This window comes from Bombina bombina, chromosome 2 (genome assembly GCF_027579735.1).
Source record: "Bombina bombina isolate aBomBom1 chromosome 2, aBomBom1.pri, whole genome shotgun sequence".
Taxonomy (NCBI): domain Eukaryota; kingdom Metazoa; phylum Chordata; class Amphibia; order Anura; family Bombinatoridae; genus Bombina; species Bombina bombina.
Window position 1 is genome coordinate 828,888,555 of NC_069500.1, and position 144,179 is coordinate 829,032,733.

Sequence of the window (144,179 nt, forward strand, 5' to 3'; positions counted from 1 at the left end):
CAGATCCCCTTACGTCAATTGCGTATCCTATCTTTTCAATGGGATCTTTCTAACGCCGGTATTTAGAGTCGTTTCTGAAGTGAGCGTTAGAGCTCTAACGACAAAACTCCAGCCGCCGGAAAATAGCAGGAGTTAAGAGCTTTCTGGGCTAACGCCGGTTCATAAAGCTCTTAACTACTGTACCCTAAAGTACACTAACACCCATAAACTACCTATGTACCCCTAAACCGAGGTCCCCCCACATCGCCGCCACTCTATTAAAATTTTTTAACCCCTAATCTGCCGACCGCCACCTACGTTATACTTATGTACCCCTAATCTGCTGCCCCTAACCCCGCCGACCCCTGTATTACATTTATTAACCCCTAACCTGCCCCCCACAACGTCGCCGCCAGCTACTTACAATAATTAACCCCTAATCTTCCGACCGCAAAGCGCCGCCACCTACGTTATCCTTATGTACCCCTAATCTGCTGCCCCTAACACCGCCGACCCCTATATTATATTTATTAACCCCTAATCTGCCCCCCTCAACGTCGCCGACACCTGCCTACACTTATTAACCCCTAATCTGCCGATCGGACCGCACCGCTACTATAATAAAGTTATTAACCCCTAACCCGCCTCACTAACCCTATCATAAATAGTATTAACCCCTAATCTGCCCTCCCTAACATCGCCGACACCTAACTTCAATTATTAACCCCTAATCTGACGACCGGAGCTCATCGCTACTATAATAAATGGATTAACCCCTAAAGCTAAGTCTAACCCTAACACTAACACCCCCCTAACTTAAATATAATTTAAATCTAACGAAATTAATTAACTCTTATTAAATAAATTATTCCTATTTAAAGATAAATACTTACCTGTAAAATACATCCTAATATAGCTACAATATAAATTATAATTATATTATAGCTATTTTAGGATTAATATTTATTTTACAGGCAACTTTGTAATTATTTTAACCAGGTACAATAGCTATTAAATAGTTAAGAACTATTTAATAGTTACCTAGTTAAAATAATTACAAATTTACCTGTAAAATAAATCCTAACCTAAGATATAATTAAACCTAACACTACCCTATCAATAAATTAATTAAATAAACTACCTACAATTACCTACAATTAACCTAACACTACACTATCAATAAATTAATTAAACACAATTCCTAAAAATAAATACAATTAAATAAACTAGCTAAAGTACAAAAAATAAAAAAGAACTAAGTTACAAAAAATAAAAAAATATTTACAAACATAAGAAAAATATTACAACAATTTTAAACTAATAACACCTACTCTAAGCCCCCTAATAAAATAACAAAGCCCCCCAAAATAAAAAATGCCCTACCCTATTCTAAATTAAAAAAGTTAAAAGCTCTTTTACCTTACCAGCCCTGAACAGGGCCCTTTGCGGGGCATGCCCCAAGAATTTCAGCTCTTTTGCCTGTAAAAAAAAACATACAATACCCCCCCCCCAACATTACAACCCACCACCCACATACCCCTAATCTAACCCAAACCCCCCTTAAATAAACCTAACACTAAGCCCCTGAAGATCTTCCTACCTTGTCTTCACCATCCAGGTTCACCGATCCGTCCTGAAGAGCTCCTCCGATGTCCTGATCCAAGCCCAAGCGGGGGGCTGAAGAGGTCCATGATCCGGTCAAAGTCTTCATCCAAGCGGGGCAGAAGAGGATCTTCCATCCGATTGAAGTCTTCATCCAGGCGGCATCTTCTATGGTCTTCCATCCGGAGCGAAGCGGCAGGATCCTGAAGACCTCCAGCGCGGAACATCCATCCGGCCCGACGACTGAACGACGAATGACTGTTCCTTTAAGGGACGTCATCCAAGATGGCGTCCCTTGAATTCCGATTGGCTGATAGGATTCTATCAGCCAATCTGAATTAAGGTAGGAATATTCTGATTGGCTGATGGAATCAGCCAATCAGAATCAAGTTCAATCCAATTGGCTGATCCAATCAGCCTATCAGATTGAGCTCGCATTCTATTGGCTGATCGGAACAGCCAATAGAATGCGAGCTCAATCTGATTGGCTGATTGGATCAGCCAATAGGATTGAACTTGATTCTGATTGGCTGATTCCATCAGCCAATCAGAATATTCCTACCTTAATTCCGATTGGCTGATAGAATCCTATCAGCCAATCGGAATTCAAGGGACGCCATCTTGGATGACGTCCCTTAAAGGAACCGTCATTCGTCGGGAGACAACGGAAGAAGAGGATGGATCCGCGTCGCCTGCTTCAAGATGGACCCGCTCCGCACCGGATGCAAGAAGATCGAAGATGCCGCTTGGAGAAGATGTTTGCCGGTCCGGATGTCCTCTTCTTGCCGGATAGGAGGAAGACTTTGGAGCCTCTTCTGGACCTCTTCAGCCACCGGATGATGGATCGCCAACCCCCGCTTGGGTTGGATGAAGATGTTGGAGCCAGGACGGATCGGTGATACCTGGATGGTGAAGACAAGGTAGGAAGATCTTCAGGGGCTTAGTGTTAGGTTTATTTAAGGGGGGTTTGGGTTAGATTAGGGGTATGTGGGTGGTGGGTTGTAATGTTGGGGGGGGGTATTGTATGTGTTTTTTTTACAGGCAAAAGAGCTGAAATTCTTGGGGCATGCCCCGCAAAGGGCCCTGTTCAGGGCTGGTAAGGTAAAAGAGCTTTTAACTTTAGTAATTTAGAATAGGGTAGGGCATTTTTTATTTTGGGGGGCTTTGTTATTTTATTAGGGGGCTTAGAGTAGGTGTAATTAGTTTAAAATTGTTGTAATAATTTTCTTATGTTTGTAAATATTTTTTTATTTTTTGTAACTTAGTTCTTTTTTATTTTTTGTACTTTAGTTAGTTTGTGTAATTGTAGTTATTTGTAGCAATTGTATTTAATTTATTTATTGATAGTGTAGTGTTAGGTTTTATTGTAGGTAATTGTAGGTATTTTATTTAATTAATTTATTGATAGGGTAGTGTTAGGTTTAATTATAACTTAGGTTAGGATTTATTTTACAGGTAAATTTGTTATTATTTTAACTAGGTAACTATTAAATAGTTCTTAACTATTTAATAGCTATTGTACCTGGTTAAAATAATTACAAAGTTGCCTGTAAAATAAATATTAATCCTAAAATAGCTACAATATAATTATAATTTATATTGTAGCTATATTAGGATTTATTTTACAGGTAAGTATTTAGCTTTAAATAGGAATAATTTATTTAATAAGAGTTAATTAATTTCGTTAGATTTAAATTATATTTACGTTAGGGGGGTGTTAGTGTTAGGGTTAGACTTAGCTTTAGGGGTTAATCCATTTATTATAGTAGCGATGAGCTCCTGTCGTCAGATTAGGGGTTAATAATTGAAGTTAGGTGTCGGCGATGTTAGGGAGGGCAGATTAGGGGTTAATACTATTTATGATAGGGTTAGTGAGGCGGATTAGGGGTTAATAACTTTATTATAGTAGCGCTCAGGTCCGCTCGGCAGATTAGGGGTTAATAAGTGTAGGCAGGTGTCGGCGACGTTGAGGGGGGCAGATTAGGGGTTAATAAATATAATCTAGGGGTCGGCGGTGTTAGGGGCAGCAGATTAGGGGTACATAGGGATAACGTAGGTTGCGGCGGTGTAGATTAGGGATTAATAATAATATGCAGGGGTCAGCGATAGCGGGAGCGGCAGATTAGGGGTTAATAAGTGTAAGGATAGGGGTGTTTAGACTCGGGGTACATGTTAGAGTGTTAGGTGCAGACGTAGGAAGTGTTTCCCCATAGGAAACAATGGGGCTGCGTTAGGAGCTGAACGCTGCTTTTTTGCAGGTGTTAGGTTTTTTTTCAGCTCAAACGGCCCATTGTTTCCTATGGGGGAATCGTGCACGAGCACGTTTTTGAGGCTGGCCGCGTCCGTAAGCAACTCTGGTATCGAGAGTTGCATTTGCGGTAAAAATGCTCTACGCTCCTTTTTTGGAGCCTAACGCAGCATTTGTTTGAACTCTCGATACCAGAGTTAAATTTATGGTGCGGCCAGAAAAAAGCCTGCGGAGCGTTAACAGCCCTTCTACCGCCAAACTCCAAATCTAGGCCTTAGGGTTTATTTTATAGGTAAGTATTTAGTTTTAAATAGGATTAATTTAGTTAATAAGAGTAATATTATTTAGATGTATTTAATTAATATTTAAGTTAGGGGGGTGTTAGGGTTAATGTTAGACTTAGGTTTAGGGGTTAATCATTTTATTATAGTGGCGGCGGTGTAGGGGGGCAGGATAGGGGTTAATACATTTATTAGAGGTGGCGGCGGTATGGGGGGCAGGATAGGGGTTAATAGGTATTATGTAGGTGGCGGCAGGGTCCGGGAGCAGCGGTTTAGGGGTTAAACAATTTATTTAGTTGCGGCGGGGTCCGGGATCGGCAGGATAGGGGTTAATAAGTTTATGTAGGTGGCGGCGGTATAGGGGGCGTCAGATTAGGGGTTAATATGTATAATGTAGGTGGCGGCGGGGTCCGGGAGCGGCGGTTTAGGGGTTAATATATTTATTAGAGTAGTGGCGGGGTCTAGGAGTGGCGGTTTAGGGGTTAATAACTTTATTTAGTTGTGGGGGGGCTCCGGGGGCGCCGGTATAGGGGGTAGAACAGAATAGTGTGAGTGCTTAGTGACAGGGGTATCAATAAAGCAGTAAAAAAGCCGAAGAGCAGCGAGATTGATGAGTGATAACTATCACAGTCCGCTGCTCATCGCCCCGTACTTGGTGCGCGGCTTTTTGACAGATTTATTGATAACTTTGGCGAGCATATTCAGGTCCACGGCAGCGATATGAGGCGAGCGTATTGGGCCGGCGAATGCAGGTATGTAGACGGCTTCATAACTAGAGGCCAATGTGTCCATCAGTAATAGTACATTGCCTGTTGCTGTTCCTTCAACATCTAATGTACAAGATATACCTGTGAATTTAAAAGAATTTATTGCTGATTCTATTCAGAAAGCTTTGTCTGCCATCCCGCCTTCTAATAAACATAAAAGGTCTTTTAAAACTTCTCATGAAGTTGATGAAATTTCAAACATACTGAATTATCCTCCTCTGATGAGGATCTATCTGTTTCAGAAGATCCTTCCTCAGATATTGACACTGACAAATCTACTTATTTATTTAAAATGGAGTATATTCGTTCTTTGTTAAAAGAAGTGTTGATTACATTGGATATTGAGGAAACTAGTCCTCTTGATATTAAAACTAGTAAACGTTTAAATTCTGTTTATTCTGAGGTTTTTCCAGTTCCTGATGCTATTTCTGATATGATTTCTAAGGAATGGAAAAGGCCTGGTACTTCTTTTATTCCTTCTTCAAGGTTTAAAAAATTGTATCCTTTGCCAGCAGTTACATTGGAGTTTTGGGAAAAGATCCCCAAAGTTGATGGGGCTCTCTCTACTCTTGCTAAATGTACTACTATTCCTATGGAACACAGTACTTCTTTTAAAGATCCTTTAGATAGGAAACTTGAATCTTATCTAAGGAAAGCCTATTTATATTTGGGTCATCTTCTCAGGATGCAATTTCTTTGGCTGATGTTGCAGCTGCATCAACATTTTGGTTGGAAAATTTAGCACAACAAGAATTGGATTCTGCTTTGTCTAGCATTGTTTGCTTGCTTCAACATGCTAATCATTTAATTTGTTATGCCATTTTTGATATCATCAAAATTGATGTTAAATCTATCTAGCTATTTTAGCTAGAAGAGCTTTGTGGCTTAAATCTTGGAATGCTGACATGACTTCTAAGTCCAGATTGCTATCTATTTGTTTCCAAGATAATAAGTTATTTGGTTCTCAGTTGGATTCGATTATTTCAACTGTCACTGGGGGGAAGGGAGTTTTTTTCCCTCAGGATAAAAGACCTAAGTGTAAATCTAAAGCTTCTAACCGTTTTTGTTCCTTTCGACAAAATAAGGAACAGAAACCTAATCCTTCCCCCAAGGAATCTGTTTCCAATTGGAAACCTTCTTCAAATTGGAATAAATCCAAGCCTGTAAGGATTCCAGTCCTGCTTTTACTTTTTGCCTCAACTCACCTTCCTCACCTGTACTTAAGGCATCACCCCGCCCCAAACAAGTGCTTAGTTGTTGAGTATTGTTTGCTTAAACCAGTGCTCTGTTTCTTATAAGCTATATTCTTATCAAAAGAAGATTTACTTCTACTACTTTAACATTTGGAATTACAAATACCAGCTGCAGTTTGGTCTCACAAAGGGACTAATAACAACTAGTCTCATTCACCCTGAAGATTGCTATTCCAAGAAGTATTAAGTTATTTCAACTCCACATCTCTACAGGAATTGCTATTTAATTTCCAACAGGAGGATTCTACCTACTACTGCTACGGTACTTGTATCAATTCTAATTTACCTTGGATGCCTTAAGTAACGGCTAATTACAAATTTCATGTTTTCTCTTGAACTTATCTAAATTGACTTTGTCTCTCAGATATTACTTTGTTGCAACGTATGTTTTATTTAATTCTATGAACTTCCTTTGATACATTCTCATACCGGACAGTAACGGACTTTATGTGACGTCACACAGCTTCATTCATCTCAGCGTGTCATACAGCTCCTTACAACTCAGCGTGTCTCACAGCACCAATTGCAATCACTAGTCTGTGTTCAGATATCCACGCTGCAAGCATTACTCTGTGTGCTGTGTCTCGCAGCAGGTCACGCCCCTGTCAGCAGCTGCAGTCTGTGTGTCTCACATCTCTCATGCATCAGTGCTTATTACAATGAACACTATCTCTCACATTTGGGTTTGAGCACAACTAATGTCAAAAGTTGTTATTAATAATTAATACTTATTTTCAGCCTCTAAATATTTATATGGTATAACAATATTATATAACCATATAAAGACTTACTGCCATTACTTATAAAAATCACTCTGAATAAAACAGTCTATGCTGATATAATAGCCTGTACTTCAGTTGTGAAACAAATATAATTTATTTAGACTCTGCAGTTGTGATTCAAATAACCAAGGAACCTGATATAACAACTAAGCCATAAAATATGGATCCAGCAGAGCTTCCTCAAATTGTTTATAATTTAACACAAAGAGTTGACCAACTTAGTCAAGCCTTTAGAGAGTTACAATTAGAAAATGAAACTTTAAGAAAAGTCATAAAAGACACTGTCTCTATTAAACAGAGCCTTCCTGACAATCTGTCAGAACCATTTATTGCACCTCCAGATTTTTTCAATGGAGATAGGAATTTATACCGTCAATTCAAAAATGCTTGTCTGCTTAATTTCACCCTTAAACCTAAAACATACCCAAATGATAGGGTTAAAGTCCTTACAATGATAAGCTATTTAAGAGGTGAACCTCGCATTTGGGCAGACACTCTCTTTGAGACAAATAATGCTGTTCTTTCATCTTTTTCATCTTTTCTGGATATCATGGATGAATTATACTATGATTCTAACCTACAGTATACTGCTGAGAAAAAGATGAGGAACTTAAAACAAGGTATCAAACCTGTTGAATGTTACATAACAGAATTCAAGCAATATTCTATTAACTCTCAATGGAACGCCATTGCTTTAAAAAACCAGTTCAGGCTTGGACTCTCTGACGCAGTAAAAGATGAATTAGCCCGAACTGAGTTACCTGAAACATTGGAAGGCCTTATGAAGCTCAGCAGGCAAATTGATAGGAGATTACGTGAAAGAAGATTTGAACGTCAATACCCTGAAATTGTTTATAAGAAGGATAAGGTTCTAAACCATCCCACTTCTAACAGTCCTCATACTGGTTCAACTGGTGCTGAAGCAATGGATATAAGTTTTATTAGAGGACCTCTAACTCCTGAAGAACGTATCAGAAGGAAGACTAGAGGCCTCTGCATGTATTGCGCATCCTCATCTCATACTTTAAAGGATTGCCCCTCTTTGCCACAGAACAAGAAGAGTAAGTACCATACCAATCTTTCTCTCCAGTCAAAACATAACAACCCTCTTCATTGTTCTTTACTTCTTTCTCTACAGTGGGCAAATAAGCAATTGACCATTCCAGCCATCTTGGATACAGGAGCACAAGGAAACTACATTGACAGTTCTCTGGTTTCAAAAAATAAAATACCATTGATAAAAAAGTTGTCTCCTATTTTCCTTCGTGTGGTTGATGGCTCTGAGATATCATCAGGGCCAATTACACATCACACCATCCCGCTCTCTGTCACTACATTAAAAACACATCATGAGCATCTCACTTTTGATGTAATCACTTCTCCATTATTCCCAATAGTACTTGGGCTAGCTTGGTTACAGCTACACCAACCTGATATTAATTGGAAATCCTTAAATGTTCAATTAAATTCTGATTTCTGTCAACAGACTTGCCATAGAACTTTTTTTTCACAGTTTATCCTCCACATCAGAAACTCTGATACCAGAAATGTACAAGCAGTTTTCTGAAGTCTTCAGTAAGAAGGAAGCAGATACCCTTCCCCCACACAGAATCTACGACTGCCCTATTGAACTGAAACCAGGAACCACACCACCTATTGGACATTTATACCCACTTTGTCAACCAGAACTGGATCATCTAAAAACTTACCTAGATGAAAATCTAAAGAAAGGGTTTATCCGTCCTTCGGTTTCTCCTGCTGGTGCAGGAATGTTCTTTGTCCGGAACAAAGACCAATCTCTTCGGCCTATCATTGACTTCAGACAATTGAACAAAATAACCATAAAAAACCGATACCCTCTCCCCATCATTCCTGAACTCATAGAAAGACTCAGGCATGCTCAGATTTTTACTAAATTAGATTTGAGAGGGGCGTACAATTTAGTGCGTATCCGTGAGGGGGATGAGTGGCTTACCGCTTTTAGAACTAGGTATGGGTTGTTTGAATATCTAGTTATGCCTTTCGGCTTAACTAACGCACCCGCAACTTTCCAGTTCTTTATTAATGACATTTTCCATGACCTCCTTGACACATGTGTTGTTGTCTACCTAGATGACATTCTAATCTATTCCACAAATCTAGAAGAACATATCAAACATGTTAGTTGGGTTTTAGCAAGACTCCAAGTCCATCGGCTATACGCCAAATTGGAAAAATGTATTTTCCACACCAACAAAATAGAGTTCCTGGGTTACTCCATCAGCCCAAATGGGATTCAAATGCAAGATAACAAAGTGGAAGCAGTAAAATCATGGCCCACACCTTCAACACGGAAAGAACTACAAAAGTTTCTTGGTTTCAGTAACTATTACAGAAAGTTCATTCGCAATTTTTCTAAAATTGCAAAACCTCTGACTAAATTAACTAGTGCTAATTGCTCTTTCCAGTGGACTAAAGAACAGGATGATGCGTTCAGCTTCCTAAAGAATTCCTTTTCATCTGCTCCCATTCTGAAATATCCTGATCCAAACCTTCAATATACCCTAGAGGTGGATTCTTCAGATTATGCTCTTGGCGCTGTCCTCTCCCAAAGACAGTCTCCTACAGAACCACTACACCCAGTTGGGTTCTATTCAAAAATTATGACTCCAGCAGAGATCAATTATTCCATTGGGGACAAGGAACTTCTAGCCATTAAAAGAGCCTTTGAATTCTGGAGACATCTCCTTGAAGGTACCTCCCTACCTATAGTGATTTACACGGATCACCGGAATTTGGAATATCTACAAAATAACAAAACTTTATCTGGACGTCAAGTGAGATGGAGTCTCTACTTTAGTCGTTTCAATTTTCAAATCATGTACAGGCCGGGATCAAAAAATGGGAAGGCAGATGCACTCTCTCGACGAGATCCAAGACCTATACAAGAAGACTCTCCAACTAGCATTATTCCCCCTACTCGATTCCTTGCTATCCTATCTCAACAGGATAAGGAATATCAATCTGATCTATCTTCAGAAGACCAAACCCTACTAGATAGCCTAACCCTCCAGGATGGTTTTTACTTTCATGGTTCTAAACTATATATTCCAGAGCGTTTCAGACAGAAAATAATTAAAGATCATCATGACCCTCCACTAATTGGTCATCCAGGAATCAAACGTACACATGAGCTCATCTCCAGAAGTTACTGGTGGCCATCGATGAAAACCAGTATAAAGGAATATATACAACATTGTACAACCTGTACAGTATCAAAACCAGAAAGGAGACCTCCCTATGGCTATTTAATTCCTCTGGAAGTACCGGAATCTCCTTGGTCTCATTTGGGAATGGATTTTATAGTTGATTTACCACATAGTTCTGGACAAACTACCATTTTAGTTGTTACCGATCATTTTACTAAAATGGCACATTTTATTCCTTATCACAAGTTACCCACTTCCATTGAAACAGCACATTTATTTCTAAACCACATTGTACGATACCACGGGTTACCCTCCATTTTAACTACTGATAGAGGAACCCAATTCACCTCACGCTTCTGGAAAGCACTCACTAAAGCACTCCAAATCGATCAAAGGTTAAGCACAGCCTTCCACCCTCAGACTAACGGCCAAACTGAGAGACTCAATCAGTGGCTTGAGCAATATCTACGTTGCTATTGCTCATATCATCAAAATAAATGGACTTCCTTTCTCTCTATGGCTGAATTTGCCTATAATAATACCATTAACAGCACTACAAATTAGTCTCCCTTTTTCGCCAATTATGGTTTTAATCCAAGATTCACTATCCAAACGACTTCTACACATGACTCACCATCTATTGATGTGCTAACACAAAACATAGCTGAAAATTTCCTACATTTACGAGATAACATCAAACAAGCTCAGGCTTCTCAGAAGAAATTTTATGATTTACGTCGTAGAGCTTCTCCGAAATATTCTATAGGGGACTATGTTTGGTTATCTTCCAAAAACATTAAAATGCACTTACCAAGTAAAAAATTGGCTGGGTTATTCCTTGGCCCATTCAAAATTCTACACATCATCAATGAAAATGCCGTAAGGCTTGATCTACCTGATTCTTTACCCATCCACCCAACTTTCCATGTATCATTATTGAAACCCTACTTGGGAGATAAGCCTGATGTACCTCTTCTACCCCCTTCTCCTATTCAATTGGGCACTGATGTCTATGAAGTTTATGATCTTTTGGACTCAAGATTTTATAATGGGGAATTACAGTATCTGGTCCGATGGAAAGGGTTCGCCCCAGAGGATGATACTTGGGAACCTCATGCACACATTAATGCTCCAAAGCTTATTGCTCGTTTCCATAGACGATATCCAAGTAGACCTAAATTCCAACCCGTGGTCGGCTTGCTTGAGGGGGGGGATCTGTAAGGATTCCAGTCCTGCTTTTACTTTTTGCCTCAACTCACCTTCCTCACCTGTACTTAAGGCATCACCCCGCCCCAAACAAGTGCTTAGTTGTTGAGTATTGTTTGCTTAAACCAGTGCTCTGATTCTTATAAGCTATATTCTTATCAAAAGAAGATTTACTTCTACTACTTTAACATTTGGATTTACAAATACCAGCTGCAGTTTGGTCTCACAAAGGGACTAATAACAACTAGTCTCATTCACCCTGAAGATTGCTATTCCAAGAAGTATTAAGTTATTTCAACTCCACATCTCTACAGGAATTGCTATTTAATTTCCAACAGGAGGATTCTACCTACTGCCGCTACGGTATTTGTATCAATTCTAATTTACCTTGGATGCCTTAAGTAACGGCTAATTACAAATTTCATGTTTTCTCTTGAACTTATGTAAATTGACTTTGTCTCTCAGATATTACTTTGTTGCAACGTTTGTTTTATTTAATTCTATGAACTGCCTTTGATACATTCTCATACCGGACAGTAACGGAATTTATGTGACGTCACACAGCTTCATTCATCTCAGCGTGCCATACAGCTTCTTACAACTCAGCGTGTCTCACAGCACCAACTGCAATCACTAGTCTGTGTTCAGATATCCACGCTGCAAGCATTACTCTGTGTGCTGTGTCTCGCAGCAGGTCACGCCCCTGTCAGCAGCTGCAGTCTGTGTGTCTCACATCTCTCATGCATCAGTGCTTATTACAATGAACACTATCTCTCACATTTGGGTTTGAGCACAACTAATGTCAAAAGTTGTTATTAATAATTAATACTTATTTTCAGCCTCTAAATATTTATATGGTATAACAATATTATATAACCATATAAAGACTTACTGCCATTACTTATAAAAATCACTCTGAATAAAACAGTCTATGCTGATATAATAGCCTGTACTTCAGTTGTGAAACAAATATAATTTATTTAGACTCTGCAGTTGTGATTCAAATAACCAAGGAACCTGATAAAGCCATTTAAGAAACCAAAGCCAGCCCCCAAGTCCGCATGAAGGTGCGCCCCTCATTCCAGCTCAGCTGGTAGGAGGCAGATTAAGATTTTTCAAGGATGTTTGGACAAATTCTGTCCAAAATCAATGGATTCTGAGTATTGTCTCTCAGGGGTACCGAATAGGATTCAGAGTAAGACCTCCTGTGAGAAGATATTTTCTTTCACGCATCCCAGCAAATCCAGAAAAGGCTCAGGCTTTTCTGAAGTGTGTTTCAGACCTGGAGTTTTCAGAGGTAATCATGCCAGTTCCATTTCAGGAACAGGGTCTGGGGTTTTATTCAAATCTATTCATTGTCCCAAAAAAATAAAATTCATTCAGACCAGTTCTTGATCTGAAAATTTTGAATCCTTATGTAAGAGTATCAACTTTCAAAATGGTGACTATAAGGACTATTCTGCCTTTTGTTCAGCAAGGGCATTATATGTCCACAATAGACTTACAGGATGCATATCTTCATATTCCGATTCATCCAGATCACTATTGGTTTACCAATTTGTCGCTCTTCCTTTTGGCCTAGCGACAACTCCAAGAATCTTTTCAAAGGTTCTCGGTGCCCTACTCTCTGTAATCAGAGAGCGGGTATTGCGGTGTTTCCTTATTTGGACGATATCTTGGTACTAGCTCAGTCTTTACGTTCTGCAGAATCTCACATGAATCAACTAGTGTTGTTTCTTCGAGAACATGGTTGGAGGATCAATTTACCAAAAAGTTCTTTGATTCCTCAGACAAGGGTCACCTTTTTAGGTTTCCAGATAGATTCAGTGTCCATGACTCTGTCTCTAACAGACAAGAGACGTTTGAAATTGGTTGCAGCCTGTCAGAACCTTCAGTCTCAGTCATTTCCTTCAGTAGCTATGTGCATGGAAGTTTTAGGTCTCATGACTGCAGCATCGGACGTGATCCCCTTTTCTCATTTTCATATGAGACCTCTCCAGCTTTGTATGCTGAACCAATGGTGCAGGGATTATACAAGGATATCACAATTAATATCCTTAAATCCCAATGTTTGACTATCTCCGACTTAGTGGTTAGATCACCATCATATAGTTCTAGGGGCCTCTTTTGTTCGTCCAACCTGGACTGTGATCTCAACAGATGCGAGTCTTTCAGGTTGGGGAGCTGTTTGGGGATCTCTGACAGCACAACTGGTTTGGAAATCTCAAGAGGTGAGATTACCAATCAATATTTTGGAACTCTGTGCTATTTTCAGGGCTCTTCAGATTTGGCCTCTTATGAAGAGAGAACTGTTCATTTGTTTTCAGACAGACAATATCGCAACTGTGGCAAATGTCAATCATCAGGGTGGGACTCACAGTCCCCAAGCTATGAAAGAAGTATCCCGGATACTTGCTTGGGTGGAATCTAGCTCCTGTCTATTTTCTGCGGTTCACATCCCAGGTATAGACAATTGGGAAGCGGATTATCTCAGCCGTCAGACTTTATATCCGGGGGAGTAGTCCCTCCATCCAGATATGTTTTCTCAGGTTGTTCAGATGTGGGGTCTTCCAGAAATAGATCTGATGGCTTCTCATCTAAACAAGAAACTTCCCAGGTACCTGTCCAGGTCCATGGATCCTCAGGCGGATGCAGTGGATGCGTTGGCACTTCCTTGTTGTTATCAACCTGCTTATATTTCTCTTGTAAGGTGTATCCAGTCCACGGATCATCCATTACTTGAGGGAGCAGTTTCTACCCTAGCTAAGCGTACAACTATTCCCGTCGAGGACAGTTGTGCTTTCCTAGAGCCAATGGATAAAAAGTTAGAGGGTTACCTTAAGAAAATGTTTATTCAACAAGGTTTTGTGCAAAAGAATAGACAGAGCAGAAATCTGTCCTTTTAAGGAACTAGCCGACAAACCCTTCTCCAATCCTTCTTGGAGAAAAGATAATATCCTAGGAATCCTGACTTTACTCCATGAGTAACCCTTGGATTCACACCAATGAAGATATTTACACCATATCTTATGATAGATTTTCCTGGTGACAGGCTTTCGCGCCTGTATTAAGGTATCAATGACCGACTCGGAGAAACCATGCTTTGATAAAATCAAGTGTTCAATCTACAAGCAGTCAGCCGCAGAGAAATTAGATTTGGATGGTTGAAAGGACCCTGAAGTAGAAGGTCCTGCCTCAGAGGCAGAGTCCATGGTGGAAAGGATGACATGCCCACCAGATCTGCATACCAAGTCCTGCGTGGCCACGCAGATGCTATCAAAATTACCGATGCTCTCTCCTGTTTGATCTTGGCAATCAGACGAGGGAGCAGAGGAAACGGTGGAAACACATAAGCCAGGTTGAAGGACCAAGGCGCTGCTAGAGCATCTATCAGCGCTGCCTTGGGATCCCTGGACCTGGATCCGTAACAAGGAAGCTTGGCATTCTGGCGAGATGCCATGAGATCCAGTTCTGGTTTGCCCCAACGTTGAATCAACTGTGCAAACACCTCCGGATGGAGCTCCCACTCCCCCGGATGAAAAGTCTGACGACTTAGAAAATCTGCCTCCCAGTTCTCTACTCCTGGGATATGGATAGCTGATAGATGGCAAGAGTGAATCTCTGCCCATTGAATTATCTTTGAAAACTGAAGAGCATTGAATATCGCTCTTAGTTCCAGAATGTTTATTGGAAGGAGTGCCTCCTCCTGAGTCCACGACCCCTGAGCCTTCAGAGAGTTCCAGACTGCACCCCAGCCCAAAAGGCTGGCATCTGTTGTTACTATTGTCCAATCTGGCCTGCGGAAGGTCATACCTTTGGACAGATGGACCCGAGATAGCCACCAGAGAAGAGAATCCCTGGTCTCTTGATCCAGATTTAGTAGAGGGGACAAATCTGTGTAATCCCCATTCCACTGACTGAGCATGCAGAGTTGCAGCGGTCTGAGATGTAGGCGGGCAAACGGAACTATGTCCATTGCCGCTACCATTAAGCCGATTACTTCCATACACTGAGCCACCGAAGGGCGAGAAGTAGAATAAAGAACACGGCAGGAATTTAGAAGTTTTGACAACCTGGCCTCTGTCAGGTAAATCCTCATTTCTACAGAAGGAAACTCTTGTGAGAGGGGATAGAGAACTCTTCTTTTCATTCACTTTCCACCCATGAGATCTCAGGAATGCCAGAACAATGTCCATATGGGACTTGGCAATTTGGAAATTCGATGCCTGTATCAGAATGTCGTCTAAGTAAGGGGCTACTGATATGCCCCGCGGCCTTTGGACCGCCAGAAGTGACCCCAGAACCTTCGTAAAGATTCTTGGTGCCGTAGCTAACCCAAAGGGAAGAGCCACAAACTGGTAATGCCTGTCTAGGAAGACGAACCTGAGAAACCGATGATGATCTTTGTGTATCGGAATGTGAAGATAAGCATCCTTTAAGTCCACGGTAGTCATGTATTGACCCTCCTGGATCATAGGTAGGATGGTTCGAATAGTCTCCATCTTGAAAGATGGGACCCTGAGAAATTTGTTTAGGATCTTGAGATCTAAGATTGGTCTAAAGGTTCCCTCTTTCTTGGGAACCACAAAGAGATTTGAATAGAAGCCTTGCCCCTGTTCCTCCTTTGGAACTGGGTGGATCACTCCCATAACTAGGAGGTCTTGAACACAATGTAAGAATGCCTCTCTCTTTATCTGGTCTGCAGATAATTGTGAGAGGTGAAATCTTCCTTTTGGGGAAGAAGCTTTGAAGTCCAGAAGATATCCCTGGGACACAATTTCCAACGCCCAGGGATCCTGGACATCTCTTGCCCAAGCCTGGGAGAAGAGAGAACGTCTGCCCCCTACTAGATCCGTTACCGGATCGGGGGCTGATCTTTCATGCTGTCTTAGAGGCAGCAGCAGGCTTCTTGGCCTGCTTACCTTTGTTCCAGGCCTGATTAGGTCTCCTGACCGGCTTGGACTAGGCAAAATTTCCCTCTTGTTTTGCATTAGAGGGAGTTGAAGCCACACTCGTCTTAAAGTTTCGAAAGGCATGAAAATTAGTTTGTTTGGTCCTTAATTTATTAGACCTATCCTGAGGAAGGGCATGACCTTTTCCTCCAGTAATATCAGAAATGATCTCCTTCAGTCCAGGCCCGAATAGGGTCTGCCCCTTGAAGGGAATGTTGAGAAGCTTAGACTTTGAAGTAACGTCAGCTGACCATGATTTAAGCCATAGCGCCCTACGCGCTAAGTGGGGGGAGGGGAGCGCTCTGGTGTGAGCTGTGAGTAGGATTGTGGTTAGATGTGTTTTATGTGAGCCAATCTTTGATTGGTGTCAGTGGTGAATAAAATAAAATAATAATATAGTGAATAACTAAATCAAAATAATATATAACCAATCTTTGATTGGGATATATTTCTAATATATCTAGTGAAGTGTGAGATAGTTATCTCAAATAGTATAACCAATCTTTGATTGGGATATATTTTCTAATATATCTAATATATCTAGTGAAGTGTGAGATAGTTATCTCAAATAGTGTATGAGACTATTATCTCGAATGTTAACAATGTGTGTCACTCTAAACTATATGACTAGGCTTGATAGAATAAATTTGGTGCCCTTCTTGGAGGTATTAAAACCACATTAATATAAATTGGAAATGAGACGATATATTCAGATAAGTGTTCATATAATTTTACTAAGCAATATTTAAAAGATAATTTGTTTATACATGGACTTATTGATAACCATATAAAAGTGTAATCATAAAATACAAAATGCTAAATAGCAGTTACGTTATACTCGCCAAATATTTCTTATAGGTCAGCGACTCTAAAATACTAAGAATGACTTATCTCCTAGAACTCATTAATGTTAGCAATGGTACTGGTGATTGTATTGTGTATACAATCACTATAGATGTGCAGCTTGTAGGATAATAAACATTGATGTCAATACAGAGACAATTCCTTAAAAGATATATATATATATTCCTTGACTGATATATGTGGAAAACAGATGTAAATGCACATCAGATGTAAATGTACATCAAATCCAATGGCGATTGTGAATGTTAGCGTTATTGGTAACAGTGTTAATGATCCTGGTTAAAAACCTATAGTTAAATATGTATAGGTATACGTTGGTCGTCAAATGACAGTTCTGTGAATAATATGGTGTATGAGTTGTGGCCACAACTATTTGTATTTATCCAAGGGTATTTGTCCCTGTTAAAAATGCTCTCTGTTCAGAGCGTTTGTTTATAGTATAAAATGTCACTGTTAAAAATGGCTCAAAATCTGAGCATGTGAGTCAAACGGCGTGAAGCAGTGCTCCCCCTTGCCGTACTACTGATTTCCCTTACCTCCTCTTCAATATTGTCGGTGTTCAGGTTACCTGGCAGGTTTCTGCTGCGGGTTTGTTGAATCCTTTTTCTTTTCGGCGTCTCGCCGTTTTGTATTTCCCGGCAGTCCCTTCTTACCCTGACGTATGTAGGCTTTACGTATGGTCCTCAGAGGTCCAATCAAGTAGTCGGGTTGTGGGGGGAGTGGTTCTTGGACGAATTCCTCGTGTTTGCTAGAGCCTTTTCTTCCTTGTCACACTGGTTGGTCAGATCTACGCGTTTCAGCGCTATATCGCGCCTTTATCAAGACAGAATACTCCTGTGTGTTTGGATGGCTCTAATATAGTATGTTCTCTTAACTCCTCCTTGATTATTCAAATTTCTCCAGCTGTATTTGTTAAAAGTCCGTCTGTCTATGTGATCACAGCCGAGGCGGTTTAATGTGACGTCAAGTGCTGGTGCTTCCAGGGAGATCGTGTGCAGGTAAACAGGGGGAGCACTGTAAGCTTGATAATACAGAGGGAAAAGAAAATCCGTTACCGGATCGGGGGCTGATCTTTCATGCTGTCTTAGAGGCAGCAGCAGGCTTCTTGGCCTGCTTACCTTTGTTCCAGGCCTGATTAGGTCTCCTGACCGGCTTGGACTAGGCAAAATTTCCCTCTTGTTTTGCATTAGAGGGAGTTGATGCCACACTCGTCTTAAAGTTTCGAAAGGCATGAAAATTAGTTTGTTTGGTCCTTAATTTATTAGACCTATCCTGAGGAAGGGCATGACCTTTTCCTCCAGTAATATCAGAAATGATCTCCTTCAGTCCAGGCCCGAATAGGGTCTGCCCCTTGAAGGGAATGTTGAGAAGCTTAGACTTTGAAGTAACGTCAGCTGACCAGGATTTAAGCCATAGCGCCCTACGCGCCTGTATAGCAAAACCTGAGTTCTTAGCCATTAGTTTTGTTAAATGAACAACGGCGTCAGAAACAAATGAATTGGCTAGCTTAAGCGCTTTAAGCTTGTCAAGTATATCATCCAATGGAGTTTCTACCTGTAAGGCCTCTTCCAGAGACTCAAACCAGAAGGCCGGAGCAGCAGTGACCGGGGCAATGCATGCAAGAGGCTGGAGAATAAAACCTTGTTGAATAAACATTTTCTTAAGGTAACCCTCTAACTTTTTATCCATTGGCTCTAGGAAAGCACAACTGTCCTCGACGGGAATAGTTGTACGCTTAGCTAGGGTAGAATCTGCTCCCTCAAGTAATGGATGATCCGTGGACTGGATACACCACAAGAGAAATAAATTTATCAGGTAAGCATAAATTATGTTTTTTCCGCCTCTAGTTCTTCTTCCAAAAGTGATCTCCAAAATCATCATGGAGCATTTGTTTGTGCTGCTGGTGACTCCAGCATGGCCTCACAGGTTTTGGTATGCGGATCTTGTTCGGATGTCCAGTTGCCAACCTTGGCCACTTCCATTAAGGCCGGACCTTCTGTCTCAAGGTCCGTTTTTCCATCAGGGTCTCAAATCATTAAATTTGAAGGTATGAAAATTGAACACTTAGTGCTTAGTCATGGAGGTTTTTCTGATTCTGTGATTAATACTATGTTGCAGGCTTGTAAATCTGTTTCTAGAAAGATTTATTATCGAGTTTGGAAGAATTACATTTCTTTCATGTAATTAGCAAGAGTCCATGAGCTAGTGACGTATGGGATATACATTCCTACCAGGAGGGGCAAAGTTTCCCAAACCTCAAAATGCCTATAAATACACCCCTCACCACACCCACAATTCAGTTTTACAAACTTTGCCTCCTATGGAGGTGGTGAAGTAAGTTTGTGCTAGATTCTACGTTGATATGCGCTCCGCAGCAAGTTGGAGCCCGGTTTTCCTCTCAGCGTGCAGTGAATGTCAGAGGGATGTGAGGAGAGTATTGCCTATTTGAATGCAGTGATCTCCTTCTACGGGGTCTATTTCATAGGTTCTCTGTTATCGGTCGTAGAGATTCATCTCTTACCTCCCTTTTCAGATCGACGATATACTCTTATTTATATACCATTACCTCTGCTGATTTTCGTTTCAGTACTGGTTTGGCTTTCTACAAACATGTAGATGAGTGTCCTGGGGTAAGTAAATCTTATTTTCTGTGACACTCTAAGCTATGGTTGGGCACTTTATTTATAAAGTTCTAAATATATGTATTCAAACATTTATTTGCCTTGACTCAGGATGTTCAACATTCCTTATTTTCAGACAGTCAGTTTCATATTTGGGATAATGCATTTGAATCAATTTTTTTCTTACCTTAAAATTTGACTCTTTTTTCCCTGTGGGCTGTTAGGCTCGCGGGGGCTGAAAATGCTTCATTTTATTGCGTCATTCTTGGCGCGGACTTTTTTGGCGCAAAAAATCTTTTCTGTTTCCGGCGTCATACGTGTCGCCGGAAGTTGCGTCATTTTTTGACGTCCTTTTGCGCCAAAAATGTCGGCGTTCCGGATGTGGCATCATTTTTGGCGCCAAAAAGCATTTAGGCGCCAAATAATGTGGGCGTCTTATTTGGCGCCAAAAAATATGGGCGTTGCTTTTGTCTCCACATTATTTCAGTCATTTTTTCTTTGCTTCTGGTTACTAGAAGCTTGTTTATTGGCATTTTTTCCCATTCCTGAAACTGTCATTTAAGGAATTTGATCAATTTTGCTTTATATGTTGTTTTTTCTCTTACATATTGCAAGATGTCTCACGTTGCATCTGAGTCAGAAGATACTTCAGGAAAATCGCTGTCTAGTGCTGGAACTACCAAAGCTAAGTGTATCTGCTGTAAACTTTTGGTAGCTATTCCTCCGGCTGTTGTTTGTATTAATTGTCATGACAAACTTGTTAAAGCAGATAATATTTCCTTTAGTAATGTACCATTGCCTGTTGCAGTTCCTTCAACATCTAAGGTGCAGAATGTTCCTGATAACATAAGAGATTTTGTTTTCTGAATCCATCAAGAAGGCTATGTCTGTTATTTCTCCTTCTAGTAAACATAAAAAATCTTTTAAAACTTCTCTCTCTACAGATGAATTTTTAAATGAACATCATCATTCTGATTCTGATGACTCTTCTGGTTCAGAGGATTCTGTCTCAGAGATTGATGCTGATAAATCTTCATATTTATTTAAAATGGAATTTATTCGTTCTTTACTTAAAGAAGTACTAATTGCTTTAGAAATAGAGGATTCTGGTCCTCTTGATACTAATTCTAAACGTTTAGATAAGGTATTTAAATCTCCTGTGGTTATTCCGGAAGTTTTTCCTGTTCCTAATGCTATTTCTGAAGTAATTTCCAGACAATGGGATAAATTGGGTAATTCATTTACTCCTTCTAAACGTTTTAAGCAATTATATCCTGTGCCGTCTGACAGATTAGAATTTTGGGACAAAATCCCTAAAGTCGATGGGGCTATTTCTACCCTTGCTAAACGTACTACTATTCCTACGTCGGATGGTACTTCGTTTAAAGATCCTTTAGATAGGAAAATTGAATCCTTTCTAAGAAAAGCTTATCTGTGTTCAGGTAATCTTCTTAGACCTGCTATATCATTGGCTGATGTTGCTGCAGCTTCAACTTTTTGGTTGGAGACTTTAGCGCAACAAGTAACAGATCATGATTCTCATAATATTATTATTCTTCTTCAGCATGCTAATAATTTTATCTGTGATGCCATCTTTGATATTATCAGAGTTGATGTCAGGTTTATGTCTCTAGCTATTCTAGCTAGAAGAGCTTTATGGCTTAAAACTTGGAATGCTGATATGGCTTCTAAATCAACTCTACTTTCCATTTCTTTCCAGGGTAACAAATTATTTGGTTCTCAGTTGGATTCTATTATCTCAACTGTTACTGGTGGGAAAGGAACTTTTTTACCACAGGATAAAAAATCTAAGGGTAAAAACAGGGCTAATAATCGTTTTCGTTCCTTTCGTTTCAACAAAGAACAAAAGCCTGATCCTTCCTCCTCAGGAGCAGTTTCAGTTTGGAAACCATCTCCAGTCTGGAATAAATCCAAGCCTTCTAGAAAGGCAAAGCCTGCTTCTAAGTCCACATGAAGGTGCGGCCCTCATTCCAGCTCAGCTGGTAGGGGGCAGGTTACGTTTTTTCAAAGAAATTTGGATCAATTCTGTTCACAATCTTTGGATTCAGAACATTGTTTCAGAAGGGTACAGAATTGGTTTCAAGATGAGACCTCCTGCAAAGAGATTTTTTCTTTCCCGTGTCCCAGTAAATCCAGTGAAAGCTCAAGCATTTCTGAATTGTGTTTCAGATCTAGAGTTGACTGGAGTAATTATGCCAGTTCCAGTTCTGGAACAGGGGATGGGGTTTTATTCAAATCTCTTCATTGTACCAAAGAAGGAGAATTCCTTCAGACCAGTTCTGTATCTAAAAATATTGAATCGTTATGTAAGGATACCAACATTCAAAATGGTAACTGTAAGGACTATCTTGCCTTTTGTTCAGCAAGGGCATTATATGTCCACAATAGATTTACAGGATGCATATCTGCATATTCCGATTCATCCAGATCATTATCAGTTCCTGAGATTCTCTTTTCTGGACAAGCATTACCAGTTTGTGGTTCTGCCGTTTGGCCTAGCTACAGCTCCAAGAATTTTTACAAAGGTTCTCGGTGCCCTTCTGTCTGTAATCAGAGAACAGGGTATTGTGGTATTTCCTTATTTGGACGATATCTTGGTACTTGCTCAGTCTTTACATTTAGCAGAATCTCATACGAATCGACTTGTGTTGTTTCTTCAAGATCATGGTTGGAGGATCAATTCACCAAAAAGTTCATTGATTCCTCAGACAAGGGTAACCTTTCTGGGTTTCCAGATAGATTCAGTGTCCATGACTCTGTCTTTAACAGACAAGAGACGTCTAAAATTGATTTCGGCTTGTCGAAACCTTCAGTCACAATCATTCCCTTCGGTAGCCTTATGCATGGAAATTCTAGGTCTTATGACTGCTGCATCGGACGCGATCCCCTTTGCTCGTTTTCACATGCGACCTCTTCAGCTCTGTATGCTGAATCAATGGTGCAAGGATTACACAAAGATATCTCAATTAATATCTTTAAAACCGATTGTACGACACTCTCTAACGTAGTGGACAGATCACCATCGTTTGATTCAGGGGGCTTCTTTTGTGCTTCCGACCTGGACTGTAATTTCAACAGATGCAAGTCTCACAGGTTGGGGAGCTGTGTGGGGATCTCTGACAGCACAAGGAGTTTGGGAATCTCAGGAGGTGAGATTACCGATCAATATTTTGGAACTCCGTGCAATTTTCAGAGCTCTTCAGTTTTGGCCTCTTCTGAAGAGAGAATCGTTCATTTGTTTTCAGACAGACAATGTCACTACTGTGGCATACATCAATCATCAAGGAGGGACTCACAGTCCTCTGGCTATGAAAGAAGTATCTCGAATTCTGGTTTGGGCGGAATCCAGCTCCTGTCTAATATCTGCGGTTCATATCCCAGGTATAGACAATTGGGAAGCGGATTATCTCAGTCGCCAAACGTTGCATCCGGGCGAATGGTCTCTTCACCCAGAGGTATTTCTTCAGATTGTTCAAATGTGGGAGCTTCCAGAAATAGATCTGATGGCGTCTCATCTAAACAAGAAACTTCCCAGGTATCTGTCCAGATCCCGGGATCCTCAGGCGGAAGCAGTGGATGCATTATCACTTCCTTGGAAGTATCATCCTGCTTATATCTTTCCGCCTCTAGTTCTTCTTCCAAGAGTAATCTCCAAGATTCTGAAGGAATGCTCGTTTGTTCTGCTGGTAGCTCCGGCATGGCCTCACAGGTTTTGGTATGCGGATCTTGTCCGGATGGCCTCTTGCCATCCGTGGACTCTTCCGCTACGACCAGACCTTCTGTCGCAAGGTCCTTTTTTCCATCAGGATCTCAAATCCTTAAATTTAAAGGTATGGAGATTGAACGCTTGATTCTTGGTCAAAGAGGTTTCTCTGACTCTGTGATTAATACTATGTTACAGGCTCGTAAATCTGTATCCAGAGAGATATATTATAGAGTCTGGAAGACTTATATTTCTTGGTGTCTTTCTCATCATTTTTCTTGGCATTCTTTTAGAATTCCGAGAATTTTACAGTTTCTTCAGGATGGTTTAGATAAAGGTTTATCCGCAAGTTCTTTGAAAGGACAAATCTCTGCTCTTTCTGTTCTTTTTCACAGAAAGATTGCTAATCTTCCTGATATTCATTGTTTTGTACAAGCTTTGGTTCGTATAAAACCTGTCATTAAGTCAATTTCTCCTCCTTGGAGTTTGAATTTGGTTCTGGGGGCTCTTCAAGCTCCTCCGTTTGAACCTATGCATTCATTGGACATTAAATTACTTTCTTGGAAAGTTTTGTTCCTTTTGGCAATCTCTTCTGCCAGAAGAGTTTCTGAATTATCTGCTCTTTCTTGTGAGTCTCCTTTTCTGATTTTTCATCAGGATAAGGCAGTGTTGCGAACTTCTTTTGAATTTTTACCTAAAGTTGTGAATTCTAACAACATTAGTAGAGAAATTGTGGTTCCTTCATTATGTCCTAATCCTAAGAATTCTAAGGAGAAATCATTGCATTCTTTGGATGTTGTTAGAGCTTTGAAATATTATGTTGAAGCTACTAAGTCTTTCCGAAAGACTTCTAGTTTATTTGTTATCTTTTCCGGTTCTAGAAAAGGCCAGAAAGCTTCTGCCATTTCTTTGGCATCTTGGTTGAAATCTTTAATTCATCTTGCCTATGTTGAGTCGGGTAAAACTCCGCCTCAAAGGATTACAGCTCATTCTACTAGGTCAGTTTCTACTTCCTGGGCGTTTAGGAATGAAGCTTCGATTGATCAGATTTGCGAAGCAGCAACTTGGTCCTCTTTGCATACTTTTACTAAATTCTACCATTTTGATGTATTTTCTTCTTCTGAAGCAGTTTTTGGTAGAAAAGTACTTCAGGCAGCGGTCTCAGTTTGAATCTTCTGCTTATGTTTTTCATTAAACTTTATTTTGGGTGTGGATTATTTTCAGCAGGAATTGGCTGTCTTTATTTTATCCCTCCCTCTCTAGTGACTCTTGCGTGGAAAGATCCACATCTTGGGTAATCATTATCCCATACGTCACTAGCTCATGGACTCTTGCTAATTACATGAAAGAAAACATAATTTATGTAAGAACTTACCTGATAAATTCATTTCTTTCATATTAGCAAGAGTCCATGAGGCCCGCCCTTTTTTTGGGGTGGTTATGATTTTTGTATAAAGCACAATTATTCCAATTCCTTATTTTATATGCTTTCGCACTTTTTTATCACCCCACTTCTTGGCTATTCGTTAAACTGAATTGTGGGTGTGGTGAGGGGTGTATTTATAGGCATTTTGAGGTTTGGGAAACTTTGCCCCTCCTGGTAGGAATGTATATCCCATACGTCACTAGCTCATGGACTCTTGCTAATATGAAAGAAATGAATTTATCAGGTAAGTTCTTACATAAATTATGTTTTCATGGTGTTCCTCTCATAAATTCTCTTGGCATTCTTTTAGAATTCCTAGAATTTTACAGTTTCTTCAGGATGGTTTGGATAAGGGTTTGTCTGCAAGTTCCTTGAAGGGACAAATCTCTGCTCTTTCTGTTTTATTTCACAGAAAGATTGCTAAGCTTCCTGATATTCACTGTTTTGTTCAGGCTTTGGTTTGTATCAAGCCTGTCATTAAATCAATCTCTCCTCCTTGGAGTCTTAATTTGGTTTTGAAGGCTTTACATGCTCCTCTATTTGAGTCTATGGCCCCAAGTTATCAAGATCTGTGGGATCTGATCCGACAGTGCGGATCAGGTCCGACAGACCTCACTGAATACGGCGAGCAATACACTCACCGTATTCAGCATTTCACCAGCAGCTCACAAGAGCTGCTGGTGCAACGCCACCCCCTGCAGACTCGCGGCCAATCGGCCATCAGCAGGGGGGTGTCAATCAACCCGATCGTACTCGATCGGGTTGATTTCCGGCGATGTCTGTCTGCCTGCTCAGAGCAGGCGGACAGGTTATGGCGCAGCGGTCTTTGTGACCGCTGCTTCATAACTGCTGTTTCTGGCGAGCCTGCAGGCTCGCCAGAAACAGGGGACATCAAGCTCCATTCGGAGCTTGATAAATATGCCCCTATGCATTCTTTGGACATTAAACTACTTTCTTGGAAAGTGTTCTTTCTTTTGGCCATCTCTTCTGCTAGAAGAGTTTCTGAATTATCTGCTCTCTGTTGTGAATCTCCTTTTCTGATTTTTCATCAGAATAAGGCAGTTTTGCGGACTTCATTTAAATTCTTACCTAAGGTTGTGAATTCTAACAACATTAATAGAGAAATTGTTGTCCCTTCCTTGTGTCCTAATCCTAAGAATTATTTGGAGAGATCTTTACATTCTTTGGATGTGGTGAGAACTCTGAAATATTATGTTGAAGCTACTAAAGATTTCAGGAAGACTTCTAGTCTATTTGTTTTCTTTTCTGGTCCTAGGAAAGGTCAGAAGGCTTCTGCCGTTTCCTTGGCATTGTGGTTAAAGCTTTTGATTCATCAAGCTTATTTGGAGTTGGGTCAAGCCCCGCCTCAGAGAATTACAGCTCATTCTACTAGATCAGTCTCCACTTTGTGGGCTTTTAGGAATGAAGCTTCAGTTGATCAGATTTGCAAAGCAGCAACTTGGTCTTCTTTGCATACATTTACTAAATTCTACCGTTTTAATGTATTTGCTTCTTTGAAAGCAGTTTTTGGTAGAAAAGTTCTTCAGGCAGCTGTTTCAGTTTGATTCTTCTGCTTATGTTTTAAGTTTTTTCCTTTCATTTATGAGAATAAACTTATATTTTATTTTTGGTTGTGGATTAATTTTCTTCAGCGAAAAATGGCTGTTTTTAGTTTATCCCTCCCTCTCTAGTGACTCTTGCGTGGAGTTCCACATCTTGGGAACACAATTCAAGTAATAATTTATATAAAAGAACACAATTCAAGGGCATAATGTTCCATTTGAAGAGTAGACTGCTCCAGGGGCGTAACGAGAGGTACCTCTGTATTTGTACGGAAAGGCTGTACAAGGGCATAACTTCTGGCGCAAACTAACCAAGAGGGATGGACAACTCACATTCACAGAGAAGCAGCTACTCTTGCTTCTATATAACTGCTGACTCAGCTTCTGCTGATTTCAAACAGCCAGAAACAGCGCTGTTGATATGGGGAGCCCATTGCAGCATTTGTTCTGGGGCCTAGTGAAGTCTAGTTATACCCCTGGATTGCTCTCATTTGCCATATTTAGAGCAATTACTTGTAGTTACTGGATCAATGGAAATGTGTAAAATTAAAATGAATAATAATAAATAAATGACCCTTACCAAAAAGAACTCCATGCCCACAGGCGCAGGGGTAGGTCTAGGAACTAAGGAGTGAGTTTAAAAACAAACAAAAAAACAATGGAAAAATGGACCTCTAAAGAGGATTTTAAGTGAAAAACCATGGACAAAAGGATAGTGGTAGTACTCACTGCCTCAAAAATCCACAATGTACTAAGTGGGGCAATCCAAAAGCTATAATATATGTGTGTGGAGGGGGTTTAACAAAGCCCAATCCTCCTATCAGCAAAGGCTTCAGTTAACTGTGTTCAGAAATATAATAAACAAATATATAACTGAACTAACTGCCTGAAAATGTTTAAGAAAATAAACCATTTCCAAAGTAATATTAGAAAACAATTAACTGTGAATTATTAAAACTTCTCCCAAGAAAAAAAATGGAAGGGGAGGAGAATGGTAGAAGTCACTGAGTCCCTCAAATAGGCATCCAAGCTACTGAACCTATGAGAGACAAATAGAAAGAAAAAAAATGGTGGTAAGGGCAAAAAAGTGGGAAAATGGTGGTAAACATCTCGTCAGTACTGTGAGGTCTCTGAGATCATTTTGAAATTCAAACTTTGGCTTGAGAGCTGTTTATCTTGGTATATGTGCTTCTAAATGTGAAGGAGAGACGCCTACATTATAATTTAATGCTGAAAATAGCTTTTGCCTGATTTCTTTCCATGCCGTTGAGCTGTTGATCATCAGGCCCTAGGTCTTTTCAGAAACAGGTAGGTTGTTGGGACCAGCTGGGCAGTGGTCTTCATTTAGGGGCCGAGATGATCAGTTTTGGGAGTCTTCACAAGGGTTGTGAATTGGAATTTGAAGGGATCACTAACAGCATCAACAAACAACTGACAACAGGATTCTCCAGGTACCATTTCCAAGGAATTTAGGGAATGCCAAATATCAATTACGTTGTTGTCAAACTGTGGGTGTGGCCGGGGACCACTAACAGAAGGTAGTCATTGAATGTATATATTCAGTGTTTTGTCATTTCACATGTTCATTTGAGGGTTTTGAGTGTGTTTCTTATTGTTTATTAAATATGGTGTGCTGATTTACTATACGTAGAAGGCTTCTGTGCTCCTGTCTGTTTTCATTTTGTTGTAGTGAAGTTATTCAGCAGAAGTACAGAGACAGAGAGTTTAAATTATTGTAAACGTCTCTGTTACAGAAGGGCATATAATTTTTAAGTTCATACAATGAGGAGCACAAATAATATATGAATGAGAGTTTGGGGAAATATAAGACTATAACTAACATTTTGGGGCATATTTATCAAGCTCCGTATGGAGCTTGAAGCCCCGTGTTTCTGGCGAGTCTCCAGGCTCGCCAGAAACACAAGTTATGAAGCAGTGGTCTAAAGACTGCTGCTCCATAACCTGTCTGTCTGCTCTGAGGCGGCGTACAGACATCGCCGAAAATCAACCCGATCCAATACGATCGGGTTGATTGACACCCCCTGCTGGCGGCCGATTGGCCACGAATCTGCAGGGGGCGGCATTGCGCCAGCAGTTCACAAGAACTGCTGGTGCAATGATAAATACCGACAGCGCATGCTGTCGTTATTTATCGATGTGCGGCGAGCATGATCCGCAATATCGGATCATGTCTGCTCGCACATTAATAAATAGGCCCCTTTGTCTTTTTCCAACTGAAGTGACACTGCTTATTGTATTGAAGATTTTTAAGGAGATTCATTACCCTCTATGTTTTTTTTGTGTGGGGTGGACTACCCTAGTCTTCATATCAACATATTTGAATGCTGCTCTTTCATATGTATGTGTTTATATAAGGTTCCTAACAAACTCAATTTATGACATGCAATTACCCTTTTCTATCATTTACCCTTTATTTTTAAATAATATTTTTAAAACACTGACTCACTTAATTGCTGTTACCATGAACAAATATTCAGATGGTCATGTTTTATTTCTGAACATTTTAAAGGTTAAACCCCTTAACGAAAGATGCCATACGGAATTGGGTGATTTGGATTGGGTGACCATCATTAAGTTTACTGTTCAAGCATAGCAAATTTTACCATTAAACCAAAATTCCATCCTTGTAGTATTTGGCCTATATTTGCTATAAAATACTTGGAATCCTAGAAATATTCATAAAATCAGGACAACATAAATAATCCATTTAGAGATATTCTAGTTACACTGATTTTGTAGAAATGGTTATACAGAAAACTTTAAAATAGTTTTGTTTGTTAATTTTTACATATTTTTCATTATTAAATCCCTATTTATTTTATTTACCCATATAGGATATCAAAAGAAAGCCTTGTTAGTCTGTTAAAAATCAGTGTATAATATGTATGGGTGCACTTAACAAGAAAGTATATAATTTTTGGTGAAACCAATATTGAGCAAAAATGCAAAATTAGCCTTTGTCATTTAAAGACAGAAACTAGGAAAAAACATTTTTCTTAAGGGGGTTAAAAATGCAATTTTAATAAATATTTCTTAAAATGTGAACAATGCATACACAAGTACTACCGACTATTTATTTTGAGGTAAAAGACCTTGAATAAGATATATATATATATATATATATATATATATATATATATATATATATATATATATATATATATATATATATATATATATATATATATAGATACAGTTGATTAGTTTGTAGCAATATATCAAGCAGTGCGAAAAGAAGATAATTCCAATATCTTGAACTGTAATATGCTACTGTAATATGCTAAATTCTATCAGCATTCAGACAAACTAGAGTAGGGATGGCCAACTGGAGGCCCAAGGAGATCAGGTCTCCCTCTTTTTGTGACCACTGGAAAAAGGAGAAATAAAAATGTGTGCTTTGGAGTGGTCAAACTCAAAAGAGCCACCTGGAAAGGAGAACATCAAATAGAGGTTACTCTGTAACTTGACCTATATCTAGGGTTCCCACCTTGGCCATGTTAACATGGACCATTCTGAGTTACACATGCTGCAGGGTGTGCAGGGAGGAACATGTATTATGATTCTGGATAACACTAATCATATCCCTTCCTGCACACCCTGAAGCATGTGTAATTTATAACTGTCCAGACTCCAGGTTAACATGGCCAAGGTGGCAACCATGCCCGCCCTTTGGGTGGGGTGAGTGGGGCACTAGCCCCAGGCCCTACACTTTGGGGGGTCCCTGCACAAAGATGCTGGATGCTGCAGGGTCGTGCTAAGGGTGCTGCAGGTGAGCTGAACCCAGGCACGCAGTGAGTGACCGGCAAGGCGTCAGGCCTAGCACTGGCTATTACTCCTTGGCTTGCAATTGCACATCTGCCCTATCCTATCTCTAAAAGCCTGCGTACAGTACGGTGAGCAATACAGCACAGGCTTTTACAGAGAAGATAAGGCAAGTGTGCTGTTCAAAGGGACCGTCGACACAAAAAATGTTGTTGTTTAAAAAAAGATAGATAATCCCTTCATTACCCATTCCCCAGTTTTGCATAACTAACACAGTTATAACAATACACGTTTTACCTCTGTTATAACCTTATATCTAAGCCTCTGCAAACTGCCCCCTTATTTCAGTTCTTTTGACATACTTGCATTTTAGCCAATCAGTGCTGACTCAATTTTATCTATATGACACACATGAACTAACACCCTCTAGTGGTGAAAAACTGTCAAAATGCATTTAGATAAGAGGCGAACTTCAAGGGCTATGAAATTAGCATATGAGCCTACCTAGGTTTAGCTTTCAACTAAGAATACCAAGAGAACAACGCAAAATTGGTGATAAAAGTAAATTGGAAAGCTGTTTAAAATGACATGCCCTATTTGAATCATGAAAGTTTATTTTGGACTTGACTGTCCCTTTAAGATCGTTCTTCCCTAACTCAGTGCAGTAGGCAGTGCTCCTTTACACTATCGCTTTATTTGGAGCTGCCAACATTTTTGCAGATCCCACATGTAATTGGCTGTAAGGCCCAGTGGACCGTTCTTGGTAAAAAAAAAAAAAACTTGCCTGGGGATGTGCCTACATGGAGAGGCTGGAGGAAGAGACCTTGTGCCAGTATGCTGCCTCCTCTTGTCAGTTCTGGTTGGTTTGCAAATGCAGTGATTATTTTAGGTCTTAGTAACTAACAGACTGGATGCGTCTGCTTAGATCAGCTTGTGATGTCTAATCATAAACTCAGCGCTAATGAATGTTAGCTACTAATAGCTAGCTTCCTCTGCATTAACTAACCTAGCGAGTAACTAGTAAATGGACACTTAAAAAGTCTCTTTACTTGCATGATTATAATTATGTTGTTGCATGTGAAGGGCAGTGATTGTTTCAAAGTATATTGTATATGCAATATAAAACTGCAGTATGTTAGTATTTGCACATATAACTACTTTTATCTCATAATTATTGCTTGTAGATTAAAAGTGTCAGGCATTTTTTGCCAACTTTGAGTAGTGGTGGTTCTACACGGGACAAGACCCCCCCCCCCTCCATTTCTTTAGGTTGCATGTCTTCTGAGCTTACTGGGCTGATGGAGAAGGTGAAAAGTGCCCCTCTTGCTACTTTCTCTGTCAGCTTACCCACATATCCAGAAAACCTAATCATAATACATTTTCACAACAATGAATTGATGTTCTTTAAAAACAAAACAAAAAACCTATCAATTTCATAATTTTGGACATGTAAATGAGAAATTTAAACAAACTTTGACTTAAAGGGAAAGAAAAGGTAAAAAACTGAAATGTGCATGGGCCGATTTTATTTTTAAATAGAATCATTTTTATAAAATATGTAAATTAGCAAAATTCTTCTAGTAACAGTTATTTGTTTTTTTCAGTAGCTTCAGTAAATATGCTTTGCGGGCCCATGCACTAGTATTCAAACACCATGGGGCCGAATTATCAAGGGCCGAATGGCCCTGAATACCCCTATTTCTGTGCGAGCCTTTAAGACCACTGCTCCTTAACTTGTCCGCCGCTTCTGAGGTGGTGGACAACAATCAGCCTGATCGAATACGATCGGGTCAATTGGCCGCAAATCTGCAGGGGGCGGAATTGCACAAATAGTTCACCAGAACTGCTTGTGCAATGTTAAAGGGACAGTCTACACCAGAATTGTTATTGTTTTAAAAGATAGATAATCCCTTTATTACCCATTTCCCAGTTTTGCATAACCAACACAGTTATAATAATATACTTTTAACCTCTGTGATTATCTTGTATCTAAGCCTCTGCAAACTGCCCCTTTTTCAGTTCTTTTGAGACTTGCAGTCTAGCCAATCAGTGCCTGCTCCCAGATAACTTCACGTGCACAAGCACAGTGTTATCTATATGAAATACGTGAACTAACACCCTCTAGTGGTGAAAAACTGTTAAAATGCAATCTGAAAGAGGTGGGCTTCAAGGTCTAAGAAATTAGCATATGAACCTCCTAGGTTAAGCTTTCAACTAAGAATACCAAGAGAACAAGGCAAAATTGGTGATAAAAGTAAATGGGAAAATTGTTTAAAATTACATGCTCTATCTGAATCATGAAAGTTTATTTTGGCCTAGACTGTCCCTTTAAATGCCGACAGCTTATGCTGACGGCATTCAGCGATGTCGGGTGGACAGCGAATCATGTCCGCCCGCCATTTGATCATTCGGCCTGCCATAGCTACTCAGAGAGTCAACAGCGGCTTGTATGACACAAATTAAATCTTCACAGGCACATCACCAGCTATCTGAGCTTGAATACTGGTGCACAGGCTCTCACAGCATATTTGTGTATGCTGCTGAATAACAGTAATAACTTTTACTAGGAGTTTTTTTGCTAATGAAAGATTATTGAAGAAATGTTTCTATTTTAAATTGAAATGCTCCCGTGCACATTTTAATTTTGACCTTTCTATCGCTTTTAGCAAGCATAGAATATACTTTTAACTGGCTGGAAAAAAGGAACAGATAAGTAATCATCTATATGAATCCATACTAAAATACAAAAACTACACCTATATGAAGATTTGCTGTGCCCTCTCCACCTGCTAGCATATGGCCTGTAGCAGGTCCGCTCTTTGGCTCAGATGTTTGTGTGTAAGTTTCTGACCAAGGACACCTCCACTAGGAGTGTAATTGCCTGAGTCAGCAATTCCTCAACCAGGCGTTACAGCCAATCACAAAGTATCCCATGTGGGATCTGCAAAAATGTGAGTCACCAGAGACAAATTGATTGGTTCGATTTTGAAGCTATGGGACGATGACTGTACAGAGCAGATTATGGGGACGGATATTAGAGTTGAAGTGGAGGAAGAGCACCAAGGCCAAGATTTCAGAGTGGGGGAAGGTAAGAACCAATATTCCCTCTAAGATGTGCGCTAGTGTCCCATAACTGTTATTATGAGCAATTGTCCACATCGCTCCTACTGACCTCTCTTTTGTAGTGACCTCTAAAAGCAGTTGTACAACTACCACTACAGTATCTATCCTACAACATATAGGCATATAAATCTCACTGACCTAGATTTGGAGTTTGGCGTTAGCCGTGAAAACCAGCGTTAGAGGCTCCTAACGCTGGTTTTAGGCTACCGCCGGTATTTGGAGTCACTCAAAATAGGGTCTAACGCTCACTTTTCAGCCGCGACTTTTCCATACCGCAGATCCCCTTACGTCAATTGCGTGTCCTATCTTTTCAATGGGATCTTTCTAACTCCGGTATTTAGAGACGTGTCTGAAGTGAGCGTTAGACATCTAACGACAAAACTCCAGCCGCTAACGCCAGTTTATAAAGCTCTTAACTACTGTGCTCTAAAGTACACTAACACCCATAAACTACCTATGTACCCCTAAACCGAGGTCCCCCCACATCGCCGCCACTCGATTAAATTTTTTAACCCCTAATCTGCCGACCGCCACCTACGTTATCCTTATGTACCCCTAATCTGCTGCCCCTAACACCGCCGACCCTTGTATTATATTTATTAACCCCTAACCTGCCCCCCACAATGTCGCCTCCACCTACCTACACTTATTAACCCCTAATCTGCCGACCGCAAAGCGCCGCCACCTACGTTATCCTTAGGTACCCCTAATCTGCTGCCCCTAACACCGCCGACCCCTATATTATATTTATTAACCCCTAATCTGCCCCCCTCAACGTCGCCTACACTTATTAACCCCTAATCTGCCGACCGGACCTGAGCGCTACTATAATAAAGTTATTAACCCCTAATCCGCCTCACTAACCCTATAATAAATAGTATTAACCCCTAATCTGCCCTCCCTAACATCGCCGACACCTAACTTCAATTATTAACCCCTAATCTGCCGACCGGAGCTCACCGCTATTCTAATAAATGTATTAACCCCTAAAGCTAAGTCTAACCCTAACACTAACACCCCCCTAAGTTAAATATAATTTAAATCTAACGAAATTAATTAACTCTTATTAAATAAATTATTCCTATTTAAAGCTAAATACTTACCTGTAAAATAAATCCTAATATAGCTACAATATAAATTATAATTATATTATAGCTATTTTAGGATTTATATTTATTTTACAGGTAACTTTGTATTTATTTTAACCAGGTACAATAGCTATTAAATAGTTAAGAACTATTTAATAGCTAAAATAGTTAAAATAATTACAAATTTACCTGTAAAAGAAATCCTAACCTAAGTTACAATTAAACCTAACACTAGACTATCAATAAATTAATTAAATAAACTACCTACAATTACCTACAATTAACCTAACACTACACTATCAATAAATTAATTAAATACAATTGCTACAAATAAATACAATTAAATAAACTAGCTAAAGTACAAAAAATAAAAACATATTTACAAACATAAGAAAAATATTACAACAATTTTAAACTAATTACACCTACTCTAAGCCCCCTAATAAAATAACAAAGCCCCCCAAAATAAAAAAATGCCCTACCCTATTCTAAATTACTAAAGTTCAAAGCTCTTTTACCTTACCAGCCCTGAACAGGGCCCTTTGCGGGGCATGCCCCAAGAAATACAGCTCTTTTGCCTGTAAAAAAAAACATACAATACCCAAGCCCCCCCAACATTACAACTCACCACCCACATACCCCTAATCTAACCCAAACTCCCCTTAAATAAACCTAACACTAAGCCCCTGAAGATCATCCTACCTTGTCTTCACCTCACCGGGTATCACACCGATCCGTCCAGAAGAGCTCCTCCGATGTCCTGATCCAAGCCCAAGCGGGGGGCTGAAGAGGTCCATGATCCGGCTGAAGTCTTCATCCAAGCGAGGCAGAAGAGGTCTTCCATCCGATTGAAGTCTTCATCCAAGCGGCATCCATCCGGAGCGAAGCGGCAGCATCCTGAAGACCTCCACCGCGGAACATCCATCCTGGCCGACGACTCAACGACGAATGACGGTTCCTTTAAATGACGTCATCCAAGATGGCGTCCCTCGAATTCCGATTGGCTGATAGGATTCTATCAGCCAATCAGAATTAAGGTAGGAATATTCTGATTGGCTGATGGAATCAGCCAATCAGAATCAAGTTCAATCCGATTGGCTGATACGATCAGCCAATCAGATTGAGCTTGCATTCTATTGGCTGTTCCGATCAGCCAATAGAATGCAAGCTCAATCTGATTGGCTGATTGGATCAGCCAATCGGATTGAACTTGATTCTGATTGGCTGATTCCATCAGCCAATCAGAATATTCCTACCTTAATTCCGATTGGCTGATAGAATCCTAATTTAGCTATTGTAACTGGTTAAAATAAATACAAAGTTACCTGTAAAATAAATATAAATCCTAAAATAGCTATAATATAATTATAATTTATATTGTAGCTATATTATGATTTATTTTACAGGTAAGTATTTAGCTTTAAATAGGAATAATTTATTTAATAAGAGTTAATTAATTTTGTTAGATTTAAATTATATTTAACTTAGGGGGGTGTTAGTGTTAGGGTTAGACTTAGCTTTAGGGGTTAATACATTTATTAGAATAGCGGTGAGCTCCAGTCGGCAGATTAGGGGTTAATGTTTGAAGTTAGGTGTCGGCGATGTTAGGGAGGGCAGATTAGGGGTTAATACTATTTATGATAGGGTTAGTGAGGCGGATTAGGGGTTAATAACTTTATTATAGTAGCGCTCAGGTCCGGTCGGCAGATTAGGGGTTAATAAGTGTAGGCAGGTGGAGGCGACGTTGTGGGGGGCAGATTAGGGGTTAATAAATATAATATAGGGGTCGGCGATGTTAGGGCAGCAGATTAGGGGTACATAGGGATAATGTAAGTAGCGGCGGTTTACGGAGCGGCAGATTAGGGGTTAATAATAATATGCAGGGGTCAGCGATAGCGGGGACGGCAGATTAGGGGTTAATAAGTGTAAGGTTAGGGGTGTTTAGACTCGGGGTACATGTTAGAGTGTTAAGTGCAGACGTAGGATGGGTTACCGCATAGCAAACAATGGGGATGCGTTAGGAGCTGAACGCGGCTTTTTTGCAGGTGTTAGGTTTTTTTTCAGCTCAAACAGCCCCATTGTTTCCTATGGGGGAATCGTGCAAGAGCACGTTTTTGAGGCTGGCCGCGTCCGTAAGCAACTCTGGTATCGAGAGTTGAAGCTGCGTTAAAAATGCTCTACGCTCCTTTTTTGGAGCCTAACGCAGCCTTTATGTGGTCTCTCAATACCAGAGTTATTTTTATGGTGCGGCCAGAAAAAAGCCGGCGTTAGTTTTTCGGGTCGTTACCGACAAAACTCCAAATCTAGCCGACTGTGTTCTACTTTAAGTGAAAAAAAACTTTGGGTTGTAACTGGGGTGTGCCATACACTGGGTGAGACATACAGGGGTTATGGGGTGGGGGAAAAGGAATCTGTGCTGGGAGGCCCCACAAATTTGTCTCGCCCAGGGCCCGAAAATGCTAAGGGTGGCCCTGGTGGCAACCCTACCTATATTCCCTATGCCTCTGGAATTTTTTAGGTAGTATATTTTTTGGGGGTGTTTTAAAGTAATAATTTATATGCAGCCCTTAAAGGGATAGGAAACCCATTTTTTTTTTCTTTCATGATTCAGATAGAGTATGCAATTTTAAGCAACTTTCTAATTTACTCCTATTAAATATATTTCTTTGTTCTCTTGGCATGCTTTGTTAAATGAGCAGCAATGCACTACTGGTTGCTGAATGAACACGTGTAAGCCAATGATAATTTGTATATATATGCATCCACCTATCCGCAGCTAGAACCTAGGTTCTTTGCTGCGCCTGAGCTTTCATAGATAAACCTTTCAGCAAAGAATAACAAGAGAAGCAAGCAAATTAAATAATAGAAGTAAATTGAAAAGTTGTTTAAAATTGTATTCTCTATCAGAATCATACAATTTTTTTTTTTAGGTTTCATGTCCCTTTAAAGGGACATTGTACACTAGATTTTCCTTTGCATAAATGTTTCGTAAATTATCCATTTATATAGCCCATCTGGGAGTGTTTATGTAACTCTGTATAGTTTTGGGGGGGGGGGGGGAGTGTCTGCTCTTCCTGCTTTCTATGCCCCTTTCAGCAGGTGTCCCAGCCTAACCTCATCAACAGTGCTAACTGGGAGCTTCTATGTTTATATACTGGATGTTTAGATCAGTATCTGTGCATATTCTTCTTTATAGTAGTGTCTATTACATGCAGTTATAAGGAAATTGGTGTTTACTGTCTCTTTAAGGTTTTTAAAAAATTGACCTGCGGCCCCCATGTGTTAGAAAGGTGGCCATTACTGGACTAGAGGATACAAGCTTGAAAAAGGGGCAGGAGCCCCGAAACGTTGCTCTTTTCTCAATAAAAGTTATCCTTATTCAGAGTGTTACCTTTTTTTGTTATTTGTGACCTAGAGGATGCAAGAAGTTATAATCTTCCAAAGCTCTTACTTTTTCCTTTCAAACTTCAGTCAGTAATTAAGTTTTAATCCAAAAAGTATGAGCTATTACAGAATGTAAGCATATAATCACAAAGCATGTATTGGGCTGTAGATCACCTGCAATTAAATGAATAAGTAGTCATAATTATTTTTACCTTCCAGGATATTGACAAACTATCCGCAGGCAGACTTTTTTTTACCATAATCCCCATGTTGTTAAGGTAAACACAAATGATTTGTTACCATAAATGAAACCCCCTTAGGTACCTATCGGATGATTCCAGTGTTCACTAATCGGTCTATCATTTAACTTTTTTAAATAGTTTTAAGACGTAAAATGGGAAGATATTTTCTATCTGTACTTTTAACCAGATTTATTTCTTAGGATTGCCTTATGCGTATACAGGCAATCTTGAACTCCCTTACAGTATTTGTTTTTACATCATCTATTGTAAATCTATTCCATGAATCAACTACTCTTTCTGTAAAGATGTGCTCATGACAATTACATCTTAACTGACTTTTACCTAAATCTATGACCCTTTCTTCCTTATGTTTACATAGAAAAGCTATGTAAACATAAGAAACAGAAAACATTACACTCCCAGTGGGGGTGAGAGAGATAAGTAATAAAATGTTAGTTTAATTTTTTTTTCTTCAGTTTCGGCTTTGTTATACAGAGAGAAGATAAGTTAGCATTTTCATTTATAGAAAGTGAAATATGGTGGATTTCTCTACAAGCTCCGCCCATTTGTAATAGGTTGTGGTTTCAGAGAACAAAACACGCTATTTCATATACACATTTAAATACAAATATGCAACATATTTTTTTATACTCTTCTGCTGGTATAACAAGTCATTAAAAACACATTAAGGGGAGTGCACTTTTCCTTTAAGGGTTCATTTTCGAAAGATGAATATATTTTCCAATTCATTGATCAGTTATTAGCACACACATCATAGCATGTATAAGAATGGATAATATATTCCTGTATTGAGAAAAAAATGCTTTATTTTCAACATGCAGCCAATAAAGCAGTGCGAGTTCTTATCAGCCAATGAGCAATCAGTCCCTATGGTTCACATACAGAGAGAGAGAACTTTTGACAAGTTAATACACAGTTACATTTTTTTTTATAAATCAGTGAATTTAATATTGATGTTTATTGTAAATTGATAGAGTAAGATTATTTCACCTTCCCCCTGCTTTTGTCACTTCTTTCTGTGGCAGTACTTGAAGTTGCTATGGTGCGTGCTGTAACCAAAACAATACAGACAACCAGAGCAGTGACAGTACAGAGTTGCAGGTAGCATGGAGTATCCTACAGTCAGAGAGGATGTGCCCCGCAGGACAACAGCAACAGACTTCCCTGCCCCACTCAGCAGGTGAGGAACTAGGGAATCATTAGTGGGGAATACTTATATGCTATTTATACTTCTAAGGAAAACATTTGCTGAAAATATTACTATGATATTAAAGAGACACTCAAATATTTTTTTAAATATGCATCAGAAATGAATTGCTGCATAGTAAACAATGTGTATACAAAACAACTATTTGAAAAAAGCATTTAAAATTGTCATTTTTCTTAGCCAAAGTTGCATTGTTTTTTTATGCCATTGGTATACCCTTAAAAAGTTTCATAAAGGGACATTTAAGTCAAAATAAACTATGATTAAGAAAGAACATACAGTTTTAAGACACTTTGCAATTTACTTCCATTATCAAATTCTTTTTATGTTTACACTTTCTGGGGAACAAGATCCTACTGAGCATGTGCACAAGCTCACAGGCTATATACGTATATTAGTCTGTGATTGGCTGATGTCTGTCACATGATATACAGGGGGCCGGAAAATGGGAGAAAAATAAATTTGTCAGAAAAAAAATCTAATGCTTATTTGAGTAGGTGTTAAACCAATGTCTTTTTGTTATGCACTTGTTAGTTATGCAATTCTACTGCATTGAGTGGTCCTTTAGATATTTATATCTTGGTTGATTTAGTCAATTAGGAACAGATATAAACTAGCTTCTGAATTGATCAAGCAGTCACTGGGCAGCATGTCTGAGGAGTAGTATAAAAATTAAGTTGTAGGTGCTTAATTGCCATTGTTTGGCACCAAGCATAGTAGTAGGATTGGGAGGGGGTCCAAAGTTATTAAGCAGCCTCTATGTCCAGGTCAACTCTTTACAGAGTCTACTCCCAAAACCACCTGCACCATTGTTAGTGCCACCATTAGTTCCACTACTGCCATTTCTGCCTCTGTCCTGATTCCTCAATATATTTGACGGGCGGATTTTCGGACTCCTGCAGGACAAACACTGCAGGAGTAGCAGATGGATCTCAAGTAGTCAGGGAGAAGAAGGAATTAATGAACAGGTTTCCACAGCCTCTGGTAGGGGTGTTGAGGATATTATTCTGACTCCCAGCATGCCTGCTATAGCCTTTTCTCCTTTACTCTGGATCAGGAGGAACTTAGTTACACTCAAGTTCATATCCAGTTTTAGTCCAGCAGTCTCTACCTGCATTCCTTATCTCTCCATGGCCACCATCATCTCCAGTAGAGAAGCCAGTTACTACAAGAGCGTCACTACTCATATTGCCACTTCCACTACTAGTGCAATCACTGTCAGTACTAGCAGTTCCTCCTTTTCCTGTGAGGGCAGAGACACATAATGCTGGCCCATCTAAAACTTCCAAGAAGACCACTTCAGCGTTAGAAGGGCAGGCAGAGGCATCACTCAAAGGTGTGGGACCACTTTGTCAGTATTGTAGATAGACACTTTGCTAAGTACAAATAAATTGTGGGAAAGTATTGAGTCATTCCCCCAGCTCAGGGATGAAAAAACATCTACACACATACCACAAAGCTGTGTGTTTTCGAGGGACGAAAGGGGGGCCAGCAGCAGCACAACAATTTCTTTAGCACAACCTTTCTCTCCCTATGGCACACTGGTGGAAGCCCATGGTGTCTGATGAGGGTGTGGCTAGTACTACTGCTAGTGGTGGTCCAGCTTTGGGTATCGGTATATCAGCAGAGGTACCAATAATTCCTTCTCCATGCTAAGGTATTGGATGAGCAGCATAACACAAGGCACCAAGGTGGAAATGGGCTTTGTAGTCACTGATGGAGCAGCCAATATGTTAAAGTATTTCCATGTGGATGACTTTGTAGGTGTGTACTATTCAGCTCACATCCTCCACTTGGTGGTAAAGGCTTCTACCCCAGAAAGTAATTCTAATGTAAAAGTTGTACTTGACCAGTGTAGAAGGATCGCAGGCCACTTCTACTGTAGTTTTAAAGCTTTGTGCAGGGCTGCCTTAGCACTGTCTTAAGCAAAACATCACTACTAGGTGGAACTTGACTTTGGAGATGGTGGAACATATTTTGTAGCAGCAGAGGAGTATCCGTGCAATTTATTAGGATTGGCAGACCATTAGGCAAATATGAGTGGACCATGATTGGTCAGTTAGTGACAGTCCTTGAGCCTTTGAGGGATGTTACTGATAGCTTGTCTGGGTCAAGTCATACCTTGAGCAAGATGGATGTCCTCCTTGAAAATTGTGAAATGGTTCCTGGGGTTATACTATATTAGTTATGTAGCAGCACATGACAGGAGGCAAAAGGAACAGCTGAAATGTTGCATGTGGGAGCATCTGGAGAAATCCTCTGAGCTCATGCTGATGACCTTGTGTGATCCCAGAATTAGGGAAAATGCCTCCCTGAAATAATAGCCTTGCAAATTGGATGGTAAAACGTATTCACAGTGTGCGTGTGGTCCAAGAAAAGGAGGGCATGCTAGTTTAGCAAGAAGTGCAGCAGCAGGAGACAGATATGTTTGCATCTCCTACCGACACCAATAACACAAAATTGCTGTGTTTTTGTTAGAGGCAGTAGACTGTTTGGTTGGACTGCTGCCAGCTGCTGTACTCCTGGACTTCTTTGGTACCAGTGCTGATGACGTTCCTGTTTCTGCCATTCCTGGAGGTGTAGTGTTGTGGTTTATTTATACTATAATCTAGAGGCCTACTTCAGTACTGCTGCTCCTGCCGTTCCTGCTCTGTGGTGGTTAGTCAATGCCATAGCTTTAGGTAACTATTAGCCACTATATCTAAAGGGAGTTTTGGCACATCTCTCTTTATTTGTCCTCCTTGGAGGTAAATTGTTGTGGTTTGTTTGCATCATAATCACTACTTCGATACTGCTGCTGCCTCCTGCTCCTACCCTTCATGCTCTGTGGTGTGGTGGTCATCAGTCAATGCCCGGACCCGGAGTGCCATAGCCAGCAGTGGATCAGACTGCACAAAGACAAGCAACAAGAAAAAGGCACGCAGTACACCTGTGTGCAAAAGTATTAAAAACAATGAAAAACTTTATTTCAAATAGATATAAAAAATGTACAGATATGGCTAGTTAATTAAAGTAATCACAGTCTACTGTGATTATTTTGGTAACCTAGCCATGTGTGTAATTTTTTTAACTATTTGTAATAAAGTTTTTCATTGTTTTTAATACTTTTGCACACTGGTGTAGTGTGTGCCTTTCCCTTCTTCCCGGTTTAATGGCCCTTTGCTATTAGTTGAAACTATACTGCCCCTTACCTGCTTGCCACCCAAAGCAGCAGATTCCTGGAGCCATCTGTGCGCCACTGAAAAATAGTTGTTCACTGCTATAGATGTACTCCCAGCCCACCCCTGACAGCTGCTATACCAGCCCCAGCTCACCAGGAAATCTCACTGTTTCCCAGTAGGCCAGTCCGGCCCTAGGAGGGTGGTGGAAAAAAGGCAGTAAATGTGATTATTAAATGCTTTTAATTTAACTTTATTCTTTGAATTGTCTGTAATATAAACATTCTTCTAATTTTTATATGTTCCATTAGCATTGAAAGATTCATTTAAAGTTTTAATATTTCACATCCCATAATTTAAGTATTTGTTAAAATGAGTTTTCTAATTATTTCCCATTGGAAATAACTGTGAATGAATTTTGTTCAGAATTAATTTATTTAACAATATTCTGACAAACCGAACGGTATCATGAATGATGTTCTGCCAAAATGAACCCCGGGAAAAATCTGAAACAGATCTTTCTGACAAAACAATTTTTTTGTCTGTGCAAAAGCCTGCTATGTATCATTAAACCATTTATAGTGATTTTTTTATGTAATGTGTGTGTGTATATATATATATATATATATATATATCTAATCATCACACTGTTGCAAACTGTGTAGTTGAGCCACAGAAAATATCAACTATAACCTTGTGCCAAAGGAAACTACAATGTAACAAACTTGTTTAATAAAGTAATTCATTCAGGCTTCTCTGCCCTAGTATATTGTTGCCTTTGGCAGGTATCACTCCAGGACTTGAAATTATTACAGGGTACTCAGCTGTTGACACTCATGTAACACTATTAAAAATAGTAACATGCAGTGTAATGGTATAATTTTTCTGCTGGATTGTATTTTATTACACTTGGTAACACTTTATAACCTTAAGTCGGTATTATATGCTCTCACAAGCACCCCAATCCTCCAGTATAATATAATGTATCCAAGGTAAGATATAATGAGGATAACAATATGCGGTGCCAAGCTCACCTCCGTGTATAAAGTAACAAAACCAGGTTACTCACTGTTCTCTGGCCCCAGTACGCAGGATGGTGGATAATCTGTAACATTCCTCCTCACCGGACAGCGTTAGTACAGCTCAAGACCCGTGACCTTATCAGCCTCCACGGCTTTCTCCAATGCCGTAATTTACTCGTTCACTCCAACAGATGAGAAAAATAAGTAGTCTGAAGACAGAGCTGTTAAATTGTTGCAATGTATTTATTCAAACAACAACACATCTACAGGTGAACACCACTCTACACACATCTCAGCTACATCCTACGCGTTTCTTGCCGCTAAACGGCATTTCGTCAGGGATATTGTCAGCTGTTACGCTACTCCCTTTTATTAGGCTCACCGCTCACATACATTTTTAAAGGTAAAGTATCACTTATACAGCCCTTTGTTCAAAGGAGTAAAAATAAACAATTACAAAATAAAATAACAAATACAATGTTACAGTTTGAGTGTATTAAGGAAACATCATTACCCACAATTGTAATTTTAATATACATTATAGTTTAGTACTTTGAGGGCATTAACAAATTTTGTCAACTTTCATTCTTCGAATGCCTTCCAAGGGAAAATCATATATTCAAAATCCATCATAGGCAGTTAGATGATAACTGTACAAGTGATATTATTTAGAATATATTAATTAAAATATGGATAAGGATAGTAATATGGTCAAAGATAGAATTGAAGAGGATCCTTTCTATGTTATTTTACACATAAACAAACATTCTACCAAAATGGTATAAAAAATAAATAAATAGAAGGCTACATTTTTATATATATTCAAATAAATCTATTTTACATATGTATATATATAACAAATTCACCTATAAACCATTTCTTGTTTACATCAGGATAGATAACACTATACTAGATAGCATCATATTAGTTTCCTATATATAACTTAACATCCGAGTTCTCATTTATACCATATGGACTTCCTGTCTTCAATGTATATATCCAATACACCTCGCTTCTATTAAGTGCTTGCACTCTATTACCACCTATATTTTGTTTTGGTATATGATCAATACCCTGAAAGGAAAATAGCATGTTGATATAATCTAATTCCTGTTTATCAAAATTGTCACTCCTTCTATGCAAAGCAAAATGTTTAGACACTGGTGTTCTTGGTATGTCACTTTCCAGGGATAAGAGATGTTCTCTCACCCTATCTTTGAGCATACGAGTTGTTCTACCTGTGTATTTGCTACAACACAATATACAAGTAATGAGATACACTACATATCTACAATTACAGTTTATGTGGTGGCTCACCCTGTATTCACTCCCAGTAACTGTGGAGAAAAAAGTATTACTCCTCTTGATGTAACCACATGATTTACATGGTGTACCACCACATCTATAATTCCCATTCTTCTTTCTCAACCACATTCTATTATCTCCCATCTGTTTAGTTGAAACGTTCCTCTTCAAATTATTCTCTAATGTTTCTGATCTTCTAGATACACATCTTATCCCCTTATCTATAATTGCCTTTAATTTAGGATCATTTTTCAGCAATGGACTGAACCTTTGAACAATTTTACAAATATCCATATATTGCCTACTATATTTAGTTGAAAAGGTCAGATTGTCCACTTCTCCCATTGTGTTTCCTTTTTTGTATCTATCCGGCAGAAGAATTTTTCTATCCATGACACTAACCTCTGCCATAGTCCTTCCTCTTATATCCCCTATCACTTAGTCTTTCCATTAGATTATTAGCCTGGGCCAAATATCTTTCATTACTACTACAATTACGCCTTAAGCGCATAAATTGTGTTACCTGATGTTTTCTTTTTGAATGTTTTGATATCAATAAATCCTTCAGCAATATCCCCTTCTAATGTCAAATCTAGATAGCCAACACTTGCCTTAGAACTATAATATGTAAAGCTTAAATTATTTTTATTGTCATTAAGATATTCTATAAACTGTTCTATATTAGGAGTACCAATTTTCCAGATGATCAAAAGATCATCTATAAATCTGGTGTAAAATTGAATGTTCGTCTGGAATGGGTTATTGCCTGTGAATATTTTATTAATCTCAAAATATCCAAGATATAAGTTAGCATTCGAGGGGGCGAATTTCGCCCCCATCGCCGTGCCTTGATTCTGTACGAAATAGTTATGGGTCAAAAGAAATCTCACTATTTCCACAATATATTCAATAAAACAAGACTCAAAGTTAGTATAAATGTGAAGCATTTCACTAAGGGCAATAAGCCCCTCCCTGTGCGGTATACAAGAATATAGAGATACTACATCTATAGTCAAAAACATGGATTCTGCATCCCACTTATAATCTTCCAACTTCCTCAGCAGATGTTTCGTATCCCTCAAATATCCTGAAAGACTCTTAACAATCGGCTGAAGAAAATCATCAACCCATCTACCTAAATTCTCTCCAATGGTGCCTATAGATATTATAGGTCTCCCTGGTGGTTTAGATGCACATTCATGGGTCTTAGGCAAATGTTTAAAGACTGATACTGTTGGACTCTAATTTATCAAGCATTCTGTTTATATTTTTTATTCCATTTTGGTAGAATGTTTGTTTATGTGTAAAATAACATAGCAAGGATCCTCTTAAATTCTATCTTTGACCATATTACTATCCTTATCCATATTTTAATTAATATATTCTAAATAATATTACTTGTACAGTTATCATCTAACTGCCTATGATGGATTTTGAATATATGATTTTCCCTTGGAAGGCATTCGAAGAATGAAAGTTGAAGAAATTTGTTAATGCCCTCAAAGTACTAAACTATAATGTATATTAAAATTACAATTGTGGGTAATGATGTTTCCTTAATGCACTCAAACTGTAACATTGTATTTGTTATTTTATTTTGTAATTGTTTATTTTTACTCCTTTGAACAAAGGGCTGCATAAGTGATACTTTACCTTTAAAAATGTATGTGAGCGGTGAGCCTAATAAAAGGGAGTAGCGTAACAGCTGACAATATCCCTGACGAAGTGCCGTTTAGCGGCAGGAAACGCGTCGGATGTAGCTGAGGTGTGTGTGGAGTGGTGTTCACCTGTAGATGTGTTGTTGTTTGAATACATACAGTGCAACGATTTAACAGCTCTGTCTTCAGACTACTTATTTTTCTCATCTGTTTGAGTATATATATATATATATATATATATATATATATATATATATATATATATATATATATATATATATATATATATATATATATATAGAAAAACAAGGAAACTCCTCGGCACACCAGGGATAGGTAAAAAGCCAGTCTTTATTCAATAATAAATAAAAGCAAGATCCTCATACAGCAACATGGTAAAAGCAATAGATGAACTGGAACAGGGGGAACATCACCTCCTGTGACATCATACGCGTTTCATGCCTCTGGGGCACTTGTTCACTGATAGAGAACAGGTGGTGAAGGTGCTCTTAATATACAGATTTCTGTCCAATGACATAACATCAATTAAAACACATCTCATTAACCCCTAAGTTCCTGTCAAAAACAAAAAATTCTAGTCTATATAGCCTCTCTGTGTGGCACCCATTACAAAAGTGTGTGCATATATGTGCACTGCAACATAAGTTTAATTGATTGTATCACAATTTAGTATAAACCATTATGCTATTATTTATCGTTGCGTAAAATAATAGAGTATTAATGCAATAAAGCAAAAAATAAAATAAACCCAAGTATAAATGTAGGTATATAACTAAATTGGACATCAAGACCTAATCCTCACTGAAATGTAAATAATACTTTGAGAAAAAGTTTATAAAGCGTTAATTAAGTAGTATTATGCATATAGAGACACTTTTTCATTACAATACATTTTGAGCGGTAGGTCAACGTTGAATAAACTTATTTACATCCATTCTGGAATTCAAACCCGTAGGTACCCTGGTTTTTAAATGAAGAATCCAAAAGACCTCTCTTTCATCAAGTTTCTTTTCCCTATCTCCACCCCGGGGATGTCTAGGTATAAAGTCTATGCCCTGTACTTTCAACAGTGTTTTGTCAGAATTATAAAAATTTCTGAAATGTTTGGCAATGGGCGTTTTTGAATCAGGGTCCTCTATGGACCTTAGATGTTCCATGACCCGGTCTTTCAAGGACCGTTTAGTACGTCCCACATATTGAATATTACATCCTTGACAAGTCAATAGATAAATTACGTGTGTACTATTGCAATTTATAAAATATCTTATATCACTTGTTTTACCTAGTGCTTCTGATCTGCAGGTATTGCCCTGAACGATATGAGAGCACGTCTTGCATCGTGAGGCATTACATTTGTAACACCCCTTACGTTTTTGTAACCATGTGTCATTGACAACTCTGGGCAACATAGAGGGTGATAATATGTTTCTCAAAGTCTTTGCTTTGCGTGATACAAATTTGCAACCTCCCTCTAGGACTTGATTTAGTTTTTCGTCACTCTCTAAGATTGGTAGACTCTTTTTAATTATTTTACAGATCTTTCCATACTCCATACTATATGGTGTTACAAAAATTGGTACAGAAGAAAAGGGTTTCTCATTGCTCTCCTTTTTGCCCCTTCTGTCTTTTTTGTAAGTCAGAAGTTCTGACCTAGGGACCTTATCTACTTCAATTTTTGCTTGTGTCAAAATAGTTTTTGGATAGCCTCGTGATTTTAATCGCTTCACGGTATCTGCAGCGTGCTCTTCGTAGGTTTTTGGATCAGTACAGTTCCGTTTTACTCGAATGAGTTGGCTTTTGGGGATGGAGGCAAGGAGATGTGATGGATGACAAGAGTCATATTTAAGGATACTATTACCCGACGTGGGTTTACAGTATAATTCAACCTGGATTACTTCACCTATTGGTCTAATGCTCACATCCAAAAAATTTAAAGAATCTACACTGGATTCTATTGTGAAGTTGAGGTTTAACCTATTACTTGACACATATTGGTGAAAAGAGTCGATAGACTCATTATCTCCATCCCAGATAAATACCAGGTCGTCTATGTAGCGACCGTAATAGATAATGGATTGCCTAAAAGGGTTTGTATCTCCAAAGATGTGGAAGAGCTCCCACCAACCTAAAAATAGGTTGGCGTATGATGGCGCAAACTTGGCGCCCATGGCCGTTCCACATCTTTGGAGATAGAAACGTCCTTCGAAAAGAAAAAAATTGTGAGTCAACAAGTATTCCGTGGCTTGCAACAAAAAGGATATCGTAGCCTCATCATAATTAGATCTATATCTTAGAAAAAATTCTAATGCCTCCAAACCTTTATCATGAGGTATTGACGTGTATAATGAGGAAACGTCCATAGACATGAGAGTGTAACTAGATTTCCATGAAATCTCTTGTATTTGTCTAATGAAGGATGTGGTGTCTTGAATATAGCTTGGTAGTGCTAGAACTAGAGGTTGCAGATATATGTCCACCAATTCTGATAGTGGTTCGTTAAGGGACCCTATCCCCGCTACAATGGGACACCCTGGAGGATTTAGGGGATCTTTATGTATTTTGGGGAAATAGTGAAACACGGCAGTTACCGGCCACTCAGGAATCAGATATTCTGACATATTGGCCGAAATAATGCCATTATCCATGCCGTATTTCACTATTTCCCTCAGTAAACCCTTGTATGTTGCCGTGGGATTGGTGGCTAAAGTACAATATGTATTGCGATCTGATAATTGCCGAAAGGCTTCCGAGACATAATCTTGCCTATTTAAGACAACTAGGTTTCCACCTTTATCTGACTCTCGAAATACAAGATTTTTATTTGAAGTTAATTGTTTCAATGCTTTGTTGTCAGATACTGTGAAATTTTTATTGGAATGTTTGGTACTGTCTGTAATAGTGGAAGGAGGATTTTTTAAATCACTGTCAAGTTTAATAAGTTGGTTTTCAATAGTTTGTTGAAAAATATCCAACGAATTACCTCTCGTCTGTACTGGATAAAAGGTACTTTTATTTTTTAGTCTAGATATATTTATGTCTTGTGCAGACGGACCATGTCTAATGCCATCAGAATCTAACAGTTGTATATCCTCCATGTCCTGTATACAGCATGTGTCTTGAAATGTCAAAACACTCTCAGAGTCATTAATTGGTTGTTTATGAGAAGCATTGTTTTCCCCATCCGAAAATAATTCTGACTCAGACTCATCTTTTAGAAAATGTTTCTTGAGAGTGAGCAATCTCACAAATTTGTTTAAATCTAGAATGGTCTGAAACAGATTAAAGTGACAGGATGGAGAAAAACTAAGTCCTCGTGACAATACCCTCTCTTCCTCATGACTAAGGTTATAGTTCGATAAATTAATCACTTCTTTTGCAGATATCTGTGTGTTTGTTTCCTCCTTACTCTCTGTGGATATCGTTTTGTTTTTTTCTGTGTCTACGACGGTATCTGTTTTGGCCCCCTCTACGTGTTCTTTTGGATGTAAGGGTTTTAAGATTGAGTGAGGTGGGCCTGATCCGTTTTTTTACAATACTGATTGGGGAACAATAGGTGTACTGAGTGCTGATAACTGTTCTGATGTATCATGTGTATATCCTGTGAAATCACTGTCTGATGTATCGTAATCATACTCTGTGTCACTAAAGGTTACCTTTCTATTCTGTTTTGATTTTTTGTATCTGAGTTTTCTACTCTTATTGTTGTTAACAGAGACTGATCCTTTATGGGATTCATTGTGGCACTGCAACTTTAAGATATATTTCTTCTGGATACCTGGATACCCCAGTATGTACATGTAATCTGTGGACAATTTAATACCGACAACGACATAACGGAGTACATTGTTGACAGTTTGTACAGCTACAATAATATTACTATGATGGACTGTGCAATATAGACTTTATCAAAAAAATAATTTTTTTTCCTCTAATTTCAACTTTAGTCATGGACAACGGGCTTTTGCTTTAAGGGATATCAATACGCTCTGAGTTTTTTGTTAGGGGTACAAACCGTAGTTTTGCATCTTAACTATACATATGGTTGGAAGCACAAATGAATCATTGGTAACCATTTGAGAGTTTTTTACGATATTTGGTGTTTTATACTTACTAATTTTCTTAGTGATAATATTTGGGCATCATTATTTATCTAATAGCCAGTGTATTCAGGCTTATGTTTAACCGGTGCTCTATAACAAACGGATTACTAATACTAATTCAAATACAGGGTTAACCAATCTTTTTACTAGTGCTCCATGACAAATAGACATCAACTAACATATAGGGTTAATTATCCTTTTTCAGCAGACTGATTTCAATACATGTATTTGCTAGTATTTCATATGGTTATTTGATTTATCAACTATTGTGGTATAAATTGGATGTACGATTTAATCAACCCATAAGTATGATATATTGAGTGCCTATTCACATCATCCATTAATTTTGGTGTTTGTCTTAGGTTTTTATTCTAGTTCAAAAACGGTTTTCTCTTGCTGTTTTAATTGACTAGGCACTGTATATATATCAGCAGCATTTTATTGAACAACCACTGTACTTTTAGCCACAGTACAACAGATGTGAATTTTTGTTTCTAGAAATATCTTACAATATCACTGTGGTTGCTATTGTTGTTGATTGTATCCGTTATATATCTACTTTAAGTGTTATTTCTGTCTATATCTATCTACATATCATGGAACCACAAGAAGTACAAGGTTTTGTTTTTGAGGATCTTACACAAACACTTGATCCTTCAGCAGACACATTACAGTCTTGGTTAGATGATGCTCAACATGATCTTGAGAGTTTATTTGTACAAATGGATAGTTTAAGAAAGACAGATATTAGATTAGAATTGGACATCAAGACCTTCCTTATTTATCAACAGAGAGAACATATTCCTAGGGGACTTAGGATTAAAAAGTTTCCATCATTTCATGTTACATGTTTAAAGTTTATAGAGGAATGGAACACAGCTCTTTCCACATGTTCACAAACACTAATGACAATTTTGATTAATTATAAAAAACAACAGAGGCTGACACTGATCAAACAAATGCAAGACGTACAAATTGAACTAAAACAGGTACAAACAGACCCTGAATTTGGTCTTTATGATACTCAATTTAAAGAAAATATGCAAAAATTTCGGAGAGAACTATGGGAATTTAAGGCACAAAAAATTAATAGAGATAAAATGGACTATGATACTGAAAATGTTTATTCATGGTCCCATAAAGGATTAGTCTCTGTTAACAACAATAAGAGTAGAAAACTCAGATACAAAAAATCAAAACAGAATAGAAAGGTAACCTTTAGTGACACAGAGTATGATTACGATACATCAGACAGTGATTCCACAGGATATACACATGATACATCAGAACAGTTATCAGCACTCAGTACACCTATTGTTCCCCAATCAGTATTGTCAAAAAACGGATCAGGCCCACCTCACTCAATCTTAAAACCCTTACATCCAAAAGAACACGTAGAGGGGGCCAAAACAGATACCGTCGTAGACACAGAAAAAACAAAACGATATCCACAGAGAGTAAGGAGGAAACAAACACACAGATTTCTGCAAAAGAAGTGATTAATTTATCGAACTATAACCTTAGTCATGAGGAAGAGAGGGTATTGTCACGAGGACTTAGTTTTTCTCCATCCTGTCACTTTAATCTGTTTCAGACCATTCTAGATTTAAACAAATTTGTGAGATTGCTCACTCTCAAGAAACATTTTCTAAAAGATGAGTCTGAGTCAGAATTATTTTCGGATGGGGAAAACAATGCTTCTCATAAACAACCAATTAATGACTCTGAGAGTGTTTTGACATTTCAAGACAAATGCTGTATACAGGACATGGAGGATATACAACTGTTAGATTCTGATGGCATTAGACATGGTCCATCTGCACAAGACATAAATATATCTAGACTAAAAAATAAAAGTACCTTTTATCCAGTACAGACGAGAGGTAATTCGTTGGATATTTTTCAACAAACTATTGAAAACCAACTTATTAAACTTGACAGTGATTTAAAAAATCCTCCTTCCACTATTACAGACAGTACCAAACATTCCAATAAAAAAATTCACAGTATCTGACAACAAAGCATTGAAACAATTAACTTCAAATAAAAATCTTGTATTTCGAGAGTCAGATAAAGGTGGAAACCTAGTTGTCTTAAATAGGCAAGATTATGTCTCGGAAGCCTTTCAGCAATTATCAGATCGCAATTCATATTGTACTTTAGCCACCAATCCCACGGCAACATACAAGGGTTTACTGAGGGAAATAGTGAAATACGGCATGGATAATGGCATTATTTCGGCCAATATGTCAGAATATCTGATTCCTGAGTGGCCGGTAACTGCCGTGTTTCACTATTTCCCCAAAATACATAAAGATCCCCTAAATCCTCCAGGGCATCCCATTGTAGCGGGGATAGGGTCCCTTAACGAACCACTATCAGAATTGGTGGACATATATCTGCAACCTCTAGTTCTAGCACTACCAAGCTATAACCAAGACACCACATCCTTCATTAGACAAATACAAGAGATTTCATGGAAATCTAGTTACACTCTCATGTCTATGGACGTTTCCTCATTATACACGTCAATACCTCATGATAAAGGTTTGGAGGCATTAGAATTTTTTCTAAGATATAGATCTAATTATGATGAGGCTACGATATCCTTTTTGTTGCAAGCCACGGAATACTTGTTGACTCACAATTTTTTTCTTTTCGAAGGACGTTTCTATCTCCAAAGATGTGGAACGGCCATGGGCGCCAAGTTTGCGCCATCATACGCCAACCTATTTTTAGGTTGGTGGGAGCTCTTCCACATCTTTGGAGATACAAACCCTTTTAGGCAATCCATTATCTATTACGGTCGCTACATAGACGACCTGGTATTTATCTGGGATGGAGATAATGAGTCTATCGACTCTTTTCACCAATATGTGTCAAGTAATAGGTTAAACCTCAACTTCACAATAAAATCCAGTGTAGATTCTTTAAATTTTTTGGATGTGACCATTAGACCAATAGGTGAAGTAATCCAGGTTGAATTATACCGTAAACCCACGTCGGGTAATAGTATCCTTAAATATGACTCTTGTCATCCATCACATCTCCTTGCCTCCATCCCCAAAAGCCAACTCATTCGAGTAAAACGGAACTGTACTGATCCAAAAACCTACGAAGAGCACGCTGCAGATACCGTGAAGCGATTAAAATCACGAGGCTATCCAAAAACTATTTTGACACAAGCAAAAATTGAAGTAGATAAGGTCCCTAGGTCAGAACTTCTGACTTACAAAAAAGACAGAAGGGGCAAAAAGGAGAGCAATGAGAAACCCTTTTCTTCTGTACCAATTTTTGTAACACCATATAGTATGGAGTATGGAAAGATCTGTAAAATAATTAAAAAGAGTCTACCAATCTTAGAGAGTGACGAAAAACTAAATCAAGTCCTAGAGGGAGGTTGCAAATTTGTATCACGCAAAGCAAAGACTTTGAGAAACATATTATCACCCTCTATGTTGCCCAGAGTTGTCAATGACACATGGTTACAAAAACGTAAGGGGTGTTACAAATGTAATGCCTCACGATGCAAGACGTGCTCTCATATCGTTCAGGGCAATACCTGCAGATCAGAAGCACTAGGTAAAACAAGTGATATAAGATATTTTATAAATTGCAATAGTACACACGTAATTTATCTATTGACTTGTCAAGGATGTAATATTCAATATGTGGGACGTACTAAACGGTCCTTGAAAGACCGGGTCATGGAACATCTAAGGTCCATAGAGGACCCTGATTCAAAAACGCCCATTGCCAAACATTTCAGAAATTTTCATAATTCTGACAAAACACTGTTGAAAGTACAGGGTATAGACTTTATACCTAGACATCCCCGGGGTGGAGATAGGGAAAAGAAACTTGATGAAAGAGAGGTCTTTTGGATTCTTCATTTAAAAACCAGGGTACCTACGGGTTTGAATTCCAGAATGGATGTAAATATGTTTATTCAACGTTGACCTACCGCTCAAAATGTATTGTAATGAAAAAGTGTCTCTATATGTATAATACTACTTAATTAACGCTTTATAAACTTTTTCTCAAAGTATTATTTACATTTCAGTGAGGATTAGGTCTTGATGTCCAATTTAGTTATATACCTACATTTATACTTGGGTTTATTTTATTTTTTGCTTTATTGCATTAATACTCTATTATTTTACGCAACGATAAATAATAGCATAATGGTTTATACTAAATTGTGATACAATCAATTAAACTTATGTTGCAGTGCACATATATGCACACACTTTTGTAATGGGTGCCACACAGAGAGGCTATATAGACTAGAATTTTTTGTTTTTGACAGGAACTTAGGGGTTAATGAGATGTGTTTTAATTGATGTTATGTCATTGGACAGAAATCTGTATATTAAGAGCACCTTCACCACCTGTTCTCTATCAGTGAACAAGTGCCCCAGAGGCATGAAACGCGTATGATGTCACAGGAGGTGATGTTCCCCCTGTTCCAGTTCATCTATTGCTTTTACCATGTTGCTGTATGAGGATCTTGCTTTTATTTATTATTGAATAAAGACTGGCTTTTTACCTATCCCTGGTGTGCCGAGGAGTTTCCTTGTTTTTCTCTATGTGCAGCGTCTGGACAGAGACGTAATCCCTACGTGCACCCGCAGTGGCCGAGGAGCAGGACACGTGGTAACGCAGAAGAACACCGTGAGAAAGAGTTGATTGGAGCATCCTACCCTCACAAGTTGTGTTCCTATATATATATATATATATATATATACTGTATATTCCTGGTTGTCTAGTGGGGGTGCATGTTCTAAGTGGGGGTGCATTTCCTCCAGGATTACATGAGCTAACATTTTTGAGGTTGGGGGTTTAGTGGGCAGCAGATTTCCCAGTGCCTAGTGAAGTCTGAATTCCAAATACGCCATTGAATCCTGTTAATGTGAACTGACCATGCCTATAAACAAAATCATCGAAGAAGAAAACCTTACAGTCACTATGCATATGCCAAGCAAAACTGGACAAAATAGGTTTCACGAGATCAAGTTATAATGTTAGTGACATAGGTAGTGGAATATTCCTTAAACTGTGAGATTGTGAAATGTATTTAGGGACTGGCCATTATTGTTGTGATCTTGTTGCCAATTGGAAGAACAGTAAAATTTGGAGTAGTAGCTGAGCTAGTAACTACAGGTACATCTGTGGTTCATAAGTGTGGTCAAAGTGATAGTAAATTTCCTGCATGCATAAAAAAGCACTTTATAAAAAGAAACATTTGTAATAGTTTTGCATGGATATATAGATATATATATATATATATATATATATATATATATATATATATATATATATATATATATATATATATATATATATATATACTGTATATATATACACACGCATAAAAAAATAATGCATATCATTTTAAGAGGTATATTAGCAGACATGATTGAAAAATAAAGAAAGAACACTGCATTGTTGTTTTACTATGCTAAACTAAAATAAAATTGATGTGTTTATCACTTCTATTTCAGGTTCACAAGAAGTACATTCTTTTTATACAATTTCTAAATTGGCATATCAAACCTGCAAGTTAAAAAAAAACCTCATGTATTGTCTTTCATGTATTAGGTGGATATAGGATACCCCTATTCAGCCAATTAAAAAAAATAAACCCAACATTTCAGTAATTCATTTGGAATATTTGAATGTTAACACTGCCATCTAGCCATAAAAATGCGCATTGCAACTAAAGCAGATAAAGAATGTAAGGCTAGATTACTAGGAGAGCACTCATTTTTGCTCCTGCTCGCTAACTCCCCTAGACATAAGTTTTTTGTACAAGTCGGGCAACGCACGTATTACAAGTTGAAAGTAAAAAATGCAGAAGTTATAATATCGCCTCGGCGGTAATTTATTCACCCCATAGACTTCAAAGGAGTGTGGAAAGTGGAAAAAATGAACATCCTACTCACTTGCAAACCCGAGTGTGCTAACCCTACATGAAAATACTAATATTTCACATTCCAATGTTCTTCACATAGCAGAATATGTTCTCTTTATTCATAAATACATTTTGCTACATATATCTGATGTTATTTTGGTACAATATATAAAACAGTTTGTTTTAAAAACATTGATTTTGTATGAAGAACATTCGCCAATATATGCTATGCATTTTAAAAAAAAATATATATATATATATATATATATATATATATATATATATTATTATATATAGGTATAGCTATTTACAGAAAAATAAAGGAATATCTATTTAAAAATACTTAGAACATATTTCTCTATGTGAAGAACATTGGAATGGGCAATATTTATAGTAAATACATAGTTAAACACTTTATTAAATATGAATATTGCATAAATATGATTTTTCATGTTTTCAGCTACTTTACTGCAAAGGGCTCCAATACACTTATATATATGCCTCTATATGTATACATATCTATATATGTGACTATATCTTTGTGCCTTTAGAACATTTAATTGCAATTTTTAAAAATAATTTTTATTAGATAGTGTTATTATGAGTGTAACTGTACCGTGTAATGTATTTTTATTAGATGGTGTTATGTGTGTAACTGTACTGTGTAATGCATATTTATTAGATAGTGTTATTATGAGTGTAACTGTACTGTGTAATCTATATTTATTAGATAGTGTTATTATGAGTGTAACTGTACTGTGTAATGTATATTTATTAGATAGTGTTATTATGAGTGCAACTGTACTGTGTAATTTATATTTATTAGATAGTGTTATTATGAGTGTAACTGTACTGTGTAATGTATATTTATTAGATAGTGTTATTATGAGTGCAACTGTACTGTGTAATTTATATTTATTAGATAGTGTTATTATGAGTGCAACTGTACTGTGTAATGTATATTTATTAGATAGTGTTATTATGAGTGCAACTGTACTGTGTAATGTATATTTATTAGATAGTGTTATTATGAGTGTAACTGTACTGTGTAATGTATATTTATTAGATGGTGTTATGTGTGTAACTGTACTGTGTAATGCATATTTATTAGATAGTGTTATTATGAGTGTAACTGTACTGTGTAATCTATATTTATTAGATAGTGTTATTATGAGTGTAACTGTACTGTGTAATGTATATTTATTAGATAGTGTTATTATGAGTGCAACTGTACTGTGTAATTTATATTTATTAGATAGTGTTATTATGAGTGCAACTGTACTGTGTAATGTATATTTATTAGATAGTGTTATTATGAGTGTAACTGTACCGTGTAATGTATTTTTATTAGATGGTGTTATATGTGTAACTGTACTGTGTAATGTATATTTATTAGATAGTGCTATTATAAGTGTAACTGTACCGTGTAATGTATATTTATTAGATAGTGTTATTATGAGTGTAACTGTACTGTCTAATGTATATTTATTAGATATTGTTATTATGAGTGTAACTGTACTGTGTAATGTATATTTATTAGATAGTGTTATGAGTGTAACTGTACTGTGTAATGTATATTTATTAGATAGTGTTATTATGAGTGTAACTGTACCGTGTAATGTATATTTATTAGATAATGTTATTATAAGTGTAACTGTACCGTGTAATGTATATTTATTAGATAGTGTTATTATGAGTGTAACTGTACTGTGTAAATATAAAAATAGAGAGAGATGCACTCAGCTGAGACAGAACAAAAGCTGGAAAAACTTCCGTGCCTGTTCATTTTTGGGTGCCACTCAGGGTGCATACTCTTTTAGCACACTATGCCCCTTCACAGAGAAAAAATATCCTGTAGCATATCAGTCTGACCCTGCCCAATGACAGTCCAGCGCCGAAATACCAGGCAATTCTTCTCTGAACAAGAGAAAACAACAACCCCAGACGATCGTTTCGGCCTTTTGTGGGCCTCGTCAGTGAGGTGCAGTCGCATCCCTCTAAGGGCATGTGTGCAAGGAGTCCACGTCTGGTTTCCCCTTTTACTCTTAGGGAGACCCAAGAGCAATTTGCATAAATATAAAAAGAGAGAGAGATGCACTCAGCTGAGACAGAACAAAAGCTAGAAAAACTTCCGTGCCTGTTCATTTTTGGGTGCCACTCAGGGTGCATACTCTTTTAGCACACTATGCCCCTTCACAGAGAAAAAATATCCTGTAGCATATCAGTCTGACCTTGCCCAATGACAGTCCAGCGCCGAAATACCAGGCAATTCTTCTCTGAACAAGAGAAAACAACAACCCCAGACGATCGTTTCGGCCTTTTGTGGGCCTCGTCAGTGAGGTGCAGTCTCATCCCTCTAAGGGCATGTGTGCAAGGAGTCCACGTCTGGTTTCCCCTTTTACTCTTAGGCACCCAAAAATGAACAGGCACGGAAGTTTTTCCAGCTTTTGTTCTGTCTCAGCTGAGTGCATCTCTCTCTTTTTATATTTATGAAAATTGCTCTTGGGTCTCCCTAAGAGTAAAAGGGGAAACCAGACGTGGACTCCTTGCACACATGCCCTTAGAGAGATGCGACTGCACCTCACTGGCGAGGCCCACAGAAGGCCGAAACGATCGTCTGGGGTTGTTGTTACTCTTGTTCAGAGAAGAATTGCCTGGTATTTCGGTGCTGGACTGTCATTGGGCAGGGTCAGACTGATATGCTACAGGATATTTTTTCTCTGTGAAGGGGCATAGTGTGCTAAAAGAGTATGCACCCTGAGTGGCACCCAAAAATGAACAGGCACGGAAGTTTTTCCAGCTTTTGTTCTGTCTCAGCTGAGTGCATCTCTCTCTTTTTATATTTATGAAAATTGCTCTTGGGTCTCCCTAAGAGTAAAAGGGGAAACCAGACGTGGACTCCTTGCACACATGCCCTTAGAGAGATGCGACTGCACCTCACTGACGAGGCCCACAGAAGGCCGAAACGATCGTCTGGGGTTGTTGTTTCTCTTGTTCAGAGAAGAATTGCCTGGTATTTCGGTGCTGAACTGTCATTGGGCAGGGTCAGACTGATATGCTACAGGATATTTTTTCTCTGTGAAGGGGCATAGTGTGCTAAAAGAGTATGCACCCTGAGTGGCACCCAAAAATGAACAGGCACAGAAGTTTTTCCAGCTTTTGTTCTGTCTCAGCTGAGTGCATCTCTCTCTTTTTATATTTATGAAAATTGCTCTTGGGTCTCCCTAAGAGTAAAAGGGGAAACCAGACGTGGACTCCTTGCACACATGCCCTTAGAGAGATGCGACTGCACCTCACTGACGAGGCCCACAGAAGGCCGAAACGATCGTCTGGGGTTGTTGTTTCTCTTGTTCAGAGAAGAATTGCCTGGTATTTCGGTGCTGGACTGTCATTGGGCAGGGTCAGACTGATATGCTACAGGATATTTTTTCTCTGTGAAGGGGCATAGTGTGCTAAAAGAGTATGCACCCTGAGTGGCACCCAAAAATGAACAGGCACGGAAGTTTTTCCAGCTTTTGTTCTGTCTCAGCTGAGTGCATCTCTCTCTTTTTATATTTGTAACTGTACTGTGTAATGTATATTTATTAGATAGTGTTATTATGAGTGTAACTGTACAGTGTAATGTATATTTATTAGATAGTGTTATTATGAGTGTAACTGTACCGTGTAATATATATTTATTAGATAGTGTTATTATGAGTGTAACTGTACTGTGTAATGTATATTTATTAGATAGTGTTATTATGAGTGCAACTGTACTGTGTAATGTATATTTATTAGATAGTGTTATTATGAGTGCAACTGTACTGTGTAATTTATATTTATTAGATAGTGTTATTATGAGTGTAACTGTACTGTGTAATGTATTTTTTTTAGATGGTGTTATGTGTGTAACTGTACTGTGTAATGCATATTTATTAGATAGTGTTATTATGAGTGTAACTGTGCTGTGTAATCTATATTTATTAGATAGTGTTATTATGAGTGTAACTGTACTGTGTAATGTATTTTTATTAGATGGTGTTATGTGTGTAACTGTACTGTGTAATGCATATTTATTAGATAGTGTTATTATGAGTGTAACTGTACCGTGTAATGTATTTTTATTAGATGGTGTTATGTGTGTAACTGTACTGTGTAATGCATATTTATTAGATAGTGTTATTATGAGTGTAACTGTACTGTGTAATCTATATTTATTAGATAGTGTTATTATGAGTGTAACTGTACTGTGTAATGTATATTTATTAGATAGTGTTATTATGAGTGCAACTGTACTGTGTAATTTATATTTATTAGATAGTGTTATTATGAGTGTAACTGTACTGTGTAATGTATATTTATTAGATAGTGTTATTATGAGTGCAACTGTACTGTGTAATTTATATTTATTAGATAGTGTTATTATGAGTGCAACTGTACTGTGTAATTTATATTTATTAGATAGTGTTATTATGAGTGCAACTGTACTGTGTAATGTATATTTATTAGATAGTGTTATTATGAGTGCAACTGTACTGTGTAATGTATATTTATTAGATAGTGTTATTATGAGTGCAACTGTACTGTGTAATGTATATTTATTAGATAGTGTTATTATGAGTGTAACTGTACTGTGTAATGTATATTTATTAGATGGTGTTATGTGTGTAACTGTACTGTGTAATGCATTTTTATTAGATAGTGTTATTATGAGTGTAACTGTACTGTGTAATCTATATTTATTAGATAGTGTTATTATGAGTGTAACTGTACTGTGTAATGTATATTTATTAGATAGTGTTATTATGAGTGTAACTGTACCGTGTAATGTATTTTTATTAGATGGTGTTATATGTGTAACTGTACTGTCTAATGTATATTTATTAGATATTGTTATTATGAGTGTAACTGTACTGTGTAATGTATATTTATTAGATAGTGTTATGAGTGTAACTGTACTGTGTAATGTATATTTATTAGATAGTATTATTATGAGTGTAACTGTACCGTGTAATGTATATTTATTAGATAATGTTATTATAAGTGTAACTGTACCGTGTAATGTATATTTATTAGATAGTGTTATTATGAGTGTAACTGTACTGTGTAAATATAAAAAGAGAGAGAGATGCACTCAGCTGAGACAGAACAAAAGCTGGAAAAACTTCCGTGCCTGTTCATTTTTGGGTGCCACTCAGGGTGCATACTCTTTTAGCACACTATGCCCCTTCACAGAGAAAAAATATCCTGTAGCATATCAGTCTGACCCTGCCCAATGACAGTCCAGCGCCGAAATACCAGGCAATTCTTCTCTGAACAAGAGAAAACAACAACCCCAGACGATCGTTTCGGCCTTTTGTGGGCCTCGTCAGTGAGGTGCAGTCGCATCCCTCTAAGGGCATGTGTGCAAGGAGTCCACGTCTGGTTTCCCCTTTTACTCTTAGGGAGACCCAAGAGCAATTTGCATAAATATAAAAAGAGAGAGAGATGCACTCAGCTGAGACAGAACAAAAGCTAGAAAAACTTCTGTGTCTGTTCATTTTTGGGTGCCACTCAGGGTGCATACTCTTTTAGCACACTATGCCCCTTCACAGAGAAAAAATATCCTGTAGCATATCAGTCTGACCTTGCCCAATGACAGTCCAGCGCCGAAATACCAGGCAATTCTTCTCTGAACAAGAGAAAACAACAACCCCAGACGATCGTTTCGGCCTTTTGTGGGCCTCGTCAGTGAGGTGCAGTCTCATCCCTCTAAGGGCATGTGTGCAAGGAGTCCACGTCTGGTTTCCCCTTTTACTCTTAGGCACCCAAAAATGAACAGGCACGGAAGTTTTTCCAGCTTTTGTTCTGTCTCAGCTGAGTGCATCTCTCTCTTTTTATATTTATGAAAATTGCTCTTGGGTCTCCCTAAGAGTAAAAGGGGAAACCAGACGTGGACTCCTTGCACACATGCCCTTAGAGAGATGCGACTGCACCTCACTGGCGAGGCCCACAGAAGGCCGAAACGATCGTCTGGGGTTGTTGTTACTCTTGTTCAGAGAAGAATTGCCTGTTATTTCGGTGCTGGACTGTCATTGGGCAGGGTCAGACTGATATGCTACAGGATATTTTTTCTCTGTGAAGGGGCATAGTGTGCTAAAAGAGTATGCACCCTGAGTGGCACCCAAAAATGAACAGGCACGGAAGTTTTTCCAGCTTTTGTTCTGTCTCAGCTGAGTGCATCTCTCTCTTTTTATATTTATGAAAATTGCTCTTGGGTCTCCCTAAGAGTAAAAGGGGAAACCAGACGTGGACTCCTTGCACACATGCCCTTAGAGAGATGCGACTGCACCTCACTGACGAGGCCCACAGAAGGCCGAAACGATCGTCTGGGGTTGTTGTTTCTCTTGTTCAGAGAAGAATTGCCTGGTATTTCGGTGCTGAACTGTCATTGGGCAGGGTCAGACTGATATGCTACAGGATATTTTTTCTCTGTGAAGGGGCATAGTGTGCTAAAAGAGTATGCACCCTGAGTGGCACCCAAAAATGAACAGGCACAGAAGTTTTTCCAGCTTTTGTTCTGTCTCAGCTGAGTGCATCTCTCTCTTTTTATATTTATGAAAATTGCTCTTGGGTCTCCCTAAGAGTAAAAGGGGAAACCAGACGTGGACTCCTTGCACACATGCCCTTAGAGAGATGTGACTGCACCTCACTGACGAGGCCCACAGAAGGCCGAAACGATCGTCTGGGGTTGTTGTTTCTCTTGTTCAGAGAAGAATTGCCTGGTATTTCGGTGCTGGACTGTCATTGGGCAGGGTCAGACTGATATGCTACAGGATATTTTTTCTCTGTGAAGGGGCATAGTGTGCTAAAAGAGTATGCACCCTGAGTGGCACCCAAAAATGAACAGGCACGGAAGTTTTTCCAGCTTTTGTTCTGTCTCAGCTGAGTGCATCTCTCTCTTTTTATATTTGTAACTGTACTGTGTAATGTATATTTATTAGATAGTGTTATTATGAGTGTAACTGTACAGTGTAATGTATATTTATTAGATAGTGTTATTATGAGTGTAACTGTACAGTGTAATATATATTTATTAGATAGTGTTATTATGAGTGTAACTGTACTGTGTAATGTATATTTATTAGATAGTGTTATTATGAGTGCAACTGTACTGTGTAATGTATATTTATTAGATAGTGTTATTATGAGTGCAACTGTACTGTGTAATTTATATTTATTAGATAGTGTTATTATGAGTGTAACTGTACTGTGTAATGTATTTTTTTTAGATGGTGTTATGTGTGTAACTGTACTGTGTAATGCATATTTATTAGATAGTGTTATTATGAGTGTAACTGTGCTGTGTAATCTATATTTATTAGATAGTGTTATTATGAGTGTAACTGTACTGTGTAATGTATTTTTATTAGATGGTGTTATGTGTGTAACTGTACTGTGTAATGCATATTTATTAGATAGTGTTATTATGAGTGTAACTGTACCGTGTAATGTATTTTTATTAGATGGTGTTATGTGTGTAACTGTACTGTGTAATGCATATTTATTAGACAGTGTTATTATGAGTGTAACTGTACTGTGTAATCTATATTTATTAGATAGTGTTATTATGAGTGTAACTGTACTGTGTAATGTATATTTATTAGATAGTGTTATTATGAGTGCAACTGTACTGTGTAATTTATATTTATTAGATAGTGTTATTATGAGTGTAACTGTACTGTGTAATGTATATTTATTAGATAGTGTTATTATGAGTGCAACTGTACTGTGTAATTTATATTTATTAGATAGTGTTATTATGAGTGCAACTGTACTGTGTAATTTATATTTATTAGATAGTGTTATTATGAGTGCAACTGTACTGTGTAATGTATATTTATTAGATAGTGTTATTATGAGTGCAACTGTACTGTGTAATGTATATTTATTAGATAGTGTTATTATGAGTGCAACTGTACTGTGTAATGTATATTTATTAGATAGTGTTATTATGAGTGTAACTGTACTGTGTAATGTATATTTATTAGATGGTGTTATGTGTGTAACTGTACTGTGTAATGCATTTTTATTAGATAGTGTTATTATGAGTGTAACTGTACTGTGTAATCTATATTTATTAGATAGTGTTATTATGAGTGTAACTGTACTGTGTAATGTATATTTATTAGATAGTGTTATTATGAGTGTAACTGTACCGTGTAATGTATTTTTATTAGATGGTGTTATATGTGTAACTGTACTGTGTAATGTATATTTATTAGATAGTGCTATTATAAGTGTAACTGTAGCGTGTAATGTATATTTATTAGATAGTGTTATTATGATTGTAACTGTACTGTCTAATGTATATTTATTAGATATTGTTATGAGTGTAACTGTACTGTGTAATGTATATTTATTAGATAGTGTTATGAGTGTAACTGTACTGTGTAATGTATATTTATTAGATAGTATTATTATGAGTGTAACTGTACCGTGTAATGTATATTTATTAGATAATGTTATTATAAGTGTAACTGTACCGTGTAATGTATATTTATTAGATAGTGTTATTATGAGTGTAACTGTACTGTGTAAATATAAAAAGAGAGAGAGATGCACTCAGCTGAGACAGAACAAAAGCTGGAAAAACTTCCGTGCCTGTTCATTTTTGGGTGCCACTCAGGGTGCATACTCTTTTAGCACACTATGCCCCTTCACAGAGAAAAAATATCCTGTAGCATATCAGTCTGACCCTGCCCAATGACAGTCCAGCGCCGAAATACCAGGCAATTCTTCTCTGAACAAGAGAAAACAACAACCCCAGACGATCGTTTCGGCCTTTTGTGGGCCTCGTCAGTGAGGTGCAGTCGCATCCCTCTAAGGGCATGTGTGCAAGGAGTCCACGTCTGGTTTCCCCTTTTACTCTTAGGGAGACCCAAGAGCAATTTGCATAAATATAAAAAGAGAGAGAGATGCACTCAGCTGAGACAGAACAAAAGCTAGAAAAACTTCTGTGTCTGTTCATTTTTGGGTGCCACTCAGGGTGCATACTCTTTTAGCACACTATGCCTCTTCACAGAGAAAAAATATCCTGTAGCATATCAGTCTGACCCTGCCCATTGACAGTCCAGCGCCGAAATACCAGGCAATTCTTCTCTGAACAAGAGAAAACAACAACCCCAGATGATCGTTTCGGCCTTTTGTGGGCCTCGTCAGTGAGGTGCAGTCGCATCCCTCTAAGGGCATGTGTGCAAGGAGTCCACGTCTGGTTTCCCCTTTTACTCTTAGGCACCCAAAAATGAACAGGCACGGAAGTTTTTCCAGCTTTTGTTCTGTCTCAGCTGAGTGCATCTCTCTCTTTTTATATTTATGAAAATTGCTCTTGGGTCTCCCTAAGAGTAAAAGGGGAAACCAGACGTGGACTCCTTGCACACATGCCCTTAGAGAGATGCGACTGCACCTCACTGGCGAGGCCCACAGAAGGCCGAAACGATCGTCTGGGGTTGTTGTTTCTCTTGTTCAGAGAAGAATTGCCTGGTATTTCGGTGCTGGACTGTCATTGGGCAGGGTCAGACTGATATGCTACAGGATATTTTTTCTCTGTGAAGGGGCATAGTGTGCTAAAAGAGTATGCACCCTGAGTGGCACCCAAAAATGAACAGGCACGGAAGTTTTTCCAGCTTTTGTTCTGTCTCAGCTGAGTGCATCTCTCTCTTTTTATATTTATGAAAATTGCTCTTGGGTCTCCCTAAGAGTAAAAGGGGAAACCAGACGTGGACTCCTTGCACACATGCCCTTAGAGAGATGCAACTGCACCTCACTGACGAGGCCCACAGAAGGCCGAAACGATCGTCTGGGGTTGTTGTTTCTCTTGTTCAGAGAAGAATTGCCTGGTATTTCGGTGCTGGACTGTCATTGGGCAGGGTCAGACTGATATGCTACAGGATATTTTTTCTCTGTGAAGGGGCATAGTGTGCTAAAAGAGTATGCACCCTGAGTGGCACCCAAAAATGAACAGGCACGGAAGTTTTCCAGCTTTTGTTCTGTCTCAGCTGAGTGCATCTCTCTCTTTTTATATTTATGAAAATTGCTCTTGGGTCTCCCTAAGAGTAAAAGGGGAAACCAGACGTGGACTCCTTGCACACATGCCCTTAGAGAGATGCGACTGCACCTCACTGACGAGGCCCACAGAAGACCGAAACCATCGTCTGGGGTTGTTGTTTCTCTTGTTCAGAGAAGAATTGCCTGGTATTTCGGTGCTGGACTGTCATTGGGCAGGGTCAGACTGATATGCTACAGGATATTTTTTCTCTGTGAAGGGGCATAGTGTGCTAAAAGAGTATGCACCCTGAGTGGCACCCAAAAATGACCAGGCATGGAAGTTTTTCCAGCTTTTGTTCTGTCTCAGCTGAGTGCATCTCTCTCTTTTTATATTTGTAACTGTACTGTGTAATGTATATTTATTAGATAGTGTTATTATGAGTGTAACTGTACAGTGTAATGTATATTTATTAGATAGTGTTATTATGAGTGTAACTGTACCGTGTAATATATATTTATTAGATAGTGTTATTATGAGTGTAGCTGTACTGTATAATGTATATTTATTAGATAGTGTTATTATAAGTGTAACTGTGCTGTGTAATGTATATTTATTAGATAGTGTTATTATGAGTGTAACTGTACTGTGTAATGTATATTTATTAGATAGTGTTATGAGTGTAACTGTACTGTGTAATGTATATTTATTAGATAGTATTATTATGAGTGTAACTGTACCGTGTAATGTATATTTATTTGATAATGTTATTATAAGTGTAACTGTACCGTGTAATGTATATTTATTAGTTAGTGTTATTATGAGTGTAACTGTACTGTGTAAATATAAAAAGAGAGAGAGATGCACTCAGCTGAGACAGAATAAAAGCTGGAAAAACTTCCGTGCCTGTTCATTTTTGGGTGCCACTCAGAGTGCATACTCTTTTAGCACACTATGCCCCTTCACAGAGAAAAAATATCCTGTAGCATATCAGTCTGACCCTGCCCAATGACAGTCCAGCGCCGAAATACCAGGCAATTCTTCTCTGAACAAGAGAAAACAACAACCCCAGACGATCGTTTCGGCCTTTTGTGGGCCTCGTCAGTGAGGTGCAGTCGCATCCCTCTAAGGGCATGTGTGCAAGGAGTCCACGTCTGGTTTCCCCTTTTACTCTTAGGGAGACCCAAGAGCAATTTGCATAAATATAAAAAGAGAGAGAGATGCACTCAGCTGAGACAGAACAAAAGCTAGAAAAACTTCCGTGCCTGTTCATTTTTGGGTGCCACTCAGGGTGCATACTCTTTTAGCACACTATGCCTCTTCACAGAGAAAAAATATCCTGTAGCATATCAGTCTGACCCTGCCCATTGACAGTCCAGCGCCGAAATACCAGGCAATTCTTCTCTGAACAAGAGAAAACAACAACCCCAGATGATCGTTTCGGCCTTTTGTGGGCCTCGTCAGTGAGGTGCAGTCGCATCCCTCTAAGGGCATGTGTGCAAGGAGTCCACGTCTGGTTTCCCCTTTTACTCTTAGGCACCCAAAAATGAACAGGCACGGAAGTTTTTCCAGCTTTTGTTCTGTCTCAGCTGAGTGCATCTCTCTCTTTTTATATTCATGAAAATTGCTCTTGGGTCTCCCTAAGAGTAAAAGGGGAAACCAGACGTGGACTCCTTGCACACATGCCCTTAGAGAGATGAGACTGCACCTCACTGACGAGGCCCACAGAAGGCCGAAACGATCGTCTGGGGTTGTTGTTTCTCTTGTTCAGAGAAGAATTGCCTGGTATTTCGGTGCTGGACTGTCATTGGGCAGGGTCAGACTGATATGCTACAGGATATTTTTTCTCTGTGAAGGGGCATAGTGTGCAAAAAGAGTATGCACCCTGAGTGGCACCCAAAAATGAACAGGCACGGAAGTTTTTCCAGCTTTTGTTCTGTCTCAGCTGAGTGCATCTCTCTCTTTTTATATTTATGAAAATTGCTCTTGGGTCTCCCTAAGAGTAAAAGGGGAAACCAGACGTGGACTCCTTGCACACATGCCCTTAGAGAGATGCGACTGCACCTCACTGACGAGGCCCACAGAAGGCCGAAACGATCGTCTGGGGTTGTTGTTTCTCTTGTTCAGAGAAGAATTGCCAGGTATTTCGGTGCTGGACTGTCATTGGGCAGGGTCAGACTGATATGCTACAGGATATTTTTTCTCTGTGAAGGGGCATAGAGTGCTAAAAGAGTATGCACCCTGAGTGGCACCCAAAAATGAACAGGCACGGAAGTTTTTCCAGCTTTTGTTCTGTCTCAGCTGAGTGCATCTCTCTCTCTTTTTATATTTATGAAAATTGCTCTTGGGTCTCCCTAAGAGTAAAAGGGGAAACCAGACGTGGACTCCTTGCACACATGCCCTTAGAGAGATGCGACTGCACCTCACTGACGAGGCCCACAGAAGGCCGAAACGATCGTCTGGGGTTGTTGTTTCTCTTGTTCAGAGAAGAATTGCCTGGTATTTCGGTGCTGGACTGTCATTGGGCAGGGTCAGACTGATATGCTACAGGATATTTTTTCTCTGTGAAGGGGCATAGTGTGCTAAAAGAGTATGCACCCTGAGTGGCACCCAAAAATGAACAGGCATGGAAGTTTTTCCAGCTTTTGTTCTGTCTCAGCTGAGTGCATCTCTCTCTTTTTATATTTGTAACTGTACTGTGTAATGTATATTTATTAGATAGTGTTATTATGAGTGTAACTGTACAGTGTAATGTATATTTATTAGATAGTGTTATTATGAGTGTAACTGTACCGTGTAATATATATTTATTAGATAGTGTTATTATGAGTGTAACTGTACTGTGTAATGTATATTTATTAGATAGTGTTATGAGTGAAACTGTACTGTGTAATGTATATTTATTAGATAGTGTTATTATGAGTGTAACTGTACAGTGTAATGTATATTTATTAGATAGTGTTATTATGAGTGTAACTGTACCGTGTAATATATATTTATTAGATAGTGTTATTATGAGTGTAGCTGTACTGTATAATGTATATTTATTAGATAGTGTTATTATAAGTGTAACTGTGCTGTGTAATGTATATTTATTAGATAGTGTTATTATGAGTGTAACTGTACTGTGTAATGTATATTTATTAGATAGTGTTATGAGTGTAACTGCACTGTGTAATGTATATTTATTAGATAGTGTTACTATGAGTGTAACTGTACCGTGTAATGTATTTTTGATGTGTTTTGTGCCAATTTTTATTTTAGCGTAAAAGTTAGCCAGATCTCTGAAGTCGCGATATCCTGATGCACAATAAATTCAATTGTGCTCAAGCAAACAAGTTTACTATCAACCTGTAATACACACTACTTCCGATGCACGCATGCAGCCGCAATAAACCTATCGCTCGTGTAACAGTTAGCTCGCCACTCAAAATTTGGCCTTAATAAAATATGAATGTCAAAACAGAAAAAGAATTGTAGAATTATTCCTTTTTTTTACAATAAAAATGCTGAAAAAAGGCAAAGGGGTATACATTTATTTTTAAACTATCATGGAATGCAAAAGTGTTAAATAGTTTTTTGGCATTTAAAAGGTTAAATCTATTAAAATTTAGTGAACGTAAAAGAAGATACAATTATACAATAAATAAATATTCAAGACATTTTAAATACAAGTTTTTTTCAATGTCTGTTTAATGTGTTTTTTTTTGTGAGCAAAGATTTTGAAGATAATTTGTGCATTGTGTGCATGCAGGAGGCACACTAAAGGGATGGAATTTACACATCTGTTCTGAGACAACTTTAAAGGGTATCAAACACTTTGAGATTGTAATATAAAAATCTTGTGCTTGTCTAACACTCCCTGGAGAAGCCAAATAGCAAATTCGGTAACCGGCAAATGTTGGAAATCAAATAGCTGGTTTAGGCAATTTTTCAGCATATATATACACTGTATACACACACACACACACATATATATATATATATATATATATATATATATATATATATATATATATATATATATATATATATGTACAGTACATATATTTATATATAATCATGTGATTTGTTGAAATCGTAGTAGATATACAATTTTCAAATACTATTAGCTCAATATACTATTTTAAAATATACAAATAGTATACTCATGTGGCCATCAAATTATCAATTAATATATTTCATAGGCTTAAAAATATGAGGAAAAATAATATTATTTTTTTGTTTTTTGTATTGATGGTATGTTATACATGTAAAAAGTATATTTATTAAGTATATATTTATATTATTTGTATACAACCCACCAATACAAATACAGATAATATAACTTCTTAAAATCCTGCATCAATTTGGACGTTTATACTCCAAGCTTCACAAGTCTTACCCTGCTTTGTTCTACAAATTGATTGTCTGATCACTTTAGCAGCTAATTTATATCTCTACCTAATTGGCCACTGCAGAGGAAATAAGAGGCTTTAAATCGACTGAAAATCAATGCACATTTTGGTAATAAAATTAGTTTGTTTTGAAAGCATTGATTTCGTATCAAGAACATTGTTTCTCTGAAAAAATGTAATTATTTGCTATGGAATGTCTAATATATTTGCCAACATTTTGGGGTCGTCTTCACAATTATTAGACTGAACTAGTCTAGCAAACAATATAGATTTTGCAGATATACCAAGAGAAAACAATATGGTAAAAACGAAAACAGTACTCCGCTCTCAAACAGACCACTGCCTTCCCAGTCCAGTACCTCCGTTCAGAAATGCTTGATAGATGTAGGCGCTGGTCAGGAGGGTTCTCATTGAAATGTAGAGCCTCTTGGTAACACAATGGGTTTGCGATAAAATGCGATCATAGATCTTTTGTGATTTTTAACCTGCTCTTGAAAAAGAAGACCTTTATCGTTGAAATGCGTACAGCTGAGCTGAATAAATCTGTATTACATTACAAACTTTGCAAATAAAAGCTGTAATCTGATTTTAATATTATTATAAACTTGCTGAAATTCGGATCCCTAGATTCCTAGTAAGTAATTCCTTCTTAATATGAGGAGAGTCCATGGCCTCATTCCTTACTTGTGGGAAATACAGAACCTGGCCACCAGGAGGAGGTAAAGACACCCCAGCCAAAGGCTTAAATACCTCATCCCCCAGTCATTCTTTGTCTTTCGTCACAGGAGGTTGGCAGAAGATACGGAGTAGTTCCTTATAAAGGGCATCTGCCCTTCAGAATGGGACTGGAGTTTTAAGTAGTCTTGTCAGCCTCTCAGTGAAAGCATTGATGAAAGTTAGGGTCTGAAGATGCAGGGAGAGTCTTTCTGTGAACCCATCCAGACCCTTACTAACAGCTCCTAAGCAATCAGTGTTGACGAGTTTCTCTGCTTGCTTTTCTAACTCAAGTCCATGTCAGGAGCAATGCTACAAGACTTTCAAACTTAAGAGGCTGTGTTTCTGTTCCACGGCATAGATTCCGGTAAGATTGTTTCATTTTTATACACTCATGACAACGCATGATAAGAAGACAGGATCACAGTGTGGCTCCTTTTATCTGCATGGAATCAAGGGTTAATACCCTCAGAAGGGGGTTATTGAACAGAGGGGATTAATCACATAATTGTTTCTATTTTATTATGTTTTATGCTGTGATATGTATGAGATGAGGCTCAGGTAGTGGTTGGAACATAATTTAGCTGTGTAACCTGTTAGGCTTGGCGCACTTTTTACTATAGCAGGGGTGGTCCTGCATGGCGCACCACATGACGGGTGTGGTCACACTGATTTCCTCTTCTTCCAGACCGTGCGGTTTACCGGAGACAAAGCGGTTTCTCTGTTGGGCCTGGGTCATAGCAGAAGGTAAGTGCCCCAGCCATTGGGGGTATAAAGTTGTCTGTTATTCTTTTTTCTATATTCCGATTGTAAGAGCAAGCTATTGAGGACTCTGACATGTTAGAGGGTACTCCCTCTTTACCTAATTCTAATACCTGTTTATATTGTGAGGAACCTACGGTATACCCGCCTGCTCAATTATGTTATATTATCAAGGAAAGTCAATATATTTAGTACCACTGAGCCGTCCATCTCTGAGGAGTCTCCTTCCCGTGAGGTGCGCACCCTACAGTCATCTTCAATTACACATGCAACTTCCCATAGAACTCCTAATCCTCCATCGGGAGGGGGCTTTTTTACTGTTAGATTTTGCTGAGCAATTACAAACTGCAGTGTCTGATGCTTTTGGTGCTTTACCTCGCCCAGCTAAGCACAAGCAAAAGGTTAATTATTGCTATCCTTCCCGGGGGTCATCTACTAGTTTGTTGGATTTATCTGATACTAGATTATCCGCTGATGAGGACGCCTCTGATACTTCAGAGGACGCTCTTTCTGGGTCGGAATCTGCTGCCTCTAAACCTCCAGCTGTGGAGGAACCAGACTTCAGATTTAGGATCGAACATTTACGTTTTCTGCTAAAGGAGGTTTTGACTACTTTAGAGGTTCCTGAGCCTAAGCTGCCCAAGGAACCCTGCATTCCTAAATTAGATAAGGTTTACAAGGACAGGGTTGTTCCACAGTCTTTCCCGGTTCCTGTTAAGATGGGGAACATTATTAAGAATGAATGGGAAAGACTTGGTTCTTATTTTTCCCTTTCTTCTTCTTTTAAGAAATTATTCCCGTTTCCGGACTCTCAATTGGAGTTGTGGGGTTCCGTCCCTAAGGTTGATGGTGCTATCTCCACACTTGCTAAGCGCACTACTATCCCTCTTGAGGATAGTTCGTCGTTTAAAGAGCCCATGGAAAAGAAGTAAGAAACTCTGTTAAGAAAGATGTTTCAACATACGGGATATTTGTTTCAACTGGCAGCGGCTGTTGCAGTGATTGCGGTAGCGGCTATCTATTGGTGTGAATCCTTATCTGAGTTGATCGAGGTGGAGGGTCCCCTCGACGTGATCCAGGAAAGAATTAAGTCCTTGAGAGTGGCTAATTATTTTATTTGTGATGCAAATATGCAGATTATTCACCTGAATGCCAAGGCTTCAGGTTTTTCTGTTTTAGCTCATAGGGCACATCTTGATCAGCTGACATGACTTCGAAATCTAGACTTCTTTCCCTTCCATTTAAGGAAAAGATTATTTTTGGTCCAGGCCTGGACGCAATCATATCCACGGTTACTAGAGGCAAGGGTGCCTTTTTACAATAGAATAAGAAAAAAAAACCTAAAGGACAAGGTCCTAATTTTAGTTCCTTTTGTTCGGATAAATCCCAACTTCAGCAACCCACCGTAAAGCCTGAACAATCCAAGGGATCTTGGAAACTGGCTCAGTCATGAAATAAATCCAAGCAGAACAAGAAGCCCGCTGAGACAGTCGGCATGAAGGGGCGACCCTTGATCCGGCTCTGGATCTGGTAGGGGCCAGGCTGTCACTCTTTTCGGAAGTTTTGTTTGGGGACATGCAAGACCCGTAGGTCCTGGAGGTCATTGCTCAGGGATACAGGATAGGTTTCAAGTCTCATATATTCAAGGGCAGATTCCTTTTGTCAAACCTGTCTTCAAGGCCATAAAAGAGAAAGGCCTTTTTAGGGTGCATGAGGGATCTCTCCTCCCTGGGAGTCATTGTACCAGTACCTCTTGCAGAAAGAGGTCTGGGATACTACTCAAATCTTTTTGTGGTCCCAAAGAAGGAGGGTGCTTAAACAAATTCCTATCTGTCTCCTCGTTCATCCTTCCCTTAGTACAAGAAGGACAGTTCATGACCACGATAGATCTGAAGGATGCTTACCTCATCCCCATACACAAGGAACACTTCCAGTTCCTGGATCAGCACTTCTAGTTTATTGCACTTCCATTTGGTCTAGCTACTGCTCCAAGGGTTTTTACAAAGGTTCTAGGGGCTCTGCCTGCAGTGGCCAGAACCAGAGGTATAGCAGTAGCACCATACTTGGACGATATTCTGGTTCAAGCACCATCCTGTTGATCGAAGATAAACTTAGGAAAGAGTTCTCTTATTCCCAATACCAGGGTGGAATTCTTGGGTATTATAATAGACTCCATATCCATGAGGATATTTCTTACAAACCAGAGACATTGCAAACTAACTTCCGCTTGTCTTGCCCTCCAGACCTCCTTGAAGCCCTCTGTGGCTCGGTGTATGGAGGTAGTTGGTCTCATGGTGCCCTGCGTGGACATCATTCCTTTTGCCAGATTCCACCTCAGACCTCTTCAGCTGTGCATGCTGAGACAGTGGAACGGTGATCATTTGGATCTGTCTCAACAGATTTCTCTGGACAACTGGTTGAGAGAATCAGTCTCATGGTTGCTCTGTCCAGATCATCTGTCCCAAGGGACATCCTTCTTGAGACCATCCTGAGAGATTGTGACTAGGACTACAGGATGGGGAGCTGTTTGGGGTGCCAGGAAGGCACAGGGCCTGTGGACTCTAGAGGAATCCCTCCTCCCGATCAACATTTTGGATCTTCAATGCTCTAAAGGCTTAGCCTCTTCTGGGTTCATCCCAGTTTATCAGATTCCAATCAGACAACATTACCTCAGTGGCTTACATCAACCATCAGGGGGGAACGAGGAGCTCCCTAGCAATGAGGGAAGTATCTCAGATTCTGGAATGGGTGGAGGCCCACAGCTGCTCTCTCTCAGCGATCCACATTCCGGGTGTGGACAACTGGGAGGTGAATTTCCTCAGCAGACAATTCTTTCATCCGGGGGAATGGTCTCTCCATCCCAAGGTGTTTGCGGAGATTTGCAGCAGATGGGGGTCACTGGAGATAGATCTCATGGCATCCTGGCTCAATTCCAAGCTACCCAGATATGGGTCATGGTCCAAGGATCCTCAGGCAGAGCTCTAATAAATGCATTAGCAGTGCCTTGGAGGTGACCACTTCTACCTCGTGTAGTGGCCTGCATCAAGCAGGAGCAAGTTTCAATGATTCTAATTGCTCCATTGTGGCCGTGAAGGATGTGGTTTGTGGATCTGGTGGGTATGTCTTCATCTCCTCCATGGAGGTTAGCTTGTCGCAGGGATCAGCTAGAGCAAGGTGCTTTTGTTCATGACAATCTAGATTCTCTGAGGCTGACTGTGTGGAGATTGAATGCTTAGTCCTCGCTGAAAGAAGTTTTTCTGAGAGGGTTATTGATACTCTCATTCAAGCGCATAAGCCGTTATCATAAGGTGTGGAAGACCTACTTATTCTGGTGTGAGGAACGGGGATTTCCCTGGCATAAGGTCAGAGTCTCCAGGATTCTTTGGAGAAGGACCTTTCTGCTAGCTCCCGTAAGGAACAGATCTTGGCCCTATCTGTTTTACTTCACAAGAGGCTCGCTGAGCTTCTGGATGTCCAGTCTTTTATTCAGGCTCTGACTAGGATCAGGCGTTTGTTTAGATCTAGTGCTCTTCCTTGGAGATAAAATCTTGTTCGTAAAGTTATGCAGAGGACTCCTTTTGAGCCTATGCATGCAGTTGACATCAAATTACTGTCTTGGAAGGTTCTTTTTCTACTGGCTATTGCCTCACAATGTGAGCCTCCTTACCTAGTATTTCTTATAGGGTTTCTTCCTAAGGTAGTTTCAGATTGCAACATCAATCATGAGATTTTGTTTCCGTCTTTGGACGCGATCGCATATACGGCGCAGGTTTCGGTGCAAGCGTGGGAACCTGCTCCGCCCGTAATTTCACCTCGCACATCGGGGTATTATATATACCCCGCTGGCAGTTCATAAAGTGCCGTAAGTCTGATAAACTGGCGATGTCCAGAAATAAGTGTAAATACAAATTTCTCGCTAGGGACTTACGGCACTTTAGAAACTGCCGGCGCCTAAGAAAAGTACAGAAAATAACAAATCTCCCGTAAAAGTCTAACCTGCCTCCCAAAAATAAGCCCGACACATAAAACCCCTATATCCGCAATCCCCCCTCTCACTACTAATAATAAATGTATTAACCCCTAGACCGACAACCACCCACAACGCAATATGCCTATTTCAACTATTAACCCCTATATCCGCCATAAAACCCACACCGCAAGTAATAACTCAATTATTAACCCCTAACCTGCCATAGCCCACAATACAATTAACCTATTCAAGTATTAACCCCTAAACCGCCATAGCCTATTAAATGTATTAACCCTATTAACAACTATTATTTAAATAAATCTAAATAAATTTACTATTATTAACTAAATTTATCCTATTTAAAACTAAATACATACCTATAAAATAAACCCTAAGATAGCTACAATATAATTAATAATAATAGCTATTTTAGGATTTATTTTTATTTTACAGGCAACTTTGTATTTATTTTAACTAGGTACAATAGCTATTAAATAGCTAATAACTATTTAATAACTACCTAGTTAAAATAAATACAAATTTACCTGTAAAATAAATCCTAACCTAAGTTACAATTACATCTAACACTACACTATCATTAAATAAATTAAATTAATTAACTACAATTACCTAACATTAAATACAATAAAATAAAATAAACTAAAGTACAAAAAAACCCCACTAAATTACAGAAAATTAAAAAAAATTACAAGAAGTTTAAACATATTACACCTAATCTAAGCCCCCTAATAAAATAAAAAAGCCCCCCCAAATAATAAAATTCCCTACCCTATAGTAAATTACAAATAGCCCCAAAGTAATCAGCTCTTTTACCTGTAAAAAAAGAAATACAACCCTCCCAACATTAAAACCCCCCACCCACACACCCAACATTACTAGAATTCTATCAGCCAATCGGAATTGAAGGGACGCCATCTTGGATGACGTCATTTAAAGGAACCTTTATTCTTCGTTAGGACGTCGTAAGAAGAGGATGCTCCGCACCAGATGTCTTCAAGATGGAGCCGCTCCTCGTCGGATGGAAGAAGATAGAAGATGCCGCTTGGATGAAGACTTCTGCCCGTCTGGAGGACCTCTTCTGCCCGGATCGGATGAAGACTTCTGCCCGGATCGGATGAAGACTTCTGCCCGGTTGGGTGAAGACGGCTCAAGGGTGATCTTCAAGGGGGTAGTGTTAGGTTTTTTTAAGGGGGGATTGGGTGGGTTTTAGAGTAGGGTTGGGTGTGTGGGTGGTGGGTTTTAATGTTGGGGGGGGTTGTATTTCTTTTTTTACCGGTAAAAGAGCTGATTACTTTGGGGCAATGCCCCTCAAAAAGCCCTTTTAAGGGCTATTTGTAATTTAGTATAGGGTAGGGAATTTTATTATTATTTTTATTTTTTTATTTTTTTAAAATATTTTATTTTTATTGAGGGAAATAAAAAACAAACAGACAGTTTTGCTCGTAAAGCAAACATTCACAAATATAACAGTAAATTGCTAATTACAATCTGCGGGATACATTGTTCAAGGAGCAAACCCATACTTCCCTCTTTATTGCCCCCCTCGACAATAAAGATAGCAGCAGCCACTTTTGGGCCCCAATGAAACCTTCTAAGCTAGGGGCTATTTTGTTTAGTTTTTTATTTTATTAGGGGGCTTAGATTAGGTGTAATTAGTTTAAACTTCTTGTAATTTTTTTATTTTCTGTAATTTAGTGTTTTTTTTGTACTTTAGTTTATTTTATTTTATTGTATTTAATGTTAGGTAATTGTAGTTAATTAATTTAATTTATTTAATGATATTGTAGTGTTAGGTGTAATTGTAACTTAGGTTAGGATTTATTTTACAGGTAAATTTGTATTTATTTTAACTAGGTAGCTATTAAATAGCTATTAACGATTTAAAAGCTATTGTACCTAGTTAAAATAAATACAAAGTTGCCTGTAAAATAAAAATAAATCCTAAAATAGCTGCAATGTAATTATTAATTATATTGTAGCTATCTTACGGCTAGATTTAGAGTTGGGCGGTAGCCGTCAAAACCAGTGTAAGAGGCTCCTAACGCTGGTTTTTACCGCCCTCTGGTATTTGGAGTCAGTCATGAAAGGGTCTAACGCTCACTTTGCAGCCACGACTTTTCCATACCGCAGATCCCCCTACGCCATTTGCAAATTCTATCTTTTCAATGAGATCTTCCTAACGCCGGTATTTAGAGTCTTGGCTGAAGTGAGCGTTAGAAATCTAACGACAAAACTCCAGCCGCAGAAAAAAGTCAGTAGTTAAGAGCTTTCTGGGCTAACGCCGGTTCATAAAGCTCTTAACTACTGTGCTCTAAAGTACCCTAACACCCATAAACTACCTATGTACCCCTAAACCACCTATGTACCCCTAAACCGAGGTCCCCCCACATCGCCGCCATTCTATTAAAAATTTTTAACCCCTAATCTGCCGCTCCGTACACCGCGGCCACCTACGTTATCCCTATGTACCCCTAATCTGCTGCCCCTAACACTGCCGACCCCTATATTATATTTATTAACCCCTAATATGCCGCCCCCAACGTCGCCTCAACCTACCTACAATAATTAACCCCTAATCTGCCGACCGGAGCTCACCGCTACTATAATAAATGTATTAACCCCTAATCCGCCTCACTCCCGCCTCAATAACCCTATAATAAATAGTATTAACCCCTAATCTGCTCTCCCTAACATCGCCGACACCTAACTTCAAGTATTAACCCCTAATCTGCCGACCGGAGCTCACCGCTACTATAATAAATGTATTAACCCTTAAAGCTAACTCTAACCCTAACACCCCCCTAACTTAAATATAATTTAAATCTAACAAAAATAAATTAACTATTTTTAAATAAATTATTCCTATTTAAAGCTAAATACTTACCTGTAAAATAAACCCTAATATAGCTACAATATAAATTATAATTATATTGTAGCTATTTTAGGATTAATATTTATTTTACAGGCAACTTTGTAATTATATTAACCAGGTACAATAGCTATTAAATAGTTAATAACTATTTAATAGTTACCTAGTTAAAATAATTACAAAATTACCTGTAAAATAAATCATAACCTAAGTTACAATTAAACCTAACACTACACTATCAATAAAGATGGCGTCCCTCGAATTCCGATTGGCTGATAGGATTCTATCAGCCAATCGGAATTAAGGTAGGAATATTCTGATCGGAACAGCCAATAGAATGCGAGCTCAATCTGATTGGCTGATTGGATCAGCCAATCGGATTGAACTTGAATCTGATTGGCTGATTCCATCAGCCAATCAGAATTTTCCTACCTTAATTCCGATTGGCTGATAGAATCCTATCAGCCAATCAGAATTCGAGGGACGCCATCTTGGATGACGTCCCTTAAAGGAACCGTCATTCGTCGGGAAGTCGTCGGTGAAGATGGATCCGCGCTGGAGGTCTTGAAGATCAGCCGGTCGTCATCGGATTGAAGAACATAGAAGATGCGGCTTGGAAGAAGATGTTTGCTGGTCCGGATGTCCTCTTCTGCCCGCTTAGATCAAGACTTCAGCCGGAGGATGGACGTCACTCTTCAGCCCCCGCTTGGGCTTGGATCAACACTTCGGAGGCTTGGATCAAAACTTCCGAGGACAGATCGGTGAACCTGGCATGGTGAAGATAAGGTAGGAAGATCTTCAGGGGCTTAGTGTTAGGTTTATTTAAGGGGGGTTTGGGTTAGATTAGGGGTATGTGGGTGGTGGGTTGTAATGTTGGGGGGGGTATTGTATGTTTTTTTTTACAGGCAAAAGAGCTGAATTATTTGGGGCATGCCCCGCAAATGGCCCTTTTCAGGGCTGGTAAGGTAAAAGAGCTTTGAACTTTTTTAAATTTAGAATAGGGTAGGGCATTTTTTTATTTTGGGGGTCTTTGTTATTTTATTAGGGGGTTTAGAGTAGGTGTAATTAGTTTAAAATTGTTGTAATATTTTTCTAATGTTTGTAAATATTTTTTTATTTTTTGTAACTTAGTTCTTTTTTATTTTTTGTACTTTAGTTAGTTTATTTAATTGTAGTTATTTGTAGGTATTGTATGTAATTAATTTATTGATAGTGTAGTGTTAGGTTTAATTGTAGATAATTGTAGGTATTTTATTTAATTAATTTATTGATAGTGTAGTGTTAGGTTTAATTGTAACTTAGGTTAGGATTTATTTTACAGGTAATTTTGTAATTATTTTAACTAGGTAACTATTAAATAGTTATTAACTATTTAATAGCTATTGTACCTGGTTAAAATAAATACAAAGTTGCCTGTAAAATAAATATTAATCCTAAAATAGCTACAATATAATTATTATTTATATTGTAGCTATATTAGGGTTTATTTTACAGGTAAGTATTTAGTTTTAAATAGGATTAATTTATTTAATAAGAGTTAATTTATTTCGTTAGATAAAAATTATATTTAACTTAGGGGGGTGTTAGGGTTAGACTTAGCTTTAGGGGTTAAAAAATTTATTAGAATAGCGGTGAGCTCCGGTCGGCAGATTAGGGGTTAATTATTGTAGGTAGGTGGAGGTGACGTTGTGGGGGGCAGATTAGGGGTTAATAAATATGATATAGGGGTCGGCGATGTTAGGGGCAGCAGATTAGGGGTACATAGGTATAATGTAGCTGGCGGCGGTGTACGGAGAGGCAGATTAGGGGTTAATAATAATATGCAGGTGTCAGCGATAGCGGGGGCGGCAGATTAGGGGTTAATAAGTATAAGGTTAGGGGTGTTTAGACTCTGGGTTCATGTTAGGGTGTTAGGTGCAGACTTAGGAAGTGTTTCCCCATAGAAAACAATGGGGCTGCGTTAGGAGCTGAACGCTGCTTTTTTGCAGGTGTTAGGTTTTTTTTCAGCTCAAACTGCCCCATTGTTTTCTATGGGGGAATCGTGCACGAGCACGTTTTTGAAGCTGGCCGCGTCCATAAGCAACGCTGGTATTTAGAGTTGCAGTGGCGGTAAATATGCTATACGCTCCCTTTTTGGTGCCTAACGCAGCCATTCTGTGAACTCTAAATACCAGCAGTATTTAAAAGGTGCGGGAGAAAAAAAGCATGCGTAGCTAATGCACCCCTTTGGCCGCCAAACTCTAAATCTAGCCGTTAGGGTTTATTTTATAGGTAAGTATTTAGTTTTAAATAGGATTAATTTAGTTAATAATAGTAAATTTATTTAGATTTATTTAAATAATAGTTAAGTTAGGGGGGTGTTAGGGTTAGACTTAGGTTTAGGGGTTAATACATTTATTATAGTGGTGGCGGCAGATTAGGGGTTAATACATTTAATAGGCTATGTGGGCTATGGCGGTTTAGGGGTTAATACTAGAATAGGTTTATTGCGGTGTGGGCTATGGCGGTTTAGGGGTTAATAGAGTTTATTAGTTATTGCGGTGGGGGATTGCGGTTGACAGGTAGATAAACATTGCGCATGCGTTAGGTGTGTGTTTATTTTTGCAGGCATTTTCGGGAGTTATGGTGCTCCCATACTCAGTGCAAGGCCTGCTACAGCTGCCTTTTATGGCGAGGTAAAAATGGAGTAAGATTTCTACATTTTCGCCACGTAAGGCTTTACGCTGGATATTGGATACCAATTTACGACGCGGTCCCATGTTAGCCTATGGGAGTAAAAATTGCGAGCGACGGGTGAAATATATGAGTGTAACTTGTATGCTACGCCGTATATGTAATCCCAAAACAGCGCAAAACCGGCATTGCTGGCTTTTGCAGGTGACGCTGCATATGTAATGGAGGTCTTCGTGTCCTAATCCTTCTTCTGGGAAGGAACGGTTACTTCATAATTTGGATGTGGTTCAGGCCCTGAAGTTCTATCTTCGGGCTATGAAAGAGTTTAGACAGACTTCTTTGTTGTTTGTTGCCTATTCTGGGAGGCGTAGGAGGCAGAAGGCCTTGTCTACTTCCTTATCTTTTTTGGTTGAGGAGCATCATTCGCTTAGCTTATGAGACAGCAGGACATAAGCCTCCTCAGAGGATTAAGGCTCATTCTACTAGAGCAGGGGCTTCCTCTTGGCCTTCAAGAATGAGGCCTCTATTGAGCAGATTTGTACATACATACATACCTTTTTAAATTTTTTACAAATTTAACGTTTTTTCTTCGGCTGAAGCAGCTTTTGGGAGAAAGGTTGTGCAGGCTGTGGTGCCCTCAGAATAGGTTTTGCCTCTCTTTTACCCTCCCGTCTCATTCAGTGTCCTCTAAAGCTTGGGTATATGTTTCCCACAAGTAAGGAATGAGGCTGTGAACTCTCCTCATATTAAGAAGGAAAACATAAATTATGCTTACCAGATCATTTCCTTTCCATCTGTATGAGGAGAGTCCATGGCGCACGCCCGTATTCTCCGATGGGCGGACCAAAAGTTTTGTTTTGTTCTTCTGGCACCAATTTATACCCTGATATTTCTCCTACTGTTCCTTGTTCCCTCGGCAGAATGACTGGGGCATGAGGGAAGTTGGGGAGGTATTTAAGCCTTTGGCTGGGGTGTCTTTGCCTCCTCCTGGTGGCCAGGTTCTGTATTTCCCACAAGTAAGGAATGAGACCATGGACTCTCCTCATACAGAAGGAAAGGAAATTATCTGGTAAGCATAATTTTGCTTTTCCTTTAGTATTCATTTTGGATTTTCAAATGTTGAGCCAGATTTATGAAGCCTAAAAATGTGCATACAATCTCATTCTCACATTTAGCAAACTTAAATGCACCTAAACATTTTGTAGATCAATAGTTAATTCATACCTGGCGCATTGTGTATACTAAGAGCATCAGTGCGCCCAAATCTCTTTTCTCACATTATCAATAGTTCGAATGGTATATATTCGACCAGTAACATATTTATTATTTTTTGCACTCAAAGCTTTCTTCACATTCTCCTTCATCTAGACGCAAAAAAGCTCTCCTTAGATACTGTGGAGAACAGCAGCTGACATAATTATCTATGAGCTTGTTTTGTGTGCACATCATGGAATACTTTCTGATTTTGGCTGGTATTTCTATTTCTCTGTGAGTGGAAAGACCTTTGATGGAAGAGGAATGTAGGCGGAGCATAGCTGCCGCTCACACTCGTAGCCAGGGGAGGAGTCCAACTGGATTTCTCTCTATTTAGCTGGCTTCCACTGCATAAGCAAAGGGCATCTAACTGTACATTTTATTACCCCCAACCCCCCATTTGAGCTTCTCTATGAAGCTGCAAGTTTGAACAAGAAAGTTTTCTATTACATGATAAGCCTATCGGCTGCTGGTGAGACAGTCAGCTGACCAGATCATCATCTAGTAGTGCTCGCTTTGCTTCAGCAGTGAATAATGTGGTGCTAATTCATAAAAGGGTAATTCTCTACTTTTAAACCATCTATGAGGAATCAGTATTTGAAATGGATGTTCAGCATTGGAACTAAAAGGGTGAAGCACTTGAAGCTTACTAGCGTAGCATTACCCAGAATCTCCTTGACCAGTTGTAAACATATAGTTGTGGTTTCCTTTTGAGAAATGTGCAATTAGGCTATATAATGATAAACATAGGACAGGTCTACACTGAATCTATGATGAGAATTTTTTTAAGAGTGAGGACCCCCTAGCACCTTATCTTTGAAATCCCACTTATTCCACCCACAGGAGACTGAAATCTGCCAGAAACTGTATCTTCACTGACCCAGGAGTTGCTCTGTTTTTCTGGAAGTCTAAATCACTTCTGAGGCCTAAACATTGTGTGTGATCAAGTTGTGCTAAACTAATGCTTAAACATCTGTCAGCCCCATATTCCATCTCTTGCTTATTACTGAACAAACACTTTCAAGGGAGGTTAAAAACTAAATAAACACAACAATACCAAGTGTTGTAAATTGTTATAATTATTTACCTTGCTATTGTTGCATATGCAGCAGAAAGATGTAATCTTTATTTTTTTTTAAAGGCAAAGATATGGCAAGTAAATCAATGCTCTTAGGTACAGGAGGCAACCATGTCTATGCTGAATTATATGTGCTTTCATTTTTACATCTAGAGCACATGGCTAGACGGAACAGCAATGTCACAAACAGCTATTTTACAGTCCCTGTAGCATGTGCACAAAATGTAAAAAAACAAGAGCTTGAATACCTTGGTACTGGCATGGTGACTCATGTAGCTATGATCAGTGCTTAATTCATTGTATCTCACTGTATTAAATTAATTAGTTTTAAAAAGTAATTTGAACGATACTTTCAATTTTTAATTAAAGAAAGGAAAGTGTGGCATTGTTCCCATTAAAGTTCTGGGACCCAAATATATTTGACATTTTGTAATGGATTTGAACCCAAAACCCCCAAGGAAGGGGAGCTGGGGCATAATTTTATTGCAGGGGGATTCATTTTATTGTTCTGGGGCTGGGGAAATCATTTTATTGCTGGGGGCATCCTATTTTTGTTGGGGGCATAATTTTATATGCAGGGGAGATGGGACATCATTTTTGTGCTGGGGCATCATTTTTTTGCAGGGGGCATCATTTTATTGCAGTGGGCTGGGGGCACTATTTTATTGCAATGGGGCTGGGGCATCATTTTATTGCAGGGGGGCTGGGGGCTTCATTTTATTGCTTGGTGCATCATTTATTGCAGGGGTGCTGAGGGCATCATATTTTTGTTGGGGGCATCATTTTATTGGAGGCGCTGGGGCATAATTTTTTTGCAGGGGAGCTGGGGCATCATTTTATTGCAGGTGGGCTGGGCATTATTTTATTGCTAGGGGCGTCATTTATTGCAGTGGGGATGGGGCATTTTTTTATTGCAGGGGGACTGGACATCATTTTATTGCTGGTGTCATCATTTTATTGCAGTGGGTATGGGGCATCATTTTATTGCAGGGGGACTGGGCATCATTTTATTGCTGGGGGCATCATTGCGGGGCTGGGGGAATTATTTATTGCAGGGGGGCTGGGTGCATCATTTTATTGCAGGGGCATCATCTTATTGCAGTGGGCTGGGCATCATTTTATTGCAGGGGGCTTCATTGTATTGCTGAGGGCATCATTTTATTGCAGTGGGGCTGGGGGCATCATTTTATTGCAGTGGGGCTGGGGCATCATTTTATTGCAGGGGGATCGGGGGCTTCATTTTATTGCTGGGTGTATCATTTATTGCAGGGGTGCTGGGGGCATCATATTTTTGTTGGGGGCATCATTTTATTGCAGGGGCATCATCTTATTGCAGGGGGTCTGAGCATCATTTTATTGCAGGGGGCATCATTTTATTGCAGTGGTGCTTGGGGCATCATTTTTTGCAGGGGGGCTGGGGGCATCATTTTTTGCAGGGGGGCTGGGGGCATCATATTTTTGTTGGGGGCATCATTTTATTGCTAGGGGACTGGGCTTCATTTTATTGCTGGAGCATCATTTTATTGCAGTGGGGATGGGGCATCATTTTATTGCAGGGGGGCTGGGGGTTTAATTTTATTCCTGGGGCATCATTGCAGTGGGGCTGGGGGAATCATTTACTGCTGGGGGGATCATTTATTGCTGGGGGCATCATACTTTTGTTGGGGGCATTATTTTATTGCAGGGGAGATGGGGCATCATTTTTGTGCTGAGGCTTCATTTTATTGCAGGGGGGCTGGGGGCTTCATTTTATTGCTGGGGGCACCATTTATTTTATTTATTTATTGCAGGTGTGTGTGCTGTTTGCGTGTGGGCTGTGTGTGTGTGGGCAGTGTGTATGGGCTGTGTGTGTGGGGGGGGCTGTGTGTGTGTAGTGGATGTATGTTTTATATATATATATATATATATATATATATATATATATATATATATATATATATATATATATATATATATATATATATATAAAATGTTGTGCATTACCTTAAATTATTTTTTTTTTTTCATTTTAAAAGCTGTGGGGCGGGGTTGGGGGTGGAGATTTGGCTGGGTTGGGGCGGAGATTGGGCATGGTTGGGGCGGGGAGAAAGGGGGGCCCCGTTTTGTCATCCTGCCTTGGGCCCCGCAATGGCTAGGGCCGGCCCGGAAAGTAATTGTATCTACCCTCACCCCCACAACCTATCTCTGCTGTAATCAAATGATTTTTCAATGTTTCTTGCTTCCGGCTAACTTCCTTGCTCATTTCAGACAGTCCTCTTATGAAATGGAAAAGAGCATATTTTGATATAATAAATAAGGCGCAAATGCTAATATAATTGGAGAAATGTATCTTTGCTTCGTCTGAGCTTGGAAAAAAGGCTTTTTTTGTCATTTATAAATTTGAGCGCACATGTACGCTTCGACATAGGCGAGCTCAGGCGAACAGAAAGGAGAATGACAAAGCACATTCAATAACACATGGATAAATCCAACTCACTGTGTTATCAAGGAGCTTTGCATCATATCTGAAACCCACAATGTTACCAAGAAGTTCTACATTTCATTTAAAACCTTTCTGAGACCAGCGCCTCTATCTATCAAGCACTTCTGAACTAGACTATCAGTTGCCATTTTTTTTGTGTTCTGCTTTGCAAGCGACTTCCAAGAATTTTGATACGTATCTTGCGTTCCTTTGGTCTAATCTGATCAAATATCATCCTGATATTTTGCTTTAGTGTAAATCTTTGAACTACAAGTATATGTATCAAATGCTATAAATAATCCAATTTGCTTAAAATGTAACAGGTGAAAAATATTAAAATACTACTCAGCTCTGATATGATCATAATTCTATATTTGTATTCATATGCTTGTGAAAACTCCCTCTCACACAGTTATCTAAAGTATGTACTTATAACTAACATAACAGGTTTTATCACCATCTATGACTGATAAAGAACTTTCTAGGCATTCTTTACAAAGGTCTCTATGCAATTTGTATTGAAATCACAACCCTTAGCATTTTTACGAGAAGATAGTTACACAAACTTTCTTTGTTGTTTTGTAATGCATTTGATTTCCTTCTATTAAAGGTCCACTCAATGCAGTAGAATTGCATAATTAATAAGTGCATAATAAAAAGACAAATATTTAACACTAAAGGGTCGATTTATTAAAGTGCAGACGAACATATAGTGTATCATGTCCACTGCACATAGATAAATGCAGAGAGCATATGCTGTGGGCATTTATCATTGCACCAGCAGTTCTTGTGAACTGCTTGTACAATGCCGCCCCCTGCAGATTTGCGGCCAAGAGGGTGTCAATCAGCCTGATCGTATAGGATTGGGCGGATTGATGTCCGCAGCCTCAGAGCAGGTGGACAAGGTAAAAGACCGCTGCTTCATAACTGCTGTTTCCATTCGGAGCTTGATAATTCAGCCCCCTACTCTGAATTTTAAATAGACAGTAGATTTTTTTTCTGACAAATTTATTTTTTCTCCCATTTTCTGGCCCCTTGTAATCACGTGACAGACATAAGCCAATCACAGACTAGTATAGACGTATACCCTGTGAGCTTGTGCACATCCTCAGTAAGATCTTGTTCCCCAGAAAGTGTGCATATGAAAATACTGTGCAATAGTTCATAATGGAAGCAAATTGGAAAGTGTCTTAAAACTGCATGCTCTTTCTGATTCATAAAAGTTTATTTTAACTTGAGTGTCCCTTTAACAAGCTTCAGGATATTAAGGGGACAGGAAATTAAAAAAAATAAAAATAAATTAAAAACCAACTTTTTTCTTTCATGATTAAATAGAGATAGAGCAAGTGATTTTAAACAACTTTCCAATTTACATCTATCTAGTTTGTTTTGTTCTCTTGGTGCCCTTTGTTGAAAAAGATACCTAGGAAGAAACAGGAGCTTCTGATTGGTCGCAGCACATATATGCCTCATGTTATTGGCTCACCTAATGTGTTTAGCTATCTCCTAGTAGAGCATTTGCTGCTTCTTCAACAGAGGATATCAAGAGAATGAAGCAAATTTGATAATAAAAGTAAATTGGAAAGCAATTTAAAGGGACAGTCAACACTAAAATTGTTATTGTTTAAAAAGATAGACAATGCCTTTACTACCCATTCCCCAGCTTTGTACAACTAACATTGTTGTATTAATTTACTTTATAACATTTAAACCTCTAAATTTCTGCCTTTTTCTAAGCCACTAAAGGCAGCCTCTTATCACATGCTTTTTATTTGCTTTTCACAACAGGTGAGTTCTGGTTCATGTGGCCATATAGATAATGTTCTAACAGCCGTGGAGTTATTTAAGAGTCAGCACAACACAGCACTAATTGTCTAAAATGCAAGTCAATAGATAATAAATAAAATGTCATGTGATCACAGGGCTGTCAGAAGATGCTTAGATACAATATAATCACAAAGGTAAAAAGAATATTAATATAACAGTGTTGGTTATGCAAAACTGGGTAATGAGTAATAAAGGGATTATCTATCTTTTAAAATAATAACAATTCCGGTGTAGACTGTCCCTTTAAAATGATATGCTGTCTAAATCATGAAATAAATATGTTGCATTTTATGTCCCTTTAAACTAATTTAAATAGCATCTACAATTAAAAAAATAAACAGTTAATTTCTCTTATCAAATTTACCAGTTTCTCTTGGTAACCTTTATTAAAATCCATGAGAGCATAATAAAATAGGCTCAGGAGCTTGCACGTTTTGACCATTGTTACAAAGACTGCTACTATATAAAGCTCTAGGAACGTGCATGCTCTTGAGCCTATCTCTGTATGCTCACATGGAATAGTGCTAAGTTTCAGAATAAGAGGAAAATTGTATTGTATAAATAAACAGATTTTTTTATCCCCTTTGAATAAACAGATCCAGAATGATAACAATATTTTAGATGGAGTTTAAATCATCAAATGTAATGAAGATGCCCTATAACTTACTTTTTAATGTAGCACTGAAATTCAAATACCCCACACTCCGGCCAGCCACTTCAAAAGTATTTTTTTTTGGTGAGCTAACGGTTTAAGCTGCTCTCCAATCAGTGCTCTAGCTACAAAAAGATAATGGCCTCTATGTATGAAGCCGTCTACTTTCCTGCATTCGCCGGCCCAATACGCTCGCCTAATCTCGCCCACCATCGCCGCCGCTGACCTGAATACGATCGCCAAAGTTATCAAAAAAATCTGTCAAGAAGCAGCGCACCAAGTACGGAGCAATGAGCAGCGGACTGTTGTTAACTGACAGTCATCGATGGCTTCTTTGCAGCTTTTTTGATAGCCTGTCACTAAGCACCCATGCTAAATTACACTGTTTTACCCCCTAAACCGCCGCTTCCGGAGCCCCCCACAACTAAATAAAGTTATTACCCCCTAAACCGCCGCTCCTGGACCCCGCCGCAACTATAATAAATGTATTAACCCCTAAACCGCCGCTCCCGGACCCTGCCGCCACCTACATCATACCTATTAATTCCTATACTGCCCCCCACTACACCGCCGCCACCTATATTCAAGTTATTAACCCCTATCCTGCGGATCCCGGACCCCGCCGCAACTAAATAAATTGTTTAACCCCCTAAACCGCCGCACTTATATTAAAGTTATTAACCCTTATCCTGCCCCCCACTACACTGCCGCAACCTACATTAAACTCATTAACCCCTAAACCGCCGCTCCCGGCCCCCGCCGCAACTAAATTAAATGTTTAACCCCTAAACCGCCGCTCTCGGACCCCGCCGCCACCTATATTAAACTCATTAACTCCTAAACCTAGGTCTAACACTAACACCCCCCTAACTTTAATATTATTTTAATAAATCTAAATAAAACTTACTATTATTAACTAAATTATTCTTATTTAAAACTAAATACTTACCTCTAAAATAAACCCTAAGATAGCTACAATATAACTAATAATTATATTGCAGCTAGTTTAGGATTTATTTTTATTTTACAGGCAACTTTGTATTTATTTTAACTAGGTACAATAGCTATTAAATAGTTAATAACCGACACAGAGCCATCCTCTTCAACCGACGACTGAACGACGAATGAAGGTTCCTTTAAGGGACGTCATCCAAGATGGCGTCCCTCGAATTCCGATTGGCTGATAGGATTCTATCAGCCAATCGGATTTAAGGTAGGAAAAATCTGATTGGCTGATTGAATCAGCCAATCAGATTGAAGTTCAATCCAATTGGCTGATCCAATCAGCCAATCGGATTGAGCTCGCATTCTATTGGCTGATCGGAACATTTAGAATAGGGTAGGGCATTTTTTTTTATTTTGGGGGGCTTTATTATTTTATTAGGGGGCTTAGATTAGGTGTAATTAGTTTAAACTTCTTGTAATTCTTTTTTATTTTCTGTTAATTTAGTGTTTGTTTGTATATATATATATAGTTTAGTTTATTTAATTTAATTTTAGGTAATTGTAGGTAATTTATTTAATTTATTTAATGATAGTGTAGTTGTTAGGTTTAATTGTAACTTAGGTTAGGATTTATTTTACAGGTAATTTTGTAAGTATTTTAGCTAGGTAGTTATTAAATAGTTAATAACTATTGTACCTAGTTAAAATAAATACAAAGTTGCCTGTAAAATAAAAATAAATCCTAAAATAGCTACAATATAATTATTAGTTATATTGTAGCTATCTTAGGGTTTATTTTACAGGTAAGTATTTAGTTTTAAATAGGATTAATTTAGTTAATACGAGTAATATTATTTAGATTTATTAAATTAATATTTAAGTTAGGGGGGGTTAGGGTTAGTGTTAGACTTAGGTTTAGGGGTTAATAACTTTAATATAGGTGGCGGCGGGGTCCGGGAGCGGCGGTTTAGGGGTTAAACAATTTATTTAGTTGCGGTGGGGTCCGGGATCCGCAGGATAGAGGTTAATAAGTTTATGTAGGTGGCGGCGGTATAGGGGGCGGCAGATTAGGAGTTAATATGTATAATGTAGGTGGCGGCGGGGTCCGGGAGCAGCGGTTTAGGGGTTAACATGTTTATTGTAGTTGCGGCGGGGTCCGGGAGCAGCGGTTTAGGGGGTAATAAATGTATTTAGTTGCGGCGGTGTGGGGGGGGGCAAATTAAGGGTGTTTAGACTCGGGGTACATGTTAGGGTCTTAGGTGCAGACATCTCCCATAGGAATCAATGGGATATCGGGCAGCAGCGAACATAAGCTTTCGCTATGGTCAGACTCCCATTGATCCCTATGGGATCCGCCGCCTCCAGGGCGGCGGATTGAAATCCAGGTACGCTGGGCCGGAATAGTGGCGAGCGTACCTGGTAGTAGTTTGATAACTAACAAACGTAGTCAGATTGTGCCGAACTTGCGTTCGGAACATCTGTAGTGATGTAACCATCGATCTGTGTCGGACTGAGTCCGGCGGATCGTAGGTTACGTCACTATATTCTACTTTTGCCGGGCAGTAGGGGTTGATAACTATGGTGAATCAGCCTCGCCACAAATACGCAGTGGAATTCCAGCGTATTTGCGGTTGATGGCTTGATAACTAGAGGCCATTGTGTGAGTGTCGTATGGCTAGAGCGACGATTGGAAAACAATTCAAATTCAAACCCGTAGCTCACAAAAAAAAGTGGGTGGCCGAAGTTAAAGTGTACCTTATTACAACTAATGAATTAAACTCCATCTATGGCTAACATTCTGGATCTGTTTATACAAAGGGGAACGTTTACCATCACTTTAAATGGTACACTATCTGAATCATGAAAGTTTAATTGTGACTTTAATGTCTCTTTAATATCTCAATCCAGTGCAAAAAATGAGAAAGCATTTATTTAGTTATGTGCACAGTTTGGACACTTTATTACTTTTTTTTTTTTTTGCTGTTCCTAAATGTCCTTTGTAAAAAGTGATGCCCATAGAAAAAGCACACTCTTCTCATTATTCCAATAACTAAAAAGCATGCAATACCTAAAATATATCTGCATATTTATCAATTGTTGGTCATTAACTGAATTAGCCTTGACTTTGCCTAAGCACACACTACTCTACATCTATACATTGCTTAATGCTAACCCCCAAATTGATGCTCCTTTTTTATCTTTTTGTAGCAATGAATTCCTCTATCTCTCTGGACCTACAAATGCTCCCATCATTCACCAAGCAGTGCACTGGAGATCAGGCCCTTGGGGGACAGATGGGAAATCCCCCATGTATTATGCTGGCAAGAATCGAGAGACTTTCCAGAGGTGGCAGCAAAATCACAGAGATAGAGAACAGAGGGCACTTCCAAATGGTGAGAGGACTGGGGGGGGGGGGGGGGTTGCTAACTTATAGCTATAAGTCAGAGAGAGAAGGTAGAAGAAAAATTGCTTCAAGATGATAAGATACTGTTTCTAAATGCAGATGAGAGGATCAAAAGCTTACCACTCTGGCAAGAATATCTAAGAGGTTTTGTCAGTACTGTGAAGTCCTTCAAAGAATTTTAGAAAAGCACATTTTAGCTTGAGATTTGTTTAGCTAGCTCCCTATGTAGGTTCTGAGTGTGGAGGAAGATACCAACATAACAATATAATGGTCACAAAATGCCCCCAAAGATTTTGTATGATTTCTCTCAATGCCAGTGAATTTTTGATAATCAGGTCCATATTGAAAGTAGACAGAAGCACTGCCTTATAGTAAGATGTCAGAAACTGAGATGGAATGAGGCATTGCTACACAGATTGGGCTGGGTGGTAATAGGCATTGCCAAGAAGAGCACAGAGAAAGATGTAGAGGCAAAGCAATGTAAGATACAATATAAACTTATTATATGTGTTCCCTACAGCTTATTCTCAGCACTTGAGAGAGACAGCTCTGTATGACCCAACCATACCAGCTCAGTACCTGCAAGACTCTGCTCGCTGGGGTTCTTTCCAGTGGAGAGACAGACCTATAAATGGCAAAGAGTTTGGTAGGTAGTGAAGAATATGCTACCCATGATAACTACTTTGTTTATCTATCTATCTATCTATCTATCTATCTATCTATTTATCTATCTATCAGTCAATTTTATACTTAACATTTGCCAGTCCTGTTTGGAACACATTCTTAATTATGTAATATACTTGATAACATATTTAAGGGGCCTTTATTTACTTATCAAATTATACAGCTAATAGGACTTAATAAAAGGAATATGAAACAGACGTGCAGATTTCCATTGTTGGCATTGCTGAATATGGCCACAACATTCAGCTCTCTTCAGAGCAATATTATAATATTATAATATTTATAATTATAATAATATACAACCCCCAAAAGAGCCTGCGTCCATATTTGGCATTCATCTATACAAACAAATGCAGAAAAAAAGAAATCTGCATGTCTAATATGACAGAGTTCTTCATTACTATAGCAATACAAGTGGCATGCTATTGTTTGTGCAATTTGCAATAAGTAATATTGTGACCACACAAGCGCATTACAAGTTGAAAGTGAACACACTCGCCAGATTAGCACAACTCAATACCTTGTGTGAAGGCTAACGGTTAAAATAAATGTACACCAAAGACATCAAAAATACATTAAAATAAACTGTTACACTATCTGATAACATTTATTTTTCTAAATATTAATAACATTTTTTATAAAAAGTATTTGGTATATGACAAGGTATTTGAATAGAAAGAGCTATATTGTATATGTCTAAATATGTGTATGGGTGTGTACACACACATATTATATATATATATGTGTGTGTGTGTGTGTGTGTGTGTTTATTAATATATGTATTTATGAATGTTGTTTCATGTTTTAAGGTATTTGAGTGGAAAGGGCTCAAAGGTGTGTATATATATGTGTATATATGTATGTACATATGTATACTGTATATGTTTATATGTGTATACATATATACACAAATATATATATATATATATATATATATATATATATATATATATATATATATATATATATATATACACACACACAGATAGAAGCACACTCACAGGAACGAACCTTTGTTAGCCTGTTCTATGGTGGTTTACCACCGGGGTGCAGCTTCATTTAGCCCGGTAATGCTTTTCACAGAGTAGAACTTTCCTGTAGTATATCAGTCTGATTCCACCTATTACAGTCAGTAATACCAGGCAATTCCTCTCTGAACAAGGAACATAGCAACCCCAGACGATGAAGGCCAAAACGATCGTCTGGGGTTGCTGTGTTCCTTGTTCAGAGAGGAATTGCCTGGTATTTTGGTGCTGGACTGACCGTAATAGGCGGGATCAGACTGATATACTACAGGAAAGTTCTACTCTGTGAAAAGCATTACTGGGCTAAAAGAAGCTGCATCCAGGTGGTAAATCGCCATAGAACAGGCTAAAAATGATATTGAGCCAGTAGTTCGTTCCTGTGAGTGTGCATCTCTGTGTGTATTTATTCTCCCTATGGGAAAAAGGGGGAAACCAGACTTGGACTCCTTGCTCAGAGTGCTTAGAGGAATATAGCTACACCTCAATGATAAGGCCCAATGAAGGCCGAAACGATCGCCTGGGTTGCTGTGTTCCTTTTTCAGAGAGGAATTTCCTGTTGTTTCGTTACTGGACTGACCGTAATAGGCGGGATCAGACTGATATACTACAGGAAAGTTCTACTTTGTGAAAAGCATTACTGGGCTAAAAGAATCTCTCTCTCTCTCTGTCTCTCTCTCTCTCTGTCTCTCTCTCTCTCTGTCTCTCTCTCGCAGCATGCAGCACTGGGTCTGACTGTTGCGTGTAACATTTATATTACCAGTCTCGCAGTCTGAGTCTTACACACAGAGAATGCTAGTGCAGTGCCACAGCCTGATATGTGGTGCAGAGTTATATATCTCCTCCTGTTGTTATATATATCTCCTCCTGGTGGCCAGGGCCGGATTTGTCATTAGGCACAGTAGGCATGTGCTTACAGGCGCATTGGCAGCAGGGGCGCCACAGAGTCAGTGGAATTTTTATTTATTTATTTTTTTCTAAAAAAAAAAGTTAACTTTTTTTTTTTATGATTTTGCCTAGGAGCACTGAGCACTGCAGTAGTATAGTTTGATTTGAAATTGTACAGTAGTATATAGACCGTAGAGTAGACTACAGTACTAGTAGATAGTTTAGTTAGTCGCTCTGACTGTCTGACAGTACTGACTGGGCGGGCCGGCGGCTGCTGCTTAGCAACTTACTTCTTTTTATCAGAACAGTTACAGAACAGAGCAGAACTAGCAACAACTTTAACAAGTAGGAGTCCTACCCCCCTGACTCCACCTTCAAGTCTCCCCCCTCCAGTCTCCAGTCAGCACAACTTAAGCCGTCTCATCTCGACTCAGTCTGAGTTTTCAGACTCCAGTCCAGTCAGTAAGTGTGCCGCTGTCGGCGCCGCGCATGCGCACCATTGCCGCTGATTTTGTTTGGGGCTGGCCTGGCTGGGCAGCGTCACGCCCACATAACGTGATGCCCTCTGCCTCAGTGTCAGAGTACTAGGCGGGAAAGACAGTGAGCTGACAGAGTGCTCATTGCTGCTGGTCTGAAGTTGTTGGTTGCTCCACCTGCTGACCCTGTTGGAGCCTGTCGCCTGCCCTGGGCCCTGAGACGCCTGTCTGCAGCCTAAGTGACAGTGAGTGACTAAGCGCTGTCTGACAGACTAGTAGTGAGTCCTCTTCTCTGTTCTCTGTCTGTGGTTGTTGTAGCTGCTTAAAGGGACAGTCAAGTCCAAAAAAACTGTCATGATTTAAATAGGACATGCAATTTTAAACAACTTCCCAATTTACTTTTATCACCAATTTTGCTTTGTTCTCTTTGTATTCTTAGTTGAAAGCTAAACCTAGGAGGTTCATATGCTAATTTCTTAGACCTTGAAGACTGCCTCTAATCTGAATACATTTTGACCACTAGAGGGCATTAGTTCACATGTTTCATATAGATAACATTGCACGTAAAGTGACCTAGGAGTGAGCACTGATTGGCTAAACTGCATGTCTTTCAAAAGAACTGAAATAAGGGGGCAGTCAGCAGAGGCTTAGATACAAGATAATTACAGAGGTAAAACGTGTATTATTATAACTGTGTTGGATATGCAAAACTGGGGAATGGGTAATAAAGGGATTATCTTTCTTTTTAAACAACAAAATTCTGGTGTTGACTGTCCCTTTAACTGTCTGCTTTAGTGATATACTTAGTTCTGTGTGTGCAGCATAGTGACAGTCAGACTCAGTCAGTATCAGTAACTAACTAACACAGTAGAACAGTTATTATCTGACTGACTGTCTGTGAGTCTGTGACACAGCATCAAAAACCTAGTGGTATATAGTACAGACTACTACAGTCTAGACTACAGCAAGCACAGACAGTCATACAGAACTAGTTTACTAAAATTAGTGTAAGTTACAGACAGACTCAGTTACAGAGAAAGTAAGTCAGACAGGCTGAAATGGATGATCATGTTTCCAGACCTGAGACAAGGCCCTAATTTTTTTATTTAATTACCCTCTCCGGATTGGGTACAGCCAGAGAAAGGGGCAGGCAGTCAGGCTGTTTGGTTTGCTGCATCACAGACAGTCAGTCAGAATGCTTTTACTGGTGTTAGTTACTGACTGCTGTTTAGTACTATTCTGCAGCAGAGAACTAGTTTACTAACTGTAAGTTACAGTTACAGTCAGAGAGAGTCAGACAGGCTGTGAAATGGAAGATCATGTTTGTTCCAGAGGCTGAGACCAGACCCTAATTTTTTATTTAATTACCCTCTGGGGGGGTCGATCCGATATAAATCGTCGCCCGCAAAAGCCGGCGACGCCAATATTTACGCTGATTTGGTATCCTATATACGGCGTAACCTAGAAGTTACGCGCGTATATTTCTGCCGTCGCCCGTAGTTTTTTGGGCCATAGGCAGGTATACCAAACCAGCGCAGTTTGGTATCCAATATGCAGCGTAAGGACTTACGTGGCGAAAATGGAGAAAACTTACTCCATTTTCACCTCGCCACAAAAAGCAGCCGTAAGAAGCCTTACGCTGACTATTGGAGCCCCGTAACTCCCTAAACTAACTAGAAAATAAACCTAACACCTAACGCATGCGCAATGTCTATCTCCCTGTCAACCGCGATCTGCTAAATAAAACCTAACACCTAACGCATGCGCAATGTCTATCTACCTGTCAACCGCGATCCCCCCCCCCCCCGAAATCCCTAATAAAGTTATTTACCCCTAAACCGCCGCTCCCGGACCCCGCCGCCATCTACATAAACTAACCCCCTACTGTGAGCCCCTAAAACCACCGCCATCTACCTTATCTATCCCCTAATCTGACCCCTTACACCGCCGCCACCTATATAAAAATTATTAACCCCTAATCTAATCCCCCTATACCGCCGCCAGCTATATTAATATTATTAACCCCTAATGTAAGCCCCTTACACCGCCGCCATCTCTATTAAAATGATTAACCCCTAATTTAATCTACCTACCCCGCCGCCAGCTATATTATCTATATTAACCCTAAGTATATTATAGTTAATATAGGTATTACATTATATATATTAACTATATTAACCCTAATTATATTAGGGTTAATATAGTTAATATAGTTACTATAGTATTTATATTAACTATATTAACTCTATCTAACCCTAACTAAAATTATATTAAATTAATCTAATTCATTTATAAACTAAAATATTCCTATTTAAATCTAAATACTTACCTATAAAATAAACCCTAAGATAGCTACAATATAATTAATAATTACATTGTAGCTATGTTAGGGTTAATATTTATTTTACAGGTAAATTGTTAATTATTTTAACTAGGTATAATAGATATTAAATAGTTATTAACTATTTAATATCTACCTAGTTAAAATAATTACCCAATTACCTGTAAAATAAATCCTAACCTAAGTTATAAATACACCTACACTATCAATAAATTTAATAAACTACAAACATCTATCTAAAAATACAATTAAATTAACTAAACTAAATTACAAAAAAAAACAAACACTAAATTACAAAAAATAAAAAAAAGATTACAAAATTTTTAAGCTAATTACACCTATTCTAAGCCCCCTAATAAAATAATAAACCCCCAAAATAAAAAAAATTCCCTGCCCTATTCTAAATTAAACAAATTTCAAAGCTCTTTACCTTACCAGCCCTTAAAAGGGCCTTTTGTGGGGCATGCCCCAAAGAATTCAGCTCTTTTGCATACAACAAATACAATCCCCCCCCCCATTACAACCCACCACCCACAATCCCCTATTCTAAAACCACCCAAACCCCCCTTAAAAAAGCCTAACACTACCCCCCTGAAGATCTCCCTACCTTGTCTTCACCACACCGGGCCGAACTCCTGATCCGATCCGGGCGACGTCGTCCTCCAAGCGGCAAAGAAGAATTCTTCCTCCGGCGATGTCTTCCTCCAAGCGGCAAAGAAGAATTCTTCCTCCGGCGACGTCTTCCTCCAAGCGGCAAAGAAGAATTCTTCCTCCGGCGACGTCTTCCTCCAAGCGGCAGCAAAGTCTTCATTCTTCCGGCGGCATCTTCAATCTTCTTTCTTCGCTCCGCCGCCGCGGAGCATCCATCCCGGCCGACTGCTGTCATTTAAAGGTACCTCATTCGTAGTACAGCAGTCGGCCGGGATGGATGCTCCGCGGCGGCGGAGCGAAGAAAGAAGATTGAAGATGCCGCCGGAAGAATGAAGACTTTGCTGCCGCTTGGAGGAAGACGTCGCCGGAGGAAGAATTCTTCTTTGCCGCTTGGAGGAAGACGTCGCCGAAGGAAGAATTCTTCTTTGCCGCTTGGAGGAAGACATCGCCGGAGGAAGAATTCTTCTTTGCCGCTTGGAGGAAGACATCGCCCGGATCGGATCAGGAGTTCGGCCCGGTGTGGTGAAGACAAGGTAGGGAGATCTTCAGGGGGGTAGTGTTAGGCTTTTTTAAGGGGGGTTTGGGTGGTTTTAGAATAGGGGTATGTGGGTGGTGGGTTGTAATGGGGGGGGGGGGATTGTATTTGTTGTATGCAAAAGAGCTGAATTCTTTGGGGCATGCCCCACAAAAGGCCCTTTTAAGGGCTGGTAAGGTAAAGAACTTTGAAATTTGTTTAATTTAGAATAGGGCAGGGAATTTTTTTTATTTTGGGGGTTTATTATTTTATTAGGGGGCTTAGAATAGGTGTAATTAGCTTAAAAATCTTGTAATCTTTTTTTTATTTTTTGTAATTTAGTGTTTGTTTGTTTTTGTAATTTAGTTTAGTTAATTTAATTGTATTTTTAGATAGATGTTTGTAGTTTATTAAATTTATTGATAGTGTAGGTGTATTTATAACTTAGGTTAGGATTTATTTTACAGGTAATTGGGTAATTATTTTAACTAGGTAGATATTAAATAGTTAATAACTATTTAATATCTATTATACCTAGTTAAAATAATTAACAATTTACCTGTAAAATAAATATTAATCCTAACATAGATACAATGTAATTATTAATTATATTGTAGCTATCTTAGGGTTTATTTTATAGGTAAGTATTTAGATTTAAATAGGAATATTTTAGTTTATAAATGAATTAGATTAATTTAATATAAATTTAGTTAGGGGTGTTAGGGTTAGATAGAGTTAATATAGTTAATATAAATACTATAGTAACTATATTAACCCTAATATAATTAGGGTTAATATAGTTAATATATATAATGTAATAACTATATTAACTATAATATACTTAGGGTTAATATAGATAATATAGCTGGCGGCGGGGTAGGTAGATTAAATTAGGGGTTAATCATTTTAATAGAGATGGCGGCGGTGTTAGGGGCTCACTTTAGGGGGTTATAGATATAATATAGCTGGCGGCGGGGTACGGGAGCGGCGGTTTAGGGGTTAATAACTTTATTAGGTTGCGGCGGGGTACGGGAGCGGCGGTTTAGGGGTTAATAGCTTTTTTATTGTTAGGCTAGTGAGGGGGGATAGCGGATAGAGGGTTAGACAGTGCGGGCTATGTTAGGGAGGCGTGTTAGACAGTGCGGGCTATGTTAGGGAGGCGTGTTAGACAGTGCGGGTGTTTTAGACTTTAGTCAGGTTTTATAGGCGCCGGCAGTTTCTAACGTGGCGCAAGTCACTGGCGACGCCAGAAATTTGTACTTGCGCAGATTTCTGGACATCGCTGGTTTGTCAGACTTACGGCACGTTAGCATCTGACGGCGACCTATATGGGATAGCTCGAGTTGCGAGCTGAAACTGCGGGCGACGCCGGTTCCCTCGCTTGCGCCGCAAACTGCGATCTATATCGGATCGCGCCCTGGATTGGGAACAGCCAGAGAAAAGGGCAGGCAGGCCCATTTCACAGCCTGTGTTTGACTCTCTCTGTAACTGTAACTTACAGTTAGTAAACTAGTTCTGTGCTGTAGGCTAGTACTACAGACAGTCAGTAACTAACACCAGTAAAAGTTATCTGACTGTCTGTGACGCAGCAAACCAAACAGCATGCCTTCCCCTTTCTCTGGCTTCCAGAGGGTAAATAAAAAAATTAATGTCTGGAATCATCCATCTCACTATCTCAGAGTAAATTACTAGTGTGCTAAAAGAACGCGCAACCTGAGTTGCAATATAAATGAACAGGCATGGAAGTTATTTTAGTTTTTGTTCTATCTCAGGAGTGCTGTTCTCTCTCTTCTGATATTTATGCAAATGACTCTTGGGTCTCCCTAAGAGTAATGGGGGAAACCAGACGTGGACTCCTTGCACACATGCCCTTAGAGAGATACAACTGCACCTCACTGACGAGGTCCACAGAAGGCCGAAACGATTGTCTGGGGTTGTTGCTTCCCTTGTTCAGAGAGGAATTGCCTGGTATTTCAGCGCTGGACTGTCATTGGGCAGGATCAGACTGATATGCTACAGGATATTTTTTCTCTGTGAAGGGGCATAGTGTGCTAAAAAAACGCGCACCCTGAGTTGCAATATAAATGAACAGGCATGGAAGTTATTCTAGCTTTTTTTCTATCTCAGGAGTGCTGTTCTCTCTCTTCTGATATTAGAGTAAATTACTATGCTAGGATGCTGACACTAGTCTCAAAGTTTCCAGTAGGAGAAAAAAATTGCACATTGTTTTGCAGAAGGAAAAGTGTTTGAATATATTATGTCTGTCTGAGTCTCAGAGTAATGTATTCAAACACTTTTCCTTCTGCAAAACAATGTCCAATTTTTTTTCTTCCTATAGTAAACTTTGAGACCAGTGTCACCTTCATAGCATAGTAATTACTAAACAAACACATATGTTTTATAGTGAACCGTTCATTTAATTTATGTTTGTAAGTTTACATATTGTATTTCTTTCATGTAATTAGCAAGAGTCCATGAGCTAGTGACGTATGGGATATACATTCCTACCAGGAGGGGCAAAGTTTCCCAAACCTCAAAATGCCTATAAATACACCCCTCACCACACCCACAATTCAGTTTTACAAACTTTGCCTCCGATGGAGGTGGTGAAGTAAGTTTGTGCTAGATTCTACGTTGATATGCGCTCCGCAGCAAGTTGGAGCCCGGTTTTCCTCTCAGCGTGCAGTGAATGTCAGAGGGATGTGAGGAGAGTATTGCCTATTTGAATGCAGTGATCTCCTTCTACGGGGTCTATTTCATAGGTTCTCTGTTATCGGTCGTAGAGATTCATCTCTTACCTCCCTTTTCAGATCGACGATATACTCTTATATATACCATTACCTCTGCTGATTCTCGTTTCAGTACTGGTTTGGCTATCTGCTATATGTAGATGAGTGTCCTGGGGTAAGTAAGTCTTATTTTCTGTGACACTCCAAGCTATGGTTGGGCACTTTGTTTATAAAGTTCTAAATATATGTATTCAAACATTTATTTGCCTTGACTCAGAATGTTCAACTTTCCTTATTTTCAGACAGTCAGTTTCATATTTGGGATAATGCATTTTAATTTAACATTTTTCTTACCTTAAAATTTGACTTTTTCCCTGTGGGCTGTTAGGCTCGCGGGGGCTGAAAATGCTTCATTTTATTGCGTCATTCTTGGCGCGGACTTTTTTGGCGCAAAAATTCTATTTCCGTTTCCGGCGTCATACGTGTCGCCGGAAGTTGCGTCATTTTTTGACTTTATTTTGCGCCAAAAATGTCGGCGTTCCGGATGTGGCGTCATTTTTGGCGCCAAAAAGCATTTAGGCGCCAAATAATGTGGGCGTCTTATTTGGCGCGAAAAAATATGGGCGTCGCTTTTGTCTCCACATTATTTAAGTCTCATTTTTTATTGCTTCTGGTTGCTAGAAGCTTGTTCTTTGGCATTTTTTCCCATTCCTGAAACTGTCATTTAAGGAATTTGATCAATTTTGCTTTATATATATGTTGTTTTTTCTCTTACATATTGCAAGATGTCTCACGTTGCATCTGAGTCAGAAGATACTACAGGAAAATCGCTGTCAAGTGCTGAATCTACCAAAGCTAAGTGTATCTGCTGTAAACTTTTGGTAGCTATTCCTCCAGCTGTTGTTTGTATTGATTGTCATGACAAACTTGTTAAAGCAGATAATATTTCCTTTAGTAAAGTACCATTGCCTGTTGCAGTTCCTTCAACATCTAAGGTGCAGAATGTTCCTGATAATATAAGAGATTTTGTTTCTGAATCCATAAAGAAGGCTATGTCTGTTATTTCTCCTTCTAGTAAACGTAAAAAATCTTTTAAAACTTCTCTCCCTACAGATGAATTTTTAAATGAACATCATCATTCTGATTCTGATGATTCCTCTGGTTCAGAGGATTCTGTCTCAGAGGTTGATGCTGATAAATCTTCATATTTATTTAAAATGGAATTTATTCGTTCTTTACTTAAAGAAGTACTAATTGCTTTAGAAATAGAGGATTCTGGTCCTCTTGATACTAATTCTAAACGTTTAGATAAGGTATTTAAAGCTCCTGTGGTTATTCCAGAAGTTTTTCCTGTTCCTAATGCTATTTCTGCAGTAATTTCCAAAGAATGGGATAATTTGGGTAATTCATTTACTCCTTCTAAACGTTTTAAGCAATTATATCCTGTGCCGTCTAACAGATTAGAATTTTGGGACAAGATCCCTAAAGTTGATGGGGCTATTTCTACCCTTGCTAAACGTACTACTATTCCTACGTCAGATGGTACTTCGTTTAAGGATCCTCTAGATAGGAAAATTGAATCCTTTCTAAGAAAAGCTTATCTGTGTTCAGGTAATCTTCTTAGACCTGCTATATCTTTGGCTGATGTTGCTGCAGCTTCAACTTTTTGGTTGGAAACTTTAGCGCAACAAGTAACACATCGTGATTCTCATGATATTATTATTCTTCTTCAGCATGCTAATAATTTTATCTGTGATGCCATTTTTGATATTATCAGAGTTGATGTTAGGTTTATGTCTCTAGCTATTTTAGCTAGAAGAGCTTTATGGCTTAAAACTTGGAATGCTGATATGGCTTCTAAATCAACTTTACTTTCCATTTCTTTCCAGGGTAACAAATTATTTGGTTCTCAGTTGGATTCCATTATTTCAACTGTTACTGGTGGGAAAGGAACTTTTTTACCACAGGATAAAAAATCTAAAGGTAAAAACAGGGCTAATAATCGTTTTCGTTCCTTTCGTTTCAACAAAGAACAAAAGCCTGATCCTTCATCCTCAGGAGCAGTTTCAGTTTGGAGACCATCTCCAGTCTGGAATAAATCCAAGCCAGCTAGAAAGGCAAAGCCTGCTTCTAAGTCCACATGAAGGTGCGGCCCTCATTCCAGCTCAGCTGGTAGGGGGCAGGTTACGTTTTTCAAGGAAATTTGGATCAATTCTGTTCACAATCTTTGGATTCAGAGCATTGTTTCAGAAGGGTACAGAATTGGTTTCAAGTTGAGACCTCCTGCAAAGAGATTTTTTCTTTCCCGTGTCCCAGTAAATCCAGTAAAAGCTCAAGCATTTCTGAAATGTGTTTTAGATCTAGAGTTGACTGGAGTAATTATGCCAGTTCCAGTTCCGGAACAGGGGATGGGGTTTTATTCAAATCTCTTCATTGTACCAAGGAAGGAGAATTCTTTCAGACCAGTTCTGGATCTAAAAATATTGAATCATTATGTAAGGATACCAACATTCAAGATGGTAACTGTAAGGACTATCTTACCTTTTGTTCAGCAAGGGAATTATATGTCCACAATAGATTTACAAGATGCATATCTGCATATTCCGATTCATCCAGATCATTATCAGTTCCTGAGATTCTCGTTTCTGGACAAGCATTACCAGTTTGTGGCTCTGCCGTTTGGCCTAGCTACAGCTCCAAGAATTTTTACAAAGGTTCTCGGTGCCCTTCTGTCTGTAATCAGAGAACAGGGTATTGTGGTATTTCCTTATTTGGACGATATCTTGGTACTTGCTCAGTCTTTACATTTAGCAGAATCTCATACGAATCGACTTGTGTTGTTTCTTCAAGATCATGGTTGGAGGATCAATTTACCAAAAAGTTCTTTGATTCCTCAGACAAGGGTAACCTTTCTGGGTTTCCAGATGGATTCAGTGTCCATGACTCTGTCTTTAACAGACAAGAGACGTCTAAAGTTGATTGCAGCTTGTCGAAACCTTCAGTCACAATCATTCCCTTCGGTAGCCTTATGCATGGAAATTCTAGGTCTTATGACTGCTGCATCGGACGCGATCCCCTTTGCTCGTTTTCACATGCGACCTCTTCAGCTCTGTATGCTGAAGCAATGGTGCAAGGATTACACGAAGATATCTCAATTAATATCTTTAAAACCGATTGTTCGACACTCTCTAACATGGTGGACAGATCACCATCGTTTAATTCAGGGGGCTTCTTTTGTGCTTCCGACTTGGACTGTAATTTCAACAGATGCAAGTCTCACAGGTTGGGGAGCTGTGTGGGGATCTCTGACGGCACAAGGAGTTTGGGAATCTCAGGAGGTGAGATTACCGATCAATATTTTGGAACTCCGTGCAATTTTCAGAGCTCTTCAGTTTTGGCCTCTTCTGAAGAGAGAATCGTTCATTTGTTTTCAGACAGACAATGTCACAACTGTGGCATACATCAATCATCAAGGAGGGACTCACAGTCCTCTGGCTATGAAAGAAGTATCTCGAATTTTGGTTTGGGCGGAATCCAGCTCCTGTCTAATCTCTGCGGTTCATATCCCAGGTGTAGACAATTGGGAAGCGGATTATCTCAGTCGCCAAACGTTGCATCCGGGCGAATGGTCTCTTCACCCAGAGGTATTTCTTCAGATTGTTCAAATGTAGGAACTTCCAGAAATAGATCTGATGGCGTCCCATCTAAACAAGAAACTTCCCAGGTATCTGTCCAGATCCCGGGATCCTCAGGCGGAGGCAGTGGATGCATTATCACTTCCTTGGAAGTATCATCCTGCCTATATCTTTCCGCCTCTAGTTCTTCTTCCAAGAGTAATCTCCAAGATTCTGAAGGAATGCTCGTTTGTTCTGCTGGTAGCTCCGGCATGGCCTCACAGGTTTTGGTATGCGGATCTTGTCCGGATGGCCTCTTGCCAACCGTGGACTCTTCCGTTAAGACCAGACCTTCTGTCACAAGGTCCTTTTTTCCATCAGGATCTGAAATCCTTAAATTTAAAGGTATGGAGATTGAACGCTTGATTCTTGGTCAAAGAGGTTTCTCTGACTCTGTGATTAATACTATGTTACAGGTTCGTAAATCTGTATCTCGAGAGATATATTATAGAGTCTGGAAGACTTATATTTCTTGGTGTCTTTCTCATCATTTTTCCTGGCATTCTTTTAGAATACCGAGAATTTTACAGTTTCTTCAGGATGGTTTAGATAAGGGTTTGTCCGCAAGTTCTTTGAAAGGACAAATCTCTGCTCTTTCTGTTCTTTTTCACAGAAAGATTGCTATTCTTCCTGATATTCATTGTTTTGTACAAGCTTTGGTTCGTATAAAACCTGTCATTAAGTCAATTTCTCCTCCTTGGAGTTTGAATTTGGTTCTGGGAGCTCTTCAAGCTCCTCCGTTTGAACCTATGCATTCATTGGACATTAAATTACTTTCTTGGAAAGTTTTGTTCCTTTTGGCCATCTCTTCTGCCAGAAGAGTTTCTGAATTATCTGCTCTTTCTTGTGAGTCTCCTTTTCTGATTTTTCATCAGGATAAGGCGGTGTTGCGAACTTCTTTTGAATTTTTACCTAAAGTTGTGAATTCCAACAACATTAGTAGAGAAATTGTGGTTCCTTCATTATGTCCTAATCCTAAGAATTCTAAGGAGAAATCGTTGCATTCTTTGGATGTTGTTAGAGCTTTGAAATATTATGTTGAAGCTACGAAATCTTTTTCGTAAGACTTCTAGTCTATTTGTTATCTTTTCCGGTTCTAGGAAAGGCCAGAAAGCTTCTGCCATTTCTTTGGCATCTTGGTTGAAATCTTTAATTCATCTTGCCTATGTTGAGTCGGGTAAAACTCCGCCTCAGAGAATTACAGCTCATTCTACTAGGTCAGTTTCTACTTCCTGGGCGTTTAGGAATGAAGCTTCGGTTGACCAGATCTGCAAAGCAGCAACTTGGTCCTCTTTGCATACTTTTACTAAATTCTACCATTTTGATGTATTTTCTTCTTCTGAAGCAGTTTTTGGTAGAAAAGTACTTCAGGCAGCGGTTTCAGTTTGAATCTTCTGCTTATGTTTTTCGTTAAACTTTATTTTGGGTGTGGATTATTTTCAGCAGGAATTGGCTGTCTTTATTTTATCCCTCCCTCTCTAGTGACTCTTGTGTGGAAAGATCCACATCTTGGGTAGTCATTATCCCATACGTCACTAGCTCATGGACTCTTGCTAATTACATGAAAGAAAACATAATTTATGTAAGAACTTACCTGATAAATTCATTTCTTTCATATTAGCAAGAGTCCATGAGGCCCGCCCTTTTTTGTGGTGGTTATGATTTTGTATAAAGCACAATTATTCCAATTCCTTATTTTATATGCTTTCGCACTTTTTTATCACCCCACTTCTTGGCTATTCGTTAAACTGAATTGTGGGTGTGGTGAGGGGTGTATTTATAGGCATTTTGAGGTTTGGGAAACTTTGCCCCTCCTGGTAGGAATGTATATCCCATACGTCACTAGCTCATGGACTCTTGCTAATATGAAAGAAATGAATTTATCAGGTAAGTTCTTACATAAATTATGTTTTTCTTTATTGTGATTTTGCATAGAGTTAAAATTAATACTGTACTTACCTTGTTACCTTAAAGGGACACTGTACCCAAAAAAATTCTTTTGTGATTCAGATTGAGCATGAAATTTTAAGTAACTTTCTAATTTACTCCTATTATCAAATTTTCTTCATTCTCTTGGTATCTTTATTTGAAATGCAAGAATGTAAGTTTAGATGCCGGCCCATTTTTGGTGAACAACCTGGGTTGTCCTTGCTGATTGGTGGATAAATTCATCCACCAATAAAAAAGTGCTGTCCAGAGTACTGAAACAAAAAAAAAAAGCTTAGATGCCTTCTTTTTCAAATAATGATAGCAAGAGAACGAAGAAAAATTGATAATAGGAGTAAATTAGAAAGTTGCTTAAAATTGCATGCTCTTTCTGAATTACAAAAGAAAAAATTTGGGTTCAGTGTCCCTTTAAGCTTTATAGTGTTACAACTAATATTTCTTTTTAGTTGTCCTAAATAATAATAAAAAGTTTTTTTCACTTTTCTTTTTTTGTGTGTGTGTGGGGGGGAGCTTCAGAATTTTGTGCCTACAGGCACCTGAGATGTAAATTCGGCCCTTCTGGTGGCTGGTACATAATATGGTTATTACCCCTATCGTTGCATGTATCATCTGTCTGCCTGCCATGATCACAACTCGTTTCACACATTAACATATTTCAATTTTCAATGTAAAACTTTATTGCCCTTTTGACTACCACCAGTATTATTTCTGCATCATGTGAGGCTTTATTCACTGTTTCTACTCTCTGCATAAAGAACAATGTATCTGCTTTCTATGGGGGCAGAACTCAGCCTAAATCTTATAACTATAAGACAGTTCAATTATGATACTTATGTTCACAGTACTCTACAACTATATTATATAAATTATATATAATGCCCTCTGCTACTGAACAAGAAATCAAAGTAAGGTCTATACAGGTGGCCCTCGGTTTACAACGGTTCAATTTGCACCGTTTCAGAATAACAACCTTTTTTTCAGTCATGTGACTGTTATTGAAAAGCATTGAGAAGCAGTGCATTGATTAAAATAGCCAGTAGGTGGAGCTGTCTGCTTGTGTTGCAGCAAAGATATGCAAGCCAAGCAAGCTTAAATTAATCAGTTTAACCAGACCTGAGCTATCGAGCAGCTTGCAAAGGAACAAGATCTTCCTGTCTATAAATCAGTCCAGATTGGAATGCATAGAAAGAACTGTTTGCAGAAAAATGCAAGTAAAGTCTGTGTTGTGTGATTATTTTATTAGGTTTTATAATGCTGTTTAGCAAATGTTTTTGTTCATTTAACTTAGTTTAATTATATATTCTGTGTTGTGTGATTATTTTATTAGGTTTATAATACTGTTTAAGTCTTCATTTCAAAGCTTTGAAAATAATGTATTAGGTGTTACTTATGCCAATTTTGAGAGGGGCTTGGAACCTAACTCTCCTCACTTCCCATTGACTTACATTATCAACTGGGTTTCAATTTACAACGGTTTAGATTTACAACCATTCCTTCTGGAACCTAACCCCGGCTTAAACTGAGGGCTACCTGTATATAAGGATATCATATTCTTCATCAGTCACTACACATTAGGTGAGATTATGCCAGACTGGCTCAAAACATTGTTCTCCTGAGCCTGGCCCTAGGTCCAAGAATTAAATGACACCCCCATATTTTTGTCCACTACCAAACATTGTCAGCAATGAATATATACACATGCAAGTCCTGGTGAACATTTCCTAAAAAACGTCACAGTATACCCTGACCAAAAAAATATTATGGCCGTGCGGGTGGGGGTAGGGTGGTGGGAGCAGAATGTTGAGTGCCTAGGGCAGCACAAAACCTAAATATGCCACTGCTTGACAGGGTTATCAATCGCAGAAGCATTTTAGGACTATGATTACTGGAAAAACACACTGACAATACCGGTTGACATTCAGAAATTGTTATCTCTCAAAAACAAGAGCAAAATTTTGATTAACTCTATGTGCCTCTATGTCTTACTGCCATAAATAAGTAGATAATACCCGTTTGCTAAATCACTTTAAAATGCTGCAGCAAAGCTGGCAAGAAAATATCACCTAAACATCTCTATGGAAAAACGGAAGATATTTTACCTTTAAGATGTCTTCATCTTACAAGAATAAGTGCTCTGTGAACAGTTATAATTCAGCTACTGTCCAGCCGTAAGTTGAAAAAACCCCACAAAAAAACAATAGCCAATAAGCATCAGCAGTGCTGAGGTCATTCTATGCTTTGCCGTGATCTCATGAGATTTCACTGAAATCCCTTGAGATTTCATAGTAAACTTCCTTAAACTGAATAGGGAAATATCATGACTGCACATACCATATACATACTCTTTTGCAAGCCCTGGGACTAGTATTGTGATTGGCTGCTTAAAGTCCATTTAAAATGGAGTGTGAGTACTTAAGTCATTTTTAGGTAAATATCTTCATTTTTTACATAGAGATATTCAGGTGATATTTTCTAGTCTGCTTTTGACAGCTATGTTGAATTGCTTTCAAGTGCTTCAACATTTGGGTGTGGGATTTCTAGAATTGACCTGGTACCGGTTAATCCACTCATCTTTTGTTTTTCAGTTGTGAACAGGCACAAATTTGGTACAGAAGAATCGTGGGAAAAAGTTGCATGACAAATATGAAAATTTGCAAGATAAAATAATAACCTGATCTCCATGAATCAATAAAGATTATTTGCTGAACTTGATGTGTAAGAAAACAATGTATTATATGATGTGTAGTTTCAAGAGAATCCAGCATATACGTGTGTTAATTTGATTGCTCTGTTTAATAAACCAGCATATTTCTCTGAACTATATTCAAACATTCTATAATTATAAATGTTGATTTGAATTAAACATATATGTTCCAATAGACAAAAGACAGGAAACTCAGAACTAAAAAACTATTTATACATGATAGATAGGGTTGCTATTCAACACTGTAGATTTACATGATCAACAAATGCAAGATAACAAGACAATGCAATAGCACTAAGTCTGAACTTCAAATGAGTAGAAGATTTTTTTTCGGACAATTTTAAAAGTTATGTCTTTTTCCACTCCCCCTGTACCATGTGACAGCCATCAGCCAATCACAAATGCATACACGTACCATGTGACAGCAATCAGCCATTCACAAATGCATACACACTTATTCTTGCACATGCTCAGTAGGAGCTGGTGACTCAAAAAGTTTAAATATAAAAAGACTGTGCACATTTTGTTAATAGAAGTAAATTAGAAAGCTGTTTAAAATTGCATGCTCTATCTGAATAATGAAAGTTTAATTTTCATTGAGTGTCTCTTTAAGTTGGTACTTGTGTAGTTTTAAGGTTAAAGGGACATTAAACCTAAAAAATTTTTTTATGATTTAGATAGAGAATAAAATTTTAAACAACATCGCAATTTACTTCTTTTAATTAATTTGCTTAATTCTTTAGATATTCTCTGTTGAAGAAAAAGTAATGCACATGGGTGAGCCAATCACACGAGGCATCTATGTGCAGCCACCAATCAGCAGCTTCTGAGCCTACCTGCTTTTCAACAAAAGATATCAAGAAAATGAAGCAAATTAGATAATAGAAGTAAATTGGAAATTGTTTAAAATGGCATGATCTTTCTAAAACATGAAAGAAAAAATGGGTTTCATGACCCTTTAAGATCAATGTACTAATCAATGTACTGATGTATGATTAAGGGGGAGACCTCGAAACATCACTTATTTGTTTTTATGCTGTTACCAATAAAGTGAAACGTTTATAATAGTGCTGTGGACCATCTACGTGTTTTATCACGTTTTGGGGAAAAGGCAGTACCCCAGGTCTTCACGTGCACTGTAGTGGTTCTACTCTTTCCTATATCACTTGTGGATATTTAAGATCAATGTAGGTAATAAGAATAAACATAGAAAGAAATACTCTGTTATGGTGAAAATTATGTGTGGGATTAAAATATGAAATAAACTATGACTTTAAAAATAGTCCTGTCAGTTTTCTGAGTTATGCTGCATTTATGGTTTTATATACTAAGCATGGTCACTAAACCATTAAAGAAACAACTTTCAGATTAGTTTGCCATCTGTCCAGGTTTCACTGGGACAGTCCTGGAATAGAAAGGTAAACCTAGGGCCAAACTCATAGTGAGAGAAAGTAACAGAGAAAGAGTAACAGGTGAAGAAACACATAACCCCATTCAGGGGAAAGAAATTACACTGGGACTGGGAGATGAGTGGTTGTGAATATGGAGTGAGGAGCAAATTATATGGGTAACCACACCCACCCCATGCCGCTCAAGAAATGCCCTGGAAACCGTTAAGAAAAAGGTTGTAACCACCCTTAACGCTCAAGCTGCAATAATGGGGAAAAAATCGCAACCATCTGCCATTTTACAAGAAAGTCGTACAATAAACAATGCAGTACCGAAACAACATTACCAAATTGAAACAAATTTGTCAGATTAAATAAGATACAAAAGAATAACTTCCGTTTAACTGCTTCCAGAAGAACGCAACCAGCCCCAGTGTCTCTTGTACTGTATGTAGTCTAAATCTGTGTAGAATAGCAGCACAATTTCGATCTGGTCAATTAGGACTCTTTCTCTATTAAAGGGACACTCATGTCAAAATAAACTTTTATGATTCAGATAGAACATGCAGTTTTAAATACACTTTCCAATTTACTTCCATTATCAAATTTTGCAGTCTTTTTTATTCACACCTTCTGGGTAACAAGATCCTACTGAGCATGTGCAAAAGCTCACAGGGTAAAAGTATACTAGTCTGTGATTGGCTGATGTCTGTCACATGTTACAGGGGGCCGGAAAATGGGAGAAAAAATTAATTTGTCAGAAAAAAAAAATCTGCTGCTTATTTGAAATTTAGAGTAGGTGTTAAATCATTGACTTTTTATTATGCACTTCTTAATTATGTAATTCTACTGCCTTGAGTGGTCCTTTAAGGAATCCATCCTCTGTAAATTCCTTGTTAAATATCTTCAATCAGCAATACCTCAATGGGGAAAACAACCAATACAATAATGCAAGGTGGCGCTAAATGGAATGTACTCACAAGAAGGTGTGTTAATGATGCGCCTTTATTAAAAAAAAAACTGACGGAATCTTCTTATCCTCAAAAAGAATTTCAGTTTAATAAAATACTTTGCAAAAAGCTGAATACAAATAAAAACACTCAACTAGTTCCGATTAACCTGCTAAGCTTCATTTTATTTACTCTTGAAAAGGTGGTTTGTTCACCGAAACAAAGCAGGAGCTTTACATTTTTGCAGCTGCTGCATTGCTATATATTATTGTTTAGTGCTTTTTTAAATATATTTTGTGTAACTGTAAAAAAATGCAAAAATGTAAAGCCCACGTGATCTATCATGCACACTAACTCCAAACAAATTATACAGCTGTAAAAAGTGCCGATACATACTGATCTGTCACAAGCTGTGAGAATACCTGAGCTCCAAGATGGCGGCGCCCAGTATGAAGTGGCGGAGCTTCAGTATCTGGCACCTATAAGCTATTAAAACAGGAAAAATACTTTGAAAAGAGCTGCAGGAGATGCAATGCAATAACATAGTGAGTAGTTAATATTATTTTATACTTGGGTACAGAAGTTTAATGTCTCTTTAAGGGGAAACCAATTTTACAGTACACTTTCCCTTTAAAGGGATATAAAAGTTCAAAAAGAAAATGCTCTGATGTGTTATAATATTTTATTATTGCTTAGATATTTATTTGCGTTTAATGCCTGCAAAGGCAAATTCAACTCCAGAGCAGCAATGTACTACTACTACTACTACTACGTAGATATGCTTTTCAACAAAGGATGAAAATGAACAAAGAAAAGATGATAAAATTGTGAAGTCTCTTAAAATCGGATGCGCTTCTGAACCTTGAAAGTTTAATTTTGCTTTGCATGTCCTTTTAAGACACAATTGATGTGGGGGCGGAGCTAGCCGTCAAGCTGGAGAGACGTGTCTAGAGAGAGTTCCTTACTATCCACCTAAAGATAATTATAAAACAGACGTTTAAAATTGCTTTTTTCTCCTCTCTAGAGGAGAACCTTCAATGTTTATACTCCTGCTAGCAGTGAATAACCCGATTACACCGTGACAGCTGCACTACCTACTGACAGAAGGTCTTCAACCTCTCCACACTGCGGCCTGCTCCGATCTAAACCAGTGCAGACACCCGGCTGATCGCTGCAGCAAAGGCAAAGCATACCAGACATCCCGACACACAGCCCCACTTGTGGGTAAAAGAAGGCCAGACTCAATCACTACTGCTGCCCGGAGGGTCGGGGCTCCGCTCCGGTGCAGCAGGCTGTGGACAGTAGCAGAGATCCTAAGAGGGACCGGAGATCCAACGCATACAAAAGCCGCAACGAACAACGAGACTCACCTCTGGCTGCTTGTCCTATCTAGAGGTGAGGGAGAGACCCGTGTGGGACTAGCGGGTGAAAACTTGAGAGGTCGGAGACCCTAAACCACGCCGCAACTTTTTGGCTCGAACCGCTGCCATCTTAAGCGCCTGCGGTGCAGGCCTAGCGAGGCATCTAAACTGCAGAGACCAGGTGAGAAGGGGGTATTAAGACAGCCTGAATCCCTGTTGCCCTGCCCGGCGGCACACACTTGACCCACTCCACGTCTGCTAGCAACTAGAACACCACGCAGACAACTTCAGCACATTCCAAAGTGCGGCCTCATAATAGTTTATTAACGCAGCGCCATACATACACAAAGGGGCAACAAACTGAGCAACATTTTACTCTACTGCTCATAAACGGTGGAAACTCTTGCCCACTACAGCACGAGACCACTTAACGTCCATAACTACTCTGTTTGGCTCCCTCAAGAACTGACTTCCCTGCAGAGGCCAATAATTCTACACTTTTGAGATCACTACTCATACCACCATATACAGTGCATACTGTACTTGAAATTAGAACAGAAGAAAGACCTCCCGGGCACCTACCCCTCTACCTTTACTTAAACAGGACGCTTGTCAACTACAGTAGGCCTTAACCTCTCTCCCTACCATTTCCCACCTGGCTCCACAGGTGGGTCATATCCTCATTCCCTTTTCCCACTTTGTCGAGAGGAGACACATCCCCTGGGGAGAGGGGTACATAATCAAGACTATCACAGCTGTCTGACAAGCTCTCAGAAATAAGGGGTAAAAACTATGTAAAATACATCCATTGCAGAAGAGGCCACCATTTCTTTTCTACCGCTGATGTACCCAGCAGTGCAGGACAAAGTTTTATGATAGCAGACCTCTAGGCCACGTAGCTCTCAAGAGGACATATATTTTCGTTTAAAAAGCAAATCTTTTAACAGCATGTAACTAAACCCCAAGTGTTTGTGGCCCCGCCGGTCAATGTTTCTTCATTAACATATGTGAGGCAAGCAGGCCCTCCACAGTGATATATACGTACCAATTGAATATCTTGTATCTCATAGCAACAGAATGTCGCAAGCCTACAAAAGGAAACAGAAGCCCCAAGCCACACCAAAGAGAACTGTTGCTGATCACTTCCAGCGTCATGCTAGCGCCCTCCAACCGGGCTCAGAAGATGAATACTCAGATGCTGGGAGTGCTTCAGACACTCAAACTAGATCATTACTAAAACAGAAAGCAACACAAGTCCTGGGAACGTCCGATAGTCCCAATAATAATATGATAGAAGCCATTCAGTTCCTATTATCCTCCCACCACGACTCCCTGACCAAGAGATTTGACAGGTCTCATGCGGACTTAAAGAGAGATATTGGCCTCATAGGGGAGCGAACTGACGCGCTCGAGCGCAAACAGGAAGACCTAGCAATAGATCACACCAACCTACTCGGCTATTCCCAGTCTCTAGCCATTCAAATCACAGATCTAGAGTTAAAACTGGCAGATCTAGAAGATAGATCCCGCCGGAACAATATCCGCATTAAAGGCATCCCGGAATCAGTTCTACCACAAGACCTAGAAAAATATCTCCAGGGACTGTTTGAAGCAGTACTGGGACCTGCAACAGGCTCTGAAACCCTTATAGATAGAGCCCACCGGGCCCTTAGAGCTCGCTCTGCAGATGGAGGCCAACCAAGGGACGTTATAGCGAAGCTCCACTACTACACTTATAGAGAAAAAATATTCAGAGCTCTAGCCAGGGATAAACGCCTACCTGAAGAATATGCCGGTCTGCAAGTCTATCCTGACCTCTCCACCCATACACTACAGATTCGCAGACACTACCAGCCCTATACAAAAATACTGAGGGAGAAAGAATTAAAATACAGATGGGGTTTCCCAGTACGCCTCTTCATTACCAAAGATGGCCAGCAATATATGGCTTCCACTCCACAACAGGCCCGTGAATTACTCCAAAAATGGAACTTACTCCCTACTGACGGAGAGGATCACCCTTCTGCCCCGGGATCGACTTCTGGACTAAGAGCATCGGCTCCGCCATGGAAGCCTTTACCACAAAGACCCCCTAGCACTGCTGGACATTCTAATGAGACCTTCAAGAAGCACAGAAACCCTACTGGTCCACACCAAGACTCAGACCCATATAGAGCCTGCTTTTATGTGCTATGTTCTACGTTCTCTAATTTATACTACCTCTGCTGAACCTCCTGAGAGAAACTACCAACTCATCACAGGAGGAAACATTCCCTAACCCCTGAAAGTCTATCTTATGGATTGAAAAGAATGAAGACGGGTGAGATCTAAGCTATTGTATAGTGTAATTTATCTGTTTCCCTTTGTTTTTCTTTTTGCCTACATGAGCATTTATAATGGACTTTAGATATGTTGGTTTTTTTCTGGTTCTCCTATTACTGCTCACATGCACATTGTTATGGTTTATTACTACAATGGACACCTACCATAAACTTCCTCGTATGTTTTGCCACTGCTTACCTATACAATGGACACTTATTAGAGACTTTAAACATGGCTGTTCTCTTCTTGTATTGTCCACACATATACTGTTACTCATTATGTAAACTATGGGAATTGACTAGGTTTGTCTCTTGTTATTGAATCACATACTTATCTCTGATATTACAGAACCGACCTATACACTTAAAAACATTGAATACCCCTAAACTCACCTACCTGACCATCCCAGATACCCGAGCATGACGGAAGTTGAGCTTAGACCAAACCTACCCCTAAATGATATGACCATCTCTCCCGAGAGGATCTATCATTGGCTGACTTTGCCCTACGACCAGATCATGTTTTAACTCTCCCTGTGACACCCTATCCTCTATAGAGACTACTGAGACATTTTATTTCACTCTCCTATGGGCCCAACATGAGAAGATTGCCCCAACCCTACTGAGATCACTACTGGCAGATCTTGACTATTGCAGTTCACTGACTTTTAACTAGCGACTCACAGCCTAGTGAATCACACCATGATATTAGTCCCGAATGTCAATACCACCACTAGGGAGAACTTAATTATATGACACATAGAGTATATTATTGGACGGGAAAAGTTTAGTTATACCTAGCAGGGGAGTGGTGACTGGGAAGTTTTTAATCACTCGATGTTAGATTATCAAACATAATCCACAGTTCCTCCTGTTGAAATTGAAATTGTAATTAATGTTTTATTAAGAGGTTTACAGAGTTAATTGTTATCTTATATATGACATACATGTTTCACATATGTATCTTAAGCTTTACTTTCTTTCTTTCATCTTGACTATTTCTCTCTCCTTTTCCTTTCTCCTCTTTACTTCTTCTTACATTTGGCTCCAAACCGGCAGGGCCATGAACCCCTCTCCGCTTAGCTCCCCCCCAGTTTATTAGTTGTGCCCCACTAGCATAGACCAGTAGGTGCACTCATTGCGAAAGTGTAAGCTCACCACTTTCAGCCAGTTACTGAGGCTCTTTAATTTTTGCACACCACCTCTCTCGTTCCAAAACGTCCCACGGGCCCCTAGGCACCACTACCAACGCCCAGACCTCTATAATTCCCAATTAAGAACATGCTTGTACTCCAATTAACTCAAGGAGTCTCGCCCACACCCCCAAAATGATCCCTATACGCATAGCTACGCTAAACGCGCAAGGCCTTAACTCTCCCACTAAGAGAAAACTATTTCAGCAATATATCCTGATACACAAGGTTCACATTCTGTTCCTACAAGAGACTCATTGGATGGGGGAGCCCTGTGTCTCTGGACTCTCCCAGCACTACCCAGTCTGTGAAACTGCTTCTAACCTAGAAAGTAAAAATAAAGGAGTTGCCATCTTGATTAGTAGAGAACTGTCATTTAACTTGGAGTATATCGAAAGAGACAGTGAGGGCAGATTTTTGATCCTCATCTGTTCACTCAATAACTCAATATTTATGTTGGTATCATTATACGCACCCAACTCCAAGCAGATCCCATTCCTCCGTAAACTTTTAACACACATAGATCAGATTAAGAGGGGACACCTAGTAATAGGGGGAGACTTCAACATGGTCTGGAACCCAACCATTGACAAACAGTCCTCTGTCGCAATACATTCTGAGAGAAACACTTCTTCTATCTCCAATGCCTTTCGAAAACTTATATACCAACATAACCTCTATGACGCCTGGAGGTGCTTAGCACCTTCAGTGAAAGACTTCACACACCATTCAAAGGCCCATAACTCGTACTCCAGACTGGACTATATATTCTGTGACTCATGGTCCTTGGACCAATTCGTCAACCCCAACATTAGACCATGACATGGTCTACCTAGACTTCACTAAGCTGCAAGCTTTCACTAATAGACCCCCATGGAAACTCTCGGAGCAATGGCTGTCGGAGATAGAACTGCCTACACTCCAAAAGACAGTACAGGAGTTTCTGTCACATAATGACTCAGGACTCACTGATATCACTATGGTATGGGCCGCCCTCAAAGCATATCTGCGGGGACACTTTATAAAAAAAGCGGCCAGATTGCGTAAAGAGGCTGGCCAACCCTTAGCGAAATTATATGGAGACCTCCGAATTCTAGAGCAGGAGAATAAAACAAGCCCAAACGCTCAGATAGCCCTTCAAATAGGACTCATCAGAGACGAAATCTCCAAAAGAGACTTGTCGCGGGTCCAGGAAAACCTACACAAGCTCAAACAGCTATACTACCACAAGGGCAATAGAGCAGATAAACTCCTAGCCAATAAGCTCCATAAGCGCACGCTCCAGAAACGGATACCCTGCATCTCAACGAGTGAAGGTGTAGTATATTCCCCTAAAGAAATAGGATCAGCTTTCGCTGATTACTACTCCTCCCTATACAACATTGGGGACTCGAAAGCAACCAGCGACCCTACACATGTTAGTATCTCCAGGTTCTTGGAGAGCTTGCCTGTGCCCACCCTATCTGGAGACTCCAGGGCCGAACTGGAACGACAGTTCACCTTAGAGGAAGTCAAAGGAGCTATAAAAGACTTAGCTCCCCATAGGGCACCCGGACCAAATGGATTCACGGTCACGTTTTACCGAGAGCTCTGTCCAATCATATCTCCAGTACTACTTCGGCTGTTCCAGAGTATAGCGACCAGGGGCGCTTTCCCGGCAGAATTTCTAGAAGCGAATATCACCACTATCCACAAAGAGGGTAAGGACCCACTATTGTGCTCCAGTTACAGACCCATATCGCTTATCAATGTGGACGCCAAAATATATGCCAAAATATTGGCAAACCGATTAGGGAAGCACCTGCACACAATTATACACCTCAACCAAGTAGGATTTGTGCAGGGGAGGCAGGGAACTGACAATACCCGACGCCTTCTAAATATATATTCAGAGGCAATGGACATGGGACTCCCTATACTCACCCTGTCACTTGACGCCGAGAAGGCCTTTGACAGGGTTAGATGGGCCTACCTATTCCAGACACTTTCAGCGTTTGGTGTGCCAGATCCGTTTATCACCGCGACTAAAGCACTGTATTCAACCCCAACTGCAGTTGTTAGGGGAGTGGGATTCTGCTCCCCTAAACTTACAATTAGCAATGGAACCAGACAGGGGTGCCCCCTCTCCCCTTTACTGTTCATTCTGGCTATCGAACCCCTGGCAATTGCAATTAGAGAATCGACATTGATTCACGGGGTGCAGATGCATGACACCCCCCAAAAGCTTGCACTCTTTGCCGACGACCTTACGGTCCTGCCAGGGGATCCGCCACTTGGGAGTCTTTCTCTCACATAAAAAGACTGTGGTGATCAAGGAGAACTTTGAAACACTACTAGCAAAGGTCACTTCAGAAATTAATTCAAAGAGATATTGCGATGTTTCCTGGATGGGCAGGGTAGCAGCCCTTAAAATGATGATTCTACCAAAGCTCACCTACCTATTTCGTTGTATCCCGATACCAGTCCCGGGGGCGCTATTGAGGAGGTTTCAGACCCTCTTTAACTTGTACACCTGGCATGACAAGAGACCCCGGGTGGCGGCACATATCTTGCAACAGCCAATAGAGAGAGGAGGCCTTGGCCTTCCCAGTATTAAAACATACTACGAGGCGGCTATGCTAACCCATGCTACAGCATGGGCTCAGACCCTCCCTCCAACGAGATGGAGGGAACTGGAACAGGCGTCGCTCCCAGCATACATCCTCTTGGAGGATCTCCTTTGGTTACCCCAACACTGGCAAACCAAGATCCATGTCGCGAACGATATCGTAAGAGGGTGCCGAGATGCTTGGACTAAGCTGAGACACAATAAACTAGTGGCTCCACACCCCTCACCAATACATCCAATAAGAGGTCTTTTGATAGGGCTACTTAATTCAAATCTCAGCTCATGGGCTACTACGGGACTAAATTCCGTGAGAGACTTTTACAGGAACGGACAGCTACTGACCCACAGAGACATGGTAGACCTGCCCACATTGTCCTCTAGACATCAATTTGACTTACTTAGACTCCGTACTCTAATGAGATCGTGGGGCTTTCTAGATGACACACTAAGAGACCTGACTGTATGGGAGACGCGGTGGACTACTAATACGCAACTACACAAACCACTTTCGGGACACTATCACTGCCTTTTAGAGGAAGGGACTGCCCCAAAAACAGTACACATGAATGCATGGGAAGAGGAGCTACAAGCTACATTCTCGGCAGAAATCTGGGACAAAGCCATTGAACTGACGAAAAAGGCGACCCACTGTATCACTCTTTACGAGTTATATTTTAAAGTGATAACCAGATGGCACCTAGTGCCCACAAAATTAAGGAGACTTTTCCCAGAACATTCGCAGCTGTGCTGGAGGGAGTGCGGGGAGCTGGGCTCCCCCATCCATGTCTGGTGGACCTGCCCCAAGCTAGCGACTTATTGGCAGAAAGTAGGTAAGATTTGTACAGAGCTGGAATTTACTCAGGCCCTGAACCCAGCCCTAGCCATCCTACACTTAGACATAGACAGGCTCCCTAAAACTAAACAAAACCTCTTGATCTATATTCTCATGTCTGCTAAACTACTCATAGCCAGAAACTGGAAAAAGAGCCAGCCCCCCAGAATACAAAGTGTAATTGAAAACGTGAACTACCTCAAAAATATGGAAAATTATGTTGCTAGAGAGAGAAGGCAACTGAGTAATTATTGCGTTATTTGGGAACCCTGGGACTCTATGCTGTCCCGCGCGACCCCTAGCTCTGGAACCTAGACACTGAGGGGAGGGTAGAGAGATGAGAACACACCCTCTCCAAACACCTTTGTCTGTGGCCCATATATTGACTTTCTGCTCCCTCCCGTATCTGAGACCTGTGATAGTAACCCAAAGCTCTACTCACCAGATAGCAAGTGGAGAGGGATCGGAGAACTCTCTATTACATTTGGAACCTGAGTCATAATATACTGAGTAATACTTTACTGATTGAATGCCTCTTTTTGACTGGTTTGTTGGTTTTAAGGATTACACCTTTGTAAACAAATGCTATATACCTGTATATCTTTAAAATGCTCATTATATATACATAAGGTGACCTCTGTAAAAACGAGGATTCCTACACAGGGAGACGCCTCTATTCTTGTTCCTTGACAGCACTATCTGAAACCTGTACGTAAGAATATTCCTTTCGTACTTTTGTTAAATGTTGACTTTGTTTATATTCATGCTTGAGAAAGGCTGTATGTTAAAATTATATCCTCAATAAAAATATTTACTTTTTTTTTTAAAAAAAGACACAATTGATGTACACAAACCCACATACCACATGGACACCTGTTTCTTTCCAAATGACACTTCAGTATTCTGAAGACCATTGGTGGTTAGTGAAGATGGAAACGGGTATGAAAGATGGAAAGGGTTATGCAAGGAGTTGCATTCAAGGGCAATAATAGTATATGTTAACATTTCTTCTATTAACATTTTATGTAAAACAATTAGTTAAGAATTATACAAGAATTTACTGTGATGATATTTGAATGTCTTGTCATTTGCTTTGTGATGTTCTAGCCTTGCCAATACTTACTATAATTTTGTTAAATTTTTAAGTTGACTCCTGCTCAAAAAAAGCATTTTCCACAAAAAAAAAAACAAATTCCAAAACAAGGGGTCACAGGGTCATATTTATCAAGCTCTGTACGGAGCTTGATGCCCCGTGTTTCCGGCGAGTCTTTCTAAAGACCGCTACTCCATAACCTGTCCGCCTGCTCTGAAGCGGCAGACAGAAATCGCCAGAAATCAACTGGATTGAATACAATCGGGTTGATTGACACTCCCCGATTGGCTGCGAATCTGCAATGGGTGGCATTGCACCAGCAGTTCACAAGAACTGCTGGTGCAATGATAAACGCCAAGAGTGTATGCTGTCGACATTTATCGATGTGCAGCGGACATGATCCGCTATATCGGATCATGTCCGCTCGCACAATCATAAATATGCCCCATAGTCTAAAATTAGAGGGTAGCAGATTCAGGAGAAATGTGAGGAAGCATTTTTTTTTTTTTTACAGAAAGGGTGGTGGATTCATGGAACAAACTTCCAATTGAGGTGGAAAACACAAAGACTGTAAAGGAATTTAAAAATGCCTGTGACATACATAAGGTTATTCTAAGAAAAAAGTAACATGTAATATGGGTAGACTTGATGGGCCTTTTTGGTTATTATCTACCGTTAAATTCTATTGGCTAGATTATGAGTTTTTGTCGGTAAGGCTTGAGGCTCTAACGCTCCTTTTTTTTCCACCGCTACCTTAAGCCAATGTAGGTATTACAGGTTTTTTTAAACCTGGCGTTAGCCGCAAAAAGGTGAGCGTAGAGCAGAATTTAGCTCCACATCTCACCTCAATACCAGCGTTGCTTACGGTAGTGGTAAGCTGGCTAAACGTGCTCTTGCACGATTTCCCCATAGGAAACAATGGGGCTGAGCTGGCTGGAAAAAAACCTAACACCTGCAAAAAAGCAGCGTCCAGCTTCTAACGCAGTCCGATTATTTCCTATGGGAAAATAAAAAATATGTCTAATAATATGCACCTAACACCCTAGCATGAACCCCGAGTCTAAACACCCCTAATCTTACACTTATTAACGCCTAATCTGCTGATCCCGACATCGTCGCCACCTGCATTATATTATTAACCCCTAATCTGCCACTCCGGACACCGCCGCCACCTACATTATACTTATAAACCCCTAATCTGCTGCCCTCAATATCGCCGACACCTACATTATATTTATTAACCCCTAATCTGCCCCCCAACATCGCCGCAACGATATTAAATTAATTAACCCCTAATCTTCCGCCGCCAACGTCGCTGCCACTATAATAAAGTTATTAACTCCTAAGTCTAACCTTAACCCTAACACCCCCCCTAATTTAAATATAATTTAAAAACATCTAAATAAAATAACTACAATTAACTGAATTATTTCTATTTAAAACTAAATACTTACCTGTAAAATAAACCATAAGATAGCTACAATATAACTAATAGTTACATTGTAGCTAGCTTATGATTTATTTTTATTTTACTGGCAACTTTGTATTTATTTTAACTAGGTACAATAGTTATTAAATAGTTATTAACTATTTAATAACTACCTAGCTAAAATAAGTACAAAATTACCTGCAAAATAAATCCTAAGTTACAATTACATCTAACACTACACTGTCATTAAACTAATTACCTAAACTACCTACAATTAATTACAATTAAATTCAATAAAGTAAATTACGAAATAAAAATAAATACTAAATTACAGAAAATAAATATTTTTACAAGAAGTTTAAACTAATTACACCTAATCTAAGCCCCCTAATAAAATAAAAAAGCCACCCAAAATAATAAAATGCCCTACCTTATACTAAATTACAAATAGCCCTAAAAAGGGTCTTTTGCAGGGCATTTCCCCAAAGTAAACAGCTCTTTTACCTGTAAAAAAAAATACAATACCCTCCCAACATTACAACCCACCACCCACACACCCCTACTCTAAAACCCACCCAATACCCCCTTAAAAAAAAAAACTAACACTACCCCATTGAAGATCACCCTACCTTGAGCCGTCTTCACCCAGCCGGGCACCAGTGGTCATCCGATCCGTCCAGAAGTCCTCATCCGATGGGCCAGAAGAGGAAATCCAGACCGGCAGAAGTCTTCATCCTATCCGGGCAGAAGAGGACATCTGGACCAGGAGAAGGCTTCATCCAAGCGGCATCTTCTATCTTCATCCATCCGACGAGGAACGGCTCCATCTTTAAGACCTCCGGCACGGAACATCCTTCTAGGCCGACGACTAACGATGAATGAATATTCCTTTAAATGACGTCATCCAAGATGGCGTCCCTCGAATTCTGATTGGCTGATAGGATTCTATCAGCCAATCGAAATTAAAGGTAGGAAAAATCCGATTGGTTGATTTAATCAGCCAATCGGATTTAAGTTCAATCCGATTGGCTGATTGGATAAGCCAATAGAATTGACCTCGCATTCTATTGGCTGATCCAATCAGATTGAACTTCTTTCCTACCTTAATTCCGATTGGCTGATTGGCCAATCGGAATTAAGGTAGGAAAAATCTGATTGAAGTTCAATCTGATTGGATCAGCCAATAGAATGCGAGGTCAATTCTATTGGCTTATCCAATCAGCCAATCGGATTGAACTTAAATCCGATTGGCTGATTAAATCAACCAATCGGATTTTTCCTACCTTTAATTTCGATTGGCTGATAGAATCCTATCAGCCAATCAGAATTCGAGGGACGCCATCTTGGATGACGTCATTTAAAGGAATATTCATTCGCCGTTAGTCGTCGGCCTAGAAGGATGTTCCGCGACGGAGGTCTTCAAGATGGAGCCGTTCCTCGTCGGATGGATGAAGATAGAAGATGCCGCTTGGATGAAGCCTTCTCCCAGTCCAGATGTCCTCTTCTGCCCGGATAGGATGAAGACTTCTGCCAGTCTGGATGTCCTCTTCTGGACGGATCGGATGACCACTGGTGCCCGGCTGGGTGAAGACGGCTCAAGGTAGGGTGATCTTCAATGAGGTAGTGTTAGGTTTTTTTTAAGGGGGTATTGGGTGGGTATTGTATTTTTTTTTGCAGGTAAAAGAGCTTACCTTGGGGCAATGCCCCGCAAAAGGCACTTTTAAGGGCTATTTGTAATTTAGTATAGGGTAGTGCATTTTATTATTTTGGGGGCTTTTATTAGGTGTAATTAGTTTAAACTTCTTGTAAAAAAAATTTTTCTGTAATTTAGTGTTTTTTTTTCATAAATTAGTTTATTGAATTTAATTGTAATTAATTTTAGGTAGTTTAGGTAATTAGTTTAATGATAGTGTAGCGTTAGGTGTAATTGTAACTTAGGTTAGGATTTATTTTACAGGTAATTTTGTATTTATTTTAGCTAGGTATTTATTAAATAGTTAATAACTATTTAATAACTATTGTACCTAGTTAAAATAAATACAAAGTTGCCTGTGAAATAAATATAAATCATAAGCTAGCTACAATGTAACTATTAGTTATATTGTAGCTATCTTAGAGTTTATTTTATTGGTAAGTATTTAGTTTTAAATAGGAATAATTTATTTAATTTTGTTAAATTTATTTTAAATTAAATTATATTTAAGTTAGGGGGGTGTTAGGGTTAGGTTTAGACTTACGTTTAGGGGTTAATCAATTTAATATAGTAGCGGCGACGTTGGGGGTGGCAGATTAGGGGTTAATAAATGTAAGTAGGTGTCGGCGATGTTAGGGCAGGCAGATTAGGAGTTAATAAAATGTAACTAGTGTTTGTGAGGCGGGAGTGCAGCGGTTTAGGGGTTAATACATTTATTAAAGTGGCGGCGATGTCGTCCGGTCGGCAGATTAGGGGTTGATAAGTGTAGGTAGGTGGCAGCGATGTTGGGGGGCGGCAGATTAGGGGTTAATAAATGTAAGTAGGTGTCGGCGATGTTAGGGCAGGCAGATTAGGGGTTAATAAAATGTAACTAGTGTTTGCGAGGCGGGAGTGCACCGGTTTAGGGGTTAATACATTTATTAAAGTGGCGGCGATGTCCGGTCGGCAGATTAGGGGTTGATAAGTGTAGGTAGGTGGCAGCGACGTTGGGGGCGGCAGATTAGGGGTTCATATATATATATATATATAAAATGTAGGTGTCGGCGATGTTAGGGGAGCAGATTAGGGGTTCATAAGTATAATGTAGGTGGCGGCGATGTCCGGTCGGCAGATTAGGGGTTAAAAAAAATTATTAGTGTTTGCGATGTGGGGGGGGGGGGCCTCGGTTTAGGGGTTAATAGGTAGTTTATGGGTGTTAGTGTACTTTGTAGCACTTTAGTTAAGAGCTTTATGTTCCGGCGTTAGCCCATTAAACTCTTAACTATTGACTATTAAATGCGGTAAGAGTCTTGACAGGAGAGGGTGTACCGCTCACTTCTTTCAAGACTCGTAATACCGGCGTTAGGCAAGTCCCATTAAAAAGATAGGATAAGGGGATTTGCGGTAGCCTCGAGTCGCGGAAGAAAAGTGAGTGGTACACCTGTACCTGCCAGACTCGTAATACCAGCGGGCGTAAAAAAGCAGCGTTGGGACCTCTCAACGCTGCTTTTTAAGGCCAACGCCAAACTCGTAATCTAGGCGTATGTTTCTATAACTCAGTCCTCGTCTCCAGATACTCTCCATCCCCTTAACTCTGCTCATTACCTCCTTCTCTCTTCCTCTTTTTTTACCTCCTCACATTCCTGCCTACATGACTTCTCCAGAATGGATCTCTCTGCCTCGCTCCACAAGACTCTACCCTAGTTTTCATAGTTTCAAGCATTCCTTAAAGACTCTACTGTTCAGGGATGCATAGAATACACGTTAATCTTTCTTACCTCAGTTCTTCTGTGTAATCTGTTGACACTCTACAAATAATTGATAATAATAATGATACCAATTACAAAATAGGCCATGACAAGTAAAAACGATTAAACAAATTGTCCACCAAAAAGAACTGAATAAAACAATGCATTGTGACGTACATTTGCCATTTAGACACATTAGGAGCCATTTGTCACATAAGTCCTCAGAACAGTATTTTATTGGAACAGGGGATTCTGGGTAAGGATATCTGTTTGTGAGGCATGTTTTTATTTGAAATCATTCTCTATATTTATTGAAAATGTATGCAAGATATTTGAATACAAAGTTTACAAAACAGATACCAATTCAAAATATTTTTAAAAATGCTTATTTTTTTTAATTATTTTATTTACATAAAACAGCTTTCAGAGTATGTACACAAAAATATATATATCTCATTAAATCTCTTTTTGTGAGAATGCACTTGTATACAGAAATATACACAATTATATATTTTTTTTTAAAAACTCAAGCAAAATAACAATTTCTTAATATGTATTTTAATATATTATTTTTTTAAACATTTCTGTCTAGTTTTAATTTGAAATGCCAGACTTTTATTACAAGAAAAATAATTTTCTACAAACAAAACAAACTGCAATAAATAATTTGCATAAAAATCTCGCTTATATATAAAATAATAATCCAAGGGGATTTGCACTCTCGCTTCAGGGTAAATCACCAAGGTGTCAGGGAACATCAAAAGTCAAATGCAAAGATAAGGATCCGCACTCACTGGACTTTCCAGTAAGTCCAGATCCATTGTGTGTGTATATATATATATATATATATATATATGCTTTCTTGGATCGAACATGATGCTCTTTTGTGAAAGGTGCAATATATTATGGGAAATATCCATTTTACAGACGCAGAAGAGATTACAAATAGTAATGAAAATCCTTTTATCATTCTGATCTGCAAAACGTTTCGGACCAGCTGGAAATGTTAATATTCACACCCACACAAGTACACACATATTTTTCTATTAACATAACTTGGAAAGATATTCTAATATGAAATTAACCTCAATTAAAATCTAAAAAATATATTATCAACACAATAATATTGACAATTATTTCATACATGTCAATAAAAAAAATGCACAAAAACACATTCCATTATGTACATCCTATGTTAGTCTGGTGCAAACAAGAAAATGGAAGTGACACAAACAGATGGATTGGTACAGAAATGTAGTGATGGGGTTAACTAATAATAACATATGATTTATCCGTATAATGTGTATAAAGTCTCATTAACATGAACCCCAACATTTCTCTTTTATGATTCACATAGAGCATGTATTTTATTAACTTTCTAATTTAATTATATTATCAAATTGTCTTCATTCTCTTTGTATCTTTTGTTGGGAAATAAGCTTAGGTGCGTACACTATATAGAAGAAGTTCAAGAACATAATACATTTGCAAGAGCACTAGATGGCAACACTATTTCCTTCAGAAACCTGCCTATGTATCTCTTCAACAAAGAATACCATGGGAACGAAGCAAATCTGATAATAGAACTAAAGTGGAAACTTTTTTAAACTTGTATGTTCTGTCCGAGTCATAAAATAAACTTTTGTAGTTTCATATCCCTTTAAACTACATATGTTATCTGTCATAAAAGAATGAATAAACATTAATTTAATTTAAACAATAGTACAATATTCATTAATTATTTATTTTGCATGCTTTTGCTGTAAAATACCTCTGGAAATTATGTCTGTTCATTGCTCCCTTGAAAAACTGAATCTCATATTCTGTACTTAAAGGGAAGTCTAGTCAAAATTAAACTTTCATAATTCAGATAGAGCAGGCAATTTTAAGCAACTTTTTAATTTACTCATATTATTGCTTTTTCTTCGTTCTCTTGCTACCTTTATTGGAAAAAGCAGAAATGTACAGCTTACAAGCCGGCCCATATTTGTTTCAGCACCTGGATAGCGCTTGCTGATTGGTGACTAGATTTAGCTACCCAATCAGCAAGCGGTAAAAATTGATAAGAGTAAATTAGAATGTTGATTAAAATTGCATGCTCTATCTGAATCATGAAAGTTTAATTTTGAATAGACTATTCCTTTAAGTGTGCTGCAAAATGCTGCAAATTGGCTGAGTCAGCTACTTACTGCAAAGTAATTGGCCTCAATCAAGGAATATAAGATAAATATACTCACCAACGTTTTCAAGTTTATTTTATATATAGCTTTTTCAATCAAATGCTTATTTGCTAATACAGGTATACCCCGCTCATACAGCGGGTTAGGGACCGGAGCCCCGCTGTAAAGTGAAAACCGCCTTAAAGTGAAACAAGGGAGTTTTAGCTTTCTTTTCAGTGTTTAAAATCTTGAAATCATGTTTGAACTGACATATATTAGGTGTGCAATAGTGCTACGTTTAACACTAGCACAGCAAGTATTCAATTAGTATTCAATAAATACTGTACCTGTAAAATAGTGACAATTACTGTAGTAAAATTTGCCAGACTATAGCACTGAGACAAAGATTGCACTGCAATGCTGTTAGAACTAAGCATAACAAAATAGTGCTATTCACTTTTCTCGCAATCTCACGATGATTACAGCACTGTTTCAAAATCCTTGGAGGTTGAACTTCAGCTCCACAAAGCGCTGTATTAGCGAATCGCTGTAAAGTGAGGTATACCTGTATATACTATGCCTACTTAAAAAAATAGTGAGTTTAATGTCCCTTAAAAATCTCCTTTCTCTGGAGCTTGTACAAATAAAAATGCACTAGTGAAACACAGAAATATGTATCTTAGGGGTGGAAGTCGGAGGTAATAAAATAACATGAGATTTTGAAGCTGAGGAGTTAATATGCATCATGTTGTGTTAAAGTAAAAAGGACATTAAATGCCTCTTGATTCTGTAAAAAAAAAAAAAAAAATAAAAAAAAAATTGTGCTTCTCCCACACCACACTCCCTAGAAAGGCAAAAAAGCAAGTTTTTTTAAGATGCAAATACTGCAAATTACATAGCCAATTTGCATTACTTTGAAAACCTAGGTTACAAATTTACTTTTTGGATTCTCTAAGGATCATGGGACAAAGGACAATATTTACACATAAGTAATAGGTGTTCAATTCCACCTTTAATTATTCTATTACATAGAAACATAGAATTTGATAGTAGATGAGAACCAATAAGGACCATCAAGTCTACCCATAGGTATTCCAATCCATCTGTCAGTGTGCCTTTAACTTTAGAAAGAACAGATTTTTAAACAAAAAAAAAGATATTTTATCCTTATGTACACAGAGCTAGCATACTATGCCCAATATGGGATTGCCCTTTTCCATCTAGTAGTGCATTACAAATCTGTATGTATTTGCTAAAAATAAAATATTAATTACAGGGAGTGCTTTGCTGGAGATTTTTCAACATCATGTTAAAAAAAAATTAGTTATCACAACAACCATAAGAAATTCCTATTAACAAAATACATTGCAAGCAATTACAATATGTGATGTTGCCTCACTACATACATAGAGGAAACATATCATTCATTGTACATTAATGCTTGCTTATTAGAAATGTAGTTATCCGAGTGGCATAAGAGGCGGGTGTTGGGCAAGTATTAGCAGCAGCTGTACCCATCTGAGTACCAGAAAATTGTTAATATGAAAAAAGGGCAAAATCACATTCTGGTTATATGGCAGGGCATATTGTAGTATGCAATCAAAACACATAATGTGTATTCATAGTTTACTGCTGGTGCCCTAAATTCATATACTAAAGATACTTGTAGAAAACACTAGGCCAGAAAAGGTCTATAAATTACATTCTAGTTGTAAAAATAATAACTGGTGGGGAATATTGTAGTGTGCTCTAAGTACAGATGTGTAAAATTATACATATAATAACAGATTTAAAAATACTTGATTCCTTTAAAGTTTAACCCGTTAACATTTACAACTGGAATGTGATCTAGCACAAAATGTGTTATTCATTTACGTAGAACTGTAAGGTTTCCAAACAAAAATACACTTTGCTTGTAATTTTCTAAAGACAAGTTAAGTGTTCTAATATTATATGAGGTAAATCTATTTGTTTGCATAGTTTGTAATATTTTAACTACAAAAAAAATATTTTTTGAATATTTCCCAATATTGTTTACTTATTTGGGCCAGATTACAAGTGGAGCACTATTTAGAGCGCTAATTGTTGTCAACTTTTTTGCGCGCGCCGGGTTGCACTTGTATTACGAGTTGAAAGTAAAAAAGTTATAGCACACGCAAACAGCCGAACTTACAATATATACATACACACACACACACGGATATATATATATATATATATATATATATATATATATATATATATATATATATATATATATATATATATATATATATATATATATATATATATAGGTATAGATATATACTGTATGTATACAGATATGTATAGGAAAATCTATTTAAAAATCCATAGAACATTATTATTGGAATGTGAAATATTTACAGTAAATACACAGTATAACACTTTATTAAAAATGAATATTGCATAAATATGCTTTTTCATGTTTTAATCTACTTAACTGCAAAGGGCTCCAATGCACTTATATATGTCTTTATATATGTGTTCATATATATTTATGTGTTTACATGTGCATTTATGTCTGTAAATACATATATACAGTACACATATAAATACATACACACGTATAGACATATATAAATACATGCATATCGATCTTTAGACATGTATGTTTGTATCTCAATGTTAAAGCCCTTTGTCTGCTTTTTTTCTCTCTAACACCTCATATCTTTGAGCCCTTATAACCTTTTTATGCAATATTTTTTTTAAATAATTTTTAGATGATGTTATTATGAGTGTAACTGTACTTTGTAATGTATTTATGTTTTTAGTGAGACTTTTTTTTGCAACAGAGTTAACCATAGCTCTGAGGACGCGCTAACTCGACAATCTTTAACTTGAATTGTGCTCCAGCGATCGTGTTTACTTTCAACTTGTAATACCAGCGCAATTTAACCTGCGCACAAATGATCGCAAAAAAACAATATTGCATGCAAACGTTTGTGCTCCACTCGTAATCTGGCCCTTTTTTTTTTTTCAAAGTCTTGAACCCCCTGAGTAAATATATATGTATGAAAATATATATATATGTATATATATATATATATATATATATATATATATATATATATATATATATATATATATATATATATATATATTTTCATACATACATGCAATAGTTGGTGACAGGAATTTTTTGTCCCTATTCCAAAAACAAGCATATTTGGCAAGGCCTAAATATCCATAAAAATATATCTGCAGGGGGAACTTAAATTCACTCCCCTTAAAGTATTATAACATATGGCAATTTTGAGAGATATATATATATATATATATATATATATATATATATATATATATATATATATATGTTATGGGGATGAAAATGAGATTAATATATTCCTGTCTCCATTACAAAATACTCCTTATTACCTACCTTCTGTAGGTAGGTGAGCAGAAAATATAAACACCACAAGTTCCATAAGTCCACACAAGTCTCATTACATGGACAAACTCATGGTATTTATTTTTAGTTAAACATTTTCAATGTATGTAATGTGGCAATTTTATAGGACACAAACAACCACGTACCGTATCACCATCTTCAAACGTATTAAATATTTTAGTACTTTGCACTTACTATTGATGCACAGATTTTACCACAAGATTATAAAAAGAGGTGAGGTATGATAACTCCCACAGAGTTATTAAATTCACAATAACCTTTAGAATATTGAAAACTGAAATGCATCTATTGAGATGTTAAAATGATTTATGGTTAAGTCACCAAGCAGGAAACCAACATGGCACCTATAACAGAGATCAGCAAATCTTCCTTTATTTTTGCGTTAGACCCCTGTGCATCTCATCTATTATATGAGATTTGCTTCAGTCTTTTTTGTGGTCTATCACAGTTAGGGTACCAAATGTGTATGGCTTCCGTCATTCCTTAATCCTAAAGAGAACTCCTGAAGTTTCAGTATTAACCCAGCTTGTAGGCATACTTTATTTATATATTTATAAACTATCCTCATATATTTCTTGGTAGTAGTCAGCACCATCAGATTAAACTTCAATATTTGCCGCAGAATGCAAAAAAAAAAAAATAATTGAATCCATACTTGAATCTGTCCAGTTTCAGAGTCCGCACTCTGCTATCGCGCACTCTAGTAAAACCCCATCCATTTTGGGGATCCGTTGGTGCTGATCTTCCAATAAAGTGCAATGTTTCTTCTCACATCCATGCGCTCAGCAGCACATTCTGTCCTGGGTTAGGATAAGAGTCTTTTTAATTCCTCTACCAGGCCTTAAAACCAATATGTTTGTTGTGAGGTTGGATCCAATATATCCCTGTAGATATCAGTCAACTCTGTCCAGCAGAGGTGGTGACACAATTCTAAACACCAATGCTGTTCCTGTCATCTCAGGAATCCTTCGACCTGTGAAAAAGAGACAACAATAAACTCATGAGCTGGCTACAGGTTATGTGAGTTCCCTAGAGTGCGTATTTGTGTGTACAGAATATAGCATACACCACTGCTTTTTTTGTAAAAAAAAGGTGCTATACACATTGATTGATATATTATGCTCAGTAACTTTGAGAAAAAAATAAAAATAATATATATATATATATATATATATATATATATATATATATATATATATATATATATATATATATACATACATACACACACACACACCAGTGACGTGCAGTGAGGTCAGACGCTGGTGAGGCACTAGATATGATACGATGGAGAAACACATGTACAGAGGGCCGCAAGTGCCCCCAACAGGGCAGGTTTAAATGATAGCTGGACCAGTGCACAGGTGACATAATCAGGTAATGGGTGAGAGCAAGTTAGTAACCACTGAGTTACTGATCAGCTGATTACTTCACCTGTGCACTGATTCAGCTATAATGAAAGCCTGGCCTGTTGGGGGTACTTGAGGACCATTGTTGAGAAACACTGCACTAAAGCACCAGCTCATCGGAAATATATTGATTACCTGGAAAATAAAGCACACATACTCTGCTCACTGACACCCACACACACTCTGCTCACATACACACTCACACAATTCTGTGGCACAGTGCCAGTTACTAAGCAATTAGAATGATACACAATCTCTTCTCTACTCACTACTGTATTGTAAAAATAGAAATAATTTACCATACAAGTTTTATACAAAGGACAAGTTATCAATACTGCCAACACAGCTGCTGCTGCAATATGGTGTTCAAGAAACGCATGTGCACATCCCACTTAGGTATGCTCTTCAACAAAGGACATCAAAGGATACCAAAAGAATGAAGTACATAATAAAAGTAAAATAGAAAGTTTATTTATTTATTTTTTGTGTGCAATTTCTATCTGAATGATGGAAATGTAATTATGACTTTCATGTTCCTTTCAAAAACTAATTTGATTTGCTGACATGGGGCCAGTAACAGTTGATGCTAATTCTCAAAATATAAATAACTAGAAAAGTCTATTAAAATAGCATGCTCTACCTCAATCATGAAAGTTTAATTTTAACTGTCTCCCTTTGACTATGTGTTTAACCAGTTACTTTACAGTGGCATTATTTCTAAAAACATTTAACTGCCATAATTACATATATTTTTTAAATGACTCATTATCTCCTTTTTTATTAATATAAACTGGAGTAAAAGCAGCACATATTAAAAACACAATGCAACAGCTTTCAATTGATTTGTGAATTACAAGTTAACAGCAGTCTTTAAATAAATGGAGACACAGAGAAAAATAAAAACAGATACTGCATCCTCTGACTTAACAGACATAACATATATGGAGTTTGTACCTAATGAAATCAAATAACCATGAAAAAGGGAGGCTTAGCAATATTCAATGTCAAAAACTTTAGTTTAATTAATATGGACACTGCACACTTAACTTCAAACTCTGGGTTTTAAATTATGGATTTAAATTTGAATTGACCCTTTGACTTCCTGTCAGTATTGGGTTATGTTCACTTACTGCCCCCCTGTTAATGAGCTGTGTCTGAGCACAATGTGTGAATCACAAGAGATGTAGAATACTACTTTACTCTTCTGCTTGGTGTCATCTGTTCTTAGGTTACCTCAGCTTCCAGTTGTATCACATGACCCTGTTCACTGCAGCCTCCTTCTGATTAATCTATATATCCTTCACTTGCTAGGAGGCATCAAGAGGGGTGCCTCCTATTGGTCCCAATTTTTGCTGCTAATATATTGACAGAACACAGGTGGCGCTGCAGCACAGCTTTTCCTTTGACTCATGTACTGCAATGGAGAGAAGCATCCCTGTACCTGCCTCTTCATAGCATTACATGGGGGGGAATATATATTTTTTTTACTTTTTCTTTTTTGTTTTAATTAAAATTTAATTAAGCTTTGGCCACATATGGCAGGGTAGGCACTGCCTCCCCTGCCTCTTATGAGTGCACGTCCCTGACACACACACCATCAGGCCTAGAGCTCACAGTGAACATAAGGTACAGAGGTGCCCAACAAGTATTCCACAAATCCAACATAAAGAAAGGCACTCTCCGGATTTAACAGCGGGTAATTGTAATCCCAAGTGATTTGGGATTAAAATTACCCGCTGTTAAATCCGGAGAGTGCCTTCCTTTATTTTGAATCTATATGTAGGTATAGATATATACCGAGATATACAGGAATATATATTTAAAAATACTTAAAACATATTCCCCTACGTGAAAGAATATTTAGACATAATTATGTATCATACATAATGTATGTATCTCTATGGAGCCTTTTTTTCTAAAATCTGAGACCTCATATCTTTGAGCCCTTATAACTTTTTATATAAATTAGTTTTATTTAAAATAATTTTTATTAGATAGTGATATTATGAGTGTAACCGTTTTTTAAATGTATTTTTGATGTCTTTTGTGCAACTTTTTTGTCTCGCATAACAGTTAACCAGAGCTAACGCGCATTAAATTCAATTTCACTCGAGCAAACGTGTTTACTCTAAACCTGTAATACGAGCCCTACTTCCGACGCACACAAACCCTTTTTGCTTGTGCACCACTTTTAATCTAGACCTTAGTGTGTATGATATTTGTGAATATATATATATATATATATATATATATATATATTTTTTTTTTATTTTTTTTTTTTTTTCATCCTGTGTGTGCTTTGTATGTTTGTGGTATACAATGCATGCACATTGTGTGAAGTGTGTATTTTTTGTGTAAGTGTGTATACAGACAGATTGTATACACTGGGATTATGTATAGTATTTGTCTAGTCTCAGACAGGAATTTACATTATGTAGAAAAACCGGAATCTGAAGAATGCAGAGATGAACCTAGTTTACACACAGTACAGAGTGCGTGAAAATAATGTTTTGAACATGAGCACGTATGTGTGTGTGTGTGTGTGTTTTGGTCTTTGTGTATGTGGGTATATTACTTGTGTGCACTGAAGAGGTTGTCTATATGTGCTCTTGCTATAATGAATTCAGTGTCCCCAGGCAAGGACACGGCTAAAGACATATTGACATCATACGTGTGCGCACACAATGCCAAGAAAAATGAGGTAAATGTCACTTGACAGACCTGTCTGGTTTGCACCTCACCCTCCTATCTACGATAAAGATGTAGAAATATGTGGTTTTACCTACTTTGTTAAATAGTGCAAAAATATCTGGTGATATTGGCCTAGAAACACAATGCATTGAAGGAGCACTGTGGTGAAGAACATGGTCTAAATCTGCTAAAAAAAATATTTTTCTCATGGAAAAAAATTTAATAAATTTAAAAAGCAGTTTACTTTGAAAGTAAAAAGTGCAGCTAGGCCTTAAACATACTTTATACTAATTAGTTCCAATGCTTATAGTTATGCTATACATAGATGCAAACTCTGCTGTCATAGAGTGTCTGTAGAAGTCTATGGCAGCAGTGTTTGTACCTATGCATAACATTGATATAAACCTTGTTGCAAACACTACTGCCAGATGGCTAAAGATACGTGCACGCTCCTGAGTTCACCTAGGATTACTAACAAAGGATACCAAGAGAAGTATGCAATTGATGACAGAAATAAACTGGAAAGTTGCTTAAAATTGTATGCTTGGTCCAATGCATTTAAGTTTACTTTTGACTTTACTGTCCCTTTAAATTGTAGTTATTTTAAAGGGACATTACGGTCAAAATTTAAATGCACATAGATTACATGTTTGAATAGAAACATATTTACAATACACATTTATTGGCAAGAATACTTCTAGTAAAAGTTATCACTGTTTTTGTGGTAACATTTTTCTCTGCACATGCATGTAAAGCATAGCTAGATATTGTCACTGCACCCACATTTTAAATACTGCGGCTGCTCAGAGCACCACTGGGGCTTGTATTACGTCAGCAATTAACAAATTGAGTAATTACCAGATGGTACAAGCACCTTAGGCTCTCTGATTAAGTGCTGTGTTTAAAATGCTGGTGCACGGTGCATACTTAAAGGGACAGTCTACACCAGAATTTTTATTGTTTAAAAAGATAGATAATCCCTTTATTACCCATTCCCTAGTTTTACATAACCAACACTGTTATATTAATACACTTTTATCCTCTGTGATTACCTTGTATCTAAGCCTCTGCAAACTGCCCCCTTATTTCAGTTCTTTTGACAGACATCCATTTTAGCCAATTAGAGCTGGCTCACTGGAACTCCATGTGCGTGAGCACAGTGTTATCTATATGACACACATGAACTAACACCCTCTAGTGGTTAAAAAACTGTCAAAATGTCCTGAGAGAAGAGGCGGCTTTCAAGGGCTTAGAAATTAGCATAGGAACCTCCTATGTTTAGCTTTCAATTAAGAATACCAAGAGAACAAAGCAAAATTGGTGATAAAAGTAAATTGGAAAATGGTTTAAAATTACATTCTCTATCTGAATCATGAAAGTTTATTTTGGACTAGACTGTCCCTTTAAATTTGAAACAGCTCTAGCTTTTCTTAGAAGCATTATGCTAATACTTGCATATTACAAAAATGCTTCTATTCAAAACTGAAATGCATCCATGTGGATTCCAATTTTAGCTGGAATGTCCCTTTAAAATATCTGACACACACCTATCTAAACATAGATATACAAACAGTTAGAAGAAATAACTATACACAGCACATATTTTCCTCCTTATACAGGACTAAATTACTGACCCTTGGGTAGCATCTTCTTTTGGCCATGCTCCCATGATATTAAGCTGGTTCTCCAGCTCAATGATTCGTAGCCCAATGTATCCTGAGGAGATTAGCAAAATGGCAACTCTGTGGAAGCAAACAACACTTATTGGGTGTGGAAAATAAAGGACAGAGGAGAAACACTGCATTGTTATACCCAAAACTATAAACCCTGTTTGCAGTAAAGGTGAGTACTTACAACAGCATATAGATGATAAGCAGGATGTTCACCGCACTTGGCCGCGCCCAATGTGTACGATTAGTATCATCACTAGCCAGCTTCTCTTGACAGATGTCCCCTGAGATAAAATTATAACAGAACATTATTCTTTTGCAACAGTGTGACCCTTGTGTGTGGGCGCATATCTAGATAGAATGATAGATAGAGACAAGCAACAAATGGGCTAGGGACGAAGAGTAGATGATGTTTATTAATGAGGTGGATAGTGAGCTAAAATTCGCTAGTGACAACTCACCATTACCATAGGATCCCAGACTGAGACCGTCCACTTCACTGGCACTGAATCGTAACCGGCTCTGCTCTTTTAACGGGCCCTCTGAAGATAGAGAAACATAGAAACAATCATTTTGATTGTAGAAAAGAAACAGAAAGTCCATCAAGTATGCACATATATTTTTAAGTTTAAGCTTAAATACATTTTTGGCCTAGCTTTATACATATCACAGGCAATCTTAAACTCTAACAGTGTTAATCCTTAACAAAATTGGAAGCCTATTCCATGAAAGAGAGGGCGTATAAGTGGAGGGTGTGTACGTGTCAGTTGCCAAATATCTGTTCAACAGTCCTAGTTAGTAAGAACATGTGTTAAAGGATGGCCAACTGGCGTCTCTCATCCCTAGTTTTTGTGGCCCCTTTGAATAGGTGTAGCTACTTAGAAAATAAAGTATTATTTGTGCTTTTAATAGCCAAAAATGTATATGTGGACCTTAAAGATTCAAAAATATTGATCTGTGGGCCTCATGTGAAGGAAGAATTATGCCATCCATTAAGCCAAGCAGAAAACAGAGCCCAATTGTCAAATTGTATTTATGTGTCTGCAATAGTGTTTCCTCACTCACCTGGAGCGATGCTATTAAGCACCACACTGTCTGATTCATTTAGATTTAACTCCAGATCTGAGTGACTTGAATTCTGCAATAAAATCAGGTGTAATTAGACTAGATGATAGAGACATGGAAAACTGAACTAGTAAGTCTGACACTAAAACAAAGCATAGAGCAAAATACATGCTTGGTATATCAGTGATTTTACCCACAGTCTCCAGCCACCCATAAACCTCCCAATGGTCAAATGAATCTTACTAGAATTTTGCAGTTCTGTTCAGAAGCTGGATCTGCAGTTGAGGACATGGGGGTACTGCAAGCACTGCCATCCTGAAAGAAAGAATTTGTAGAATGTAAAAATAAATATATATATATATATATATATATATATATATATATATATATATATTATATATAAATTAACAAGAAGAAAAGAGTGAACTGAAATTATATGTGCAAAATAATGAAATTTCCAATTTCTATTATCAAATTTTCACCATTCTCTTGGTATCCTTCTAAGAAGATAATACTTAGGTAGGCTCATAGGAGCTCAGGAACGCAAACATGTCTTAAAAACACAATGGCAGCAGTGTTTGCAACAATATTTGTATTAATGTTATACTATGTTACAAATACTGCTACCCTAGAGAGCTTAAAGGGACATGAAACGCTTCAATTTACTTCTATTATCTAATTTGCTTCATTTTAATTTTCCTTTGCTGAAGGCACAGCAATGCTTGTAGGTGAGACAGTAACATGGAGGCATTCACGTGCAGCCACCAATCAGCAGCTCCTGCACCTACCTATGTATGCTTTCCAACAAAGAATACTAAGAAAACTAAACAAATGAAGTAATAGAAGTAAATTGGAAACTGTTTAAAATTGCGTGCTCTATCTGAATCATGAAAGACAAAAATTGCATTTCATGTTCCTTTTAATTTACATTCTGAACTCTTATGAGTTGACCTAGATTTACTCTTCAGCAAAAGATAAGAGAAAAAAGCAAACTTGATCATAGAAGTAAATTGGAATGCTTGGTCTGAATCATAAAATTTAAATGTGATTTCCCTGTCCCTTTAATTACTCATATTCATTGTTAAATAACTGTGCTATTTGCTTGCTTCTCTTACACATCTTCATTTTGTGCTCAAGTGGTTTACAATGATATTTTATTAAAGCCGTCAAAGGGTGTCATTTCTATTTCTTAAGAGCTTGCCGTGTCAATTTATTTTTAATTAAAGTTGTCTAATTTAACTTTTTTTCCCAATCACATTCAAATTCATTAGAGCTGAATTTGTTTGAATTGGTTAAAGGGACACTCAAGTCAAACTGAAACTTCATGATCCAGATACAGCATGCAATTTTAAACAACTTTCCAATTTACTTCCATTAACAAAATGTGCACAGTCTTTTTATATTTACACTTTTTGAGTCACCAGCTCCTACTGAGCATGTGCAAGAATTCACAGAATCTACGTATATGCATTTGTGATTGGCTGATTGCTGTCACATGATACAAGGGGGAGTGGAAATAGACATAACTTATTTATTTATCAAAAATCTACTCCTCATTTGAAGTTCAGACTAAGTGCTAGTGCATTGTCTTCTTATCATGCATTTGTTGATTATGCAAATCTACAGTGTTGACTGGGCCTGAGCTATAGTTACGTTTACAATAAATCTAGAATATCCCGTTTTTTCTACCAATGCTTATAAATGTAAAAGAAACAGACTTCTTACAAACCAATGCCTTTTCCAGTAATTGATTCAGTGGTGATGAGAAGTGTTTGAATAGTCCCCCGCCCCCGCTATATTAATAATATAACTTCATGGTATGTATGTTGTTAACTGTTATCTATCATTTTGTATAATTTGAGTATTTCAGAAAATGTTTAACATTTTAAATAATGTGATTGAATGACTTACGTATGTATTTATTTAATTATTTATTTTTTAAAATAATAATTTATATTTATAGGAGTGGTACCTGTTCAAAAACATCAAATTTTTAAAAAATAAATAAATACATAAATTATAGATAGAGATAAATAGGATAGATAGATAGATAGAGATAGATAATCTGGGGATCTGAACTATTCTCCAATATTTTTAAAATCTTATTAAAATTGTATTGTCCCCACACTAAAATAATTCTCTAAAACACAATTAATATAAAATCTATAAAATTCTTTATTTTATACACACAAATCACCCAGATGCTAAATCTTAATAATTTAAACCCCACCTATAGTGTGTGTTCCAATGTGTACAAGATAATTATTGCTGTGTCAATTTTTTTATTTTTATTAAAATGGTCTATTTTGACTTTTTTTCAATCACATTCAAATTCATTAGAACTGAATTTGTTTGAATTGGTTAAGCTGCCTGAGTTACAATTAAGTCTAGAATCTAAATCTAGAATATCCATTTTTTCAACTAACGCTGGAAAATGTAAATTAAACTTCTCAGACCAATGCCTTTTCCAGTAATTGATTCAGTGGTGATGAGAAGTGTTTAAATAGCCCCCCCCCCCACACACACTATACATTCATGGTATGTATGTAGTTAACTCTTTCCTATCATTTTGAATAATTTGATAAATATTTCAGAGTATTTCTGAAAATGTTTCAAACTTTAAAAAAAAATGTGATTGAATGACGTATTTAATTAAAAAAAATGTTTAAATAAGAGTTTATATTTATAGGAGTGGTACCTTTTAAAAACATGAAATGTTTAATATAAATATATTAATTATAGATAGACTTCTAATGTAAAATGCTAAATAATGTCAAAATTATAAATAATTATTTATTTTGGTCCATTTTCTTATAATTTAAGTCTGAAATGTATGTTTTTCAGTTATGAGATCTGGAGGTGCACACTACAAACTTCAAAAGGCTAATCATGTTACATATCTCTGCATAATTGGCCCAAGCAGAAAGAATAGATAAGATGCTTTAAAACAGTGCCATTTTTATAATGTAATACAAAATTACTATGACTAGTCTTATCTACTTCAGTAAAAAATCTAGAAAGGTGGCCCCAAATAAGGCAAGTGAAGGTGGAGTTTTGCATTTGATATATAGTTGCAGCAAACAATATTTTAGTATATCTTTGACACTAAGGGGCCGGTTTAACATACCTCGAATGGTGCCTAATGCACCTGTTTCCGCACGAGCCTTCAGGTTCGCCAGAAACAGGAGTTAAGAAGCAACGGTCTTAAGACTGTTGCTCCTTAACTTGTTCTCTGCCTCTTAGGCTGCAGACATCAATCCGCTTGATCGAATACGATTGGGTTGATTGACACCCCCTGCTAGCAGCCGATTGTCCGTGAATCTGCAGGGGGCGGCATTGCACAAGCATTTCACCAGAACTGCTTGTGCAATGTTAAATGCCGACAGCGTTTGCTGTCAGCATTTAGCGATGCAGGGCGGACATGATTCGCTATGGCATATCATGTCCGCCTGGGGTATGATAAATCTACCCCTAAGCATGTAGATTAATTTATTGCACAAAAGTGTTGAAATTGCAAAGTGTTTTATGTGCTTTCAAATTAAGTTTTATGTTTGCATCGTTTGCAGTTTTGCCTGAATATGTCCTTCTTAACCAAGTATTGTCAACAAATTTACTCTTAAATTTATTTTCTTTAATGAAAGCCAATTGCTCTTAGAATTAAATTGATGAGAAAGTTATTCACTCTTCTCAAATTAGCACAACAGAAACTGCCCACAAACTAAGGGAAAATAAGAACGGAAAAATGCAAATATAATGCATTTTAGAAACAATGTGCATCCCTACAGAAAGAAAGGTTAGGATAGCTACAACCCTGGAGGAGCTGATAAAATCATATTAAAAAGGCCATTATGTTTTACTATGTATATTTATATACAGCTTGAAGCATTCCATATCTCATATATATATATATATATATATATATATATATATATATATATATATATATATATATATATATATATATATATATATATATATATATATAAAACAAACAGTAATCTAATGTAAGAATATTAAATGCACATACCTGCAGGTGGGTACACACAGCACGCACAGCTTGGTAGCAAAGCTCCCTATTCCTCAGAGATCCAAATAAATACTAAGAAAGTAAAATGGAGAGAAAATAAAAATACAAATTAATTTATTTATCCATCAATCTCTCAGTTTGTCTGTCTGTATACATACACATAAGGACTGTATTTGGATTCACAGAAAAAAAAAGAATTTTGGGATTAAAATACTTTTGATATCATGAATAAAGGCAGCTTTGTAAAAAAAAAAATTATTGCTTTTTCGGAAATCCATACATGGGACGAAACACAGATGGTACCAGCCGAGTTATTGAATTTTCTACAGAAAACTTTGGAAGATTTGTTATGTAACTTACAGATAGAATTCAATAGCGCTCACATGGGAAGCAACACAGTGCATATAATGCATTATTTCCATTCCAATAGTTGTGTATAAAACTGTTTTTTAAATTACATGTATAGTTCTTGTAAATTATAATTAACTTCCCACAGCGTACTCTTAACTTGCCCCAATATTTTTTTTTTAAGATGGATGAAGATCACTCAATTTCTTTCATGGATAGTGCACAACTAGACTGTGGGATAGAAGCTCATTGGCTAATCAAGAGTATTCCCTTAGCTCTATTGGTGGAAAATGACATGCACAACAAGCATAAGAAAGATAGACAGACAGACAGACAGACAGACAATAGATAGATAGCTAGATAGATAATAGACATATAGATAATAGACAGATAGATAGAAGATAGACATATAGATAGATAGATTATAGACATATAGATAGATAGATAGATAGATAATAGACATATAGATAATAGACAGATAGATAGAAGATAGACATATAGATAGATTATAGACATATAGATAGATAGATTAGTGCTGCGGAATCTGTTGGCGCTCTACAAATACCTGATGATAATAATAATAATAATAATAATAATAATAGTTAGATAGATGTAATAAGTTAATAATGTTAAAAGCCTGG

At 38.4% G+C, this 144,179-nt stretch overlaps 2 protein-coding genes and 1 long non-coding RNA gene across 4 annotated transcripts in view; 2 read left to right on the plus strand and 1 right to left on the minus strand.

Moving 5' to 3' along the window:
• The first annotated feature begins 39,193 nt into the window (after positions 1 to 39,193).
• Positions 39,194 to 92,696, plus strand: TEKTIP1 (tektin bundle interacting protein 1). The gene is made up of 3 exons (XM_053700109.1): positions 39,194 to 39,276; positions 92,319 to 92,503; positions 92,614 to 92,696. Exons 1-3 carry the CDS (start codon positions 39,203 to 39,205, stop codon positions 92,694 to 92,696), a joined length of 342 nt encoding a protein of 113 aa, XP_053556084.1. The 5' UTR covers positions 39,194 to 39,202.
• Positions 92,697 to 93,033: 337 nt separating this feature from the next.
• On the plus strand, positions 93,034 to 110,152 carry LOC128648041 (uncharacterized). Its single transcript, XR_008400486.1, has 2 exons — positions 93,034 to 93,160; positions 110,026 to 110,152. It is a non-coding gene; the product is annotated as an uncharacterized LOC128648041 (long non-coding RNA).
• A 22,210-nt stretch (positions 110,153 to 132,362) lies between these two features.
• Positions 132,363 to 144,179, minus strand: part of LOC128649702 (GRAM domain-containing protein 2B) — a 68,075-nt gene continuing 56,258 nt past the window's right edge. For both annotated transcript variants that reach the window (XM_053703114.1, XM_053703115.1), the window contains exons 7-13: positions 143,191 to 143,262; positions 139,407 to 139,478; positions 139,164 to 139,236; positions 138,560 to 138,640; positions 138,283 to 138,382; positions 138,063 to 138,170; positions 132,363 to 133,301 (exon numbers count right to left, since the gene is read on the minus strand). In XM_053703114.1, the coding sequence (XP_053559089.1) occupies positions 133,286 to 133,301; positions 138,063 to 138,170; positions 138,283 to 138,382; positions 138,560 to 138,640; positions 139,164 to 139,236; positions 139,407 to 139,478; positions 143,191 to 143,262 (522 nt within the window). In that variant the 3' untranslated portion in view covers positions 132,363 to 133,285. The remainder of the gene's footprint in view (positions 133,302 to 138,062; positions 138,171 to 138,282; positions 138,383 to 138,559; positions 138,641 to 139,163; positions 139,237 to 139,406; positions 139,479 to 143,190; positions 143,263 to 144,179) is intronic.

Bases quoted from the DNA above. Each gene is read 5' to 3' on its own strand.
- TEKTIP1 (XM_053700109.1), top strand. From the start codon at position 39,203: ATGGAGTATCCTACAGTCAGAGAGGATGTGCCCCGCAGGACAACAGCA. The intron at 39,277-92,318 runs GTGAGGAACTAG...ATCTTTTTGTAG, and splicing joins TTCCCTGCCCCACTCAGCAG to CAATGAATTCCTCTATCTCT. The intron at 92,504-92,613 runs GTGAGAGGACTG...TTCTAAATGCAG, and splicing joins ACAGAGGGCACTTCCAAATG to ATGAGAGGATCAAAAGCTTA.